This window comes from Ptychodera flava, chromosome 21 (assembly GCF_041260155.1).
Source record: "Ptychodera flava strain L36383 chromosome 21, AS_Pfla_20210202, whole genome shotgun sequence".
Classification (NCBI taxonomy): Eukaryota; Metazoa; Hemichordata; class Enteropneusta; family Ptychoderidae; genus Ptychodera; species Ptychodera flava.
The window spans coordinates 12,274,228-12,398,305 of record NC_091948.1 but is presented as its reverse complement, the minus strand read 5'-3'; the positions used below and the strand labels follow the sequence as shown (position 1 = coordinate 12,398,305).

Sequence of the window (124,078 nt, the reverse complement as noted above, 5' to 3'; positions counted from 1 at the left end):
ATGGTAGAGCACAAAAGATTTGTCAAAATTTGAGAGTCCGAAAATGTCTCCAAGGCACATTCTCCCTTCAGCAACAATACTATTCACCATATGCGATTATCCCTAAACAGAAGTTGACTGTACATAGAGCAGCAACATCGTCCTCTCTCTCTCTCTCTCTCTCTCTCTCTCTCTCTCTCTCTCTCTCTCTCTCTCTCTCTCTCTCTCTCTCTCTCTCTCTCTCTCTCTCTCTCCCCCCCCCGCTAGAAGAGAATCAGAATTGGTTAAAGTATCATACTCTTCTTCAGAAGAGATCCAGGCAAGGAAGATTTCGCCACCATATGTTTTGAATCCGGCGTAAATGTGTATACATTGACATCAAACGTTGTATGGTCATGGTCAGTTCGTGTATAAAAGCATCTAGCGTGCCATGTTTCTCTTTGAAACCTATCCTGGTTACTAGAAAGAAAACCAGTGGCCAACCAATCGATTACTCTGGTCCGTGTTTGACTTATCACGTTCCTCAGCTACGAGGAGGGTATCCGGTAAACACTTATTAACCGTTTTCGCGAGGCAAAATAAATGAAAAGTAGATATCCATTACATTTAATTTAAAATCCATATAAAATATGTGTATGGATCTACGTAATTCTGGCGTAATTACACTATGTCCGTAATTCGCCCGGAATCAATCTCAATTACTGTGGAGAAAAGAAATAACACACACACACGTAAAACCAGTTGATTGTTCAATCACAGGCGTGAAATAGTTAACAGGAGCACGGTCCCTCTGCAGCGGACTGTGGTAGAAGGACTTTCAACTTTTTCTAATGGCGGCATCACAGTCTTGGGTATTGTAGAACTGATACATCGCACAAGACGACACTCACCCCCCCCCCCCACTATAATCTCAATAATCTTTAGGGAAACCTTTTTTGCTTATATATTTAACAAAATAAATGAACCAAAATTTCGGGTCAGCTAAAAATTCAAAAAGAACGCTACAAAAATTGTCCGATTCCCTAATTTGAACGTAAATCAGTACATAATCATGTATTTCCGATATTCTTGCTGAAATTATGAGTTGGTCTGAAATACAAAAAAAGAAGAAAATATTAAAATGACTTTTTATGTCAGAGCGTATTTATGGTTAGTCGGACGAGTCAAAGCGCCCTCTCGTAGATAGATTTTCTTTGTACAACCATGCACTCGATGAGAGCTCTTTGTACTTCTTAGTTAATCGCGTCGACGTCTAAGACGTCCTTATTACCGTATTAGTAGATTAAAAGCGGAGACAACAGAAAAAAGAGTATGCCTTGACAAAAGTTAGACGGAGGCGTATAAATAAAGTGACCTTTGACCCGCCGAGTAAATGCTGACTCAGGAATACGAGGGCGGTATAGCGGTAGCCAGCTGACCTTTTGTTATAGCTATTATCTATTTTTTAAATGTTCGTTAGGTTTAACGCCCGCCATCATGAGGATTACAAAATATCTTACTTCCGATTAATTTCGACGTGATTCTGTCGCACGGCATTACGCTGGAATCACGGAATTTGCATGTTACCAAGGTATTGTCTACAAGGCTGTACGTCTGTAATGTTTGAATGTGTACAAAAATTGAAAATACTACACTGAGGAGAGAAACTCGGAAAGTCGATAAAGATAATAAACGTATGGTCGGTGTGAAAGATGATGTGATAAGTTGATTTAAAATCTTTTGAGGTGCATGCGTTATATATTCTGACAATGAAAATACAGAATTTTACGAATATAGAATATTTTTACGAAGTGATATCCCAGTACTTCTTCTCAATCCACCGTGATGTCTCGAGTTTTCAACAATAATATACTATTGCCAGTGTTTAAGAAAAATAAATAACGCCGTGACTTCTGACTATTGTACAGTCTGTTTACCTTTCAAATCGTTCTAGCATTCCTAAAATTGACAATTAATATCGACATCATCACTTACATGGTAAGATTCCAATTGAGTATGTGCCGGATGGAAACAACAGGTGTGAAATCACACAATTGTGTGTGCCGTAATTGAGTCTCCAGTCGTGATCATAAAACCGACCATCGGCTATTCAGTATGGCGTTTGACTTTGGACTTCTTGTTTGGTACACCCTATAAGGTTTACAGTTCAACATAAACACACAACCGACCGAAATGCAACGATTTGTCCAAAGACCCACGCCATGTTTTCATTTCCGCCTTGCTCAGAATGCTGCACAGTGCTTTTTTGTATACGGGTTTTTAGGCGCGCCAGAAGTAGATAACGGTCAGTGAACTAAACTGTCTGTCTGAAGAGAAAAAATAAATCAACGGTTTATCGTCATACCTTGTTATATTTATTGCTTTTGAGTAATCCATCGAAAGAATGCTCGATACACACGGAAGAACTTATGTCCTTAGAAACTAGGCAACCAGCAGGAATCTCTGGCGATTGACAGAAATACTAAGAGATTGGTGTTGATAAGACGAAAGGTTTTGTGGATTATATGTACAAACGGAGAAGATAAATTTCGATCGGCAGAGGTATTTTTTTCAAGACCAGTTCAGCAACTCCCCTAGAAACTATACTTCAGTGGGCGACAATGAGTATCACAGGATGTTGACGATAAGTTTATTGGAGGCCATCGAAACTGGCAACGGGCGAATTAGAAGCACGCATTGAGCTTCGCTTCTGAATTCTAAAAACATGTATTTTTTGTCATTTCTAGCCAGACTAACTACAATTTTTGCATTTTTTTCAATATTCCCAATAAAAAATTACCGATCCTTAGAAATAACGCTCCTTGGTGTTGAAATGGTAGAACCTTCCGGTGTATTTAACCATGGAGATAGCACACTAAGTGAGGTACCTCAATGGGTTGACCGAAACTGCGAAGTTTAGAGTTAATCATACGCCTGAATCGAACATTGGGCATGATAGAAGAATGTGAGGTAATCGTCACATCCTTTGATGTTGTGTGTCAGAGTGAAAAAAAAAACTTGTACATTACAGTCAAGTTCGCCAAACCACGAAACTCAAAACTCAAATAAAAAACTCTATTGAACCAAAAAAACCCAAACACTTGGATTCCCGGATCTTGACTGGACCTGTGTGGTAGAGTCTCCGGATGAATAAACGCGAATTATCGACCTTGCGGCTTGTTCTAGAGCAGGTGCCAAGAGTCCACCAGCAATTTTTTTACAAATAAATTATAGTCAACCCGTTACGCAGCTTGGAACACGGTATCCCTTGTTCAGACCAAGAATAATATCTATTCACATGTACATTAGAGAAAAGGGTAAGCAAGCGTGAAAGAATGACCTTTGGTTTCAGACAGCAGGCCAACGTGCATCTAAATAACGACAAAAAGTTAACCTGTAAAAGAGATGCCCCCACGAAAACCGGGATCCAAGTAAAGTTCGTCGCCATGTTCGGCAGTCAAAATGGGGTGGTACCGTCCTATTTCATAAACACTGCTGCTATCATTATCGGGCAATTTACATGGATCTTTCGTACATATATCTGGGTCCAACCGGCAATTTTGTGTTTCTCAAAGGTCACGCGACAGGAATCCACGACAGAGTGGTTTAAGTGACAGTGAAAACTAAGCCGATCTCGGGAAACAGCAGGTTGTCCCCATGGCTACTAGGTCGTCGAACTCAAGGCAACCCTCATCCCTGATCTCGCTCTCCTTGAGCAAATATTGGCACATGGTACCGGTGATAACTATCGGAAATCCCTGAAGATCATAAAATTTTCTTCCAACCAGTGGCTTCTGTATTCGTAACTGAGGTCCTTGCCCTTGCCCCCATATTCGAGTCCCTGATTTATAGCAGGCACGATAACACTTCAATGACGTCACCATCATCAGTGAGTAGTTCCGGAGATAACGAAGGGTGGGGTGCAATAACTTCGTACGCATGGAACTTCTGGTCGACCATTCATATGTTCTTCCTTCTGCCGCGCTAACACTAAAGTTCCGAGGGATGATTATGCGGGTTAATTTCTCGAAAATGTGAAAACCGTCATTTTGGATCCTAAACAGGTTGGCGTTTTATCTTTCTGATATGCAGACCAGACCGACTCGAAAGTGTCCTTGGGATATCTTTCAAAGCGTGGCCTTTAAATAATGCGGTGTTTGGCTGTGAGCAATTTTACATGTAAACGATTTTTATTCGTTTCTCCGAGTCAGTATTCAAATTCCCCAGAGTGCTTAATAAATACACCAATATTCACTTGAATTAAATGGAAATGTGATTTTAGGCTTATCCATTCCGTAAGACAAAGATGTCTGTCTGTCTGTCTAGCAATTCTTAGAGCTTTATGAGTATTTTTTAATGTCCGTCAATGACGTTTGCATTTTCTACCCTCTAATCATAAATGCTTGTATTGAACTTGTCAAGACATTGTGTAACGTCCACTGTTGTTGTGCACGACTCAGAGAGAGAGAGAGAGAGAGAGAGAGAGAGAGAGAGAGAGAGAGAGATACAACATAGGCGACAAGAGCATGAATTCACTGTCAGCACTCTAACTAAGAATGTAAACACTTTAGATATAACTTATCCTTAGCACAATGTCGAAAAATATTCTCCCTTTCATTCAGAATTGGACGCACCGAAGCTCCTAGACCAAGTAAAACGATATGGCCACGACTCCGTTCTATTCTGGAGTAAATATTCCCGCAATCACTTGCATTTCATTCATATAAGAGTACCTTAAATTAAACGGGGTTCGAAGTTGATATTTGGTTAAGTATTTGGTTTTTTCCTTCTTCCGGTTCTGTTCTTTTTGCGATTGACAGTCTTCGCTCTATCTTGAAACAAAAAACAAAGGAGGTAACAAAACAGCACATAGCTGCAAATGGCCTTGTGAAGGTTCTATCTGTGCTGTGGAGTCATTTGTACTGATATTAAAATTCCAGCCCCATAAAGTTATACAAAGTTTGTAGTTCACAAAACATACAAGGAGCATTGTGTGTTTGCATGTGTGTACATTTACTGCAAATAGCGTCCATGTAACACGTGACCCGTCTTCCCTATACTAGACATCGCGGAAAATCCAGTTACCACCTGTGAGCAGTTCATATACGACATGACAACACTGTGACGACTGAAAAATGAAATCGACAATACCTATCTATGCTACCAAAGTCGTGACATCAGCCTCGAGTGTTTACATATTCGAGTACAAGAAACGTACATACCATTGTAGCAAACGGCCACGACAACTGACATAAGACACGATCTAACATTTAAACGAAGTACGACTTCTGTATGCGAAATTTTAAATAATGAATTTATATCACCTTGGTGATCACTTTCTAGATTTTCACTGAAAACACAGTTTTCATGCCGAAAGGCCACATATTTTCAAAGTTGAAGTCCTGAAGCAAAGGTCACAGCTGTACAAATAGGGTGTCCGTGTGTTGTACCCCCACCCCCTCCTCCCAACCAGTGCTGCGGGGACGCCGGTCGGCAATGATGATTGCCGAGTTGTATACTCATTTCATCTGTTACACACAATAGAAATTAAGTGACATAATTAAAAATTGGCAATGTTTTATACCACCTCTGCGAATGTGAAAACTCCGTGCCCGTTAACCACGTGTTCAACGAATAATGGACTCGACTGCAACCACTTGAATACTTTTGTTCGGAGGGGATATTAGAACTTGTTCAAAGCACGATTTTGAAGACTCCATACTAAAAGTAACTATAGTAGGTCATATTGGCTCACTGTTATCTCTTTGATCTTGGGCTACACACATTCACTTGTCTTTATCATGGTTCTCATCACGAAGTCACGAGTAGGCACCCCACTTACTGCGAGATATGTTAAATTGGTCAACAACTGTACAAGTGCCAAACTGCTCTCCCGCTGTTGACTTTGCATTGCCAAGACACTTGAGTGAGTTGTGTGGAATGCAAACGTCGGGTCCATTGAAGGCAAACGTCGGGTGCATTTTGAAAGTTGGCCGAGGGAAATCTTGTGCGTTTTCGTTGATTTGGCTGTAGCTCTGCGTCGAAGTACTTGACTTCTTTCATCCCTCGGCATTTCTTAAGAGACGCCTCGCATTTAAATATTCTACTAATTCGGAAATAGCCATGGTCTACAGTAGCTGCCAAATGTAGTGCTCACTTTTTTAAAAAATTCGTGATCAGATAACAAATAGCAATAACACGACTTTGTGTGTACCATGATTGATTGCACCTACAGGTGTTGCTCAATGCATAATTGATCTTGTCCGGCAATAAAATAAGGTAGTTGTCCTAGTTTCTAAGTGTTCTAAATACGTTATAAATCCGAGACTCTCTTTAGTGTCCAGGCTTAATGCTTCATATGCAGGCTAGCAAAATTGTACAACGCAAACCAGTTTGAGAACTCTCGCAGCGACACAAGACTGAATCATTTAGAACCATTTATGTTAGTCCGGCAGCCTGGACCACTGTTTTCACTCAACTTTGTTTTAGCTTCTTAAGTTTTTTTTCCAAAATGGATGTTGCTTGTCAAGATCATCAATTTGAAAGAAAAAGTTGCTGACTTTGGCCAATTCGAGATAATTAGCATAAAAAAATGGCCGCGAAATTTCACAGATTTCCAAAGGAAGATATACAAAGACTCCATATGTCAAAACTCTTCTAGTAACTGCATATTTTCCTCAGTGCTTCACTAGAAACAAGTTAGTAATCGCAAATTAGCATATCTGAATACAAATTTGCATAAATTAAATATGACTTACTTTATATGTATAGTATTTTTTTACATAATAGCTTGAAAAGCGCAAATACAAATGGCGGAAGTCGAGCAGATTAGAGCAATTCTCGGCCAAATATTTTATTCGATGATAAGAGCATGTTACTTGGCAGTATTTATACCATATCACCTAGAGAGAGAAAACAAAGTTAGCCACCAAGATGGCCGCCATTTAGCTGTCATTTCCCAATATCGCCGCCGTTCGGGATTTTAAACGTAAATGAAAGAGGTCAAACAGCTGTGGTCCCGATTTCTATGAATAAAATGTCAATGTTCGCATGTTTTTCGTACTTACACTCAATTTTCATAACTTTAAAGATGTATCATATCATTTATTTATTGTAATACCTAAAACATAAATTTTATTGGACTTCATTGAACGTAACCAGCATCTGAACTTGAAAGGCATAATTTTTCCAGTGTGCAAAATGGTGGTACCTTAGAAAAACATAACCCACAGTTTCTCAAAATTCAAATTCAAACATGTATGGAAATTTCAAATATCTAAAATACATTTTCGATGTTGACAAAAATAAGACAGTTGAAACGTAATTTACTTAAATAGTTTTAAAAGTTACTCACAGAAACGGCAGATTAGAAACGTCTTGTATAACTTTTAGAGTGTCATTATCTGTCCTTGACACATTCTATCTTAAGGTAATGATTCTTTAAGGGGACATTTTCTAACATTTTCCATTTCCATTTTCCATTTTCCACTATTTAACAGAGGAACAAAAAAGTACTTTGCAACTCAGACCACTGGCACAGCAGCTGTGCCTTCTACATTATCCACTACAGCCATGCTTATCAACTCTTGGCAACTTGTAGTAATAGTGGAAAGAGTTCTAAACACATTTGCGAGGATTCACAATGTTTTTCCCGCCCAAAGTGTGAACACATTATTCATCTAGTTAACTGTTTATTGTCTATCTCCGTATTGACCCTACCTTCAAATATGTATCGATACTTACAGGTACCACAGCCTTGGGTTGTTCACATTTTCTTAGACATGTCTAAAATAGTGTGTGTGTTTTGTTTTGTTTTTTCAATCTAACTGGTCCGAGATTTATATTGTTCATCATATGTTATCTGAGCTGTCCCTCGCTGCGTGCATTGCACACAGAGCTGAAGTCATCGTTTACTTCGTTAGGTTTGCGTTCCACACAATTCACTCAAGTGTCTCAGCAATGCAAAGTCGATAGCCGGAAAGAACTTTGGCACTTGTACAGTTGTTGACCATTTTTTTAACATATCTCACAGTAAGTAGGGTGCCTGCTCGTGACAGCGTGATGAGAACCGTGATAAAGACAAGTGTGTACCCCCAAAAGGTGTTGTTTTACAGTTGCCCCTAGATAAGAGAGATGATAGTGATCCAATATGATCCACTGTGGTTATTTTTAGTTTGTAGTTTTCAAAGTCGTGCTGTGAACAAATTTATAATATTTCCTCCGAACAAAAGTATTCAAGTAGTTGCAGTCCTGCCTAGAATTCGTTGAATAATTGGTTAGCAGGCAAGGAGTCTTCACATTCGCAGAGGTGGTACAAAACATTGCAAATTTACCAAAATAACATGCCACTTAGGCTACTTTCTATCCTGTGTAACAGGTGAAATGAGCATACTACTCAGCAATCACCAGTGTTACCGATCGGTGTCCCCGCAGCATGGGTTTGGGAGGGGTGGGGTGGTACAACATACACGGCCACCCTATTTGTACAGCTGTGACCTTTGCTTCAGGACTTCAACTTTGAAAATATGTAGCATTTCAGTATGAAGACTGTGTGTTCAGTGAAAATCTAGAAAGTGATCATCAAGGTTAGATAAATTCATTATTTAATATTTCTTATACAGAAGTCGTACTTCGTTTAAATGTTAGATCGTGTCTTATGTCAGTTGTCGTGGCCGTTTGCTGCAATTGTATGTACGTTTCTTGTACTCGAATATGTAAACACTCGAGGCTGATGTCACGACTGTGTATGGTAGCATAGATAGGTATTGTCGATTTCATTTTAAGTCGTCACAGTGTTGTCAAGTCGTATATGAGCTGCTCACAGGTGGGAACTGAGAATTCCACGATGTCTAGTATAGGGAAGACAGGCAATACCGGAAGAATAAACCCAATTCCAAAACAGTGCAATAATTGATATATACATATATATACATATATACACTTTCATATATATATATATATATATATATATATATATATATATATATATATATATATATATATATATATATATATACATACACACATACACATTTCCTCAATCATTTTATTTTTGTGTAAATGTTATTATGAAACGATGGAAAATTCAAATATAATTTTTTAAATGTCCCTTAACTTTTCGTCAGTTTTAATCGTAATTAACTCTAGATGTCGTCAGGGCATATTTAATGTTAAACAAATGTGTTAATTTTTTTTACAAATTGTGCAAATCCAATCGTCCCAAATAAATCCGAAGGTGTTAAATATTATACTGACTTAATCAGGCAATAGTGAATCTGTGAACATTTTGGTGGAAGAATGGGGCCAAATCTCAGACAACTAGAAGTCATCTGAGCTAAATAAGGACACTTAATGGCAGGATTACTGTCCTGCAACTTGATGAACTGTGGTAGAAGATACTTGTGTGGTAGCCATGCCTTTTGCGTGCTTAAATGATTTACCATATTTATTTATATGTTTCGTAATTTATTTTCGTTAGTTAGCAGTGTTATAAGTAGCGCCTGCTGTTCAGTACGTTAACCATTTTTGACTGTCATACTACCTCTTATAGTCTATCATATGATATGTATATTGTGTAATATGAGAACATTTATCACGTTCCCTTTTCAAATTTTCTTGTCATTATTTGTTTGTTTGTTTGTTTGTTTGCTTCCGAATCATGGTTTGACTACACTTTGAGCGAGGGACATATTTTGCTTTCTGATGTTACAGGGCGGATTGGTGAGTTCTGATTTTGTAGCTCTGAGGCTCTACTTGCTTGCATTCATTATTCTATTAGTTGATGTCCGGGGGATTTTAGTTTGAAATGATTCTTTTTGGGCTGCTTTTTGCTCATTGTGTATCTAAGGGTGATTTTCTAATGAAGTTGTATGCCCCCTTTAGAAACTGTTTTCTCTTTGGATGTTGTAGTCCATACAGTAAAATCATGTCAAATTTTTCATCCTTTGAAAGTTTCAAAGGGAGTAAATCGTGCTGTTACAATAGATGGGCACTAGCTCCTTACTCATAGCTTAAGAATAGACAATTTCATATTTGTTGATTGTGACTGACTGTTGAAGGCAACATTTCGAAAGAAAAGCGGCAAGAAGCAAGTTGAGGAAATAAGAAATTTTTTACATGAAATTTCATTTTTCTAAAAGTGATTTAACATGCAAGCACTTAAAACATACAATGTGTCAGTCATACAATCCATGGTCGAATATGTATGACATTTATGGTATAATGGCTTCACAGTAGGTCAGTCAGGACCCTTCATGTATCAGTCAAAAAGAGCGATTAGATTTATATTTTCTGGGAAGTAAAAGAAAGAATCTATTAAAATTGACGTCAATAAACTTCGGCAGAGAAGAAACAAATTCTGCTAATCTTTCTTTCGTAAATTTGCATTGATACTGACAAGCTTAACTACTTTATCAATCCAGTTTTCACAAGAAAGTCTTGTCACTCAAAAAGCTATGCTACACCTATAGATGCTAAACACAAATATTTAGTAGTTTCATTCTGTATGCTCTTAGAATTTAATGGTGTTTTTAATTATTTTCCGCATACGCTTTCAGAATTGTTCACTTTACCTTTATCTGTGATAGTCCCAGGCAGCTAAAGAAGTCAACGAACATGGGATCAGTCCAAAATTGCTAAGAAAATGATTTTGGATCAATCCCATTGCAAAAATCGCAATCTGCGACCAGCAAAAATATGATTTAAGTAAATTAGGAGTCCGAGTTTATTGTCAGAGATTCAATATAAAAAAGGGTATAGAGTTGGCCGCCATCTTGAAATTATGCAAATTAGCATATCATACAAACTATAAAATGGTAACACATATTTTTGATAGTGTCCTTAGCAAAATCATAGTAACAAAAACAAAGCGAAATTACAATATATACAGACTATTTGAATCCTGCCTTTGAGGCAAAATGTGATATGCAGGCGGCCATTTTGATTATGCTAATTATTTAATTTCTCCAATGCTGACAGATTGCCAGTAACGGTTTTTTAATTTCAATGGGCTAGACAAACAGCATCCACCTAGAAACAGCTTAAGAAGATAAAGCCAGGTTTACCCCACCGGCTGTCGGACTACTGTATACAAAAAGTTGGGCGAAAGCTCTGATAAGAACTTCGGCGAAATTGATGTTGATCAACCCTTCTCCTCAAAATGCCTCCTATATTGAGACCTTCATGTGACAGTCCTACATTGAAAAGTTTGTTGACTTAAAGAAAAAAATGTCAAAATCTTCCGTCACTCTTTAGGAGAATGAAGAATGCGGACGGGGAAAGATATTTGGACTCTGAATTGTTTTCAATGCTTTCCTGGTCTTCAAATTGTTTGGGGTCGGTTTAAATTCTTAGAGTAAGAAAAATTTCGCTGTCTTAGTTTTCCGAAAATCGAAAAATTTTGTATTTCAAATATTGGTGAATGTTTGATAATTTGTTCCTTTAGTAACAAACTTTACACGGTGAATCTTTATTGTTATTCTTGATTTGGCAATGGTATATTGAAAGTTTCATTGAGAAAAGTTTAGCAAAAGTTTCAGTCTTTCACCGTTTCGAGGCGCACTCACGACCTCAGTATTTACAGTACGAATAGTTTCCAGCGATGGGATGTGGTTATAGCTCAATGATCAATGTCCTTGTCAGTGTGATGTATGCAATTTGAATGTGCAATGTGTTTGCATTATCATTGTAGGGTTTTTAATAGAGTTAAGCATAGACCCTGGAGGGTCTATGAGTTAAGTAATTACCCCCTTCGCAGACAGGTATACACGAGATTCAGGTATGCGGGACATAAAAGTGGCACGCATACGAGCCGCTGGGCGAATGCTATATATCCCGCATTGTACCTAAATGAGCGTATACCCGCCTGAGAATTGGACTATTGGTGTGATATTATGTCAACATTTGTGTTTGTGACGTTAAAGGCTGTTTCCTCGGTAGGTTTAACACTTACAAACCGGAGAAAGCAGAATCCTATTAAAGGCAGCGATCGTCGCCCCGGGACCAAACATTGCTGAGACGAAGGGTACAAGAACACGCTTACTCGGGTATGACAATGGAAGCTACGCGAGGACAAAAAGTGATATTATAGACCAGTTAAAGAAAAATCTTTGTTTGCCATCCTTGGATTTTTGAAAAACCTACCAGCAAGACAAAGAAAAAACAAACACAGGCAAAAACACAAGTGCATTAACAAAAGGTCATTTTTTTATTTGTTTTTCTTTGGAAAAATAATATTTCTGTTTGTAATAGTGTTTACATAGTGTTTGTTTCTTCATTTTATCTCGAAAACCTACCAGCACGCGGACGGCAAACAAAGAATTTTATTTAAAGCGCCTAACGCTGATTTGGCGAAGCGCAAGCACAAATGTTCTAATACGGCACCTACAAGAGCAACATTCTAAACGTTCGCGCTGCTCGTTAATCACACCAAGTACATCACGAGATTTTGACCTGTTAACGGCACACATGTGAGAAGCGTACATGGTGAGTCCATGATGCAATTGTCAAAACCGAGTGATATACCCGTTGCTGAGATGGTTTATTGCTATTAAATAAAACAGTGTAGTCAAATTCTGGTGTGAAACGTCAAAAAAAAGAAATTGTTTTCTACCCGAGAGCTTGCGCGTGTTTCAACAGTGCTATATCGTGAATATTGCACGGTTATTTTCACATCATTCTCGACCAATCAGATTGCTATATTTGAGCCATCAATATACTGGTATATGATGTGATAATATTAGAGTCCCCGAAAAATCGTTTAGGTGCGTATTCAAAAACGCCATCCAGTGATTCTCACATGCGCCTCTAAAACTCATTAAAACCGGTTTTTTGTCGTTTTAAAGAAAAATCTGACAACCTTCCGTCCCTTTGGAAGTAAGAATATACACGGGGATTAATAAAAATGTTAGAGTTTTCAGCTATGATGTTCGCTTATAGTTCAATGATCAATGCGTCGTCGGCATGATGTATGAAAAACGCACCGTAAGTTTCAACATGTTCATTAAAGAGACAAAAACTATAAGTGATTATAATATTTTATCATTTTATCAGTGCATAAGAAAATAACTTATGTTCCTGCTCGCATGCCTAAAGTATAAACGAGCTGCAAACTATGCATTTTGAGATGAGATTGAGAGTCGAACCAGTAGGTGTATTTGCGCGCGTGTACACAACTTTATGCAGAATATATCAAAACTGCACAGCCAATGAAGCTTCAATATGATAATACGTATTGAAAGGGCACAAAACATCCTAAATGCAAGCTATTGAATCAGAGCATGTAATGAGATTTAGGAGCATAACATCACGAATATTGAAACAAATGTCTCTATACAAAATGCTCATCGCGTGTGTATGACAAGTATAGGCGTTCCTCGTGACCCATGCAGGCAAAGGGTCCGGCGGGCACTACTTAGCTCTTTGATAGTGATAAATGATAATTACACATCAAACATTGAAGACAAGCTCGAATTGCGCCAATTTAGAGGCAGAAGCGCGTCCTGCTTCAATGGTGTGAGCCTATACTGATATACTGTAGCTAGCCCTCACTGTCTCTGTGTAGCATTTCAAAGAAAACAGTCCAGATTTTTTCAACGTATAACCCTCCATTAATTCATTAAATTAGTTATTACTACCGATCACGAACGTAAGAATTGTCCTCTCGATCACAGTCTCATCACGCACAGTGGAGAGACTGTCTTGACAAAACAACTCTCCCATCGTTTACCTTATTAGCTTATTCATAGACAGTGGGCGGCAACTGTCTGTTGCTTATTAGGATGTTAATAGGAAGTGACTTTTAACAGATATGGACTGTAGTTCTTTGGAATATTAGTAAGAGATTTGAGTATGCGCCCCTAAAGTGAAAGACTTCATATTTGCTGAAACTTTTCTTATGGAAACTGAGAACTATTCTCTTTTTAAAAGCAACATAAAAATCAGTGGTCACAGGGCAAAATTTGGTACTAGAGAAACGAATAAGCTAACATTGACCGATACTAGAAATTGAAAATGCCATGGCCGCTATCTCTGTGTTAACTCTGTGGAGAAAAATAACTACACAGCGCACAGTAAGTGAGGCCACCCACAATTCCCCTTGATTTGTTCACTCAGACTTTTTTTTGCTAGAGGCTTTTTCAATTTTATCAGTTTTTTAACAATTTTTAACTTACAATTTAAGTTCAGGATAATTTGTTAAAAGAATGTTCCAAAATTATTGATTATGTTTAAAATTCAAGAGTAAATTGAATGAGAAGTCGATGATTGGAGGTACTAAAAATTGCACACTTGTCAAGATAAAGTAATCAGCAACTAAGATGGTCTCATCATACCACCTGTCAGACATGCAAATTTCCTTTGTCATCATGAACATTAAAAAAAATCAATACCCTTTCTTTTGCCAACACAGATGCAACTTATTCCCTTAGTTTCCTTGAAAATATTGTGTATGGCTGTCAAAAATATATGTCGATAAAATTACAAAATTGCTGTCTCCTCCGCGGAAAAGGGGTTGATCTCCTCATTATTCGCAAATCAGAAAATTATAATTATCAGAACTATGTTGCCAGAATTTTGAAATATGGACTGAGTAGTTCTGTGTACAAAAGAAATTTGCTTCAGTTCAGTGAGTGATCTCCGTGTGTACAGATCATGGAGCATTGTGGGTAGCCTCACTTACTGTGCAGCGGGATATTAACGCTTTGGTTTGCCCCACAGGGAACCCAGAAATCTAGTTGTTGATGTTGTTGATGATGATGTTGTTGTTGTTGTTGTTGTTGTTGTTGTTGTTTATAAGTCGTGTTGTTGTTGTTGTTGACCAATAAAATTCAACGAACATAACTGTTGAGTTGTTGTTAATATTTCAAACGTAATGTAGATGTCATAAGAAATGCTACAAGAACACTATCATTACTTGGCCCCATACACCTCTCTGCTAAACGTTCACCCTGGTTTAAGTGTATGAAGAGAGTGTACGTTTAGCAGACAGTTGTATCAGGCCAAGCAATGATTAGTGTCCTTGTGGCATTTCTTATGACATCTACATTACGTTTGAAACATTAACAAAAACAACACAACAGTAATGTTCGTTGAATTTTATTGGTCAACAACAACAATACGACTAAAAACATAAACAACAATACAAACAACAACAACAACAACCAGATTCCTGGGTTCCCTGTGGTTTGCCCAACTGTTTGATTGACAGCGACATATAGTCGTTTTGCGCTCGCTTCTTGTCTAGGCCTAACTTGTCCAACAAAAATCGTGAAGTATTGTTAAGCGTGTCAGATCTCACAACTGCGAGCACTCAGCGGTCAGTTTTTAAGATGACAAAAATATCAGTTTTTGTTGAACGCAACAAACTCAAGAAGCTAAATTTTACGGAGCTCTGTCTCCGAGTTGGTAGTAGGCATCTTGCATAATGAGCTCTGCCACCAAATTGCTCTCTTCTCGTTTGTTCCTCCATGCACGGTGAGACTATGTTCGAGAAAATTTTTTTGATCTCTCGACCCTGTGATCTACGGTATGTTTTATAGGTCATCGACCTTCGCTGGCAACGCGCGTGCAGGCACACACAAGGGGCTTATATTGGTGCAGGTAACATCAGAGTCCCAGACAAAAGAGAAACACTTGGTGACTTTCAGACAAACAAAACAGATTGCAGCCTACAGACTTCGTGTGCGTGTGAAAAGAAACGGTTAAAAAAATGCCAATGACCGGATGGTCTTGCGGGCTCGTTATAAGCTGCTATTACAGTGACTTGCGTTTTCAAAGCTCTTTTGTAAAAAAAATCATGTTTGCCAGCATTCCTCGTTTTAAATGGGGAAGCCACCTGGGCACGCGTCTTTGTTACTCCTGATTTTGATTTTGAAAATGCACGGCAAAGTTTGATGTTCTCTTTTCAGCGTTTTACCACTTTGCTCTCTCTTGTTTATTTTGATCACATATTGAATGTGTATATTTTCCGCCATTTTCCCTGCCCGCTCTTCTCTGGAACAGAAACAGCTTTTCAAGTATTCATCTTTGGTTGAAATCTGAGCATGATGAAGTATGGGTACTTTGAGTCACTCAGACGATTGGGGCAAACTGCAGCATTTCACTGGAACGAGTGAACCGAACGTGAACAACGAACAGAAGCGTACGGGGTAGTGCAGTGCGGCATATGACAGCTTTACCGAGGGACAACCAGACTAGTCATTTCATCATACAAATCGATATCCATATACGAGGAAAAAAATCTGTTACAATATCGTAACATAAACAACGTATTTTTACATTATCTTCCATAAGATAGACGCGCTTCTGCAAACTTTTCAGAGCTCAAGTTTAATTGTTGCTTTGTTTCTAGCTTTGCGCGACGTCGTTTGCTTAGCCGGCCCGCACTTGGTTCAACTTTCAAGGCACGCTTTGTGCATTATCCACGGATTACGTAGGTCTGTAACTCTTGTCAAAGGTACCGCGACATCATTTGGATCCTAATTATGAAGATAGATAAAATCCCCGTAAATCATTGTTTCGACTTTTTTTTGAATTCAGCGACGTCATACCGAAAGATATTCTGACAAAGAATTGTGTATTGTTCTCGACCTGTATCTCTGCACCGGGCATTGTCGTTAGTGAATTTAGTCAAAGACAATGGACTGTCTATGATTTATGTCTGGGCTACAAATCGTTTTGTTTACATGTGAACCAATCCCGCAATAATGTTTTTTGGTATTGAAACACTGGAAAGTAAGAAGTTTTTAAGTATTTCAAACGTTCTGAACATCTCCTTCAAAACTTTGTTCCTTCTATACTTGCGATCTACTCCTGAAGAATGTATTTTTTGCAAAATTGAAGAAAACGATTTCTTATTAAAGTTGAAATACAGTGCCCTGAAACGAGAAGAGGCAAGCCCATCCTCTCCCCTCTGTGGAGGGACCGTGCCTCCACTTTTAAATTTCGTTACTGTAGCGAAGTTAAAACTGCTTTTTGAACGATGACGTCAGCGTTAACGTGATTCTTGCACTGGTGAATACCCAAGACTAAGTGTCATCCTTCATTTCGAAAGCATAGTTCTGTCAATCAAACTGTTGGATACGACTTTCTGACGAGAATACAAAGAACCCTTTGTCAGTGAACGCGTCTGTTTAAGCGGCTCCATTCGCCATTTGGACCCAGTAATACCACAGTTTGCGTCCGTAATCCTCCCCACTTCAATAGCGGCCAGATGCAATGGCCCGCTCAGACTACATTTCTATGCCTCGGCGCCCTAACTACAATTACGCTCACTCTCAAAGTTAACAGAGCGACTGATAATGCACTTATAATATTCGAGTCGCTGAAATCATGAGGGCTGAACATGCAATAAAACTAATTAATCAAATTTAATCGTACTTTTTTCCAAGTCAAATGTTTTTATCTCTGCAACTGTGTCGTCCATTTAGCGCGCACGTGACCGCCTTTGCTGCTTTTGAAAAAACACTACTTTTACAAACAGAAACAGAAACGCCCGCATTGTATGTCTGTAATCTTAGGTACAAAGGAGCCACGTGCCGGCTGTTTCTACGTAGATATTGGCGATTAAAACCATACATATTCGGCTTTGAGCCATGTACCGGGAAAGCATTTACAAGAAAATAGCTGGCCATCACCGTTAGACTTTAGTGAAAGTAAAACTCGTACAGAACTGAACAGCACGGATGGAGAAAGCAAAACATTATGAGAATGGACATTGTGAAAAAAAGCAAAGGCTGGGCAGTTGCATCCGTACCTTTTTGTCAAATTGACCTCACAGAAGATTTTTTAACCGCCTTGTAATTTTTGTTGACGAAGAGAAACTCAAATCCCAGTTTCGAGCAAAATTTCAGAGCTCTTAGCTTTTTCGAAAATGCAATTACTCCAGTTGTAAAGATATTAATGAAGCTTTGTCATAAGTTACAAATATGAAAGCGTGCGAGAGAAAGAGAGAGAGAGAGAGAGAGAGAGAGAGAGAGAGAGAGAGAGAGAGAGAGAGAGAGAGAGAGAGAGAGAGAGAGAGGGGGGGGAGGGGAGAGGGAGGAAGAGAGAGGAGAGGGAGACAGACAGAGACAGACAGACAGAGACAGACAGACAGACAGTGACACAGACAGACAGACAGACAGACAGACAGACAGAGAGTAGAGACAGAGAGAGGAGTGGAGGGGCAGGGGAAGAGGCAGATAGTGGGACAGACTGAAAAGCAGACAGACAAACAAACAAATACAGAAACAAAGACATACATACATACATACATACATACATACATACATACATACATACATACATACATACATACATACATACATACATACATACATACATACATACATACATACATACATACATACATACATACATACATACATACATACATACATACATACATACATACATACATACACATGCACAGACTGGGAAGGTAGGCAGACAGCGAGACAGACTAAGTAGCGACACAGGGTGATCCAGTCCCTGTGCGTATTTTCACGTGTCACACTGAAGTTAATACTTCTGAGTTAATCCTCCCTTCAGAAAACTGACCTGGTCGAGATTCGATGGAAAGTAATTGCGTCCTCGAATGTTGTTAGCGTTTTTTACCTTCGTTAATAGCTCCAAAGATGAAATATGCACAACAGCAGTTTCACTGATTTTTATTGACAAAAATCAACATACAATATCATCAATAGTAGCGATGGGTAATTTCTGAAAGAAAGACCATGTTTTTGTTTTTGTTCCCCATTAAGTTTCTTTCAGAGGAGTTAGTTCAATTCTAGGTGGAAACACAGTGTTTTGGACGTTCCAGTTGCTATCGTGGGACTGAGAAAGTGTGGCCATGCCCGATGCGGATGACCCCTGGTGACGCAATAGGGATTAACCGCCTAATCCATTTCAAGTATTGGAAATAGCACGAAAATATGTAGGTGACAGTTCAATTTCATTAATCTAACAAAAATAGAAGTTAATCGATCGCTACCATTAGTTTCCGGGGACCCCTAAGTGCGGTCATCATCGTATAAACACACATGGATGCTGAAGAACGTGCAGAAAAATATCGAACAAGATGTCGAATGTTTCGAACAGCACTTCGAAATTAAACCTCAGAACCATACTTATTTATCCACTTTTCCCAGCCCCGAACAAGGTCCGTGTATTAAACGATGCTTGTCTTTCGTGGTCCATTTTACTCCCAAACAGCGAGTGCTAGTATCAGTTCACGGTCACCGTTCTTCGTTCAAGTACAGCACACCCTGTCAAATTGTTGTTGTCCACCCTGATCGTTGATGTATGTATAGGCGCGTTTTGCGATCCTCGGCGAGGATTATATCGGACGCTTTCACCCCTAATTCGCTTCCGGGCGCCCCTTTCCGTTCAACCACCTTCCCTTTAAATGTAAAATGACCCATTACCCTCTCTCTTGAATTGCCATCGACTTGGTAATTCAAATTTTCTTGCCAAAAATACTCTTATATGAAAGAGAAGGGACTTAAATCGCCCCTGAATGGACAAAAGAGGAACAAGGCAGATAGGGACTGGGCCGTTATTAGAACAATATCACGCTATTGTTATTGTTTTGCTGGTATATAGATAGAAGTCAAACAAAAATCCATTCAGTTTATTTTATTAGTCACAAGTTTGAGATTAGACACTGCACTTTATTTTGATCGGATATGAGAAAATGGCTATTGGATATTCGTCGTGTATAGAGAGAAAACGCTCAGCAAATGAAACAGGAATTAATTTGCAGTACCTCTCTCTCTCAAAACTGTTATTATATCATTATTCTATTACAACGGCGCATTATTCAGCATTGCCGTATTTTTCTTTTACATATAAATAAAGCATTTTCCGTGACATCAGCGGTCTGCTAAATTTAAAAAAAGACCGACTGCCAAGAGGTACGGGTACTCCTGCAACTCGCTGGATTATATACCTCGGGTCAAAGGTTATATCTGAAAAAAGTTCTCCTCTAAGTGGTCTACTCAGTGGGACTTTACGCGGTCAAGCAAGGCATAGGGACGAACTGGCGAAGACGGAGACTTTAGCCATCAGTTTGCGGCCCTAGTTTATATTAAATATATATATATATATATATATATATATATATATATATATATATATATATATATATATATATATATATATATATATATATATATAATATATACGAAAATTGTTTGCTTGTCAATGCAGGCAAAGTATAGTGCTCAATGCATTTCTGCAGGGCGGTAATACTGAGAATCTAGGAACTTGTAGTTGTCACTCTACAGGCTGTTTCATGCGCTAAGCATGATGATTGCTTAGCGCATGAAACAGCCTGTAGAGTGACAACTACAAGTTCCTAGATTCTCAGTATATATATATAATATATTATATATATATATATATATATATATATATATATATATATATATATATATATATATATATATATATATATATATATATATATATATATATATAAACATGATTGAAACTAATTTGGGATAATTGGATTTTCAGATTTTTCAAATTTCTCAAAAGCGTTAGGTGCCGTATAGCTGAATGTCGCAATATTGCAAATTACTCATAAAACAAGTGTTTACCGTAAAAAGAAAAGCAGATGAGATTATATTTGAGTGTTAAATCGGCATTACTTCACCATCCTATTATCCCAAATTAGTTCCAATCGTGTTAATATACATGTATATATAATATACACATATACATATATGTATATACATGTATATATATATATATATATATATATATATATATATGTGTGTGTGTGTGTGTGTGTGTGTGTGTGTGTGTGTATGTATATATATATATATATATATATATATATATATATATATATATATATATATATATATATATATTTATGTACACTAGGATGACCGAATAGTAGGTTGAGCCACCATCGATTGGTTTATTTGATTTCTGATGTTCGACGAATCGCCTGTAAATAAGAAGTAACCTAATTTTTACTTCACTGACATCTTTATTCATATCTTCACTTCGTAATTTGAAGAGCGTTGAATTTTAGATGGGCTCATTTTGAAACTCGTGGAGCAAATATAGTTCTTACTGGTTTATTTTTGTGAAAATCGAAAATTTACTTTTCCACATAGAGGATGACGCAAGAATGACGGCCATCTTGGATGTCAAATACGGGTGGATTTATGGTAATTTGTTTCCATAGTACCAAAATTTGCACGGTGACGTCCCCTCTTGATCTTAAAAGATAATTTTTGAAAGTTTTTTTTCAGGAAAGTTTGGACGAACATTCAATATTTCAAGTTCGATGCGCGTTCTTAAGATCAAATTGAAAAAAGTCTCATCGAGTTTGGTACCAGTAGTTTGCTTCTCGGGAAGGCAAGTAACATTTTTATAGTCTTTTTTATTTAGATAGTCCGATACTTGTGCAGCCTCGTTTTGAAGCAAGTGGTGAAGTAGTTGAAATTTCCACCGTCTTGTTTAAATGTCTGGTATCATCAAAAAATTCATTTTTCATAATAAACACAGATTATCATAGCGGCCATTCTGATTTGTTCAAATATCGGTATGATTTTGTAATCTGTTTATCTGATCACAAAATTTTCAGGTTATCCCTTATTTTTCTCTCTAGTGTTAAAGAAAATGGTTAAAAGTTCTCGTGATGAAAGCTTGAGCTTAAGTTTAAAACGTTTAGTTTTGTCTCGCGTATAATTTTAAACCGGTAAATTAATTATGTACTTGTGCAATTGTCGTGTATGTGATTCAGACTTTGACAGACCATTCTCAGACCTTTGATATCACCCACCTGGAAAAAAATCGTTTTAGGATGTTTCATTGGCAATGTAAACGCACATATATATGAGAGAGAGAGAGAGAGAGAGAGAGAGAGAGAGAGAGAGAGAGAGAGAGAGAGAGAGAGAGAGGAGAGAGAGAGAGAGAGAGAGAGAGAGGGAGGAGGGAGGGAGAGGAGAGAGAGGGAGAGAAACACAAACAGACAGACAGACAGACAGACGGTAAATAGACTATTTTCTTCTCGTTACGGGCTATGGTAATATTTTGCATTAAATTTACATATCGACGCGTCTGTCACTTCACTTTTCAACATCGGGTACAGAGAAGATCTCGTACATTCTTGTGCCGAAAACGGTGTAATCATGATGAGCTCTCGACAATAAATATAATATACATATAAATAAATATAATCCTACAAATGCTTATCGCACATAGATTGTTTATAAACGAACATTTCACATCGATATTAAATGATATCATGTCTGAAAATATGGATTTACGTTTTTAGTTAGCACTTTACAAAATTTAACCATACCCAATGATCATCTCCGTACATTAGCCCCTGTAAAGCACTACACGTTACGTTTGCACTGTTCGGGGATTTTTGATGAGAAATTTTGCACTCTAGAAAGAGCCTTTAGCTTTCTTTAGTTTTATTTCAAGCCATGTTGCTGACTGTTATTAAATGTGCTATTGACCGATTTTCATAATCTAGTAGTTGGGAAAACTTCACACATCTCAAGCACTGTTTTTTTCAAGCCTTCCCCTTTTTCGGAAGGCCACCTACGGTTGAATTCACCAATGTCCCTTACGGCTGAAAAGGCAACGGCGATTTCATCATAGACCCTACTGCAGACCCTAGTCGTGTATAACGTACATTAAACCGATGGGTTTCATTTAGAAAGCGATATTTCTTTCAACTCTTCGTGAATTTTCTTTGTCGTCAAAAAGAAACTGGTTTCATGTGGTCGTATACGATGACAGATACATACAAGACTTTACGTGCAGCCATATCAATCCCTATTTATTCATTTGTGTATGACGGCATCGCAGCTTTCCCTTTTGAAGTGTATAATGTACTGCGCCATTCTAAATATAGATAAAATTTTAATGTAAAACACTGTAAATTCTATTCTTCTATTTTCATACTTTGATGGTCATGTTCGAAATTCATTTCCGAAAAGAAAAAAAATAACATGTGAACATAGACTGCTTAAGCTCCTAACGTGTCTTTATATTGTGTCGAACTCAATCAGGACCGAGGACTCTATCTCGAAGATACTTTCATAAATTGGTTCGTCCGAAGAAGCGACGGGTAATTTTAGTGCTGAAGGCACATCAGCTCATTGAAATTCCGATTCAGCGGCGGTTCAAATGTGGATAGAGCGCTAAAAATCAAATTAACACTCGGTGAACTTTGCTGGTTGATCTCAGTACGCCGCGGCGCACTTAGACCCCTGCCGGTCTGTTTACACGCCCGCCTTCCGATAGCCATATTGAAGAAGAAAATAGGCTTAGAACCACACATCCTAGAGGACAAATAGCAAACTTTTTTCCCATAACCCAAGTTCTGTTTCGTTAACCTTGAATGGTCTATACATTACGCTTTTATAAATTCAATTTTGAAATCAATTTTTTTTCGGCTTTTTATACGAAAGGAAGTACTGCTGTCGGTGCCGCGCAAGACGGCGTGGAGACAATGATCTCGCTAATCAACTCATAAACAAGACTCAGAGGTGAAAAATGTAATGTACATTATAATAACATTGCTCTTTGTACAATTAGTGTCGAGCCGGTCATTTCTAGATTATGCATACATGAGAATAATGCGGGCCCATCACCAGCCGACTCCAAACCATGCGTTAATTTCGCGGGATTTTTGTTCCAGAGACCGGGGCCGAACAAAGTATCCAAACCACAGGGCTAGTTGCGTGTACGAAGCAACCGGTATTTCCGAAGAGACATGTGTGTGCGTATGATGTAACTCAATAAGCAGAAACTCCGGGGCTGCCACGCCTCACGTACGGCTTTGGTGCTTTTTTGGGTCAAGGAATATATTACAAGTGTCAGTAAACCCAATGCACATCCATCAGCACCATACGATAATGTATTAATGTTTCAGTAAACTGTTTACTTATCATATTACATTTTGTCGTACCAATCATGATTTGGGGAAATTTCACATATATGATATTACAATATCAAGCAAAGCAAACCGCGTTATAACCATTTTAGCCAAGTTATGTCAAGCTATTAAGCATACTTTTCTATCATTTTCTATTATTGTCTTGCATTGTCGATATTCACCTAATAAATTAATATATGAACGTCGAAAATTGATTTCACAGTCAGTCACAGTCCCTCGGCGCGCGATGAGAGGTTGAATAAAGTGTTAGAAATCAAAAGCATCAAGGACATGCGTAGTTTTTTTGCGAAGGCCACAGGAGACCCACATCTTAGCAGTGAAATAAAATGTTTTCTCCGCAGGGCCATATGTATGAAATAATAGAACTAGGAAGGTTACCGACACGCACACGTCGCAGCATGTGCTGCGATACCTCCATCAACAAACAACAACGCGGTTGTCCTGAACGTAGGTTGTTTATAGTTTCTAATGCGTGATGGAAGTGAGATTTAAATGTTTGCTAGTAGCAGAGTCGTGCAATCGTTCTGCACTAATTACTGAGCAATAGCAGAAAAAAGGAGGTTGTACTTCGCCGATGGGCAGGTGAAACAATGGGTTAACTTGTAAACAAATGGTCGGCGTGTATCGCTGAAACAAGGAAATAATTGGCAAATAATCTACTTGCCACAAGCGTAAAAACATCGTTTGATACCCTCCTCCCGCATTCAAAATAAGATCGTGATAAGGTAGAATGCGCTTAAGGGACTTATCTGGTGTCTCGCTTGGGGGAGGGGGAGGGGGGCCTCATTTAAAACCTCTTAGAGAGAAGAAACATTTCCACTGCTTTGATTTTTCTGAAAATCAAAAATTTTATTTTTTTCGCAGAGAGTTCACACCGGAAGTGCTGCCATTTTGAATTTCAAATACCTGAAAATGTTAGGTAATTTGTTTCCCCTAGTACCAAACTTTTGCACGGTGTCCCCTGAGTTTTGGGGGGCTTTGGGTTTTTTTTGTACGCCTGTAAGAGAACGATTGAAATAATTCATTGAAGAAATTTTGGGAAAAAAAAATCCGCCAATGTCGCGGGGCGTATTACCTCAACCTGTGTTGTGACATTTTCAGTTCGACAAAGTTGAAAAGAGTGGAGGAGCTCAAGAGGCAATAAAAGTATCTATTAAACCGGGTGTCTAGCAGAATCTCACTCATTATACCTAAATGTATGGTGATTGAAAATGTACTGTATTTGAGGGTTTTGTGCTTGTGATCGATCTCAATTACTGATACTTTTTGAAATTATTATATTTACAAACAACAAACATATGTATAAACTAAGATGAGAAGCACACTGAAAGTACCGATGCATTTACACAGTAACACGGAATCAGTCGCCAAAATTGAAGACGTGCGGGGACCATTTCGGATATTTTCCCGGACCAGAAGGGGATCTAGTGAAAACTATCAGATCATGTTTGTTTGTTTGTTGTTTGTTTTCCATACTGGGTAAGCCAGAAGGTCAATCTGATTAAAATCGAATGGTAGCATGTTCAATTATTCTAGTTGCCTTAGAAAATACATTTTCTGGATCTTCTCCCTTGAGTGTGATGGAATAGAGAGTATTGACTTTACCAGAACAATGCACTGTGAACGGTACAGCATCAACTGACATTGTGAAAAATCTTTTTGCAACAATAACAAAAGGCCTAGCATTGACAAGCTGTGCTAACCAGTCGAACACTGAACATTTTGACAAGAATTTTTAGTCACAAAAGGCAAAAAATTGGATTTGCAAACAGAAGAACAATAACAGTTAATAAAGGAACGCTATGAGATTCCAAAAAGGAGTCGAATTTTTCAAGTGAGAATTGACATGTCAACCGAGAATGAATTGATTAAAAACGGGTGTTGTTTTGTTTATGTCCAACAACACGAGACGGTACATCATAAAAAATATCATTCGTCGAATTTTTCTGGCGATGCATCGGAAAGGGCGAGCGATTTTTTTCTACGAATCCCTACCCAATAAGAGTTTGTAAATGTACATCACTGGAAAGAAATCAAACAACAAATATTGTTTTTTATGTCACTAATGAATTTATTCACGTTGTAATGGAAAAAAGAACGCATGCAATGAGCTGCTGGTGAAACGTTTTACTCAAAGCACGGTCCCTCTTAATCTGAAACCTAAACATTTTCGGATCTTTGTTGTGTATCTGGTTTCGTGATCTGTTCCCTTAACTCATTCACAATCTTTGAGTTTTAATTCAACTCCGTCGTTTTTTAGGATAGAGTTAGGCCTGTACATGGCTCTGTTATGAAATAAAACTCAATATAAATGAAATGAGTTGGACCTGTACAGAGAAAAATGGGATCAAAGGTTTGGATATTGAACTTGTCGCCACATTGGTATTTTATCACTTGAATTCAATTCACATTACGTATACAGGTATTGTGAACAAAGTGAATACTGAGCAGCTAAATACGCTTTTCGGAGTATAAACAACAAAGTGGAAATAACAAATTGCTAAGGCTTTGCCTAATGTCTGATTTCTCTCCGTTTACTTTGGCCTCATTATCGAGAACCCAACACATTTTTCTCAGCAATCTGTCAACGTTAATTGGGATCTAAGAGGCGTTACATGGCAATTATCGATGAGATTTCCATTCGGTCTGAAATAGCAAATGATACAGCTATTGCATTCCTGTGTTAAAGTTTCTCTACGAAACTCATGCAAGTCACAGGTTGTCGTACAGAAAAAAATCCAATCATGGAATTCACGGTTGCTGGGAAAGGGGCTCAATTAAACTTCTCTGAAGTAATACTGATAACAACAAAACTATGATCACCAAGGAACAGCTTAACAGTAGAACAGCCTATTAGATATTGGTAACTGAAAATGTTTGATGATCTGTTATAGGTACATAAGTGGGGCTGTAGATTGGTATAGAGAGGTAGATATACACTACCTAAGTATTGGCCCGGTATATTTAAGTGGGCACACGTATATGCAAGTAGATAATATTATACATGTGTAGAGTAGTGGTAAAAAGTAGGCTGATGGGTTGCGACGTGGATAGGCAAAATGGGTAAAATGGGTACTGAGTATAGAACGGGTAAAATACTATAGGTGGATACATCGCCTTATGATAGAAGTTGGAATTATGACTAGGTTCGTAATTTGTAAGTTACGACTAACATTGCGATGGGTAGGAAGTTTATTAACTTTGACTCTCTCTCTCTCTCTCTCCCTCTCTCTCTCTCTCTCTCTCTCTCTCTCTCTCTCTCTCTCTCCTCTCTCTCTCTCTCTCTCTCTCTCAGCATCAACGATGACTACCGCGTTAAAGTATATGAGACAGACGGGCACACAGACAGAGACGGAACAAACAAGGGACAAAAAGAATGAGACAGGCAGACAGATAAAAAGGGTCGGAGACAGACAGGCATACTGAGACACAGACAGACTGATAGACAGACACAGACAATCGACGGACAAAGACAAAGACAGCAGACAGAAGGGACATAGACGGACGGGTAAAGGGAGAGAGAGGCAGAGGGCGCAAGCATGTTTCTCGGTTTGTGCTCGGAGAAAGCCTGTACTTTGCTTTTCTGTCTTAAGGACATGGGGTCACAGAATTGCAAATGCAGAGAGGAAGTTACTAATGTATCTTTCATTTGTTTGTTTGTTTGTGTGACGAGCAAACATTTCACTTTCTTACTGTAAGACTTGAAAGAAAGTGAGGTAACCCCGATGAACTGAACACTTACTGCGAGCAAAATCAACTCCTTCAGAGTGCGACGTGTTCCCACTTTAAAAAACTGAACTATTTCTGTGTTTTACAAAGGTTTTAGAACATATTATGTTTTAAAACACAATGGCGATTGGGTTGTATGAATTGTGAACTACAACTGGCTCAAAACTTCTATACAACGAGTCAGCTTTGTCAGTTGAATAAGTTAGATGAGTTGGGCAAGTAAGCCGAAACCAGATCTAAATCGTGAAGTATTCCTATATAGTGATAGCGAAAACGGTGAAGTGCCTAACGATATCAATCTTGGCAATTCAATTTAATCGTCAAAAATTGTAGTCTTCACTGGCCAACCGAAAGGTTCGACGCTACTGTTAAATGTCAACAGTAGCCCGTCTGAATTTGTACTATCAATTGTACCTCGGTCGCTGCGATCAGGCTGAAAAAACTTGCAATAAAAATGTGCGAATGATTTAGAAAAGGCGGAGGGGAGAAATAAAAAAATCACAAAGACAAACATGAAAAACACACACCCGCACGTGTCTGTTGAGTTTGGAACTATGCCAAGTTGAAACTATTGACGCACGCCTGGCAGGCTGTCACCCACGCTATAAGATTGTTGGGCTTTGCCAAAGTGGTAATTAATGACACTCTCATATCAAGGTCCTTCATTGTGGACTGGATCGACTAAGCAAGTTCTCCATCCAAAATTATCATTAGTTCCCTGTTGTCACTTGTGAGGGGAGGCAAAATGTTCTAGTCGCTCACTGGGGGAAATATGTTGGAATATGCTTGCGCTTTTCAAGCAAGCCCGAAAAAAGCGCGAACCGAGATATACCTATTGCGCTAAATGCCCTTCGCCTTCACGGCACAAAGTACTTGCAGTGACTCTAGCAAATAGCCGACCAAAGACATCGGGCGTTTTCCACTTTCACGTTTTGTTTCTGTTCTCTCCAAATGAGCTTAACCTATTTCCATCCAGCTAGTTATGTAATCAAGCACGGTGCACATTTTGCAAAGGATTAAACCATGGATATCCTCGAGAGACGTGTAGCTTTGCGGGTCCGATAAACACACCGGGCAGATATATTTAGACCCAAGAAAATAGGCCGTATATGCGAAGGCTGGCCTATTTTTCATTGTTATTCCTCAGTTTTACGAGTTTGAAAGGATTGTTTTGACATGTTCTAATGTCAATTTATGAGGGTACAGCGCCATGGCAAAAGAACCATGTGATTCACACCAACTTGCAAACAGTCGTCAGCGAATTCATTTCATTTGTGCCGGGCGTCGAGCAATCGTGACGTCGACCAAATGTTTCTAAGAAACTCAATGTGGTCTAATTCTAGACCAATACGCAAAAGCAGGCCAATGAATACTGAAACGGGAAGTCCTTAACCCTTCGAGCGCCGAAGTCAGATTTTTGCCAAAATTTTGATAAAAAACTGTAGCTGGTGAAATTTTATGTCCATTTGATTCAAAATTATCAAAAAATTACAGAATAATTTATAAAAATTGGTAAAATGTTGCACTAAAATTTTGGTGAGAAAAATACAGCACTCAAAGGGTTAAAGGGAGTTGACCGTCAGACGCCCTCGTCTAACTCACACGTGATTTGCATTTCCATGCTTTTATTTTGACACGAAGTGGATCGTACAGACAGACGTTTTCTGAGAAAACGGACAATTCTTGATAAAGTAATGGTATTACGCGCTTGAGGTAACCGCCTGCAAAAGTTGCCGGGGCTTTTTGAGTTTTTTGAGGGAACAGAACACCTACGATTTTTTATCAATTTGATCCCGTTTGGAGGAAAAATAAACCAATCAAAATTGATGGTTATTTTGTTGTTGGTAATAAAAGAGATTGGTAAAATAATTGTGAAGTATTCGAGGCCCTGTGACAGAGGTGTCCGTTTCCTCGTAGGGATTGTAGCAAAGTCTTAACTAAGTATTAAATTTATATGAAAAAGAATAATGTTCCATGTCTCGTCTTTTCATGCTATCTACTGACGGTCGTGGTGCGCGCCACCGTGCATGTCGACCGTTTTGCAGTCAGTAGCATGACATGCTCAGTCAGTGATGGAAAATACATAAATAACGTTCTGAATTTCATAACATTGATTAACTCGCACTTTTGAATGCGTGCACGCTGCTTCTGGAGATTTTCAGCAATACAATTGATCGGGACTTGATCGAGTTACTGGGTGACTGAGGACGAGGAAAGTGTGTCCATACGTAGAGATTTTCCCGAAAGAAGCTAGTGATGTGTTAAAAAAACAGAACAACGCCCTCCGATGCCTTCTAATGTCGTGTAATACACATCTTGAGAAATGTAAAAACAATAATAGGTTGAAAAGGGCCCCTAGTAGAGCGGACCATTCTAGTTCATTATTCAACCTCCGTAAGGGCTGGCAACACATTATCGAGGCTTAAGTACTTCATATCCTATGAAGTTCTATGAAAATTATGTTCAGGACACAGAAAAACAGTCGTGTAACATCGCTGCTTAACTTGTTACAGAGGAAATTATCGAGCTGCGACCAGTCACTTAGATTCCGGTCCGTAAAATCTCCCCTAAACCTCTTATGTAACAATAAGTACGTTTGGGATATCGTGGTTTGGAATGAAAAATTGAAAAATACACACATTTTATTTGGACAGATGATGTCTTTCATATGACTCATATGAAACATTCGAAAAACGTTTCATCGGCTAGTTTTGGTTTCATGACTAAATTAAACGACGGATGACCAGATTGTAATGTCAAAACATGGATCACATAGCGCTCGAGTCGAGAGGTGACTTGTCCAACACTATGTTCTGTGGGTATAACGTTTTACTGGGCAAGAATTGTCTTCGCATAGAACCACTCAGGGCCTTTGTTATTTTAAACTGTAAAAACTAGTACTTTCGACTTCGTTAAAGAATCACGGAGGTCAGTGACCTTGATTTCGCCGCCATTGAAATCAACAATAATTTTCTCTTCTGTGCCCACTGCATTTGTTTTAGTCACAGTACACTCAAACAGCTGTAGGGCTCGTAACGAGCTTCTTGTAGTGATCCAATGTAAAATATCCTAACAAGAGTAGGCTGGTGTTCTGTGAGAGGTCGCATGCCACAGAAAGGTTGAGGTTAATTTCGACTGCCGGAAAATACGGTGCCTACAAATAAAAATTAATATCTCGACGTTTTGCTTGGCTATAACTTTTAATCACCGCGCAGTGCAAGGGGAATTGAGCTCAAAGACGGCCATATCCCGACGTGCAGCCTTCATGATCCACGCGGAATGAGTCCTGGGATAGTCATTAGCAGGCCGTGTCCTGGTGACGGGCGATAAATAAACTCCGAAAAACACGATAAACGAGCTGTAATGCCAGGCACCTGCTAGGCTTCACACGAGAACTGTCACTCTAAACACACAAAGCGAGCCATGTCGGCCGTTGCCGCATTCTTGCGTAGTAAAAATGATTTCAGATTTGCGCATGGGCAACGTCAATTTCAGGATTTGTCGAACTTGGCAATACTCTTACATCTATACGTACCAATCGGGTTCCACGACTTACAGACTTTACTTTCACGGGCAGAGACATAGTGTACTCATCGGTCATCGTTCGTCTACGGTTCTTTGAAGAAGTTTGCGGACGGGAATTCAGAAAACAAACGAACGAATGGTAAATATATGTAAGCTCGATTTGTGATCAGTGCTCTATAACGATTTCAGCTCGTTCCGTGGAGGGGTTTCTAGAGATAAGCTACTCCATTTAACTTCATTTTTCTTTTGGTTGCTGTGAACGTCAGGGGTTAGAGGAGCAGTATTTAATTGATATGCAAAATTGACATCTCTATGATAGAAATGTGAGTTGAAAAGAAAATGGAAATATTTCGTTTGACAATGTTATTTTACTTCGAGGGGATATGCTGGAGAACATGTTACTCTATGTGTGTATGTATGTATGTATGTATGTATGTATGTATGTATGTATGTATGTATGTATGTATGTATGTATGCATGTATGTAATGTGTGTATGTGTGTATGTATGTATGTATGTATGTATGTATGTATGTATGTATGTATGTATGTATGTATGTATGTATGTATGTATGTATGTATGTATGTATGTATGTATGTATGTATCTATCTATCTATCTATCTATCTATCTATCTATCTATCTATCTATCTATCTATGCATACTTGAAGAGTTTATGATTTAAAGAATAGCGATTTATTGATGTACTTCCATTAATTTCAATGGTCGTTAACTTCTGGAGGTTATCCGAATAATGTAACTTAAACCAAAGTTAGTCGATTTCCCTTATTCAGTGTTAAACTGATTTGATGACAACTTAAAGATTATTGTCGCTTGAAGACATTGCGGGACGACTTTCTTATTGACTGATTTTTTTTCGTTAAAACTGTATTCACAATTGGAGATGTCACCTCTTGATCAGGAAATTCCGCTTTTTCGATTATTTGATATTCGCTTTGCCTTCGTTTACGATACAATCTCTTTTCAGCAACTGAAATTGGTGACCTTTCACCCATGATAAAGACAATCTGAATAAACAACTTGGAAACATCCCCTTTAGGATGACTTACACTTGACACATATTTGACCCATTCCTCGCCAGAATATAAAGGAAAAGACTAGTTCATTTCTCATCCCTTCTAATGCTGATGCCATCCGCAGGACCTTTTGTGTGCTATTGTATGCGCAAGAAATTGACACGGAGACGTAAAAGATCGAAGCCTGCATAGACTTGTGAACAAACATGCATCTCAGATATTTCGCATCGCTCACAGTGTTGTCTGTGCAACATTTGGAAAGAAGGATTGTATTGCTGATCGAACAGAATGATCCGCTGGTCGAAATGATGCATATGGCTCTCGTCAGATGGCGTACTGTGTGTACTCTAGACCATGAAACAAGGGGAGGCGACTGACAAGGGATGGGGGCTTTGAAATTTTTAACGGTAGAGAAATCAGGGGCATAACATTTGTGGTACAAAAGGCGCTATTGAAAACTCTTTACGAGAGTGTTTGAATTGCATCAACCGTGGCATTCTGCGAACGGGCAGTTAAACAGTTTCTGTAGCGTTACCCTGGCGTATTTTCAGTTTCTCGCTTTCTTTTGAACCTTTATATGAATAGCTAGTCACTTCTGGTGACGACGATTCTGCTTCGATTTCAGTCAGTTCTTTAGCTTGCGTCTATAGCAACTATTTTTGGGACCCACATCTTCATCTCCTAAACTTTGTGTATACAACCTGTGAAGAAAGGGAGCACATCGTTAAAATATTGTTTTCGGGTGATGCCATTTGAAAAGTTCGGTCACTCTGCACAATTGCTCTTTTTGAAAAATGATTATTACGTCATATCTGGAAAAAGTTGACCGTTTCGGTGTATTGAGAGCTGTTGTCGTCAAACTGGGGTCAAGTCATCAAATCTTCTATCGCAGAAACCGACAGTCTTCATCGATGAACTTTGGCGCGCTTTATACGTGTGGCGTCACGACCGTTTCTGTAACTTTAGGACTCAGTGACACTTTTGCGTCCCCGTTATTTTGTGTTCCAGATCTGCCTAACCTCTGCTCGCTGTGTATTCTGTGCTGATCCAATAGCTCTCCATGAAAGAGTTTTGAGTAAGATCACATGTACAGTCCCCCTATATGATCTACACGCATTATGTGTACAATTTGTAGGTCAAGATCACAACGGTATGTATCTAACGGTTTCGACCGATGCTTCCGACCCCTCCTGTGAAACCATGTAGAAATCTCCAGAATCAGATTAGGTTCATGCTCGTTCCTGTTCGTTGAACCTTTCCAAGTTTGCCACTTTATACGTTTTTTTTTAGAACATAAAGTTACAGTTGTCTTTTATAATTAATTTATTTGCAAATATTGTTGCAATTGATGTTGTAATATTTCGTTCGCATCATCGATAACCTGACGCTTTGCTTTATGACGAAATTAGTTACTATTATGGGGGAAGGCCTAGCTTGCAGGCAGTCAAAGGGGGAACCAGATAGTATTCACAACAAGGAAAAGTAGGCTTCATGGGTTCTTAAGGTCAATGGATAAAGTTCATACGACTATACACCATCGGCACGACTCGACGTATTTGTGTGACGACCCCTCTGACCTCACATCCGGACTTTTTCGTTGGCATATTCCCTTTGAATGTACAGCTATAACTGCAAACGTGTGCCACGAAGTGAGTTTAAACCAGTGAGTCCTTTCACAAGTTTGATGACGTGTTTGCGTCGATGGGACTACATACAAAGAGAAGAACAAAAGCCATAAACGCCGGGGTGATAGGTCTCACTCGAAAATTGCCATTGCGCACGACATCAACGTTTTAAGTGTCGCAAGGTTGCAAGAATCCCCTTTTCGAGCACTTCAACATCCGGCCGAGTTCTGCGATCTTGGAAGGATGGTTTAACCCATACGCTTCGTAGGACATACTTCTCCGTTAGAGAGAGAGAGAGAGAGAGAGAGAGAGAGAGAGAGAGAGAGAGAGAGAGAGAGGGGTAGGGAGGGAGGGGGAAGAGGGAGAGATAGACAGACAGATAGACAGGCGACAAACAGACAGGCACACAGAGTCTGTTGCTCAGCATCGGTAAAGTGAAAAAATATTGATTTTTTTTTATTTTTCTTAAAACAAAGGCCCCATTTTTCCATTTAATCTTTGAAAGAAGCATTTGTTTTTACGAGTTTGGGTATATTGACAACCAAAGAATGTGTTTAAAATACAGTTGTTCATTGTCTCTGGTGACAAGAGTGATTTATCACTACTTTGATAGGTATGACGGACTTTGTGCAATATTAAAGGTTATATGACAATTTATTTTTTTGGTTTTTGTAGTAGATCCACTCATACAATGCAAATACAGCTTAGCTATCACTGATGTGAAAAATTAGAAAAAAGAAACAATCGTTTTCTCATTTTTGAGGGGGGTTGCAACGAAATGTTCATGTTCGCCGAAAACCGTAATGCTGATTGAGTATGAGTGTGAGTGCTTTAAACGGTTCGGAAAACAGACTTATTGCTCTTACATCTGCGCTTATCTCTCAATCATCAGTAAGTGCGATAAAATGTCATAACTCGTATGAAGGCCCCGTTGACGAGATGAATACGGGACATTTCTGCTTGTTCAGGAGCGTCGAACCAGAACATGTGGTTCCATCGATAATCTGAAGTAAAAGAAAGCACAGGGGTACCGGAAATTACAGCCACCGCCATGTTCGGGTTTCCTCAGCGCTTGACCTCTCCCTCTGTCATTGTTGTCATGGGGTGAACTGAAAGGGGACCAGGCTTCCCGCCTTTCACGATGTATAGGGTTCTTACCATGCAGAGTGATATTACTTATACAGGCGCAGTGGCTATTAACCCATTTACTTGGGCACTTTACTTCACTGTTTTTACCCCTTGCCTGTGGTACATGTAACTGCCAATGTAGGACGTTCATTGAGGTAGTATGACTCAGTTATTTTCTACCTGGCGTGTAGGTTTAGTCTCGCATCCCAGAAAGCGTTTTATTTTCGACCAGTGTATTTTGGACATGTTACTGTCTTCCGGTCAAAACGATTCATAATTATTTCACACATATGACTCTCTCTCTCTCTCTCTCTCTCTCTCTCTCTCTCTCTCTCTCTCTCTCTCTCTCTCTCTCTCTCTCTCTCTCTCTCTCTCTCTCTCTCTCTCTCTCTCTCTCATGAAAATTACTAGCCTAGAATCCTATTCGTCCGCTTGCCTCCGTAGCTCCGACAAGCAAGGGTCGCGGACGAATAGGATTCTTGGCTAGAAAATTACGGACATTAAATAGCCTAAAAGGACCGAAAGGGTATATGCTAACGACAGCAGAAAAATAGCAAACAAAAGCGATTACAGAAACAATTGACACCCTTAATTCTGCATAATGTTCCCCTAAATAACTATCCTTTGGTTTTCGGTGTCGAAGTGTCACCGACAAAAGCGTCGACGTTGAGATCGGCCATGCCATTATCTTGATTTAGTGTTATAGGGGACTGACCAAATTGCCGCCATGTCATGCCGAGCGATTGGTGGCTCTTTCGGCAGCCTCGCTTTCAGTCGGAAATCAAGTTGCGGGTATGGGCATCCTGTTAATCACCGATCATGTAGCATTATAATAACAAGGGGACTACCATTATCTGTAAGCTTAAATACAACGCGGCCTTTCTCTTGTTAGGGGTATATTTTTAGCTTTTTTGTCAGGTGAGAGTTTAAAAATTCGAGCCGCAGCGACGATTTTGTTATTCGAGAAGTGCTTGTTGTACAGAACTAGTACACTAAGACAAGACAAGTGTGGCCCTGCATGCAGTGACGTCCTGGCGAGGTAGGTGTGACGCATTACCCTCTTTTTCGAAGGTTTTAGAAGCGTTCGCTCTCACACGGGAGACTTGTATGGTTGTCCTATTTTCAGACTTTTTATTTCTCACTCGCTTGTATTATCAATATCATAGCTGAGTGGAGTTCTTGTCTCGGGGGCAACGGTGCGTAGCTGGTGTATCGGGATAAGTATGCTCAACCGATGCTCTGAACACAGCGCATGGTATAGGTGGACAACGAATTTGATTAATTGAACGGTGTACATTTTTGGTACGTTAGGTAATTTTTTTTATGTGTGTCTTGATTAGAATTTCGAAAACGGAAAAAAATTGGTAAATCGATAGATGCATATAGTTCTGAATCATCACAACATTATGATCGATGGACATCGATGCTTTCGAAGTAATTGTTAACTCTGTGATTTCGATCATATTGCTTTTTCATGTACTGCAGAGAGATACCACAGATATTTAAAAATCGTTTCAAAATCTCTTTATAAATGATTTAAATGTAATTTTATAAATGTGATTTTATAATAACATTGTTAAAGGAATCGGAAAATCTAAGCTGGCTTGGAAGATTCGTAATGTTTTATGCCTGCGTGTCTTTTCATCAATTTGGCTTTAACTATTCGACAAATTAGTATTTGTTTTGCAACATTCGCGTAGCGCTTTGTGGGGGGGAGATTTCTGGCGACAAAGTGGCCGGTTGATTAAAACAGTCGATTTTCGCTTACAAAATGAAGTTACGTCAAAAGTTGCGATGGCTCTTCGCTGATATCTCCTGTAACTTGAAAAAACGGGACAACTCGGTCAGTGGTGAGTGTAGAGAGAACCGATGGTTCAGTTTGCCCGCTCTATTACTTTGAGGCCGCGCATGCCTACACAGCGGTCGCCGCTTAGAGGCTGCGCTATTTTTTTTAATGGTAATGATCATCGGCACACGTGCCGGCTGTTAGTGAACGACAGGTTTCTTAAGCTCGTTTCATCAATACGCTGATTGCATTTCAGAGTAACCATTACATTATAATAGTTCATTGTCACGGGAGCGTAGGCGCAGTCCTCTTTCGACACCTCCCTGTCTCCCTCTCTCTCTCTCTCTCTCTCTCTCTCTCTCTCTCTCTCTCTCTCTCTCTCTCTCTCTCTCTCTCTCTCTCTCTCTCTCTCTCGTTTCGAAGCAGATACGAGTCGCTATAAAACCAAAACTCCCTACGAACGAGCGACAGCTGCATGTATTGGACTTTTACTTCCCCTTCGGAGACCGTACGATAGCTAAATGTTGACGGTGAAAATGTTATAGTAATTACAAGACTTGTGTTGTACTGTACTCTAGCGTTGACGGTGTATCCATCTCAAAAAAGCGTAGGTAAACAGATGGAGAGACAAGCCCCAAGATTGTGGGGGATTTAAATTGCCCCTCCAAATATCTCCAAAATCATATAGTACAATACTTGCCCCCTTCTTTTTCTGATATTTGGTAGACAATGTAATATGTTGGCAAATGTTATAGTTATACGAACTGTCCTTTCAAACTTCCGAAGTAACTGTGGCGCGTTAATTTTTGAAGTGTCCGTAAAAAGCAAACAGACGCGAGCATTATTGTACCGATTGAAACAGACTGAGATGTTCGCATACAATTAGGTTTTCGTTGAATTTGAATTTAGTTAAACGATCGATAAAAACATTGTCGAAGATTCCCTATATGGTTAAATTGTTTTCTTTCGTGCCTCACAAATGACAGGAGTAATCCATGCGGGCGCTTCTTTGTTGGCGTGGGGCACTTTATGTCTTTAGGCTCGTCTTGTGCGTCGACATAGCAGACGTTATTGGACAATATGGTTGTCCGAAGGGCAAACATCTGAAGGAGGCGATTATCGGTGCTCTGTAGGGAAAGGGGAAAGGTCATATACGACTTCAAGCCCATGAATTTCAGCTGCCTTGAAATAGATTAATGCACGTTGCTACAGTCAAGCATTATGAGGTAATTTGCACCCTCCATCATGGGACTTCCCGCCAAAAAGTTTTCGGCATGTCTGCAAATTCTATATGCGTACGAATCTGTTGTGTGTAATCATAAATAAGTCTTCCAACGACTCAATCGGTGTAAAACGAACAGTTGTATCTGGAACTATACTCAGAAATAAAAGATAAAAGATAAAATCGTAAACGTATCGAAGACTGCGAATTTGATTTTCAAAGCTCAATCAGCAGGTTGAGACGATTAGTTTAAGGGTTAATGATATTCGGTGGCTCTCTCAATATTTAATGGATTTACTAATAGTAAAGTATGAATCTTTCTGGGTTAGTACAGTCTTTTTATAGAGTCTACAGTTGGTGCGTATGCATGTTTAGACCAGTGGATGAATGAATGTGTGTGTGTGAGAGAGAGAGAGAGAGAGAGAGAGAGAGAGAGAGAGAGAGAGAGAGAGAGAGAGAGAGAGAGAGAGAGAGAGAGAGAGAGAGAGTGCGCACGTAAATTTATCCCTTCAGCAAGTGGATGTATAAGTATGTATGTGTTTTCCCTGACTGCTCTATGCTATTTAACTGTTATCAGCAGACATCTCTCGGCTTCGTGCCTTTTCTCGCGCCTGCACGTGGCGTCCATATTGTGGCGGTTGGCGTACAATAGATGAAAAAAGACTCGATAAGCGAAAAACAACTTAGCTGGTATCAATACCCGATCAGGTTTTCGCGCATTTCCTGTCAGGAATAAGGGAGGGGAGAGCGAGAGTGAAATCAAAAGTTGTCGTGCGACGCTTGTTCGTCTGTTGTTTTCGCAATTAATCATGGCGGGACCGGACTAAGGTGTCACGCTAAAAGCACGTACCGCGACCCTAAACTTTCGATGTGTACATTTCTCTTTGTAAATTGGCGGCAAAATTCTACGCAAGCAGCCCAACCCAGTCAACCCCTTCGGATGAGTCCGATTGCGCTTTTGTCTCGCCTCGTGATACATACTCTTAACTTTTGACTGGGTGATAACCGAGCACCAGAAGTTGTGGAGAAACGAGCGGTTTTCACCGCTGAACAACAAAAAGCATCAGAGCTACGTACACGACCGGGTGATGGGGGTTGTTGCATCATTATCCGTAACGAAGGGCCGATAGAACAATACCTACATTATGTGTTCCTATAGCTTTAATTGGACAAGTTCATTGAAAACAACCATCTTTGTAAGTGTTTCTGTGTCGGCCCACTGTCTTAATTCCATGATTGATACTTTTGTCTTCAAAGAGACAACTGCGACTAAATTGCCCCCGTTAAACTGTTTAATCGATACAATTACCAGAGAGAGAGAGAGAGAGAGAGAGAGAGAGAGAGAGAGAGAGAGAGAGAGAGAGAGAGAGCGGAGAAGGGGGCAGGGGGCAGTTAACGCGATAGAAAATCGCTGTCTATACACCTGCTAGAATTTTCAGTCAAGTTAGCTGTACGTACTTAATTTAGACACGTGTCTCTTTTATTCTCATTCTTAGATATTGCGACTGATTTATAAAACATGGCATTCCAAAGAGTTGGCTCGACTGAAGTGGGTCCGGTCTCGGCTCATCCCTACCAAAACGTGGACGCCCGACGGCTTGCTCTCGGCGGCAAAATCAAGGGGCAGTACCCGATGAACAACAACGTGTACGTGATGTCGTTTTCGTATGAGGATTTGTATCACTGTCTGTACGGTTACAACAAAATGAGACCGATTCTGCTGCCGTCGAAGAGTGGACATGAAGAAACCCCCGATTCTGGAGAATCATGTGAGTGATATCTCAATGAACATATATAGATGTTCGTGATGTATTTATTTAGCGGGTTTTCGCAGTTTGTTTTTTTTTTTTTTCTGGTTTTGTTTTTTTTTTCTTATGTGGCGTGCCTCCTTTGTCTTACGTTAAACATGGTCGTACCGCAAATCCGATGCGTGTATGAATTCAGTGAACTTGACTTTATGAATAAGAAGACTAAAGTTTATAGCCGTCACGACTTGAAAGTAGGGGAATGTTAAAGTGACCCGGCGGCGTACGCACTCTTGCCGCAGCTGTCAGCTTTTTGCCCCAAAATTCGTCTCTGGCGTTGTAAAATAAGTGAGAGGAGTTTCATTCGAGCCAAGATGGTCACGCGACGCGTGCCACACCAGCTGCCGATAATACATGCAGTCCTCGGCGACATTCCTACCCGAGTAAATGGGTGCATACACAAACCTTGTATACCCGGCATGTGTTCACTACTCGGAGGCGCAGTCACGTTGCACAGTGAGATGCACTTTCCAGTATTTTTATCAACTACTGTTGCGAAGGAAAGCGAACACTCGCTTGTTTGTTTGTTTGTCTGTTTATTGAAAATCGAACGTAAGCCTCAATGCAGCACAGGACAAAGTTAAACTCGGATTGAAATTCCAACTTGCTGCAGTTTCATCCGCTGATCTTAGCTACTCTAGAACAAGAAACAAAACTGTGCTGTGGTGTTTCCATTCCCGTTGGGAGGCACGGAGTTCAAGATGAGATGTTACAAAATATGGAATTAGCTCTGTATATCAGACACAGATTACCAACATTACACGGTTTACTTCCGCTTTATTCTGTGTTTTTTCTGAATTCACAATCTTTTTTCTTCATTTCAAAGAAATATTGATGAAAAAAGAGACACGACAATCCCAGAAACTGAAGATTGTAGGGAAAACGAAATTATATTTTAGTGTCCGCGAGATTTAATGACTTTAACGATATGAGATACCATGTTTTGTTAAAACACTTAATATTTCTCGTGCTTTGTAGCCTGTTGTCCCTTAAATTGTTGGAACAGAAGTAGCTATCGAATAATCGAAAGAAATCCAGCACTTGTGCCAAATTTGAGACGGGACATTTTAGTAGGCTGGCTATAGCTACTGTTAAAGTTTACTCGGTATCCAAGGGTCGATCGATGCTCTTTCCAATTTTACCGTTTTGGTGTGCAATTCATTGGATTTCATTGACAAACACATCTGAAAAAGAATCGGCGATTGTTGTACAAAAGTAGGTGAAATTCAATGCAGACTGTGTCTATTTGGCTGAGTAGTCGGCAAGAATAGATCATTGTCACGCACTCTGTACAACGTACTGGCGGCAAACCATAGGTTATATTTTACGAAAACCATGGGATGTAATATGCCGCGCATCGAACTAACTTCCAGCAGAAGCTATTATAATTGCTCGTATTTGGGAATATAAATGAAATTAGAGTCTAATCTTATGTGTGTCGTTAATATATTTCGTCGGAGTTTTTAGAGCTTGGATTTCAAGCAATTAACGATTGCACAATAACTTGAAGAGAATCTGTCGTAATAATTATCACGAGAAACTTTAACAGCACATGTAAAAGGTAGTCAGCTACTGCAGTACGACTGTTATTATAGCGGCGGAAATTTTATTGAAATAGAGTTGGCAGCGCTCTGCGGACTATTCGCGAAAACCAAGTAGTTATTACGCTATTTGTCCGAGATTCAAAGTTTACGGTATTCGTAATTGTCACGAAGATACCACCGCAAAAGGTCCATTGCAGTTTCAAATTTCATAACCCTCGACTTTTGCGGAACAGCAAATACCTACTCTCATCACGAAAAGCGCAATGCAAATACCAAGTAAAATTCGAACCTTGACGGTGACGTGACTTTCACATGACGAAAAGGCAGTCCTACCAGCTCACGGTGAGAGTATGTAAGGGCGAGAAATATAGATTGCAGACTCATTGGAGTTAACAGAATGTCACTACAGGGCCGGTGCTAACACGAAATCGACTTCCTCAGGCTATGTCCATATGTATATAGTCTTCCCACACACTGGAGAATAATTCCCGAAAGGAGACCATTATCCTTTGATATATGGCCTTTGCGACAGATCAAAACAATTGCCTGGGTAGAGTTTAACGGCTTTGCGCATTTGAAAATGCCAAGGTGACCGACCCTCACGAGTGCAAACGAGAGCAAGTTACTAGTAACTCCTGAACTTTTAATCAAGACGGGCCGAAAACTATGTTTTCCCCCCACAGAAGGATTCGGGGTGTGGGGGAAGGTCACCGGCATACTGGCAAAATTCGTGAAAAGTTACTGAGCTTAAAATACCACAGGCTACCTTCCATACTGCGATACCTGCGCAAAACAACATTCGCATCTAATTATGTTATGATGGGTTTGCTCAAATATCAAATTCGCTCTCGCATACCCTCATCTCACTATTGTCTGTCGCTTTACCCGAGCGTCTGAAAGCGTTCGTCTTCTCTTTGTTTGTCTCCTAAGCAAGCCGTCCTTGTTTGATATAATTTTCATTTATCCACACGTCACCACATGTCCCCAGGATCATGCATTTGTTGTGGGTTTTTTTCTGGTGTGTTGGTGGTTGTTTTGTTTTGTTTTTTTTTTGGGGGGGAGGGGTATGTCTTTAAAGTAATCACCAGAATATTTTCTGGAAACTTTATATTTTTGTCCGATGTTTTTTTAAATGTATTTTGTAGAATTCCGCAAAGAGGCAAGTAGAGTGAAATACTCCAAATCACAGTTTTTACTTTCAACTTGAAAGCAAAAATCATGGTCGTGTATTCGAAGGAACTAGGCTAAAAAATGCTCAATTTTGCATGAAATTTATTATCTGACGGGAATGAACGCAGTTACCATCAGCGGATTACAGTTTGCCGGTCGAATTTTGCCCTAAGTACGCCATGAAAGTTTTCATATAATAAATGGAACACACACATTAGTATTCGTAAGGCCTAACCAACCAGCAAAACCGTCCAACGGGTGACTAAAATTGAGGTGATTATTAGTGTTTTCAATACAGGTTTTGTTCATATGCTAATAACCCTCAAATTTTATAAAACGGGATTTATTTTTAAATCGCCACATTTTGCTTTTTTTACGATTTACAGGGTGCGATCTGTGCAGGGAGAGCCACATGGGGGAGTGCCCAATGCACGGCCCTCTTCATTCGCTCCGGAAGCTGGTTAACGGTAACCCAGCCGGCAGCCTGGCGCATGCGCACCTCCAACAATCTCTCACACACCTGCCCGAGGAAGTGTCGCTGTGTACGAGCAGCCTGCCTGGCGCAATGCACGGAGTATGCGCAAAACAAAGGATACCAATCGGCACGTGGCTAGGTCCATTTGTTGGAGAGAAAGTATCCATCGAAGAAACTAAAAATATGGCAAATACCGATCACTTATGGGAGGTAATAGAAAAAATATGACTCAGTATCACGTGTGTGAGATTGTGCCATTCCTTATATAAACGTTTTCATGTGCACGCGTGCACACGTGTGTGCGTATGTATGTATGTGTGTGTGTGTATATATATATATATATATATATATATATATATATATATATGTAAAGAGAAAGAAAAGAAAGTATCCATCCATAAATATGTGTATATAAGCATACATACATATATTTTAAAATGAAAATAATTTTAACATATAAATTATACATACATACCCATACATACATACATACATACATACATACATACATACATACATACATACATACATACATACATACATACATACATACATACATACATACATACATACATACATACATACATACATACATACATACATACATACATACATACATATGTACATACATGCATATACACTTAGTTATACTTGCGAACTAAGGAGTAAGACTTTCGGGCGAGGGCTTTACCTTGTCTATACTACTGTGTGTTCTTATGAAACAGATTTACAATGAAGATGGCGAAGTGGAGCGGTTTGTCAATGGCGCCGTCGAGAAAAAGGAGAGCTGGATGCATTACATTCGATGTGCCAGAAGTCGAAGAGAACAAAATCTCTGCGTTGTACAGTTCAAAGGAGAAATTTACTACAGGTAATAATATCCGTGTTCAGGACCTCATCACGAACATAGGAGGAGAACTTTAGTTTATATTTGATAAATTATCGCCCTTCCTCAGAAGCAGTGGTTCAGTAGACGAGGTAACATGCCATGAATTTTCTCTGATGTGATATTTAGTTCTGATTCGCCAGCTCTCCTTTACACATAATCCGTGTTGATCCCGATGAAAAAAAGGCATAACAGGAGTGTCACTTAATCAAAAGAGAAAATCATAAATCTCTTAGCGCCTTATATCGCAGGTACTCTCCAACATTAATCTAAGCTCAAAATAATCCGATAATGGTTTGTAATTTCTTTCCTTGGGGTCTTGTGATTAAGTTCAATGGTGAGGAATCCAAACCACGCTTCAACCTATCTCCTCCAGACAGGTTGCGGTAGAGCAACCATAGTCGTGCCTGTGTATAACCCGTCTTGTTATCTTAAGAGTAAACAGTTAAGTGGGTTCAGTAAATTGGCTTCAACTTGGTTTGGGAAAAAATGACATATGCCCGCTCTAACATGATGATGATTATAGAAAATAGCGATGTTTATGTGACGATTGAAGGGAAGACAGTGTTTGTACTTTCATGTAATCTTTGAAACCACGGAACTGGATATCTGAAAAAATATATTATTGAATTAGATCGATTCAGTGATCTTCTTCGGCGATAACTGAAATTGTTGTACGATAAAAAATAGAAGTAGAAGAAAGAGACACCATTTGGTAGCGATTTCTCTCATATTCCCATCCCATCTTTATGAAAACCATGTTATACGAGAACTCAAGTCGACATTTATTCGAAGCGTTAAACCATACGGCGCATCTCGCGCACGACAATGACGTCATCCTTGTATTGGTTGCGAGTGGTCGGCCATTGTGGCGCGTGACAAACTCCAAAAACGATAACATCATTATTGGAGCGTAACCGTAGTCGTGTAACTTTCCTAGAAACGGAAGGAAACAGAACAGAACAAGACAAAACAAAACAAAACAAAACAAAACAAACAAAGCGTTTATGCTCAATGTAGAGCATCAAGAATATTATGACAAAGATTTTTACCGTGGTTGTCTGGTTTCAAATTGTTTGCTCTTTACGTCGAAGCTTAATCCCATACTCTCGAACATAGTACAAGACTGGCTTAGATGAAGTTGGCAAGATGGTGCATGTTAATTAGTTATTTGTGCCACAATAAAATTTCAAGATGGTCAAGATGTAAACTGTAAATATTCCTTGCATGATGCTGGCCTCGGACAATTGCTGGAATAACACAGGAACTGCTTTTTATTCACGTCACTACCGGCGTCCGATGTCAGTTCATCAGCCAGATTTAATGCCTCTTGCGACTACTGTTAGATTTTAAATTTATATGATATATTTTCACGAGAACGCCCGACTATTAAAAGGGAATCGGCTGCTGATGCACCCGGCGCTGTTGAAGAGCGGGGAAAAACTCATTCCTTCGCATCGCATGCATATTTTTGATCCGGTATATGACAGGACACTCGAAGCAAGTGGAGTTTTATGTGAAAACTAAAGACGTTGGCTTGAACAGGTGGCACTTCCTGTACGCGTTTCATAAAACAACCTCGCGGTGACTGTTCTGTCGTCCACGCACACGTTCGGCCTATAAAGCAAAACCGATCCTCCTGAACATTCCGATCATTTAAAAAAGAAATTGATGCTTATAAACTTTACCGCTTTCGCGATTCGCTAACATTAGAGGGGTCACACGGTCATCAAAGTTTATCCTTGATCGCTTTAGTGGTCGATTTCAACTCATGGAAAAATAATAATATTAATAGTTCCCGTTTTGCAGTATGAGTGGTCGTCCAACAGGCTACCAACAGTGCTCATTTGAGCCTTTGAGTCGACTGCACATACCCGCAACCGTCAGCAGTTGTATGGATCCTACGAAGTTGTCCTTCCATTTATTTCCGGTCTTATAATTGTCATAATGCGGTTAATCATTAATGTGTGTGTGTAGTTTTTTTCTTTTACCGGATACAGTTACATTACATATAGTGAACAAGTAGGGAATATGTGATCGTTGTTAGGGAAACATGGCTTGTTTTAAGCGTAAGAAGCAGCGCATGGCCCCCTAGCGCCAGTTTCTAGCTTTTATTGGTTGAGTCAATTGTGTATGAAGACTCATAGAAATTTGAGGCCGTGGTTATACAGTTAAATAAGATTCATTACAGGGGCAGGTTTGTTTGTTATGGCAACAAAAATGTGGGAAAACACACAAAAACAGCGGTCTAGTCATGCCTCTCAGACGCGTGTCCACCCCTTCAGCTGAGGAAAGAACATAGGGTTTTTAATGTGAGTTATTATCCCAGAGCGTCAACAATTGCACCGAGATCTGGATTCGATCAAGTGAGGCGCACTTTTTCAGGTCGATGAACAGTTCACCATGTCCGGGTTTTTTGTTTATCCAAGTTTGCAACTTCAATACGTTCAAGCATAAAAGAGACATTGAGGAAAGTTAGCCATAAACCCTGTTTTCACCTTGTACTACAAAAGTTTTCTCAGTCCTTTGTGCTGTCACAATAACTCCTGCAGCATTTAGATCGGACAGCTGTCCGTTTATTACAACTTGATTTATTACTGTGACGTTCTCGTCAGAACAACTGTAAAAAGAAGGTGGCGCTTTTTTTGAGTTTCAGTCGTTTCCAGAACTTATTTGCCTAACATGGTTCAATTTGGTCGAAGAAGACCATTGTACCACAATGTCGTGGAAGATCCATTTTATAGAGGGGGAGTGTGGTGCGTGTTCCGAACAAAACCACCACACAACGGGGTTTTCAGGCGCACGTTTGTAGACGAAGTGGATAGGGCCAGGAGCCTCCTTCCCCGGAGCTGCAATGGAGGGATGTCTGAAAATATCGGCCTAGCAGTACCGCTCATCAAGATTCTTCACCGCATGATCGTTCCGGTTCGCCAGTCAACCTTCCCCAATAGGGCCGCCACACAATCTGCCTGAAAATAATCAGGTCGTGTAACTTTCACTGCCTGGCTACAAATTGATTTATTCGGTGTATTATCGCGGTAGAGAGTTCTGGTCTGAGGTCTGTGGTGAGGCGCACAGAAATATATACAGGCACCTTCTCGTAGCAGAGACCCACTTAACAGGTCTCTCTGGATCAGGGTTACGTTGAATTTAACCTGATAATGAGCGCGCTTGGCCAACTGTTCGTCGATGAAAGGAAAAACCTTCCCCTTTCTGTTTAGTCAATGCGAAAGTGCAACGTCCTACCCCTGACGAAGTTCTATCTCTATAGCGGGAAGGCCGGGGCTGGTGAAATAATGTATGTATACTTGGCATTTTCTCATCGGAAGAGTCGATGGTCTTACACCAGCTCCGAGTAAGAATTTGAAGATCACTGTATAGCTATGATCATTTTTCCGAATATAACGGTTGTTCACCCCACCCCCTCCCCACCCCGGTGCATGTAAGAAACCGTAGTGGCCGTTGCCTCGCATTACGTACAGTTACCCATGGAAAAGTTCGGAAACCTTTTTCTTGCTTTGAATGCTTTTTTGGCCAACTTATCCCCGGTGAGGTGTCCTGATCAAAATGGATATGTGGTTTTACAAGTTTACATATTTATGATATTGATGGTATTTATTCCTTTGTTATTACCTAACTTTAGTGGTATTGTCTTCCAGGGTTTGTCGTGAGATAAGCAAAGGAGCGGAACTTTTCGTTTGGTACGATGACCGCTACGCGCAATTTATGGGTATTCCAATTTCGCTGAAGATGAAAGACAAAGATGGTAAGTTTCCCTGCGGCTCTTCGCCGAATCAAAGTATGTTTGCCATTATTTTCATTCATCGTCCCATTCAGGGTTTTCCCATTACATAAAGAATAATCATTTAAGGGCTTATAATCAGCGATAAGCAAAATTTAACCAAAATTGAACGAATTCACATCAATTTGGAAGGCGTTTATGAAGTGTTTTGAAAATAAAAACTATAGCTGAATGGCACTGTGCACATAACTGTTTCTGACAGACTCTGCCATGCCCATCAGAATCCAATTTATTTAATGATTTTTTTTTTCTAAACATGGATATGTGTATGAAATTTTCAGACACGTGTCCTTTTTTTCTCCGAATCTGATTGACGTAACAGATTTAAAGTTACACAACAAAGGGACACGTGAGGGCCGTTCCAGACGCCTTGTGTTCCTAATCAAATCTGCAGTACATAAGCAATAAGATACCTTTTAACCTGAATTCACCGTACCTACAAATTAAGTCGTGTTTCAAGATTTCCAATGCCATTCTTTCTCTATCGTAGGAATTCCGTATGATGAGAAAAGTCCCAAGAAGATACACCTTGGATCTACGCCGTCCATTCTTGGCCAATACATTGGCGGCACTCCAGACAAGGGCTTCTTGCGGAGAGAGCGTTCGGAAACCCACGACGGCACCCTGGACATCAAGATGGAGTGCAGCAACCTTGACGGCGCCTGCTCCCCGATGTCGGAAAGCAGCCTGTCGCCCGACAGCAACGTGTTAAACGTCAAGTCGACCATGGTGCCGTCGACAACCACCAGCAACCACGCGCCGGGCAATCAGCTCGACTGGAATATGTGGCGGTGCGGCCAATGTTTCAAGACTTTCACACAGCGCATTATGCTGCAAATGCACATTTGCCCGAAGAATCCCGATAAACCATATCAGTGCGGGCACTGCTCACAGTCCTTCTCGCAGGTAAGGTTTCCTTGTTGTTGTTGTTGTTGTTGTTGTTGTTGTTGTTGTTGTTGTTGTTGTTGTTGTTGTTGTTGTGTCCAAATAATAACATTTAGAATTTGTAGCGCAAAAGCGTGAATATATTGTTTGTTGGAGACAGTGAACTGCCGGCGCTGACGATTCCCGGAATGGCTGTATTGATGCCCGTTCTGCAAATTTCAGAGATATTCCTTTTCTGGGACCGTCAACAAAAATACATGATCCTTTTTGAAGAAATCGTATCGGATAAAATTGGACAAAAACACCCCTCTAAAATACGAAATTCAGAAGGATGAGAGATAAAATATCATATTATATAATGCTGAGTACAACCATGATGAGACATTGTTCATTATCATCACACCAATGTTTTTGAACTGCTTCTTAAAATGAGCGACTCCAGCTTTACTTTTTTGTGGTTTTGACAACCTAAAAAGTATTCTTATTATATCACTGCCAGGTTTTCCCTCTTGCTTTCGCGGAACGTGATGATGAAAGAAAACACATTTTCAATGATTTGGGAAACACAAATAGATAGCTAGATAGCTATTTTCCCCGGGGGGGGTACCTGTTCAGAGAAGTGGTAGGGGTGTGCGGCCGCATGTATAAAACCCAGGGCCCATTTTAGACCTAACATCCCGTTATTTTAGGACCCCATTTAGACCTTTATGACCTTTGACCCAGGTCAAAAGTCAAAGCGTCAAAATTTTTAAAACAGAAAAAGCAAGTATTTGCCCCGGCAAAGCCTACCACTGTACCGCGTTTAGGACTATGTTGTTGCAGGCAAAACCATGATTTCCAAAAGGAAATACCAAAAAAATTTGATGAAAGAAAATTTTGTCTTTCACCCTCACCGAATTTTGGTCAAGCTTCTACAAGTTATCAATTATCTGCAGTTAAAGTCTGACTGGTGGGTTTTTTGAAATTGCAATTCACAACAAACCTCGCTGTTCATCTGTAAAGCAACACTACTTCATGTGGCCATGGTGACCTGTCTGTCATGATCAATACTAGGAGCCACTTTGTTTGGGTATTTTCTATTGGGCAAAAATCTTCCATATATGGAGTTCTGACCAATCAGTGACAGTGTTTGACAACCAAGTCGATATTTACTTTGGCGTAAGCCAGAGGGTCTCTTAATGGTTCCCCTGCCACAGAAAAAGATATCGATGCTTATAAAAGTGCAGCTCAGAACCCTGCGAGCGAGACGGGAACAGACGGTTGAAATTTGTTCTTGTGTGGCACTCAAAAATCAACCCCTTTTAGACCTTGGTTTACAGTGGAATTGATACCCCCATTTTAGACCAAGTTGCTGAAATACCCACCCCATTGGGCGGCACGTATACATATAGGCAAGTAATGGAAGTGACCCCCCCGGGTGTTTTCCCCGACAATGCCGCCATCGGCCGGGGCGGGAGTGAACTCCGAGTCCGACATTTGTCTGCTGTCAAGAGTGGAACTTTCCTGAACCCCGTGCTCGTGCATATGTACAGACACTGAGGGCATGGGTTTCTGTGGCTCTGGACAGCCCGTATAGACTGAGTCTTTTCACAAAAAAGCGTATTCACTAATCCCTAGTTCAGTGTCTCTCTGTCTCCATCTGCCGCACTGTACACTCCTCATGCCTTCATCAAACTCTCTCTCGCTGCGGATCAACCCTTTCATGCTCTAAGCACGCCAAGTGCTTTCACAACAGCAATGGTATTTTTAGAAACATCAGAAACGTATACCCTCTCCCCCCCCTCCCATTTTGTCGCACAATTGGTGCATTTTAATCTAACCCATGTTCAATCCCATTACACAGGCCTCCGAGTTGCGTAATCACGTGGTCACCCATTCCAATGAACGGCCGTTCAAGTGCGGGTTCTGTGGCAGGGCCTTCGCAGGAGCAACAACCTTGAACAACCACATACGTACGCACACGGGAGAAAAACCTTTCAGGTAAGACAGACATTGGTTTATCATATTGTACGAGTATGCTCGTTGCAGTATGCTGTGATTTAGTTTGGTTTGAAGGCTTCTACTATAATTGTTCGTCCTCAAGGTAGAACGACGCGCCTCGAAATTGAAAAACTTCTTTGCCTTTTGTTCAAACTTTCCACAAGCAAACGTTAAACCATTGGAAAACCAAAAAAAATCAGAGATCACTGCGCAAAATTTGGTACTCACTGGAAAAACAAATTGTTTAATATTTCCTGGTACCTAGGCTTCAAAATGGCCGCCATCCCTCGGCCTGTGTTATCTCTATAAGGTAAAAATAAATGTTCGAATTTCGCAAATTGAAGCCGATGAAATTATTATTTACTCAATGAGCTTCAAAATGAGCCCCCACAAGTGATAGAACAAAACGGTATTTAAAAAGTTTGAGAGTCCATAAATATGTCCCAAAAGCGCATTGTACCACCTTTTGTACCTAAAGGTTTATGCTGCACAGTCACCCAGAACGTTTTCGACAAATTTGCTACCAGATTCATCATCTTCAAAAGAAATTGCTGAGTTCATTATGTAAACATCCATGCACAGAACACGGAATTGGCTTTCAGTGTTTATATCAAAGCTTCAGCTAGTAGGAAAATGGTTTGAATTTCATGGAACGTGGTGTAAATTACCGAACGAGAAAAGAGTAAAAAACACAGGATAATTAAAATAATGTGTGTGTCTATTTTGTACAAGTATCAATAAATTTCTTGTATTTGCTAAAGTAACACGCTAGATTTATCTAATTTATCTGCAGGGCACTGCAATCAACGATATATAAATAAATAATATAAATAAATAAATATGTCCTAGATGCATTTAAAAGAAGCGGGTATCTAGTTCGCTTTTCAACGAACAACCGCGCACACCTAAGAAGTTTCTAAATACATGTGCTGATGCCAGGGAATTACAATCAAACGTCTGTCGATGGTCATGTTAATCATGAAATATTTCATAGTATATATTTTTTTCGTCAATAGGTGTGACAAGTGCGATCGTAGCTTTACTCAGGCATCCCAGTTGAGCAGACATCAACGCACACCAGGCGAGTGTGCTCCCCGCAGCCAGTCCACTAACCTAGACAATCGCCGAAAGAGCAGCGGCAGCAGCAATAATAACAACAGCATCAACAACAATGCGGACAGCAACCCGAATATCAATAATAACAATGAAAATCAGCAGTTTGTGACTCAAAGTGAGTACAAGCAAGCACAACATAGACAGAAGGTCGAGGAGGATCAACTTGAAAGAGAAGCAGACGACGAGGACGAACAACTGGAAATTGAAAAAAAAATGACTGAGAGCGCGATCGTAACACTATGCAGTTTGTTAGGCGTACAAGTGTACATTTCAAGACGAAAATGGACTGGAGTAATATGATATATGCTTTGAAATCTTTAATAATTTAAACTTTGTACATAGTATACGCGATTATTTTCAATATTTCCTGTCCTTTTAAGACAATTATTTTTCTATCTTTGAAGATGAATCCACCGTTCCATTGTAGCAACTTGTAGTTTGTCAAGATTATCTTTGACAAAGCAGCACATCGACATAATTGAGAATATTGTTGATCTCGCCTATACTTCCTCTGTTCTGCCAAAGCTTGCACTTTCCTATGAAACCGTTACAATACAAGACTGCTTTCAAAGTAGATTAAATACCAAGAGTGGTATTTAATTACCCATGGACAATTTCTTTCTTACAATTTCAATATCAAACAAACAGTATGTATCGTCACACTTTTTTGAAAGGCGACGAAGTTAACGACTCGCAATAATTGTAATATGATTATTTCTTTGCTTTACGGCCATTTTTGAAATTAAAATATTATACTTTTAAATTAACAGACCGAGTTCTTTCATTCGTCCCTTAAATTCTTTACATTTTCCGGTCTGTCCTTCCGACTGGTATGTTCCAGTATTTGGATAGCCCTATTAGATCTAGGGAATTCTTCCTAGAATAAAACCAGTGAAATCACTGTGCATGTTCTACCTTATCCTCAGTCAGATAAAGAATTCTGCAAATATCAGAAACGTAACTTAGCTCCGAGTCACTGATCCTCTCTTTGTGCGCATGCGTTGAACCCTGCCAGGATCAAATGATAGACCCATAAGCACAGTAGTCATACCAGCATATTTTTGCTCAATTGCTATAATTTTTTATATTAATGCATTTTTGTCACTGATCATATTAGTCCCTGGAGTCCAATTTCTTTCCGTGTCTAACGTCTAAAATCATAAAATGTGAGCCTTTATTTAGCCTGTTCCATCATTTCCTATCACTTAAAGGCGCCCTTCTCAATCCCTGGTTCTCGCATTAGCAAATGTGTCAACAGCCCATTAACAGTTTGTCATTCTTTTGTTTTCCATTGAATATTTTATCAAGGAAATAATATTTATATTAGATAAATCTGATAATTGAGTGGGGGCTTTTCCTATCACTTAAGTAGCTTTTTGGCGTAAATTACTATCAGGTTCCATACAAGGTGCGGAAGATACATTGTTTCTAACTTTTTAGGAAATCTTCATCGGTATGACAATTATAATTGAAACTGACACAATAATTTTATGGCCTGCCAAGTATTAGTGCAAGATGGGAGGTATAATGATATTCAAATATGCAGATTACACTAATGAGCATTGTTTCGGTATTAAAATTCTATGCTAATGACCCTTAATCAATGTGGAATATTCATGTACCTCGGATCTTGCATTGTATACTGCCAAGTAAGGTGAAGGAGGTATGGGTGAAGTGTGAACTATGATACCAGTCGTGTACATATGCCTAAGACGAAATGGCGCCCTCTATGAAAAGGATAAGTGCACCGACTTTCCTTTTTCTAATTAATGCGCTGATTAATATATATATATATATATATATATATATATATATATATATATATTATATATATATATATATTTATTTGGGATAGGTAAAAAATGATAGGGATACCGATATGGATTGGCAGGTAATTTGGAGAAGAGACTCAACAAACTATTATACGACCATGGTGAGTTCTTTGGTGTCTGCCAACTTCCTCCCGCTCTCAAAATTCACAATTTTCAGCACAGATCTTGGCAACCTACCGAAAAATGTCCGGGAAATATATAGCAAAGACGGAAGTTATGACGGGTAGACAGATTAAAACGATGACATCCTCGCTATTAAGGTTATATGGGGCTAACCGAAAGAAAGTTGCAGTTGCCGCCGAAGAGGCGATTGTCCGTCGGAAGACACCACTGTTTGCCAGGCTGGGGGCAGTGAGCATTCCCGAGTGCTATAAGATTATGGTAAGCGTTAAACAATCCCCCTACCCCTCGAAACCGTTTATGGTAGTCATCGCTTGTATACCTTTCTGTTTCAAAGCACACTAAGCTCACAAAATCCAGCGCTGGAATAAAGTTTTGCTCTCCAACTTTCAAGTCCAACACAACTTGACATGTGCCTTCCCGCCCTTTTTGCGTAAAATAGGCATTGCCAATAAGGTGTTCGCCGCGGCACTGTCTATCAAACAGCACCACAGATAGCCACATTCTCTGCAACATTGCTGTGCCAAATTGTGGAATTTGGCAAATAATTTTTTTTGCACGTACCGTGTTGTAAGATACAAAGCAAGGCACATCGACTGAACTGAGATAGTGGGCGCAGCTGTGACTATACGTGATACCAAACCCTGATCACGCCCGGTAAAACTGTACTAGGGACCGTGCCTAGATCCAGTAGATTTAGCGCCCTTGGTCCGTGCGTTGGCTTCTTTCCTGTTGGCTGCTGTTTGCTGTTGCGCCGTCTGTCTGTCTGGGATCTGTCTTTGTTCCTTGACATATTAAAAGGAAGTTCATCAAGGCTAATTTTTACATGTGTGCTACCTTTTGGGTCACCTATTCTGGAAAAGCCGTTTTTACCATTTATAACGGATAAAAATAAGTGGCGGAAGTTGCATTATAGGGCTTCATCAACTCAATGTATTTTGAATCATGGGAAAAATGCCAAGCTTGGCACTTTCATCATGTGATATGGCAGGAACTGTCTTCTGATGGGTATGGCATTGTCATTCACCTTCACACCAGGACAAGCATATTTGCATAACCATTGTTTATGTTAATGCAAATATGAACAGCTTGGCGTGAATGTGAGTCAGTGGACCATACCATACCCATCAGCAGATGGTCCCTGCTATATCACCTGATGAGAGCTTGGTGCTTTTTTCCCCATGATTCAAAATACATTGAGTTTATGAAGCCCTAGAATGCAACTTCTGCCACCATTTGTATTCCTTTTTGTAAAAAATCGTGCTGGTTATAAATGGCAAAAGCGGCCTTTCCGAAATAAGTGACCAAAAATCTAGCATATGTTAAAATCATCCTTGGCGAACTTCTCCTTTAAAGTAATTCCATTTCCGCCAATCAACTGGTCCAAAGTAACTGTAGACTGAAACGACAATTAAAGACTTTGACTTAACGCTTTGGTTCAAATGCACCGCCATCTTGCTCAAGATGATATCTCGCTGAAAGTGACCTGTCATGTGTTAAAACAATATTTTTCCTTAAAAGATGCACATGCAAAACAGTGACTTGATTTAGTTTGGCACAGGGCCTTTTGTAATAATGTCACATTTCCATCATCACAGATTTGCAACAATTAATATTTTTGTGAACTTTTAGTCCAGATTTTTTAGAAATTTCTATTATGTGAAAGTGGAAATTATTTCTTTTTCACCATTAGATGAAGGAGTGAGAGAGTACAAATCACATGCCGCAAGTTTGCAGTTAAAAACACAGGTACACACACACAATTTGCTCACATTTTGTCGGCCGATGTCAATCACTACCAGGGCTTTAGCTTTTAGTCATGATTTGTCAAATCATGAGAAACATTTGAAAAATACATGTATTCTCTTAACATGTTTTGAATATTTTTTCAGAACAGTGTGAAGTTCAATGTTGAATATGTTCAGACACAATAACAAACATTGTTTGACAACATCTTTGTATATTTGTCAAGTTTAATGTTCATGAGCATCAGCATCTGTAATTTGAAAGAAGAAGTTCCCTAGCATTCATGCACCCATAATTATTAAGCATATGCATGCAGGGTACCATTAACTCTTTCTTGGTCAATCTATTTTTAATACAGAATAGCTGATGTAAGTGTGATCGCAAATTAAAAATCATGATTTTTTATAATAGTTGAAATCAGAAACAAGTGTCTGAAAAGTGAAACATTTTGATTGGAATATTGGATGAGGAATGCAATGAAACACCATGCAACCATTGGACATATAACTCTAGGTGTACAGTGTTTATACCTGTGAGAAGAGTTTTGGGCCAGTGTTCAAGTCATACATAAAATTTACATTCATACAGTTGTAAAAGGCTATATTTTGGTGTACAAAAACAACTTCAGTAACAGTAGGACAGCTGTCCAAAACAAACTAAATGTAAAGATGAGGCGCACAGAATAAGGTCTGTGTCTGTTTCATTGAATTGAGTGACACCTGATGGCCAGAACCAAAATTAAGGAACTTGTTTCTGGCAACCCAATTTAACCTATTTAAAATCCTAAGACTCTAAATTAGTTTTCATAGAAAAATCAAGTATGATTTTGGTTTATTTTTGTTTTTTTATGATGAGTCACATCCCATCAAAAATAAGAAATATAAAAGCTTCCTGACCAATTTACTATATTTTCCTGTACGCAGACAAATTAACCCTTTTCCTGCCAAGTCCATATCTCACCACCAGGTCAAGATGGTTAACATTAATGAAACACAACATATTCCATGTGGGAACATAATACTGTATATTTGAAAGCTACTGAAAAAATAAATACTGTAAACTTGATTTTTTGTGACAATAGATGCTATAACAGACCAAGCCAAGTGGGTGAAAATACGTCATGTTTTGGCTCAGTACCGCTTTTTACTGACTTGGCTGATGAGGAAGTGATACTGACTGGCAGGAAAAGGGTTAATATTTATTGGCCTTGTACCTTGTAGTACTTTATTCCTAGAGTATTCTTTCTTTTATAGAATTAAAACATTGTGATGTATATACTTTTATTATTTTCATAGACCAAAATAATCTCAGTGAACAACTCTCAGTGTTTTTAGCTAAACTGCTCGGGAACCTCATGTCATTTTTGCTGTCAGATTGCATTGTTATACCAAGGGAAACCCAATATAACTGGAGAACCTGTAATATTTACCTGCTTATCACTCTTAGGGAAAATACTGGTTGTAAAAGGTCTTACAGATTTGCTCTTCAAGAAACCAATCATACGATCACCGTCAAGTGTATGCAAATTAATGCTTCAACCAAAACTGTTGGTATCTATAAAATGATTGGCCAGAGATTAGTTATGTTGATGTTTTGGCGAATTTGATCGCTGAGTTATCTTGTTTTCCACTTCGAAGAAGAAAACCTATTTTTTTAACTTGATATTTTGCCAAAATGAGTCGTATGTACCATGAATATATTGACAGCCAATCAATTATCAGGGACTGATGAACTTTGACATGAAATCAGTATATCACTTATGTTTCTTTTTTATATTATTTTGTACTCGTTGAATCGTCACACCTGAGTGCATTTGCAGAGGCCACTCACTGGTCTGTAATATATGTGTTAGGATAGTCTTTTTGTATACACAATATTGAATACCATGTTCTCTGATATCAGGTTGCTTCAGCTACAGATTAAAATGACATGATAATATCAATTATAATATTAATTTGTCATGTGATATGAATCAGCCTCCCTCCTGCAATTAATTTGCCGCCTGGTTATTGTTGAGTAGATGTAGATGCACAATGTCTTCATACACCGGAGAGTGTTTAAATATCATTTAATATACAACATGCATAATGTATTCAGGATGCAGACAATAAGGTGGTTTATTTTAGTCCCGAGTAGATCCAGCATTTATTCTGTATCTCAGCATCTACGGGTACTTCTGACCAGAATAAAAATAATAGAGAATTGCAAATGATGATAGATAATAATGATGAAAGACAGGAATAGAAAATGTACCCAGGTTACTGAATATGCAGGTACAGACTTTAACAACGCTACCATTTGATGATATTTACAGCATTATCCAAAAACAAGGTTTTGTTTTTCAGTGCTGCAAAAAGGGTTCCTTGCCTCAGTTCTTTATATTTTCAACAAGTACTACAGTAGATTTTGATTGTTTTCTGTATCTTCTTGTACACAGCAAAAGATTGCCAATCTCATGTTTAACACGCAGAGCACACCCACTTGTATCTTATGAGCACTGCTTCTGTCTACCAGTAAAAAGCATGATACTAATTCTACATTAATGTTTTTAGCTTTATTTGTGTATGCAAAAATAGCCATCGTGACCGTGCAGTGATCATGCATGACTACTTAATTAGTGTCACAAAACGATTTCACGGACAGTTGTTTTTGTCAAAAAGCTCAGTGCCAGCAGGTTATACTGAAAAGCGAATCTTCAAAGCGACAAAAAAGACAAAATTTGAAGCTGGCTACGTTTGGTTGATCAATCATTAAGTGTAAAATTTGCTTATTTATCATGACTGTCAATTGAGCCACTGAATAGGATGATCAGCAGGTAATTTGCTTTTCAAATGTAGGTGCCACTTTATTTTTACATTAATTTTCCCCCTCAAGATTAATGATTATTTTCATTGTGTGGACCTTTTGTCAATGACTTTGGGATATTAAATTTAATTTGCCAATTATTTAAAGTCAATCCCTGACCAGCAATCGATGTGTGAGTTGGATGAATAATTATGAAGTGCAATTTGGTAGTCTTAAGTGGGCGTGTCTTCAGGATAACCACAGGCAATTTCACATCTCATCATTTGTCATGTTGTGTGGTGTTGTTCATGTGTTGATGAGGTCAGAGGTTAAAGCCCATTAAAAAATGAAGATCTTGAACTCCATGTTTTGTTTAAAGCAAAACAAATGGTTTCTGAAAATTGGATACTATGATGTACGATGCAGGTCTTACAAATTTTATAAAAGGGATATGAGGTACAACAATTTCAAAGGGATGGTCTCTTTGTGCATGAAGAGCAAACAAAAAGCAAAAACCTAGCTGTTGCTAGTTTCTGTTATTTGCTGTTTGTGTATACATGATGATTTCTGTTACCATTACCTGCCAGGCACAAGCTACAGCAATTGTTTGTTGCCATTGAGATGGCTAAGATGTCACAAATTCACCTGAAATTGCTGAAATTTTACATGAAATTGTAACAAGTGGTGGTGACTTTCAACTTGGCAGACACTAGTAGGCACCAGGAACACGCCCATGACAGCAAGGCCACATACTATGTTTATCAACAGCTACTTTTTAAATATTCAAATATGGGCTTGATCTTATACATTTATTCTGCAGCTGATCCTTTGTACAATATATGTCCAGCCTTGTTTTGAAGGCTGTCAGTCTCAAACAAGTAATTTATGCAATTTCAGCCTCACAAAGCCATCTAGTAAATGGCAAATGGAGATAATTTCTGTAGCGAGACACAATATTATTCTACAGAGCGAGCATATTCTAATAACTTTTACTTGAATATTGATCAGATATATGCTAGTAACTTGTACATGCATCTATTCATGATTCTGTTTCGCTGAAAAAAAAAATACATGTACGTCATTTATGTGGCAATCCAACAACATATACCAGTATGTCACAACTGTGGTGTATTTATAAATAAGTAGCGTAGTTGTTATTCAGAAACCATAAAACAGCTAATTTGGCCTGCTGCTTCTACGTGTACCCCTGAAATTATGAATTCAGCAGAGCAGAATCAACAATTTAGAGTTGGTTGAAAATCGTGCACCATTTGATGGTTGTGAGAAGCAAACTGGTCTTTTTTCAATGTTGAGGAACTTGTCTGGTATGAAAATTACCCAGGACTAGTGGGATTGGTCAGTGAATGTTTGCACTGTAGTCAATGGGCCTAAATCATCAGTTTTTGAAAGGTGTTTTAAATATAAATTGAATGAGTAAAGAGAAAAAAAACCCACAAATATCAAGTCATTTCTTTTGGCTAGTGTTGTGTGACCGATGTCTAAAAGGAAAAGAGAAATAGGCAGATCACAAATCGAGAAAGAAGCATGCCCACTGAGATACTGTATCATTGTCAGACGCAAGTGTCCATTGCATGCCACCATTCCACTTATTGTTCAAAAAAAATTGTTTATCATGATATTCAGTGACATTATTGATGAATATGGAGTCACAGAACAGGTCATGTCCTCTCTCACAGTGACCCAGGGATGAATTTCAAATTCATTGGATGATGATACAGGGTCTGACATATCATGATATTTGAACATTTTAGACAAGTTTGCCAATCTTACTGCCGATTAGAATTTGTAATTTGTACTCAGCGTAAGTCCTTGTTTGAATATCAATTCACTTCTCCAATTGTAGTTACTTACACTGTTATCTGAGCTACTCGTTGAGCCTAATGATTAGTGAATCTGGTTCATATTCTTTAGCCAGCCTATTGGTTTAAAATTTATGGAAAAGGAATTGCTTGACAATTTTCAAAATTATGGCAGTTTGCCAGAAGCGAAAAGCAACTGGATTAATTAAAGGTGTGATGGATTTGTTGGTGTATATTGAGCACAGGATTCTATTGACACCTAATTACTGTCTGATATGTGTTATGTACATATTTCACAGTTTGAAAATATGAACTAATAAATGTATGTTAATGTCAGCGATACTAATTACAAACTGAAAACATGCAGTCATATTTAACATCAATTAGATTCATGCACTTCGTTATCAGGATTTGGTAGGAGGTTTAAAGAGTCCAGAAGAAAATTTCACCTTACTGTTTGGGCTGACAGATTACGTGGCATGTGAATGCGCTTTGCTTGGTCTGTGTACACCATCAGATGGTTTATTATTCAGTGAGCAAGACCCATACATTTTTCTCAGTGAATTGGCATCAGTGTGGAAGAGATTCTTATCCCCAGCACAGTCAGGTAAGTTTGTTCTTGTTGAACAAATTTGAAAGACACAACACAGTCATGTTTCATGACAATAGTACTGCATTATTATTCTTGAAAAATAACGACTTGAATCCTCCACTCTCCTTGATGGTCATTTTGCCATCCAATTCTTCATTGTAGCCATGTTTGTGTTTTGATAACCAAAATGGGAATTTAAATGGTAACAAGAAAACTAACAAAATTAAGATTTGCAAAAGGAAAAATCTACATGAAAAGAAACATTTCTTTCATCTTGCTTCCAAATCATACCCTGAATTCTCAGGTAAGGATTTGTTCAACCCTTGTGTATGTATTTCTGTACACTGTTACAGCTGTACAAAAAAATAATATCAATGACTGGAATCTTTAAATGTGGTGTCATCATTTATTTTGAATGTTGTTTTATCAGAAGCATGAACTTCCATTTTCACAGTATATTATTATATTCATCCAGATTTCTTTAAGTATTATGTTCTTCAGCAACATGACTATCACTTTTGTAAGTATATTCACACGGTAGTATGCCCTTGAAGGAAATCACCAAAATATTCTCTTTGACCCAAGAAAATTTTATGTTGTCCACTAGGTTGACCTCAAATTTTCTGATATAGGTATTTCTAAATTGACTAGAACAAATTAAGGTACTATGTGGGGGCACTCTCTCCTTGCATACATAATTAATCCAAGGATGAGTCACTGGTATCGTCCTCGGGAGAAAATCTGAGTGCCAAAAGATCTCAAGTTACTAATGTTCTGAACCCTGAATTTGTCTTACCATAAAACAAGGGTATATTCCTCACTTTCTCTGCAGACTTGGTGGCAGAGTCGTTCTACTCTCTAGTCTCCTGCCTGGCAGACAGCTTGTGTTTGATGGAAGAGCGCAGTGTAAACATACAGGCATTCAAAGATGTCGTTGACATGCTCAGGGTATTGCTGCCAAGTTCAAAGCGCCATCTGATATCCAGGATCTGTACATCAAACCTGGATGGTACCCTTGAGGTCGCAAAGAGAAAACGGAGACCCTCCACCAAAAACTATCAAGGTAAAATCTCAGTGAGATTTTTTGAATGAATCCTATCAGAATTTACACGGTTCATTTTGTAATTAAATTTTTACCAGTCTCCTTCAACACAACTTTATGCAATGCTTACGAAAGAGTGCATACAAAGAATTAATCCAGTACTTTGTGTCTCAAACGTTGAGCATGAGTCTTTTCTGTTAAGTGGCAACTTGATAGTTACAGTTGGTCACAAAATTATGGGTCGACTAATGGTGATGTTACATTTTTCTGAATATTCGTATAGAATTTTCACAATGTCAATTTCCTGTTCATATGTAAATCCTGTGTGCGTTGCAATCCAACTCATTTAATTTTCTTGTCGTCTAAATTTCTCTCTTTACTTTTTCCCTAAACCTCTATGGTGTGTTTCACATAGCTCCAGTGTTACTACATCAGAAGTACAAGGACTTGAGATCAAGTGAGCAAGGTAGATTGAGAAGACCAGGCTGTTACAACCATCTCCGTCGAATGAATCAGCAAACTGTGGATAGAGAAGCACTGAAGATCAACCTTGAGTCCAAGGATGACAGTGGATCAGAATGGGATCTAGATAGCTCTGACCTTTCATCCATGTCAAGCTCTAGGTCAAGTTCTCCTGGATTCTCCTCTTGTGACGATTCATGGTTTCCGTGGGGAGATGATGGTTCTGAAGACAACCATGCTACAAGTCACAAAGATGTATTTCAGTCTGATGTGAAAACGGCAAGGTTTGGCATAGGCGGTGAAGAAGAGAAGCTGCCTCTGCACTCAAGTGGCTGCCACACTGGCTCTGCAAGTCCCAGAGCTGCTGTTGGAGCCAGTACAGGTCAAGTTCACACAGGTGTGCCATCATCAACTTCTAGATTGGAGTCACATCAACACAGCCCAGCACTTCCATACAAGACTACTGAGAACACCGTACAGCAATTCAGTCCACCATCATGTGCTAATACAACATCTGGGTTAGCAGGTACTGAAAGAAAAAGGGGAAAAGAGACCCCTCTGGTTGATTCAGGTGAAAGGTTCATAATTGTCAAACCATCAAGTGAATGGATCAGCTCCACATATTCTAATGTTAAGCCTCTGCCAACTGTAGATCTGAAGCAGACGTATGGAAACAGAAGCTATCATGTGATGTTTGCCCACCAGGAACAAAATAGCAAGTTATCTCTCAAAGAGACTCATGATCAGTCCAATTTTGCACCGATGAAAGTTCTCTCATTTGAGAACTGCACAGGGAAAAGAGTATCTTCACTTCCTGTGCAAGTCCGTCCCGTTGCATCACTGCAAGATATCACAAATGTCCACACGCTGCCTGGTGCGGCAACCAATCAAGTCACTGGCAGCCAACCAGTGACTGCATCTTCCCCAGCAAGACCCTCAATGACTTCAAGACTTGGCACTGGAGATCAGGCAGCCACCAGCGACTTTACAACCAGGTCACTTCTGATGGCTCCCCGCACACCAGATGGAAACAGAAACGCTTTTAAAATGATGATGGACAGCAGCAAGGAAACAACCAAAGGAGGCCGAAAGCGTTCACGAAGATACTAAGTCAACATTGAGAAAAAATTGGAGAATATTCCATGTTATTTGAACAGAACTTCTTTTGACGTGTTACAGGGCAGGAGTTTGTTGGTAGTAAATCTATATCATATTTTGTTTTTCGGATTCATTGTTAGGATACCCAATTAGATTAATCACTGTGTGCTCTAGCCTTGGTATGGGCAGGATGCCAGAAGGAAATGTCAGGGAGTCAATCCTACAACTGTATTGTATTTCTGCGATCAACTCATGTTTACGCAAACTCACCTTAATGTACAGCTGTTAAATTTTATAAAAGTAGAGGGCATCATTTTATTTTATTGTGAGCCAATGACAGATCCCACTACTAAATGTGAGCACATTTGTAAAACAAAAAGTGTTGATAGCTTTAGTACAATATACTGAAGAGTTTGATAGTCGTATTAAGGAGTTACAAAGTATACAGTTACATGGTGTTACGTTGACACCCTCTAAATCTGAACAGTAACTCCTCTGAGTGTCAGTCCGTTGGTGATTGTACCAAATTATTAATTTTCACATCATCAAGGTTATGATGATACGTATGCTGCATCCTTTAATGAGGGGTGTTTTTATGCTGCTAGAGAAGTAAAACTGCGATCAGGGTCACTTTATGTTTGTTTTTCATTTTGTTACAAAGGATTATTCTAGAAATGTGACTTAATGAACAGAAAAGAGCTTGGCTTGTAATAAGAAAGTTGTTATAAGGCAATTGCATGTTAAAGACATCATAATTTGCGTGTTTGCAAGGTTGTTAATGAGTATCCTGTGGTCAAAGTACTGACCAGCATGTGTGTGTGTATGTCTGTAAGTACGTGTACACACCCATGTATCATTTTCTTCAGCACGGTGACAAGTATATAGGGGTCTTTAACCTCGATCACAGTGTTTGTAGTGTTACAAAATATATGAAGGCTGGTACAGCGTGTTCATAATGCAAACACTATCACCAACCAGCTAGTACATGGTCAACTGTGTGACCCAGTGACCCTCGTCTAGGACTTCGACTTTTTCATGTTGGCCTTTGTCCATAAATGGACGAAGACCAAAAGACGGAGTCGAGGTCCTGGACTACAGTGACCCAACTTTGAAGAGATCGTGATTGCTGTATATGGCATCATAGTTGACTCTCAAGGATGGCTGACTGCTGCCCATACTTAGTGCCCATTGGCTTTTTTCATAGCTCATCCTCTTTGATGATTTTGAAGAAAATGACAAAAATGATAACTTTGACAAAATTTGAAAGGTCAAGTAACTCTTGACAACCTTTTATGTTGGCAAAAAAGGGCCCCTCAACAGCATGAATTGTGGTCTTTCTCTCAAGATCATGGGTGCTAACAAAGTACAATTTATACACATTTCATGTTTTCATAATCATAAAAGGAAGCTGAGTGGTACTTGACCGTCTAACAATGCTACCAGCAAGCCCTTATCACCATCAATATCTGCCACAGCCCGGATGTGGAAGTTTGTAAACAACCATCTGGCAGCTTCATTCAAAAGATTTGAACTTCTGATGTACTTTGTCTATATCACATGATATACATGGATCAAAAGGAAAAGCATCTAATTTTGATATCACTGCATTTTAGCTGTCCATAGTAACCGTAGCTTAAATTATTAGAGATTATCAGATGTTCTAAATAAGTATAACATAATTTATCATAGCTATCATGAAACAAATCTGTTTCTTGACTTTTTTGGAATTATAGTTTATTTTTAATGTTCGAGTGTTCCTTTACCAAGGGTTAATTTACTTACACAGCTGTTTTAGAGTTTGTCAATATCTTCCTGTTGTCACATGCATGCAGTGGTATAGTCTCTTGTGTTTCTCTGTAGCAGTTAGAAATTTTCATGTTCTTTATTTTCATAACGTTGAGTATGCTTCAGTCTACGTGACAAATGTGGATGTTTAGGTGTAAGCCATTTTTTGGGCAGTTTTTTTATTGTTGGAAATTTGAAACCCAAAATCTTAATTTTTCCTTTGCAGATGTTGTGAGCAATTTTACTTTCTTTTTCAATACAAAAACGATGAAAGTTTCAGCAAAGACTATACCAGCAACTAATTGTGGTATAAAAAGCAGATGTTTTGGAGCATATAATTGTAACAGCATGAACCTGTTCCCTAACCAGAGCTCAGTGTCTGACCTTTAAAAACCAGGCTATTTGCATAATGATATGCAAGGCTATCTTTCCTCTTTTTTTATATTTCTAATCTCGTTGAAATGCCCATTTAGAACACTGAGGTCACACAATACTGGTAGGTGTTGAAACACTGTTTGGATGTGGAATGTTTTAAATTTGTTTTTTCCAAAGTTGTGGTAAAAATTATTATAACTACTCACTACAAAACAAAAACGGGCGAGTTACACCTATGCCATCTTCTTTGCCTGTGTACAGGTCCTGCAACATTCAAAATGATGGGAGTTTGAATTTTGATAGGGGTACAGTGATTGAGGTTGCAGATTTTGAAACCTTTTCCCCCCTCACCTCAGCAGTTGGTTTCATCCCACCATTTTCAATGGTTGCGTCAGGGCCTCTTGCATTTAGAACCAGGCAGAAAATATGATTTCTGTTTTTCTAGATGATAGATGAAGATGTGTTATCGACAATTATGTTTTTTTAAAACACTAACTTAAGGGGTTTGTTTTGCAATATTTATGGCTTGTATTTACTTAACTATTTATAGAGAATAAACCACGCATTTTAAAATAACACTGAGTTGTGATGACACTGCCAATGTTTGTTTATGACTGATGTGTGCATATAAACAGTGGGAGGAGATCGTGCAGAATTTGAATGTCTCAGGGTGGCCGATGATTCAAGTATAGAACAACCCCAACACAGTGAATTGCAGTTTAGTAACAAGTAGGGGCACCCATCAGACAGCGTACCAACTGAAAAAGCAGACAATGTTATTTTTTCAATGCCCAATGTTTGTTCACTGCCACTGTCAACAAAAGAACGTGCTAGTATAAGTCTTTTCAACAACAATGACACTGTCGTAATTGAATGTAACATTTGCGAGAATATGGATGAGTGGTGATTACGAAACCAGGCATCCGACTATGCAGGTATCAAATAACAAATTCACCCATGATATGGCGTGTTATTTTCATTTCACCCACGGACTCCTGAACTGCAGTGTAACCACAGTTCACCTGTGGGCACGATTTGCAGTTGTTCAAACATCGTGAATTGTGTATTGTTTCCGGCTAATTATGCCTTGTATTTGAAAAGAAAATATATATTGTTGTGGGTGGACGCGATTTCCGGGTTTCCTTTTGCAGAATGTGGTAAGGATTCCATTGTGAACAAAGTTCTATGCGTAAAGTATCCTGGTACATGCCTCCGAAAGACAAATAGAAAGACTCAAAATTTACTTTCATCTAATCATGAAATGTTTTAACATTTTGAACATATTACATAATGGCTGTTTTTGAAAATTAGATAATAGTACTAATGAGATAATTTAACCTCTGATTAAATTTGTAATTGACAGCTATTTGGTCATTCTCACAAGTGGGATAGCTGTGGGTCATAGCTGTGGTGTTTTAAGATGGGGCCTTTTATGTGATTCTGACTTTTACGACTTGGTGAAAGGGTGAAAGTCGTAAAACACCGCAGCTATGGACCCATAGCCAACAGGTGGGAGTGCTTCGTAACCGTAGAAAAAGTTTCCCTGAGTGCAGTATGTGTGGGTTTAAAACTGTACACGCAGTGAGATCTGGAAGGCAATTTTCTAGTGACTTGAATGAGTGTAACCTGGAAAGCAAATAGGCCACGGTACAAAGAAAACCACATCCGTAAACATAGCACTGTGTTTAACCCTTTGCCATGTTTGCTTCCAGAAGGTCAGACTTTTTTTTTCCTCCAAAGAACACAAGTGTTCAGAATGTGACATTTTTTCTGGAGCAGGCCATGCTTGGTTGTAGAAGGTCATGTCTTTTTTTTCCATTGAACACTTGAGTGTTCAGAGTGACATTTTGATTCTGGAGTAGGCCCGTCGGCAAAGCACTTTTAAAGATTAAAAGTAGGAAGTAATTGAAAAGTCAGGGTGGGGGCATCTACTATTACTAATGAGATCTGTGCCAGCCATGTCATTGCTACATTGGGCTATTGAGGGCGCTATACTCACCAGACAAGGCCGGTCGCCTGTCCGGAACTGAATATGAATCAGTTTTCAAATTTCTATTTCTTTGTGAGATCTTGTGTGTATTTGAGTAAATATATATCAAAAAATAACAAACACTATTTTTTTTTTGTCACAGAACACAGCCACTGATGAAATTTTGAATAAAAACGGATAAAATTTTTGAACTGTTGACATTTTTTTCAATAATTTTGTGTACCTGGTTTCATGGTCTGCTGCCAAAACCTGTTCATCACCATAGTTTACATCCAATTTCATTGCTTTCTACATCAGAGACCTGTACAGCGGAAACTGGGGTCAAAGGTTAAGTGTTTGGAAATAACCAGTATTTGGCTTGTTAATGCTCCTTCTGTAGTACTGCCAAATTGATATTGATGACTTGAATTCAATTTTTCATTATAATTACTCACCCGTACATGTACAGGTAGTGATAATTAAATGAATGACGAGTGGTGGAACATGCCTTTTGGAGAAAAGACAATGTAAAACATGCAGAAAAAATGCCCAAAAAAAAATGCTAAGTATACTGCTCCAGGGGTGGGGTGGTGTCACTGTGTTGCCCTTTGATGTGGGTTTCTTAACCCTTTCACCCCAGTTCCCTGTGTACAGGTCCAACTTTACCATAGAAAACAATGGATTTGGGAAAAACCATAGTGGTGAAAGGGTTAATGACGTGGTCTAAATGATATAAATATCATTACAGCCAGGGTCTAAAATAGGGTGCGGTTTTATCCAACCAAATTTAGTTCAAGTCAAACATATATGTACGTTCTTTCACCATTATAAGTTTTTAGTTTTTCCCCATAAAGGTTTTAAGTAAAATTTTGTGTTTCTGCTTCAGCAAATTATGACCTTGCCAGGGACGACAGATTTGCAGAAAGGCTTTGATTATGCCCCTGCTGTACAAGAGCTTACTTGCCCCATAATGCTTTGTAAACTGCAAAAAAAAGCTGTCCATATAGGCAACACTAGAAGTGGCAATTTCAACGAGCGATTTAGTTCTTCTCACTAAAATGTCACCCTAACTCCGTATTTTGGCCTCACTTACAGTGTTTTGGTTTTATTGCACACATTTTGCACTATTTTGCACTATATAGTCTGAAAATACTGTAGCGTGATCAGAATTGGCAGTCTTACACTTGTCTTGACAAAACCAACTGCCACACATCACTCCTAAAAGGTCTTGTTAACATACACAGACCACACGAAATGAAAGTCTATACATTGGACTTTGAAAAACATCTCCAAGAAAACACACGTCAGATCTCGTCCTTTGAATCATAATTTTATTTACACATTATTGAAATAGTACAAACACAGGCAAAGTAACAGGTTTTTTGTGTGTTGAAATGTCGCAATCACTGCTTCAAAATAAATACAACATGTACTCAATTGACATATATGTGAGGTGTTGCTGAAATAGATGATTAGTAAATACTGGCACTTCGCAAAGCTGATACGTCGGGAGAAATATTTCAATTCTTATGAAGGACAAACAGGATAAGAAGCTTTACTAATATAATTTTTTTCTTAGTTGAATAGGATAGACTTGGAAATATCACAATGAAAATTTGAGTATAAAAAATTAGTTATGAAAGTTTAGCAGCTATATAGATGTTGACGGCACTGTACAACAGGGATAAGCAAACTGATAGGATTTCACTCTGCAAATCTGTGTGGTTCTGACTCCGTCCACTTCAGGTGTTGCTTAGACACTCAGATAATTTATCATGGGAACATACTGAAAATATATGCATCTGCTTCCTTGAATTAACCCCGTGCGTCGATGCATCAATGAATTTGAATATGCAAACCACGATAAAGACACGTTGACCAGCGACATTTGCTACACATGTGCAATGGATCGCAATTAATTTCCAAAAGTACACGCTGATTCTGTTTAAATGCAGTTGTATTGCATTATGAATTAACATTGGAATATAGTTTTGGTTTTTTTTCCTAAATCATTATCATCTTTCACTGGTGTCTTGTTGGGCACAAGCCTATGTTGTAAAATCATTTCCTCAAAATTACTTCCATTGTCTTTTGGCCCTGTGCAGTAGTATTTTTTGCTCAATCAAGTTTCAAGACACTCAGTTTGAAGATATATGAGCAAGTACTGCATGATGAATGGGACAAACCCCTCCAAAGTTACCTTAACCCTTTGATCACAATGATTTGGCCCACACCCACTGTTATCAGTGGTGAGTGTGGACCTGTTTACAGGTAACCAGGGGTGGAAAGGTGTAAACTTCATTTGAAAAGAACAAGCTTATCAAGCTGACTTGCGCAATCACCAGCAGCACATACATAAATATTACATTGTGTATTAAAAACAAACAACATGAAAAAATTGCGGAACCCTGACAATCCAAATTCGAATTACCAAAACGCTTTTATTGCCTGTAAACAATGCAGAGACAAACAAAACATGAAAACAATATAAATCCAGCGTGACTGAATAATGTTTGTACGTCATAATACCCAACAAAAATAATATCATGCGTGTAGTCATGCTTGTATATTGTACAAAGATTTGCCACTGAAGTAAGTCACTGTTAAAAGGGTCAGTAATGCTAACTTTTGATGAGTTTTTTCACTATCTTTGTTTTAATATCAACCATAATTTCTTGTTCTAACCCCAAGAGCATGTTTATATACACAGTATTCATCTTGTCAAACTCAGCCTGTTCATGTATAGACTCGATTATTGTTGAAAATTGAATTCTAGTCCTGACTAAAATTCAAATGTAAACAATAAAAAATGTATTTCACAATTGTTGATACTATGTTGACAAATTAAATAGTAGATGATTCAACATTCTTTTGGGAGTAGAATAAGAACTTGTAATTGACATACAACATAAAAGTAATGAAAAAAAATCAAAAACTTAGCATTACATGCTCTTGAATGAAATTAAAAATATGTGAGACTGAACAGTTCATCTTGGACAATTGCTGTTTGGCTATCATCAATAATTGATGGTCTTATTTTTACATATAAAACAATCTCTGCATACCGGTGAATGTTTTTTTTACAATGTAATGTTTTCCGAATACTCACAGTGCAAACACACAGATTTAATTTGTAGAAGCAAAGATCTACTTACGATGAGCCTTATTGGATGGACATGGTACACAAATAAACTTTTTCATAGTTGACCTATCAGTTGAAAACACGTCTCTTGCAAAAAATTTGTCTTTTTTCATTAAAAATCTTGCAAATTTTCGATCTTTACACCCACATTTAGTCTGCTCTTTGTGCGCATAGCTTGAGATCTCGGCTATTCAATTACGTTATGCAAATCACTTTTTCCAGAATTGGATTGGCTGATTGATGGTTGATGGTTCTTCCTCTCTTACTGTTGGTCAAAAATTGATTCAGACACCATGAAGCTGGGACTTTTCAACGATGAAGAGATCTGCATCAATATAAAAGACCCTAATTCAGAAAAGCTTTGAAATACCAGCGCAAAGATTTAGATGAAAAAAGCTTGATCATGTCCCCCGATTCCTCCCTTAAACAAAACTTGCTCAAAGACACAAAGTTCCTTTGTAAATGTGGTAGTCCTTAAGGATAACAGTACTAAGTGTTTTGCATTACAGAACCCATTCAACCCAGCCCCAGAAACAAAACACTACACACATGTAAAAATACAAACTTAAAAAAGTGTACAGCATCAATGTATACGAATGATGAGCTATGTCAATGGCCATACAGTTGCACTTACTTTGGTGAGTGATTACAGCGGTTTGCGTTGAACCGCTGGCAATACGGGAACTAGACATACTGTCTTAATTGAAGAGTTGCCAACACTGTTAGGTGTAACTATTGTCAAGGTGGTAATACCAGAATAACAGAGAAATCAGAATTCAATTCTGTGAAAGCTGTCTGGAAGGAGGTCACGTGTAGTCAGAACAACCCTACACATCCACACACATCCTGCTAACATTTTAGAACGCATCACTTATAAGTGTGGTTTGCACGGATCTGTTGGTGTTGTTTTGACCATGTCTGACCTCCTAGACGTTTCAACCTTCTCAGTGTTGATTTCTTTTTGTTTGACTGGTATTTCCACTAGACCATAGCTACACGTGTCGGCAACTCCTCAATTTAGACAGTATGGTTAGTTCTCATAGTGCCAACGATTCAACACAAACCAATGTAATAATCCCATCCCCTGCATGGCCAATCCAGGAAAACTTCTGTCACAGACCAAAACTGCGGCAGCTTTTATTACAACAAGAATTTTGACAATAAATTTCGATGAGTAAATGACAATCATGCAGTGAGACGCAGATTTTCTGTTGACACACCATGGCTGTCTACGCTGTATACACTGGCAAAGTTTCAAACGATCCATCAAAGGGAATTCAGTTTCTCTTTTCACAATCGACTTTCTGCATCGATACAACCAATGATCTCTTTATCGTTGGGTCTAATTTACGTATTATTTAAAAATCACATGAGTCTGCATAAGGTAGAATGCACCTCGGGGACAGATATTCCGACTTTTACGATATTTTTTTGGCCTACCATTAGGGGAGGAGGGGGGTTCATTTAAAAGCTTGTGGAACTCAAAGTTTTCAATGGCTTTTTGCGAAAAACGTAAATTTATTTTTTCCCCATAAGGTAAACACATATATGGCAGCCACTTTGAATTAAAAGTGTCTGAAAATACAGAATCATTTATTTCTCTGGTACAAATTTCGTGTGGTGACCCTCTGATTTTTATTCTTGCTTTTGATGGAGAACGGTTTAAAGTTTCCTTATAAAAATTTGAGCAAGGGTATTTTTTTCAATTTCGAGGCACATACGACCATAAACTGAAACTCAGGAACAGGACAGTTTTTTGTCATTTCTTTTCCCTTTGTAAGACACACCGAAGTGATTGTACAAAACTCTTAATTCAAGCTTACAATCTTTTCTTAATCAGCAGCTACCTTCTCTTATGTAAACATACTGTATGTGCGTGAAAATAAAACGTTTGCATTGCATTCCTCTCATGAGGCGAAATTTACATGCGAAGCAGTTCATCACAGTTACCTCTTGAAATCAACAATCGGATGTTCTTTCACTCTTCAATAATTTCCCCACCCCCCAAAAAAATTTTCAAGTGAAATACAGTACATGTATTAGTGAAAAAAACTGTAATACTGCTCACTATGGAGTACATCTACTTGGCAGAGCTACTTCATTCTGCAAATACATCCACAATTTTTTTAATTGCTACCATAGTAACTATGTGATTACTCAGATAGGGACATAATCAACACTTATAAAATGTAACACTAAGAGTTTAGAACAATACCTTTTTTTTTGGTTTCATCCGCCAATGATACAAGGCAAGCTTAATTTTAAAAATGCCCCAGTGTTAATAATATTATTGTACAATAATAATTCTTAAATATTTTCAAAATTTTACAATCTTAGAAAAAGTGCAAAAAATGTGAGGAAAACAAAGTTGTAAGGTTGTGACGTTCTTCAGCTGAAATTTACATCAAGCTCTACAGCGTTCAGTTACAATGTGCAGATAGTTGTACCTACTTCTATTTGTTTCCATGCTCACTTTACGCTCTACCAGGTATTTTGCCGGATCAATTTTCATCATTATGTTTGCACAGCTTTTGTTTCAAAAGTATCTTTTTTTTTACACTTTTTGCATTCATACGTATATTTATTATGAACTCTGACACACAAGCACGTCATTTACACACTTTTGAAGTTTGCTTGCTTGGAATTTGTTCACTCAGCGACATGAAAGACGGCGGAGAACTGCCCATTCACACTTTTGATGGTGCGCCCTCTGTGGCACATGTAAGAACTACTAGCAGCAGACATTCTCTCATCATCATTACAACAATTACAAACCTCTTGTTAATCCTAGCATTGCTTTGTTTTCTTTGCTGAACGCAAGGCTTTCAATTCATTTTAGCATTGCAAACAGTGTCTGTGCAATCACAAAACAAGGTTGTTACAAGCATTAAATCAAGCTTGTTTAAGTTACACATAGCTTATAAATATTAAAGGCAAATATTTTTTTCTGCAGAAGCTGTTCTGTCTAAATATGATCTTTTTTCTGGTGTTGCTATGTAATACCATGGAATTATGACATGTTTCTTTACACTCGTAGTTGACATATCATGTCAAAAACATTGTTCTCATTTTTGTTGTAATATTTCCAAGAGATGAATTTCTCTCTAGTCAACCCCTTCAAAGCCCTCTGTGTTTTCCGTGGCAATGGTAAGTTTGTCCAGTAGCTCTTGGTAGGTTGTGTAGGCCGGAAGATCGAGTCGATTGAAACTGGAAAATAAATGGAATGTACAGTAGGCTGTTGTTAAATATTGATCATGACATCAAGTTTTGGGGCTTTGTTCACTGGGGGAGTTGTTTCTAGTGCTCCGAATCAGTAACAAAAAATCTTTTTCGCAACACTTTTTTCTGGTCTACTTCTATTGTGGGTTTTCTTTTGAAGCTTGTGGAGTACAAACAGTTTTCAGTGTCCTATTTTTATGAAAATTGAAATTTAATTTTTCCTTGTAGACTGAGCACCGGGATGGCGGTCATTTTGAATTTCAAATATCAGGAAATGTAGGTGATTTGTTTCTCTGGTACCAAACTGTGCACGGTGAGTCCCTGACTTTCTTTCTTGATTTTGAAATGGGTTAAAGTTTCCGTAAGGAAAGTTTGAGCAAAGTTTAAATTATTCAGCTTCAAGGCACGTAGTACCTGCCCCAAGGGAAAATATCATCATCAAAACGTTCATTTGTCAGTCATACTATTCAGTGCATCACTATGTTAACAGTAAGACAATAGGCAAACAATATCATATATGTCAACTTGGGTAATGAATGACAGTGAATAATTTCTTTTCAATAATCTTTTCACCCCCATGTCCTTATAAACAGGTCCACACTCACCATTGAAAACAATGGGGGTTGGGCCAAACCATGGTGGTGAAAGGCTTAATCGCAGTCATTACCAGGACCCAAAACTACAGATTTTCAGAGCAACTTACCAGGTATGTGCCCTTGGCAAAGAAGTCGGAGTTCCCCATTTCTCAATACAGAATTTTTGAGGTCCGTTGCTGCCGTACAACTCAGCAAAACCATTCATGGGCACTCTGGATGTGCCTGTCACAAACTGCAGTAGCCTGGCCCTCTTCTCGTTGTCAAATGACAGCACAGCCTGACAGGGGGGAAATAAAACGTGAGGGGTGAGAAAATCTTGGCATGACCATCAATACAAAGATATCTGCTTCAACGTACTTGAAATGTGACATCTCCTGAAGCCTGCCACCCCTCTGCTGTATACAGTGGTCTTACCTTATTCATGAACACAACAGGCTTGAAACACAGCCACATGAGGAAAAGGTAAAAGGTTAATCAAAGGGATAGTAGCTGCAACTTTTGATGATTTTCTTCACAATCTTTATTTCTAATGCCAACTACAGTTTCTTGTTTGACTCTCCAAAGCATATTGAGATACACGCATCCAGTTTGTCAACTCGGCCTATAATCTGCACTATTATTGTATTGTAAGTGAACTCTGGTCTGGACTAGAATTCAAACATAAGAAAAAATAGTGCATTTTACATGTACAGACACTGTACACAAGCTGTTAAAATAGTGGTTGTTTCAAGCAAGAGGAAAAGCTTGCAGTTGACATACAAAACAAAACACTGTGCAAAACTCATCAAAAAGTTACAACTACTGACCCTTTACATGGAAGTCGAGATTGATACACTCAGATATTACATGGAAGTCGAGATTGATACACTCAGATATTACATGGAAGTCCAGATTGATACACACAGATATTACATGGAAGTCGAGATTGATACACTCAGATATTACATGGAAGTCCAGATTGATACACACAGATATTACATGGAAGTCGAGATTCATACACTCAGATATTACATGGAAGTCCAGATTGATACACTCAGATATTACATGGAAGTCCAGATTGATACACTCAGATATTACATGTAAGTCGAGATTGATACACTCAGATATTACATGGAAGTCAAGATTGATACACTCAGATATTACATGGAAGTCAAGATTGATACACTCAGATATTACATGGAAGTCCAGATTGATACACTCAGATATTACATGTGAATCGAGATTGATACACTCAGATATTACATGTAAGTCGAGATTGATACACTCAGATATTACATGGAAGTCAAGATTGATACACTCAGATATTACATGGAAGTCAAGATTGATACACTCAGATATTACATGGAAGTCCAGATTGATACACTCAGATATTACATGGAAGTCCAGATTGATACACTCAGATATTACATATGAATCGAGATTGATACACTCAGATATTACATGTGAGTCGAGATTGATACACTCAGATATTACATGTAAGTCGAGATCGATACACTCAGATATTACATGTAAGTCAAGCTTCATACACTCAGGTAAAAGAAATTGAGAACTGACCCGCCAGAACCACTGTATGATGAGATGATTCGCATGGTACTCTCCTCGGTAGACTGTGTTCTTCCTCCAATCATTGACATCAATGTCACCCAAACCAGACAACAGCAGCTGCAAATATACATGTACAATAATCAACATTAGGTATAATACGGCCAGCAGTAGTAGAAATCCTAGCGTCAGAAACACCAGTTACACATGCTGACCACTTAAGTCATCATACGAATCAGAAATATGCTGGCCCCTGGACCATGTTTAAATACATCTCCAGTCCAGGTGGCCCTAGACCATGTGTAAATACAACTCCAGTCCAGGTGGCCCTAGACCATGTGTAAATACAACTCTAGTCCAGGTGGCCCTAGACCATGTGTAAATACAACTCTAGTCCAGGTGGCCAATGATATGCATTACTGAGGATATCTTTCTGCAGAAAAATACAGATTTCATCTTAGATACTTGATTTGATTGAGAGAGTAACTTCACGTCAGCCTAGCTTCTCATGAATTTTTTTCAGTTTCACCAAACGGTCAGTGTCAAATACCTGTCGCTGTAATTTCATTCAAAAACTTAACATCAATGAGAAGGCTATCCACTTAAAAGACACATGATATTTTTGCCTTTGTTGGTTTGGAAGAATGAATTACAAATTGTATGTAGTTTGACTTACCTCAACTTCATTCTCGTCAAAAATCCTGAGCAGATCCAGTTGAATTAGGTCAGTGAAACCCTGGAAATTATAGTACAGTGTTATAAATGGTGAGATCCTTCGAACCGAGATATTTCACAGTAAAACATTTTTTCTTCAGTTATACCCCTAAACTAAGTTGGCAAACATCTCAAAGCAAGAAGGTTTGGATCTGCGCCCGAACTTTCCAAAACAAATTGTTATACATCTACTCTCGTGATCAGGAATAAAATTCAGGGGTAACATGCAAAGTTTAGGATTAGCGAAACAAACTGCATAAAATTCACCAACATGTGGATTCAAAATGGCCGCTAAACCCCGTATCAACTCTATAGAAAAATCTAATTTTTAACAAACAGAAGATGGTGAAAACTTTATTTACTCAATAGACTTACAAATGAGTCTATTACATAATACTTACATGTATTATACATATTTAAGGCTCCATAAATGTGTTTTTCTTACACTCCTTCACTACCAAAATACTAGCCCCAGAATGCTAGTATATGATCTACAGTACCATAATAAACCCAGTGCCATCAATACAACATATATTTTACAGGAAGAAATTCCCATTCATTTGCTGTGTGACATATTACAAGAAAAAAGTTAATTTACTTTTCTTGATTAAAATAAATGTGCAACAGTCACTCTAAGGTCTTTTGAAATTTGCAACTTACGTCCATGAACGCTGCCATCTGACTTTGTACCCTTGATGCAAAACGCCATTCAATGACTCGTCTGAAATGTTCAAAACATTCACAATTTATGACTGCACAACTTGATAATTAAAATCACTCACAATGATTTTTAACACACAATATGCATCAGTGTAATTCACAGAAAAGAATCGGGTCACTCCAGTCAAGGGTCACGTTGCTTTCTGTGCTAATGTCATTCACTTCTGGGGTAATTTGAGTTCACGAAATCTGTTACTTGTACCGTTGCTAATTTGCTGCATCGCATGAGAGTTAGCACAGTGCCTCTACATGTATGGACAAAGTCATCTTTCCTCATTATTCTTGTGGGTATGTTACAACCTCATTCACATTATGACATGTGACATTTTTTTTTGGCGTGAATTGTATCATGTAAAATTATCAAAATGATGAAACATTTAAATTTTACAGGGGGAAAATAAACCCTCCACAAAAACTTGGACACTGCACTGGTTCGATTCATCGAAGTGGCATGGCACATGAATGATATCTAAGATGGTACTGGAACACTTACTCTATGTATTTCCTTTTGTTCTGATTGGTAACTCTCATATCTGATCCACCTGGTACTAGCTCTTTCGTCACTGTCTGTTGACGTAAAAAAGGAAAACAGAGGAGATATACAGAGTAAGTATCAGATGTATCAACAAAAAATCTACAAATTCAGAAATTTGTGGAAATGAAGAAATCACAAAATTGTTGTCTGCACCTTAGAATAGGCCAGTATTTATGTATTCTGTTTTGGTAGTAGAGATCACCAAATACAAAGGAACTTTTTCTTTATTTTTTTAAATTATATATCCCCCCATTTCCAAATTTCCTGAATACTGATCTGACTATGACAAACAACTGACATCAAATTGTGAATATGAATTTAAAACTGTCGCGATTTGAGTTTTCAAACACACACACTCTGCATCATTTACTTTTGAACTGTTCTCCAAAGGAGACATCAAAAACACCAGAGAGCTACTGATCTTTTAACCAAGTCACCAGTGAATCTCACCTGTCCAAAAAGTTCCTCGTCCACACAGAAGGTCAAGTCCAAATCCTCTGGGTCATTTTCTGTGATCCATTTCAAAGAGTTATAATACTCAGAGTCCTGTGAATAGGCCATGACAAAAATATGAACACAATATGAAATTAACTTTTACTGCATGAAAAAACTCATTCACTGAGTGAAGCAAGTGTGGCGTGTGAATAAAGGGTTTAGAATTTCATTATTTAACATAGAGTGAGCCTCCTGGATAGATATTAGGACTCTAAAATTTTGGTAATTTTTACCATGTGGTCTGCTCTGCTTGTGAACTACTTTTGAAATTTTTTTAGCATATTAAAGGGCCATTATTTGTAACTTTTGACCATTTTTTACCTCGGAAAATTCCATGTTGGAGGCTCATATTTGTTGCAAAATGTTGTTTTACGAAGAAACAAACATGATTAGTGATGTTATAGCCACATAAAACTGCTAATTTTTGTTCAAACGTGTTGCCCTTCCGAGCTCATTTGTTGACGTCTGGCATGCTCAGCGTGCTGGGGAGAACGCAGATATGGTGACGCCGCGATCACGCCAGATGTACAAGTTCACGTTTATTGCGGGATCAAAACAACATTGCGTCGAGGATTGCCAGACATCTGGCTACGCAACGTGCTCGGACAATGGACTACGACGTAAGTGCCGGGCATAAGTAATGAATATTTATTTTGAAATTGCTGTAAATGGCTTGCACAGGTGCAGAAGAATGCCTACGTTGCAATCCGCGTGTCAACAGAGTTTGTATTTCTGTCCGGACAAAAATATGAAATTTTCGTTGTAAAATCACATGTTATTTAGTTGTAGGGCACGTAATGTTTCCGAATACTATGCGATTCTCTGTTATTTGACAGGCTTTTCAACATCAGCCAGTGATCATTTCAATCAAAACTAACGGAAAAATCTCAAGAAGATACAGCTAATGGAACTTTAATAAAGTGTGCACCATTTCATAGGAATAAAGGCCATACATACATTAAACATTAAAGACATGGAAAAGAGCAACATGCATGACTCTTTTTATTGGAAATCTAATCTAATAACAGAAATCTGCCGATCTTTTATAAAAGCTGAATTTGCATAACTAAAATTTGCATACTTGACTACTCTCACCGATTAAAAATCAGAGCCAAATCCCCCCGTAAATTTGAAAGCAGAGGGCGACATTCCCCTTGTGCAAGAACCTGAAGAAAACACTGCTTTAGTATTGATAGCTACAAAGTGACACCTGAGTGCTATTCTTGATTATGAAAGAAAATCATTTACAGTTTCCTTGAGGAAAGTTTGAGCAAAGGTTTACAACTTTCACTTTTAAGGTGCATACTGGGTTTTTAGGATGGTCAGTAGCTGTAATATTTTTTTGTCAGTTTCACTATTCTTGTTTCGAAATTTCAGTTTTTTCATTTATTCAGAGTGCTGCTAAAGCATGGATATATAAAGGTCCTATTGTCAATGTCCTTGCTGATGTATGATGCCATACTGGATTTAATTTTGCTGCCAAGATATTGTCTTCTAATCAATCAATCAAATATATATATAAGGCGCCAAATTCGATCAAGCAATGTTATTCTCAGAGGCATGTTCTGAGTAACCATTTCATAACGTGTTTAGTTTCTATACTTCACAAACTTCTGAAAATGTAACAAACATTAGACCTGCTATCCCTTCAACCCTTCTGCCATTATGGTTTGATCCACACCCATTGTTAGCAGTTGGCAATTGTTGACCTGTCTACAGGGGATTGGGTGGGGTTGGGGCTGGGGTTGGGGTGTGTGAAGAGGTGAAATATCTGAAAGGTAAAACTCACCACTGACTCCATGTCGTGAAGGGTTATCTTCTTGGCAATCATCATTTTGTAAAACGGACGAATGAAGAAACCTGGAAAGATGATGAGAAGGGATGAAGAGATGCAAAACATCTTGGAAGACAAATGTCAAAATAAATATCACATGCTTTCAACGTACTCAGTTGTAAATGGAGCATTCATAGACGACAATCAACAGCTGCCATAATTCAATGGTGTAAATTGTTGTCTTAGTTAACAAACGTGTCTCATTTCATATTTGCCCAGGTCTATTAAAATAGACTCAATACAATGTATATACAGTGCTCTATGTTTTTACTATTTCACAAGTAACTACATCTAGGTACATGCAGCTAATATAGTTTCTTTGTACATCCATAACTGTGCTATTCATTTTTGTATTCAAAGACTATCAGCCACTTCAGAGTCAATATCAATCGTATGCAAGATTATCATTCAGACCCCTTAATTCAATGTCAATATGGCTTCATCAGATTGATACCCCCTAACCTGCCCTACATGTGTAAACCAAACAAATGCTGGGGTCTTTACCACTACCCTGACTCACCATCTAGGAGTTTGCCATGATACACAGCCATACCAGCTACTCTCCCGACAAATTTAAAGTAAGATAAGTGATCTTCGTTGCAAAGTCCAGAGTTAGGGTTGATCTGTAGGGTGTAGTTGTCCCTGTAGACAGTGGTACAGAACAAAATTACTTGATGTTTTTGATTGACAATGAATACAGACATGTGATGAAGCAAATACCCAGGCAACGTTTGTACATTTTTCTTGAAGTTTTTCACACTTCATCTTGTCATCAGTTGCTAGCTTTGAAAAATACCATGATAAAAAACACAACAACACCAATGCTTATGTTGTACTTTCCATGGTTTGGGGGCTTTTTACTGTCATGTCACTTGCTTTACTGGTTTAAGTTACAGTCATTACTGGGTATAACACTTACGTGGCCGAGTATTCAAAGAGTCCATAGTACGGGTTGAACATCTCATGTGACAGGAGGTAGAAAAATTCCCTGGACAAAAAGAACAGACAAGAACAGTGGGTGCGATGGTTGCAACACCAAAAGACAATATCCTGGCCGCTGAATTTGCTGGAAACTTTGTAATAAAGCTTTATAACTAAGAAAGGCAACTGATCGTACCTGTCATATTTTTCCTTCTTCATTTCAGTGAATGAGGTACAGCATGTTCAGTTCACAGTAACATGCATTTTCACTAATCGGAGCACGGTTCCTTTTCACCACTAAGTCTCATTTTTGGTGTTTGCTACCTGTTCACTGGTGAATAATTTTCATTTACAAAAATGAAAATGTTTCGTAATAAACCAAAGGACAACCCTTTCACTTCAAAAATGAAGTATTTGATTGACTTTGCCTTACCTGGCGACACCACCGTAATCAAGGCCGGTTTCACCTTGAAATTCTATCCATAGTCTGGCCTTCAATAATTCTGGATTTTTAACGGATATAATGCCTCTGTATGCCCCTTCCAGCAGATTGTTTCTGGAAACTCTCAGCTCAAAACGGTTTGCGACACCAGTCTGTAAAGAAATGGTAACAATGTCATTACATGGAAAGTGCTTGTGAAATTTAGACTGACATTATAAAAACTTACAGGAGTGTTTGTTAGGAGACTTTGTGAATACCGTAAAGAATGAGTTAATGTGGTTCACTCATTCAAAAGTTAACACTTGCATGTACACAGTTGTTACAATGGAATTTTGTTGAGTTTGCATATCACTATCTTTGAATTTCCTAAGAAAATAATGATCATGAGTTTTTGTCTTTTCATTTCTGCATGGGTTTACTCAGAAATATAACTGCAAGCATTATTTCACATCACGCATCATATCTATCTGAGAAGTTGCTGACTATTAGAAGTGAAAACATAAAGTTACGAAAGTAACATCAAATAGCATAGTTCAAGAAAACATCTTTGCACTGAGTCAATTTTTCAGAGGTAAAATTCATGTCAAAAACTTGTTTTCTGAAGTTAAATATTGTGATATCTGTGTGTGTGATTCTCTGTTGTCACTTAGCTGGGAAATAAGAACACATGGAAACAACTTACTGGAGGACGAAGCCTTGATCTGAAATATTCATATTTCCTTTTGTAATCCCTAGAGTATGGTACAGCCTGAAATATTACAAAAGAAAAGTTAGATATGTCAGGAAAATAACACCATTATTTAATACACTGTCAGTTAGAATGTGCCTAGTGGGGACAGAAATTCGGACTCTCAAATTTTTACAATACTTCTTTGGTCTACCACTTGTGGGGGCTCATTTTGAAGATCATGAAGTAACTAAACTTTTCAACAGCTTCATTTTTGTTGAAATTGAACATTTCATTTTCCCCATAGAGTTAACACAGGAGTGGCGGCCATTTTGAATTTCAAGAGTCAAAAAATATTGGGTAATTTGTCTTTCTAGTGCAAAATTTTGTGAGGTGACTTCAGATTTTATTCTTGATTTTGTAAAGGAATGATTTAAAGTATCTTTTATGGTAAGTTTGAGCAAAAGTTAAAGACTTTCTATTTCAAGGCATATACTGTACTACCTTCACTATGCGCAATTATCTATGTGTGATTATAATCAAATGATTGATTTTGCAGTTTTGAAGCTTTTAATCACCTACTTCAAATTGTTTGTGGAGAGTAGAGATATCAATTCTTTGACTCTTTCCTTTCTACAGAGCACAGATTTTGTTGTGATCAAAGAATGTGAAAAGTTTAACTAGCCATGCTGAAGAAAGAAGTTTAGAAAATACAGTAAAAGTAGAACTTATGGTGAAAAAATTCTGGCTTGGGCTGTACTGTGAAACTGGACTGTTTACTAGGAATGGTGTGAAAATTGTGCTGGAATACTTACCGGTCCTGCTATCTTAGGATTTTGCATTCTGGGATCTTCCCATTGAGTGGTTCGGTTATCTGCAGGAATAAAAGTGGTATTTCTTACAGTCACAACGTCGAACAGCCTTTACAAACAATTACATTGCTGAACCTTATACTTTAACTGGTTTTCACAATTGTCGCAATGAAGACAAATACATGCCATTTTGCTAACATAAAAGAACAGTTTAAAATTTTAACTGCGCAAGGAATACTCACTGTGGTCGATGTAAAATATTCTTCCATCACTGTGAACTCTTTCTTCCCAGCCAGGCTAAAGAAGAGGATGGGGGAAAGTCAAGCATGAGTGACACCCTCTGGCGCAAAACTAAGAATTATTAAGGGGGATTGTAAATGAATAAATGGAAACTGAAATGCAGCACATAGGTCAAGTTCATGACTTTAACCACTTGATTGTGTAGTATATCACGTTTTTTCATAAGGATGTGGTGTGACATTGAGAATGTATCAGAATGGCTTCTTTCATCCTTGATGCACTCACTTGTCAATATAAGACAGAAATGAGAGACTCAAAGAACATTGCTAGCCTGATACATTGAAAAACAATATGAGGCTTTAACGGGATTCACAAAGTTTGCCAAAATCAGCAAATTACACCATCTATACGGGTATTACAGATATATGAACACTGCCTTATCCCATTATACATTGCAATACTTTTGACGAATGTTTTATCAGTTGCGCCTGAATGAAACACATACACAGACAAAGGCATACAAAGACACACACAGATACACAGACACACAAAGACACACACACATACATATACAGACACAGATATACTACACACACACACACACACACACACACACACACACACACACACACACACACACACACACACACACACGTGAGTGCGTACTTACAGGTAGAGGCCCAAGTTCTGGATTAGCTCTGGGTCTATTAATGGTCTGACTTCGTAGATTTGGATGTGTTCTGTTCATAAGTCTCGGATCAGTCTGATATTAAGAAAGACAATTTATTTTTAATTTGAGACTTGACTTAAAATAAACATCATAACAAGACTTCTGGATCACAGGAAATTATCATTGCTCATTGTTAATTAGACAACATTCACATAGTATTGACTCAATTCTTCATGTACATAGGTGTGTACATATCTGCTTGTATATTGACTTTTCAAAAAATCTTGCTTAACTTAACACACTCTTGACAGTCACTTTCTGCAAATAAAACATTCAATACATCTATATCCCTCTACAATCTGTTTGTCCATCTGTCTGTCTGTCCATCCGTTTGTCTGTCTGTCTGTCTGTCTGCCTGTCTGTCTCCTCTTTCAGTAAATGGACCACTCCGTGACAGAGCAAATGAGGGTTTTTTTCAACAATTTGCCCAGCAAATACAAGTAATTGAATGTTGTTACCCAGCTTGTTTTCCTAGTGTTATGGTCAATGAAGAACCACCTTCCATTGGGTGCCTTCTGGGCTTCCCAACCCGGTGGCAGGCTACCCAGTTCTGCGTGGGGTAACTCTGGCTGTTCTGCTGGCTGTTCAGGTATCCTGGGTATTGTCGGACTTGGCTGGGTTGTGTCTACTCGTTGGGTTGTCTGTGGTTGACAAAGATGGGGTCAAAAAGTGAACAGGATTCAAGATTTGATGAAGTCTCTTTCCTTTTCCTCAAAGAAATTAAGGCTCATTTGCAGCTACAGTATTCCATATGGTGAGACTAACAAAGACTGGAACAAAACTGAACAATTTTACAACACGTCATCATCCTAGTGGGTCCAAGTTCCTCCAAAAAAACTATAGAAGGCACCCCAGAAGGCCCTGTAAGGAACTCAGTTGCCTTTGTAAGGAAAGCTTGGTGTTCTTTAGGTGCACTAAACCTGTCCTCTAAGCATCTCTGATTCCAAAATCAACATCCATACAACGGACTCCAGGATCCAAGTCATCACTGACATATCGGTATTTGTTATGGTATCAACCCGTGCATGAAAACCAAAAAATAACGGTTCAAGAAACACTCTGTGCCAAAGACCACTGCCAAGATGAGTTGGTCTCTGTTATGTCTTTGCTTGTGCTTGTGAAAAAAGTCCACACACATGTCAAGCCAAGTTCAGGATCAAGGAAATCTGAGTGTTTGCACAGATTAGTCTGTGTCATAAGTCTTGTCAATCCATTTTGTCCATGTTGACAACAATCCAAACAAAAAAGATGCAAAAAAAGTGGAAGACAGAAACTGAACGCTCTATTCTTCAAGCCCGTTTTTGATATAAATTATAAAATTGAGTGTAGCAAACTGACTTCATCAAAGTGAGACAGAAAGAAGCTTAATGATATTCAGCTCATAATATTGTAACGACAGACTTTAACCCTTTCTAAACTATGGTTTAGCCCAAATCCATTGTTATCAATGGTGGCTGTGGACCTGTTTATGAGGAAGTGGAGGTGAAAAGGTTAAACGCTGTTGTGAGTTTCACATTAATTTGGCAGGCATGACATCTCACAGAAGATTAAGTCATGTAACTGATATAAATACAGTACAGAGATACGTTACTGGACAAACACACACACAGAGAAACAAGTTTAGGAAGGACTAAGACAAGAAATGCCACCACCAGAACACACGCAAAACATCTACAAATATGGACTTACATCAGTTGGATGGACATCAACATGACGAATCTGGGAATGAAGGCACATGGAAGGCAACACATAAATGAAGAAAAAGAGCATCAACAGGAAGCAAAAACAAAATCAGATTTCCAAAGAATAGGAAGTCTGCTATGTCATTTGCAATTGATCACCCAAAAAAGCGCCTTTGAACTGGGAGAGAACGAATCAAGACAACTATAGCATGTTTGCATGAGAATGAATTGCAAAAACATATACAGATCATTTGTGACATTTTGATGTGACAACACGGTACCACAGCTCTCTGAATTTCACAAACATTCTGTCACACTCTGAGCCCACAATGACAAAACACACCGAACATCTAGATAGAGGTACAATGTAAGTATCAGTTTGCAGTACAGAGATTGTTCTATTCTACCATTTCCCAAATACTTCGTGAACAGTTTTGTAGATGGCTCTTGAAATTTCAACTTACAGATGCTGCTGATTCCTCTGGTGGTCCTGACAGTGATTCGTCTTCACTTATCAACCTTCTCATTCGGTAGTTATTGACAGCTTGCTGTTGTAAATGACCATCACTGGGTGTGCCAGTAGCTCTGGAAACAACAGTTACATTGCAATTTGGTCACTGAGGGCGCTCTCACTTGATGCCAAATATGGAAGTTGTCCAGATCAAAGTGGTGCATCTGTTCAAAGCAACTGACAGATACAGTCGGAGCACAGCAGCCTACTGATGGCCTGTGCTGACGGAGCTCGCATTCCACAATTTAGTGAAATTGGATACTTGTGTTTTATACGGAAAAGCTGCATGTTACTTCAGAATAACATGGGGAGATAATTATGGCCCAATGATTATCAAGCAAAAGAATAAATTGACCCTGAGGTCAAATAACAATCATTGAATTGTTTCTCAACCTATTAAAGTCTCTTACAAATATGATGCCATGAAATGATTTTGTTTCACTTTTGTTTCATTTTTTTTTTTTGGTTTTTATTACTTGTTTATCTTTTTATATATATAGCACACAAGATCCAACTACTGACATGATATAACACAAACAGGAATGTGCAGATGTCGCGGTGATTCTCACATGCTGCAAGACAATATGGGTAAAAGTTCACTGTTCAGAACAGTACCTTGCATAGATCTGATCTCACAGATATGAACATTTTCTGCCATCACAGTAGTAAATCATTTTTTATAGTTTAATTTTTTTTTTAAGCAAACGATCAGACAGGTCTGATACAGTTTGTCTCATTCGATACATGCACGGATGACAAACAAAACATTTTCTCCTTTTGGCCTGATGTTCAGTATTTTTCTCCTTAACCATTCATTGCCCTTTGGTCTTCTCAGATTCACCGTAAATAAAATGATAATTTGACAGTAACTATTCACAACCCTCTGCTTAACATTGCTATCATCTTATCTTACATCTCTGAATGACAGAAATTGTTAGCTAATGAAATTTGCCGAATCTGTGTCTATTCCATTGTACTTTCTGCTTCAGATGATCTTTTCTGTGTAGTCATTCCTAAATGAAATTTGTGTCATGCCGACTCTACCAACTTTTTTCTGTCATTTTGAAAGTATTAACCTATTTTCCAAGCTTTGAAAGTCTTCCATAAAAAAATTGTGACCATTCAAGTTTCAGTATCCTGTGTACGAACACAATAGGATGAGAGATCTTCCCTTTTCTGTCATCAAAAATTGAAGTTGTTAACTTTACCATATCCTCAAAGTTGTACAGTTCTGACATATTATGATGCTGATACAACCTAATGCAGTATTTACAATTCAACACTACCCTTTGAGGTATGTTGCAATTTATTTTCTGGAAGGTAGGTGACTTTAATACATGAAGGAGGGTCATGAGATAACAATGGGCTGCGATCAGTTCTCTTTTACTGTACCACAACTTACTACTTACCCTCCCCTAAATATATGAATGGACCAACCTAATCCACTGAAAAATGCACAGTTGAATTACAATGTGATGGCTCCACAGTTAAAACATTGCACAAATTCCATACTTTTACCACAGATGTGAATCTCTGTGCATCAAAAGACCATGACGAACAGTACTCTCAATGTCATGGAAAACAGGGGTGGCCAATTTAAATAACAATACATATTTGCATACTCTTGTGTTGTGCAAATGTGTTCTTTTGTTTAGTTATTAAAATAATAAATAGATTTCTCCAAACACACAGGAGGTGGGCCAGCCCCTACTAAACCCCCACTTGGAGAACCTTGACTTACCCTGTTGGCCTCTCCCATTGTGTTGTCCTGGAAACATGATTCACATAGAAAACCCTACCATTGTTGTCCACTCTCTCTTCCCATTGTGGCGGCAAAGGCGGCAGTGACGAGCTCTGTCGCAGCGTTGTTTGCTGTTCATTCTCGTTGCTCATGTCTACCACCTCCCAGCCAGGCTGAAACACAAAAAGAACATAAGAACTGGTCAGCGTGAGGATCAACGATGTCAAACGAGTATTGACACTGTGTTTGCGGTCACAGAGGCTATCACAGACACTTTTATTTCATGGCAAATTTGCAAGGGCATCTTTACGTATGAAATTCACAACATCACAACTGACCCAATCTTGCTACACTGATCATTTAGACTTTGTTGCTCACGTTTTTCCCCCTAAGTATCACAAATTCACCACTTGACGAGAGGAGGGCACTTAGCATGTACAGCATGAATTGTCAAACTCAAGCAGAGGATTAATTCAGAAACATTACGCTCTACCTCATTAACTTCTTCTTGTTCGGACTGGTCATCTGACTCTTCCACTGTCTCACCTCTTGTGTACCCAATTTGCAACCTCAAGTGACCCTTGACTCTTGACCTTGCACTGTAAAAAATTGACGGTGTAGAAATTTTGAAATCTCTGTGCCAATGAAATCACTACACTGAGGCAAATGAAATGTGTACAAATGTATGCACGTACAAATATCCTCCCCTTTCTCACATAGAGTACAAACATGAAAGATGTCAATGACTCACCTTCTTGGTCTTAGGATAAAGTCTCTGAAAGGTAGTTCCCTATCTGCATTTTCTGTCTGAAATATTCGGGAAAACATTAAGTTTATTTCAAATGCAAAACATTTGCCATATATAAGCCTACAACGTTTCTTGTATCTTTTTATTTTTTATCTTTACAAAGGGTGTACTGCCTGTTGACAAGCAATGATTTCATAAACTGCCCTTGACATAAACAGTGTGTCATGTTTTTAAAAATAGAAATAGTACTACTGATGAGTTTATGATTTTCTAAATTTTGTAAGATGTGCTATAGTTGGCATCTCGGAGAAGAGCTCTTCCAGATTACTGTTTTTCTTTCATTAATGGCCGACGTGTTATCAGGATGAAGTGGAGCATATTTTTGCAGTAGAAACACTTTTGAAATTCAATGAAACAGTTTGAAACATAACATCATATGTCAACAGCTGTTTGTATTCCGTACTGGGAAACCTAAGTCATCATGCATGACAAAGTCCGTGCCCATAATCAGTCAGTAGTATTGTTGACTGACTATATTTCTACATTTAATATGCATTAGAAAGGGTGTGTGGAATTAAAAGACTCCATGTAGATTCCCATCAAGCCAAACTTCAAAATAAATTTTAAGAGTTGACTGTCAGATATGTACATTTCAGTTAACAGTTGTGGTGTGTGATCAATGATGAGAGTGGGTATGTGTTCTATGTTAACATAGGTCTTTCTTTTATACCTTTATTTCATATCTTTACACGGAGTCATTCACACTCTTCATCAATGCACATTTTGAAATTAATCGCTCCAGCTGTGTCTGAGAAATCACCCCAGATGGATGCACACACAGACACATGGACGGACTAACAAAGCCTAATCTTGAAATCTCACCATGTATGTCCTGCAGGAGCTAAATATCAATCAAAAGGAAATTTACATTTCTTTTCATTCTATATTGCTGTTGAATATGGTTTCATATCGCTACTTCAAATCTTATAATTATGGTAATAAACTGTATATCAACATGGCAATCACTTCATACATGTTCACAAAGAATTCAACTTACTGTTAATGACTGCAACGGCATTTCAACTTGCCCAAGAAAATCATCCCTGGTCTGTAAAAAAAATGAGCAAACGCCAATAAAGGGACATCTTAAGATTTGTGGACACATTTGGTTTTGAACTCAAAGGGATTTTCTTGGGCGGCTTTAAATATAAGTGACAGTACATGTGGACTCCCTAGTTAACAAAAAATTCACACAAAATTTTTTTTGTGTCCACTCATCTTAAATCTTGCCCCAATAAGAATCGGCAGTAATTGTGATAAACTACATATTTGACAAATGCTTGCAAAACATTTCCATAAAGAGCGTCAAACAATAAGTTAATTTACAAGTGTAATCACAAGAATTTATTCACACACTCCCAGACTGTGACACACACAGTCTACGCACTGTAAAGTAATAATATCTTACCACTCTATTTTCATCAAAAACTTCAAAGAGTAATCTGTTGTCTCTAGGATTCACCTGCAAAGCATGAAATATGTTGTTGAAATGCATTACCATAATTCAAGCTTGGAAGGGGTATTTCTATCGGCACCTCCAAAAGACTATCCTCATAATCTAGGTAAACATTTCATTTATCATACATACTTATTTCTGACATATCTGTGCATAATGATAAGATCAGCTTGTAATCTGGGCCAAATGTTGCATATAATATTCATTGTGTATACGTTGTTGTTGTCCAGGGTTGCTAAAATCACATGAAAACACTGAAATCACACACTGTACAGTTTACACATTACTACTATATGACCAGAAACTGATACACATAACATGGTTTAATGTTTTTGTACTGTTACATACTCACCCTGAACAAGAATTCCTCTTCCCATTTTGGATTCAGAGTCTGCAGGAGAAGAGCAAGTAAAAATATGGAATTTAAAATCGATGTGCTTTCTCAATATTGATGGACTTGAATGTTTCATTTAAGGTATAATACTTTTCTGGTACTTCAACTTCTTGTGGGGATCATTTTAAAGCTATTGGAGAAAGAAAAACTTTCAGTGTCTTAGTTTTACAAAAATTGATGATTCTATTTTCCCCATAGACAACACAGGAATGGGTGGCCATTCAATGGCCATATCATTATGATAAATGTTTGGTAATTTTTTGGGCCGACTTGCAGCGATTTCGAAGCTGTTATCCAATTGGGTGGCTGAATCTTACCAATATAATGAAAACAATACAAATAGACTCCCTAAGTGACTGTGAATAGTGACAATCGACCAATCAGATATAACCTTGCAAACACGCTGCGAGTCAGCCGAATTTTTTCTCCAGTACATAACTTTGCACGGTGACCCCTGACCTTTCTTTTTGATTTGGTAAGAGAATGAGTTGAAAGTTTCATTGAGGAAAGTTTGAGCAAAAGTTTAAGTCTTTCACTTTCTAGGCACACGCTACCGTAAAAGGGAAAAAGTATGCTTGCTGAGAGCCAATGCAACTTGTTAACACTTTATTTTTTTAGCAGCTATGGAAAAGGGTGAACAAAAGGAGTAAGTATGCACTTACAATTGTATTCCACCAGGAAGATTAATGTTAGGCAGATACACGTTTGACCAGTGTTTTCACTTTAGCTAAATTGACCAGCTGTTCGCTGATTTTGGCAGACTTTTTAATACATATGTTCTAATTCGAGATGGGTGATGCATTCTCTGTGATTTCCTCCCTTTTCCTGGCTGATTTCTACGTCAATCATAAATCTGCACCATCCGTACTACTATCAATATTAATAAATTTTCATCATCTTGTTCACTTCAACCTCAGCAAAGTACTTTTCATCAACAAGGTAAATATACAGCAGTGTTTTTTGCTTTGCAATAATTGCTTATCATGTGTTTATATATTTATATACAGAGTGGTTGTTTTTCAATACGTAAAATGTTATATTTTTGCATTCATAGAGAATTTGCTTACTCCTGGAACTCAGGGCTAACTTTGATTGGATTGATTCCTTGTCAATGACACATATTCTCAATCATGTCAACTGTGATGGACTGGTCTCTGGAGGTAGGAGTTTATGTTCTCTCTTATACTTTTAATTCTTGCACTAGTAACCCATATTATAAATGTATGTACAGTGTCTACCACTGTACCAGGATTTTTATCTGGTGAACATGCTGCAAAGTATTATAGAAAGCTGGAACACTGCCAGCAGTTCAACACTTTCCCTGATAAATCAAATACTGTGTCATCTCCTGGCATAATGTCAAAGGTCACAGTTGTACGACACGCAATGTGGACAGAGGAGTTCAAAGGTCAATCCTGGTTGTAGTAAATCTGGAGTTGATTGATATCTGTTGTAAAAGACTTCACTTGATCTCCGGAAATTTTCACTGTATGGGCTATTAAGAAGTGTACACTGATGAATCGACATGAACAGTACAGAATGTTTCACATTGTGGTATTGCATACTGAGTGCACATACTTTGTGAACTAATTACGTGATGAGGCTCTCAAATCTCATGTGCAACTAGATTTGACAGAGAGAGAAAGCCTGACAGTGAGATACTAAACTCAAAACAAAGCGAGGACCCGTCATCTCATTCAACTTCAAGATCAATGTATCATGACATTGCAAAACAAGTCGACTAAATGTTCTCCTACACACAATGAAGCACCTTGAAGCCTGAACGCATAAAACACTCAAATAAACAAAACACAAAGACACAAATGCAGCTGGCATGTCCATGAACCACTGTGGCTATTACGCATTTGTAAACACATTAACGATGATGACATCTCACCGTGACATGACAATTTCTAATCTGTCAATTAATTAATTATATTATGAAAACATTAAAGGGATGACTTAATTACTAGGGTTCCTGGCAAGCTCTATACCCGCACAACAGATGTGAATCTAAAGCAGCTGATTATGGTATATTACAACTGCTTTCATACCGATATTAATAAGCTATTAACAACACACCACAATTGTATAGGGGTGATACCAGTGTCAATATGCTAATTATGATACACTTCAACGGCTCTAAATATTCTCATAAAATTTATCAGTTTTCATGAGATACAGTTTCTCAATGAGGCTACAGCTCGGCTGTTTTTTTCTCGGAAAGAATCTAAGGAGGCATCTTGGTACAGTATTTAGGGTACCAAACTCACTATCAGAGATTGGCGAGTTCAAAGCACAGTGTTGTGTCCTTGAGCACATGGCACTTTACTCCTCATGGAGGAGGTGAAGGGTAATAGTGGGACCCTAAAACAAAGGGGGAAGGTCTTTATTCCCCTTTCCCCTTTATTTTGGATTTGCCCCTCCTCATTGTTTAATAGGGTAGTGGACAGAATGTATCTCATCCTGTGAATGGGTGTTCATCTGTAGGATGATAGAATGAACTATAACATGAAGCTGTGTGTTACGGCAACAATTTTACCTTTTTGATAGTTTTTGTGGTCACTGTACAGATAAGCCCCTCATCTCGGTCACCTCGGAAAACATGGATTTTCACGTAAGGATCACTGAAAAAGAAAGAAAAAATATTGAATGGAGCAACGACAGACAATACTGAATCTGATATACAAATATGCATTATACAATGTAAGCAAACAGTGTACCACCAGATAGATACACAGACACTTTGGTTGGCGTGATAGAGATAGATTTTGTTTCAATATCCTCTTCCTGAAATATACTTGACTCTATTGCATGAATGAACTTGAGAGTTGAACAACATGGTAGTTGTGGAAATGATAATTTTGACAGGAAAATGTTTGGCTGTTCACTCATCCAGTATTGATTGTATGGTATGTTTCAGTGAACACCATGTCACACACATATAAATTTACTGTTACTGTCACTAAAAAAATGTTACATTAGAAAACTCGGAAACAGCATACAGTGGCACTTGGCCTTTAAGCCCTAATAATACCCTTGTAAAATGCACAACAATGCTACTGTGAATAGGGTGACGAGTTAGAGGCCTGACTGTGAAAATTGGACAGTGAAAACATATAAACTTCCAAATATCACGACATATGGTGTGCTGTTGTAGCCTCCAACAGGCTGAAGGAAAATTTTCAGCATTGGTAGAAATTATGTACCCGCAAAGAATGCACGCACATGATTCATTTGTGTACAACCCTGATATATGCCAGCAACAAATCTAACACTCAAGACTGAAGTGCTTTGGTATATGCACATGAAATGACTGGACATACTTGAAATGGCAAATGAGTTACTAACATCTCTTTGCATTAAGGCAGAATGCGCCTCAAGGGCAGATATTCAGGCCTTCAAATTTTTATAATTCTTTTCTGATCTACCACTTGTGGGAGCTCATTTTAAAGCTCTTGAAGTAAGAAAAATTTTCACAGTCTTAGATTTTTGAAAATCAAAAATTTATTCCCAATAGAGTTATCACAGGATAACTGCCATTTTCTAAATTCAAATTTTGGTAAAGTTAATTAATTTGTTTCTCTAGTACCAAACTTTGTATTGTGATCCCCAGTTTTTATTCTTCATTTGGTAAGAGAATGGATGAAGGTTTCATTTGGGAAAGTTTGAGCAAAAGGTTAAGATCTTTCACTCTCAAGGCACGTACTACCTTAATTAGGAATTTATGAAATGAGATCAATGTGTAAGCCTGTATCAGGAGTTTTCTAAAATAATCTGACATTGGTGTGGAGTCTCAACAGTACTCTCTGTTATCTCAGTAATGTCTGGAGCAATGGAATTTATAACTGCCAACTTCAAAAGATTTTAGATTTAATCATAGACTGTCTTGCTTCTTCTGTATATGATTTAATCAACACTGGCGCAGTCTAGAGGTTTATGGTACCTTAGGGAAACCAACCTAGAATGAAGTTCATGTCTCGTTTGATGTTTCAGATCCCTTTACAATCAAGCTGAAAGTATTCTCAAATTATCATTTATAATTCAACACTTTTTCTCAAATTGTTGTCTCTATGGTTATTAATCTCCTCTCCCTACTCTATAATTTTTGAAAAATTACGAAAATGATATTATCTCATTAGGAAACTCTCACTCTACAGGTGGCTATGGAAGACATTAGGGTGACATAACAATGCGGTCACACTGATCTGCATTTCAGTTATCTTTGATATACTGTAATCATGCATATTTTCTGACCAAATCACTACTGCCACTATACAGTTTGATAGATATGTTGAAACTAGGAAAGGATCCATATCCCATTTTACACCTGCAATCTTATCATTTTAGGATTCCGTTTTTAGACCTCCATGACCTTTGACCAGGGTCGAAAGTCATATCGATGAAATATGCAAAGTATAAGGGGGAAAATTATGCCCCTACACAACCAGGACATAAGCAAAATAATGCCAAAGCAAAGCCCAACGCAAATCCATTGTCTCTGGACGAGCAATAATTTGCCAAATAATTTATTGAAAAACAAAAAATTTTGGTAAAAGAACATGTTTGACTTCAACTCAGTTTGGCTGGATATAAATCATACTCGATTTTAGAAGCTGGTTACGCATTTATTTATACCTTCATTTCAGTTCATGTCATCCCCCCTTCAATAAGCAAAAATTTGATAGCGTGAAAATCCAAACATGATATAAAATTGTTGAAATGCACTGTCAGAAATCTAAACTGTCGTCAGGGTTTTGATCAACAAACATTTCAAAACCAAATCGGAACAATGATTGATTATCATGCACAAACACGCTTTTGAATGGTGTTACTGTTTGCATAAACATGTTCAGTTGATGTAAAGTATAGTCATCATAATCAAGAGCCAAACCCCATCCCCTTTAACACAATGACTGAGTATTGATTTCCATGGGCATGGATGTTCCTTTGTAAAGGCTAGCTATGAACCTGGTAAATTTGAAACTACCTCAAGTTGTACAACCCTAGTCGTTAATGACTTACTATACCACAGTCAAACTTTGCAAAACTCCAGCTAATAACAGAATTACGCTGCCTGAAAATATGCAACAATGAGATTTACATGTATCAGTAACATCTCCGATGGGAATTAAAAATCCTAGGTGTATTGTATTTGTCTGCTCCAGTTGTCAAATCAAATTTCGTCAGTATTTATTTTTCTGATTTCTACTGTATTTGATAAAATTGAGCTTTGGACTTCACTAAAAGGTTCAAAATTGGTGTTTCAATAAACATGAATAAATTAGCATAACATTACGCATGTATAGCATAAATCATAGGTTGCTCAATCAATTATTATGACATACTATACTGAAGCCTTGATTTTCACGTCAATATTTAAAAAGTTTAAGCAAGTTTCCAAGGCTAATAATATCCCATGAGAAAATTTTGATTTTTTTTATTTTTTGCGATATTTGATAAAACTATTATATTGTATTATATTTCACAGTCAGTAATTTGAGTAAATCACTCGTGTCTTGAAATTCTCATGTACAGGGAAGTTTAAGACATTTCCATGCAGGAAATGACACTATTTCAATTTTACAACATTCAAATTGAGAAATATTAAAATCTTTTTTTTTCAGTTAGTCAAGGTCATGTATCTACAGACTACATAAACATCAATATTTTCTTTACTTGTAAGATACATGTACACCTATAGCTCCAGTAAATCAATACAATGTACCTAGGAAGACTAGTAGATGTTGTCTTTATAGGGCTTCATTCATGAGTACACATAGCTTTTACAACACACTTGAATTAAGCCATAAACACATCTTAATACGTGATTATCACACTATGATAACCTATGTGTCACCAGTCCCTCAAATCATTGTCCATATACATGTATGTGAGGACACAAAATGTTAAACAACTTGAACCTACGGTAGTCAAGCTTCACCATTTTGCTGCACACTTACAGTTGAACTTGGACGTGGCGAGAGTGTATCAAACACATTTAATTTGCAAAAATGGTATGAATAAATGTATGCTTGAGTAGCAATATTCAGCCGCGAGTCATGAAAGTCACTTTCCTAATGATACCATTTTGACATACCACTCATGTTGTTTCCGTGCGATACAGTAGGTGCAACTGAGTTTAACCTTACGCTGTTCAGCGTGTGGTAACAAACTGATTACTCTATTCTGTCAATGTTAAAACAAAAGACGATTGCTCGGTCACTACCAATACTGAATGACTTATATGTATAAACAGTTTTCAATTTTTACTTGCTTGTTGAAGTCAACAAATGCGACCTACAATACACTTCATTAAAAGGGTTGAGTGTTTGACCTTTAAAAGGTCACGGTGGGTGAGTGCACTGTAAATGTTACTCAGACCATCTGAAAGTTTGAAATGGTTGTTGCCACAGCGATGTACAGAAGCATTGTACAAAGTTGGCAGGCAGAGCAACATTCTGGCCATGTCTTTGTGATGTGTGCCCAACGGCAAGACATTAAAACTGAATATAACATCTGACATGAGAGCTGTGTCCTTGTCCTCAGTGAAAATGGTCCTGGCCGTTTGGTTGCATTTCACTTCAGTCTCCTTATGTAGGGTTGGACAATGAGGCTTTGTGATTTCCAACAATGTCTGACAAATCAACAGAATATGTGAAGTACTGTTGTCTTGGCACCAATGAAGAGAAGTTGATATTTGTTTTACAAGGAAAATCAATCAATACAGCATCTTATGCAAAGCCATACCACACTCCCAATTTAGTATATACGGTGTCACCACTACTGGGTTGGTCTGACCCAATTTGTTCAATGAGCATGGCTAGACTTGTGTAAGACTCAGAGGTGAAATACATGTAGGGATGGAAAATACATACAATGTATGCATAGCCTTGACCATGAGGTGTGGCAGGGCCACAATACTGTAGTCTGTTCTATCTTTTGTAGCACCTTGACAGTTTCCTCCGCCCCATGCTACCTTCATCATAATATTTTCATTACACCAATATATTGTCTGTGGATACAGTATGGTAAAAATAATAATGCTGATAATAACAATATCAATAATCAATTAATTGATTGTTATCAATATAACACTAATAAAATATAGAACAGGGTAGGAGAAAAATGATAATTTATCTAAAAACGATAATTTATACATGTACTGTCTCAAGCTTGTCAAGTACATCACTTGACAAAACAGGATCCCAGAAGTCAACTGCTGCATGCATGCAAGTTACAGGGTCACTACCATAGGATAGCTACTGAACACCAAATGACCCAGCCTGACTGTGGACTCACTTTAACTTACAAAGTCTGTTATTAATATTATCTACAGAGATGTTGGCTTTCGGGAAAATCATTATACATGATAAAAGAAATGTGAACTTCAATTCGGTGTACATTGTAGTTGTGTGTATTGATTATCTGCAGTGCGTAAGTTGATTACGGAAAGATATTTCAAACAGTTCCTTATGCAGCCATTTCATATGATAGATACTGTGCAAATATTCATGTTTCAGGACACAAATACATAAATCTTCACTGTTCAATAATCAACCATCACAAATACAGCACACAGACAGCAACACTAGATTTGAAAATACGTTGTAAACTGAGACTTCAACAAACTGTAGGAGCCACTTTTCTTATGCTTGTGCAGTTGGTGACAAGGCTTGTCCAAACATGTAACATGAATTCTCCCTGTAGTGACTATACAGTGAAGCTATGATACACGTACGTCTTTCTTAGCCATCGTGACCTCTTTTGACCTTGCACAATCACGGCTCACCCTAGCCCATTTAGCAGAGAGAGAGATGAATTGCGTATATATATAATAGGCATGTCTATGCATAAAAATGGCGAGATGAAACTGTTTTGAATGATAATGTACTTTTAAAAGACTTAACCCTTTCACCACCATGGTTTGGTCCAAACCCATTGTAATCAATGGTAAATGTGGACCTGTATACAGGGAATTGGGGGTGAAAAGGTTAAGATAGACGTCCATGTCTTTCTACACTGATTCCTGTTTGGCCTTCGTGAGGCTTGGAAAGTTTGATATTTTGAGAGCTTGTAATCTTGATGATCTGTCCCGTAATGAAGGAGTCGTTATATAAACTCTGTCAGCCTATCGGTGTGTCAGTTGTTGATGACTGGTGTCAGGATGACATGTTCTCGATTGCCTTCACAGCCTCACCATGATGCCACCAGCTCTGATAATTCCTGCTCCGGGGTTCATTAGCCGGCAGCCACTCACTGCTGAGGCAGTCATACTCCGGCACTGAGATGAAAGGGAAGTATGCACAGATAAAGATGCTCTCTGCATATCGAGCCCTTTCTGCAGTTCAGTATCACAGAACTGCAAGTTCTGGAGTTGGTAATACAGTATCGTGTGTCATAATCTGATATATTAGTATTATTACATTTTTTATGTGAAATATTGGTTTTCCATGAAATGCTGGGACTGGATCTCAATAAGGTGATTTGTATAGGTAAACATGTGCCATCCATTCGTTAAGATTGTACTTCAAGCTACATGTAAATATCTTATACCACTAAATATGCAAATTTTAATTGTTATGCTAACCAGCTTGCCCCTCCTTACTCTAAAGTTGGGTTGGACCACCATCACTCCACAAGAGTGACTGTGGTTGAACACATAATTTTGATGGCTATACATGTATGTGTGGTTTGGAAAATTCACACAAATTCGGAATGTCACAGAATCTTGGCTATGATGTGTTATTATGTAACAGATATCTCCACATGTTCTGGGGTCTACTTCAGAGAAACTGACTGCTCAGAGCATCTCAGATTTGACCTTGACAGTGACATGTACATATGATAATTGGTCTTCTCTGCTCAGTAGCGATTATAAAACAGTCTATGATGTGTGATGAGTGACAGGTATATTTCATAGAAACTTGTGCACAAAAAACCCAGCTGTAAACACAAAGTCCCTGACAAAGATATTGTGCATCAAATGTTCTCTCACAGATTTGACTGACGCAAGTGAATCAGCCCACGTATTAAACACACCACTCACAAGATTGGATCACAAATTAAAATACACGTTCAGAAGGGCTTGTATCTGGAACCTTAATACATTCTGAACATATCCGTGAAATTAATAAATATCTACATATCTGTGACACAGCAAGACACATCGGCATTCATTCTAACTCCAAATTGAGGAATCTGGCCTACTTGACCAGCAGACTCTAACCATCACGGCAACAACAAATAATTCATTCCTACACAGCTTTTAAGGTACCAGTACATGCCTTGAAAATGAAAAACAAAACTTTTGCTCAAACTTTCCATATGGGCTCTTAAAACCAGCCCCTTTTAAAATCAAGAACAAACTTCAGGGGTCACCATGCAAAAATAATATACTGCGGAAAGAGATTACCCAATATTTCCCAACTCTTGAAATTCAAGATGGCCGCCACCCATCTTACCTCTGTGGGGAAAAAATTTAAATTTTCAATTTTCACAAAATAATGTTGGTGAAAACTTTAAAAATACACAAGCTTTAAAATGAGCCCCATAAATGGTAGATCAAAAGAATACTGTAAAAATTTGAGAGCTCAAATACCTGTCATGTAGGTGCATTCTACCTTAAAATATTCAGAATATACTGGTCTCTTACAATACACTCACTGTACTTAGAATCCTGCATTTTCTTTCATAGTGGTAGTAGTTGTAGTAGATTTTTCAAAGCGACAGGTGAAAAACACCAATAGAAAGTGTAGTAATTCTGCATATAGTAAATACATGCATGTCATGTTCAATCACTTTGCTGGTTTTTCTGACTATATCTGCAAAACCAGGTATAAATACAGTACCATCCATCAGTGTAAAATTTCACTGAAGTTGGAACATGTTGGCGGCAGAAAAGGGATGACACAGAGTAAGCACATGAAATGAGTAACTTGTTGCATGTACCTTTCTGCTTAGAACTGACCCACTACATTGGAAATATCATATCTACTTGATATGTTCACCATGCTAACTGTGCAATATCACCACATTTCTGCTTTTCAAATCCCTCCTCAGTAAACACGAGGCAAAGGTTAACATACATGTATAGAATGGTACATGTACAGTATGTGACTGGCTACGAAAGAAACTGAATCTTATGAAATTCAAATAATCATAGCACCTTGACAAACATTGCTTTCAGCTGTGCAACTGTTTATGGGAAAATAAATTGGCACACACCTTTACTCAAACCATTTCAATTGACCTTTCACCTTCATCTGATACCATGTTGAAATATACATATGATAAGTTCGAGGATAACACCATGGCTTTCGAAGGAAACAGAGTGTATGAAAGCTATCGTTCTCAGAAAAATATTAACAACAGATTACATGTATGCTAAACAACCTATCATTTTCATCATTTTACAATTAATTTGAACTTATTAAACTAATAGCTTCCGTAATGCTGATAACATCTACGTAACAAGGGCTTGGTAGCTTATACATAATAATCACACATCCGTGTCAGGTCGTAATAAACACTGCAAATCCTGTTTGATCAATAGTCAATGGCATAAAGCTTAATCACCTTCACAATTACATTTAGTTGGCAAAAAAGTGTGATAACATGACAGAGTTTCTAAGATGCCATGTACTTCGGACAAATTATGACGTTAACTTATGACATCAGTAATATTATTGGCAGTCTCACCTGTCATTCTCATATTGCCTTATTTTATACAGAACTACAGCAACAAAAACAAGAATTTGAACTAAAACTACAAATAAATATTCAGTTATTTCCCTGTCAAAAAAGAGGAAGGGATTTGGGAAATTTAACAACTTTGAAACATACTTTTTTTATGCCGAACATCAAATCTCAAATACAGGAAGTACGCTTATTTAATTCACATAAGGTGATTCTGAATGGAAAACCAACATTGCTATGAAAGGTAAACCTGCAATGACAAGCCATCAAATCAAAACTCAATATACTTGTACAAGCCTAACTTTGTCCAGGATTACGAAGCACAAATATGCTGTGGTATGGGAAGCGACTTTATAATGACTCTCCAGAAGCAGTTTAATCACCCAAATCTAAAAAATACATGTGCACATATCACTTGAGCACAGCTTACTACAGAGTTCTTCACGAATAAACTTTAATAAGAATACAATAAAATCATTTATGTTGTTTCATTTAGTCTATCAATGCATAAATATAAGTCTCTGTATGTCATATAACACACACACACACACACACACACATACACACAGTACACACACACACACCCACATGAACATTCAGCATTGATGTTTAAAACAAGCATCCAAGATTCAGGAATCCGACTGTCACAATCAATGCTGCCTGCAATATAAAACTTGCAATTTTGAAATTTGCACTCATTATTGAGTCAGGTTACACTGTGCATACTGTTTCACAAATTGTTGCAGGGAACATCACAGGAGTGCTCGGTGACAGCTATCATTTGATGTCATTCACGGCAGTTCAAATTATTTGCGAGGTATATACAAAGGTCGTTCAACCAATGGCTGCCAATGTTATCCTTGAACCTGACGTGACCTTGCCTGAGTAGACAGACATCCCAGGAAACCAACATTTTAGGTCATGACCTTTGGTCTACTGAACACAGTGCAGGCCCAGTTCTATGCACCAGTTTTATCGATAATTTAAGCAATCCAAGGGACTTCCGTCTGGCTTTATATCATTTGATAAATGAAACCTAATTTGGCCACCTTTCAAACACTTCTGCCATTCACTTACACATCCGTAGTAGTTATTCATTTCACTACTAAGGCAAAAAGAGGAAATAACAAAGTGTTCACATGATTGCAAAACTGTAAAAACATGATTCACTACTGTGCAAACACCACAGGGGCAATGCCGTGAGGTACCGATGTCAGAGACAGTAGGAGCGCCAAGTTATTACTACATTATTATTTACTACATGATTGGTATCAAAGGTAGCTGAGTTGAATGTCATCTCACAGCCTACCAGAATATCATCTCTTGTTTTACTGTTTGATATTCTTGAAAATATGCAAATTAGCATCAAAAAAGGCGTTTTTGGTAAAAAATCTTCTTCATAACCGCTGGTCAGACAGCTTTGTTATTTGGTATACAGGTCCCTAGGGATAACCCAACTGAGATTTGTTCAAATTGTGATGGAATATGCAAATCTGTATTTGTAAGGAATTTTTTATCTTTTTTGGTCAAAACTTAATTTCATCAAAACTCCTCGTCTGACAGCTTTGATATTTGGTATACAGGTTCCTACAGATGATCTAAATATGATATATTGAATATATGACGAAATCTGCAATTTTGTATTTTTGGTGCAATTTTGCCATTTTTGGTCAAAAAATGTGTTTCTCAAAAACTGCTTGTCTGATGCTTTTGATATTTGGTATACAGGTTCCTAGGGGTTGTCTTAGTATGATATATTGAAATTTGATGAAATCTTCAATTTTGTATTTTTGGGTCAATTTTTGCCATTTTTGGTCAAAATATTTGTTTTTCGAAAGTTGCTCATCTGATAGCTTTGATATTTGGTATACAGGTTCTTAGGCTTTATCTAAATGTAATATATTGAAATTATAATGAAATCATTAATTTTGTATTTTTGCAGCTAATTTTGCCATTTTTGGTCAGGCCATCCTGAAATGACCTATCAAAGATATCCACCTTCTTCATCAATACATGTGTCACAAAAAGTTATTCTCTACATAACACAGCAGAGCTCTGTCAACTGTTGGGTCGCTTGTTTTTTCAAAACCGCTGGTCAGACAGCTTTAATATTTGGTTTACAGGTCCCTAGGATGACCTTAGTGAGATAATTTCATACAGTCAGGAAATACTTAAAGCCCCTACTCAATTATCAGATTTATCTAATATAAATATTAGTTACTTGATGAAATATTCAATGGAAAACAAAAGAATGACAAACTGTTAATGGGCTATTGACACATTCGCTAATGTGAGAACCTGGGATTGAGAAGGGCGCCTTTAATTTTATATCCATCAGTGTTTGATCTAGAGTGCGCCATTGCGCATTTTGCGCAAAAAAATCAGCTATGGCGCTATTTTCACAGGCCATGGCGCCATTTCGGGCGCAATATTTCAAGATCGGCGCCTGGTAGTTTGTTTCTGACAGGCCACTATGTTTTACGCCCATGCTCTACGACAACACGTTGATTTACCGTAACGTGGTATATATTCAATCACGACTTTTTGCGACAATGACGTAAGTTGGCATGACGTCTTTGACGGGACGTGTGCAGAAGGCCATGCGTAGCTATGCCAGCGGTATGATGCCAGCGCTGCAGCGGTAGGATGGTTACTATGCTGTGGCTATATCTGTAAAGCTGTCGGGTTGTCTCCTCACCCACGCCCGACGATGAAGGAGGTACAACGATGGAAGTGTCAGAAACTGACACGCAGACCGATGCTGCCGGTTTGCAACACAACCGCACCCCGCAGGTGAATACAATTTTGGGAATTTTACCGTTGACTTCGATATGTAAGGCTACCATATGTAAGCTTAGACTGTAGTACGTTATGATCAAATAGCAAGCAATGCTTAGGCCTATACGGTATAACTATTTTACATGATGGAGTGGCCGGGACTGGTATTCAGTGTATGGTGTCATGGACGCTAATTTCTGACATTTCTTGGGGTGATCAAAATATCCGAGTGGTAGGGAATGGTTATGTTTGTAAACTGGCTGCAAGTTTCTGAGGACAAGTCACTTGTTTATTTATTCGTTTGGTAGTGATTCGCATACCAGCGTGGTGGCCACGCGGGGTTTCCAGTCGTACAAAAACGGTTTAGATATTTCATATTTCTGTCATCAAACAAATAGAGAAGAGAGTGAGTGTTGTTGTCTCAGTTTAATTTTTCTCTAGTATACGTAAATCTAGTATTTTACAGGTTTGATAATTTATTTTTTTCAACTTATTTACGTGAACCCCCAAATTTTATTTTAGTCCTTTACTCTAAACTTGAAATTTTGAAGAAATATAAGATAAAAGACACACTCTCAAATCTAAGTTTATTATTTCATTGGATACCAAAATCTAGTATTTAACATTTTTAATAGTTTATTTTTTTAATTTGTTTACCCCCTCTTCTTATTTTTTTCCTTTACTCTTTACTTGAAATTGATTCAGAAATGGTACATGTTAGGGTGAAATTTTTATTAAAATCAGATTTGGCATTTCAGTGTTTCCAGCTCAATAAAAAAATCATATTTTCTTCTCTCAGGTGAAGTGACTGTCACAATGGTACTGGCTGTACTATGGACATGATGAATGGTAGCTGATGGTACATGTCTGCAATAAAACATATGCATAATCATCAGTATTGAGTTGAGAAAATGGTCAAAATTTGAAAAAAAAACCGAATAAAAGTGTGTTATTAAATGTTGACTCACCTGTACGTCTGTCTTTTTGAATAGATCCTTCTTGTGGGTGAACTGCCAGTCACTGCAGTAACTTCATATTATTTGATTATAAAGGGACAGTAGCTGTCACTTTTAATAGGCTGCTTTCAGTGTTTTTATTCTGATTATCAAAATGTTTTTCTTAAAAAATCAAGTTTGTCAACAAAGTCTGTATATCGACTCTATTTCTAGCAGTGGTATTGTTGACAATTGAATCTAAATTAAATTGTGAACAATAAGGGTTTACTTTACAACTAAAACGTAAATAACTAAAGCGTAGTTGACAAACTGAATGCTAGTGAAATAACTTCAAGCTCAATAGAAAACTGCTGTTGTTTGATGACACAGAGAAAGAAAAATATCAATAGTTACAGCTATACCTTTTTGTCAATTCCTTCAGCACACAGTGGAATCTGCCTTTGCAAATGTTGCCTGGCAACCCAATCTGTCCATTATAAGCCTTTTAAAAACAATTAATTGCAATTTGAATTTGATTAATAATTCTGGGGGACCACTTTTTATCCGCTGTTTGGGATCAAGAAGGGCCCTCTTTAAAAATTGCAAGGGGCCCAGCATGGCCCCCTTTTTTTGCCAATGGCCCCCTTTTTTCAAGGGAGTGGGCCCACGATGGCCCCTATTTTTGAAGTCCTAGATCAAACACTGATCCATGTCTATATAGTAGCTTCAGGGATTTTGGCCCTATTTTTTGTTTGTTAATGTGTCAGGGGGCAAATTCATCTGAATTTATAAAGATCTGTCTTATTTTATTCATGTCAGCTTTGGACCTCACAATCAAGTAAAACATTCAACAATTACATTGTTAATGCTTTGCAATGGAGTTTTTTCATGCCTTTCCAAAATATTGGAAAGTTGTCAAAATACAAGATTACCTTGAGTGATGTAGTATGCAATAAATTTACGAAGTATAAAAGCTGCTGAGTCAGCGTATCCTTGTCAATTTTTTTTTCTTTGACAGAATGTGGTAGAAAAATATTTTTATAGTATCTGATCTACAGTGAAGTTAGATGCATTGGTTTTCCTTAATTTATGCATTGGCTTTCCTTAATTTCTTAAGAGGATTAAGTTTTGTTCATTTTTACAACAAGAAAACCCGGCTTAATAATGTCCTCAAAATTTTTCATGCAATGCTGTGGGTAGGGCAAAAATGCTGCAATGTTTCCAAAAATATAGTACATGTATCACTGGTTCTGCACAGTCACTATCCATGGGGCAATATCAATCATGTGACTGGTACTCTATATTCAAATGACATACCGCTCATTGGTCCATCCTGTCACTTCAATTTGGAAGTAAAGAATTGATGAGTTTTAATTTATTACATATATGACCCATCACAATAAGAAAGCAAGACCTTTCACGAGCATTACACACTGCACATAGAACTACACTATTTGACACCTGAAAAACTACATTTTAAAAGACCTAAATGCACAGTTCTGGTTCTTTGTTGACCTCTTCTGACAATTACAAAAGTATAATGCGCCCGAGGGACAGATAATAAGACTCTCAAATCTTAACAATGCTTTTCTGATTAACCTCTTGTGGGGGCATATTTTAAAATTCTTGGATTAAGAAACATGTTCATCCTCTTAATTTTTTTATGAATCATAATTCAATTTTTTTCTGTAGTGGTAACACAGGGGTTGCAGCCATTTTGAATTTCAAATATCGGTAAATGTTATGGGTAATTTCTTCTTCCAGTGCCAAAATTTGCACGGTGACCCCTGATTTTCATTCTTGATTTAGTAAGAGAAAGTTTGGAATTTTCACTTAGGAAAGTTTGAGCGAAGGTTCAAGTCTTTGACTTTCCAGGCGCATACTACCTTAACCCTCAACCTGTTTAACAGGCAATACTTCAGCGCCGTGCTTTCCGGCAACCCTTGTCTTTTACGCTATCTTTCCACACTTTGATGTCCATATTCTCGCTGAAACTTCTACACAAAAGTGAATTGCCCTTATATAAAATACCATGATTGATTTGTACTCAAGCTGAAAAATGCCTGGAAACACAAATATTCAAACTTCAAAATTCCTTAATATTTTAAAAGAAAAAAGATAACGTAACCCTGACTGAGCAATATGTTAGTAGCTATTGGTTGGTACACTTGTTACACATTTCAGGTATCATGGAGACTGCATTGCATGCCTTGCACAAAAAAGTACAGCCTATTATTTCACATTTTTCAGGTACAATGTCCTTACACAACTGAACAATATAACAACAGTACATTCAGGCCATTGGCATGACTCAAGACAGAAGTCTACACACTTTACTTCTGCCCCTACGTGGCCACTGCTAACCCTTTTGCCACAATAGTTTGGCCCAGACCAATTGTTATCAATGGTGATTGTGGACGTGTTCACAGGGAATGGGGGTGAACAGGCTAACCCTTTCCCTGCCAAAATGTGCTACATGTACCTCTCTATTGTTCTCAATAGGATGGTTTTGACTAATGTACAGGATGGGATGCAAAGATCAGAATTAAGATTGATGGTTGTCCCACACAAATTTATTTCTCCAGTTCTATGAGGAAGACTCACTGACTTATCAAATGGTGTAACTGGGTTATATTATCATGTTTCCTCTTTTAACTCATCATTCACAAAGTCATAACAGACCATTGATCACTGTTGACTTGACACAGGCAGTACATGTACACCTGTTTTCACATGTCATCATGTTAAAATCAGATCTCACTTGGTGTCTACAAGATCACTGTGACTCACACACCACTGTGATATACTCACTGACTATCAAATTGTCTGTAAAAATCACCATGTATACGTTTAACACTGATCAAGGTGAAAATCACACTCATGTCATAATATTTTTAGTGATCAAGTCCATAACAATATGTTCTATTGGACATGTTACACATGTCTGGTTTAAAAAGGAGGGAGGGGACTTGGGGCTTTTGAGGGTGTGGGGGCTTGGGGCTTGGAGGAGATATTCTGGTGTATCAGTGCAATCAAGTTCAAGGACAACAGAAGTGTTACCATATTTGCAAACTGCACACATATGTTCCATAGTCTTATTGAAAAACAGCCCTTTGATACAGCCAATGATGATTTGGAAACCGCACTTGTCAGTTACAATCTCTGCAATGGTTGTAAAGTTCCCTGCCTTATCTGGTATAATGCACAAATGAAAAGTGGAAATTTTATCTAATTGGCAAGCTTGATTCATTTGCACAAATCAACGTATCGTTATCCTATACAGCATTTGCAGGATTACATGTACTTATACAAAATTATACCAACTGACCAGTGAACAAGTTAACAAATTTCATACACTCATGTAATAAACACATAATAATAGGGAGTAAACAGACATCTGATAACTACAATCTCCATTCTGATAGAAATTGACAATAATGTCTCAGTCTGTCGAGTTTGCAAAGGGATTTGCGTTCCTAGCAACCTGTTAACCTTATTCTGACGTCTCTAACTGTCTTACTTGGATAATCCATTGGGATAGGAAGGCTCAGATCAGGTTGCAACGATGTTATGGTTAACTTTGGAGATTTTTTGTAGCTAGATGTGTCAGATTTGTAACCGTGAGTATGATGGGTTGGGGGTATAGCAAGCCAGACTATAGAGCACACTATACGATGCCTCAGCGTCCAAGTTTACCGATGCTTTTGAAAACGTATCCCGGCTGTAATTAGAATGCACGCCCACAAATGTTGTTCTAATGATGGGATTATTTTGTATGTACCAGACGAAATCATGGACGGACAAAATTTGTTTCTGTCTGTGTCTGCAAATATGAAGCAGATGGGGGCACTCCAAAGCAGTCACTATTTTAAGACTATAGGGACATTTTTCTCGGCTATATTTCGAAAATTGGCACACAAATGGGTTAAGGTAGCCTTTCCGCGTCTTCGTGGCCTCGGGAGCCGACCACCGGGAGCGTCCTGTCATCTGCACGATCCACGCCCATCTTCATGCTGTGTAGATTTCTTGAACATACTTATCGTGTAGACGATGACACTGGGTAGGGTATCATACGGAACTTGTTATCCATTCACACAAACCTGTGTGCAAATGACTCGTACTCCTTTCGAGCGTGTTAGCTCTGAAATCGGTCAAAATCCATGACCGACTGATTCTGAAAACTCACCTTGCTCCGAAAATGTCCTTTTTGGCTAGGTTCAAACCTGCAACCACTTTGACACGGAGAATCCTCGTCGTTCCGGGGGCATCCCCCTAAAATCGGACACAAAATTACCATTAATTGGCATAAATTTGGCGCTGAAATGACACTGAACTTACAAGAAGATACCAAAGAACCTGGATCCTCACCGAGATTTGCCCTAATCCATGAATAGTGGCCATAAACCGTGAATTTCGCGCACAAAAACAGTGATGCTTCGCAAAGTTATCTTCTGTTGAAAGTTGAAGCAAGTGCGCATGTGTGAAGTCACGAGGTTAAAATTTGCATGAAATTTGCATAGTTCAAAGTGACCCGAAGACCGAGTTGACGCTGATTTGCAAGTATAATTCCATCGGTTTGTATACGTTTGACGTAGATGGTAATTGCTCTTACGAAATACCAACAGGTATGACGCTGTGGCCTACACTAAATCATCTATTTTTGGAAGTCTTATTTTTAGAAGGCGTTTGGCTTTTTTATAGATTTTTGAGAACATTGACTGCAGCATTAAAGGGCTTTCGTCACTCGCACTCGTGAGAGTTAGTCATCATGCGATTGCAAAATACTGCTGAGCTTTTTGAGTTATGACCTGGAAATTTCCGTCTTACAGGTCGATATTACTGTGGACCACGTGTCAATACAGCAATGATTTATTACACCAATAAAACTCCTGTGTGTCCCCCTTGTATTTCCAGCGAAATGCATGTCTACCTGGTACTCGGGGAACAAGTTTTTGTCATCCACCACCAATACGTACTACACCGAAGTCGTCGTCTTTTACCTCAAGCGCATGTAGGGTATAATACTAGTGTTTTTTCATTCCGCTGAATAGATAAAATCGCTCCAAATTGTGCCGTTTTCTTCATTTGCTCTCTCTTGTCGGATTCGATATCACAAAAGAAGAGCGCAAGCCTTCATTCCTCAGTGGGAAACTTTCTTTTGTCAAAGACTGTAACGTTTTCTTGAAAGTTTCGTGTAAAATGACGAGCGTGATCTTAATTGGAGTTTTCCTCGGACAGTTGGCGAGAATGACGCGGTTATATGACACAGGTTGATGTGCTCAGAAATTATTTTGGTGGTGGCTATGGTGTTGGTGGTAGCAAGCAAAACTGAAGAGATGTTCTTGACTTGTCGTTGTTGTGTATAGTTGTTGTTTCCATACCGTTTTTGTTGCGAGTACATGTAAGAGAACATTAGGCTACAGTTTACCATCCCTGAAATCACATCGAAAATACTCAGTGTTTACTTCCCCACACTTCTCACAGTCCGTATACACACCATGTACTCGAGTAATTCTCAATGGTGTGTGAAAGAGGAAACAGTCCCTCTTGTGGAGTGCATGTAATAAATCATGATATTTCCCGGACGTGATGTTACGCGAAAAGTTTCATGTTCTCTGGCAAATACTTGCGAACGACAAAGACAGGGAACAACAACGTTCAATTTAAAAATTAAATATTGACAACAAATTGTCTTGAATTTAATTGCTCAATGGCAACACTAACGTCTTCACTCCTTGATATTATGTAAATTCACGTATGTCGATATCCTATTCTGAAATATATCTCTGAGCTGAAAATTGTCCTATCACCATTTAAGTTCTACCTCAATGCGTAAGTCTCAAACAGACAGCCAAGGGTCTGTTCAGTGCACGGTCGCTTGTGGTTCGATACAAGGCATGCCCCTGTAAGCATATTTTTCTATATGCTACAACAAGGGCCTTTGCCGTGTATTGAACCACAAGCGACTGTTGTTCAGTATCAGTATTAAATTAGAACTGTCGAACTCGCCTCGAAACAGACACTTTTATCGCACTGTGCTCGACGGAACGTTAAAGATCCATTAGCTGTATCTTTGGTCATTTTTTTATTTTGTTTGTTTCTGTGCATCATCTGCAGTTTCTGGTGGGAATCCCTGAACCATGGAGAAATTCCTGATATTTAGCTCATAAATATACCCTATATGAGTATAATCTGCATTGTTATTGTTTAGATTTTGTATTCAGGTCCGGACTAGAATACATTTGTCAACAATAACAATGGTCATTTCAAATATACAGGCTGTGTTGGCAAGCAGGACACCGAGCATTGGTCATGATGATCGGATTAACTTGAAGTAAAATTCTGTAGTTGATACATTGAAACAGAGTAGTGAAAAATTAGTCAACAGTTACAGCTAATGTCCCTTTAATATTTGTCGTAGCAAAGAACAAAGATCTGTGGTCACCGTGCAAAGTCTAGGATAACCCCATTGGAATTAAAATTACCTAAAATGTACTGGTATTGATATGGTCCGTATGACCTGTGTTAAAGTCTTTGGGGAAACTTAAATTTTCAATTTATCAAAAACAAGAAGGTAACTCAACAGGCTTCAAAATGAGGCCCTCACAAGTAGAAGATACGAAAAGTGCCGTAAAAATTTGAGTGTCAGGAAAATTGCCCCTAGGCAGATTTTGCTATTGTACTATTTGACAATGTATAGAAAACGTCGGATTCAAATACCGAAACACATTTTCCAGAGCCGATGTCATATCAAGGCTATATCGATCTACAGAATTTTCCTGTCAAAACGAAGATAGCTTGAAGATAGCGAATGGTCTAAAACTTTTATTTGAGTTGATGAAATTTTACCCGTACCACAACCGAAAATGAGAGAATATGATCGATAATGCTTGATCGTCCGTACACTAGAGTCAATGTTTTCCGTTGTTGACATGTTTAGTAATATAATTGATTTCAGACGATTGGACGACCCGTTTTGACGAATCGAGAACTATTTTCGAGCAAATTTGGCTGTCGCAGTTTATGAACGTAAACTTTAAGGTGATTATCGTGCATTAATAATTTCTTGCTAACGTCTCGCGAACGAACACAGCAAGGCTCTGCTGCAAGCGAGATGTAAGATTGTACGGAAAAACTAAAATTTTCTAATTTTTCCATTTTTAATTCATTATGCAAAGAATATTACTTTATTTGTTTCAAGAATAGCTTTATTGTGTGAAATCATTAGGCCAAAAAAAATTGTGCTGTTCCGATAATCCGACCTACCCTCACTTTTTACCTGCCGACCCTGAACTTTTTAGAGCTACGTAAACACAGAAGTAATAAAAAGAAAAAAAAACATAAAATCACATGTTCGTTACCTCGCATTGGTTTTTGCTTGAAGGAGGATGTCTTTTATGTTTTTATACTTTTATATGTACGAAACGTTATTCTGGAAATGTTGTGGTCAGTGATCGCCCTGAACCCGGAAAAATGCATATTTAAAACTAAAAATATTTTGAATAAAAATCCCAGTCTACCGACCTACCCTACTTTTGAAAACCGTGTTATAGGAACAGCACAATTTTTTATTATTATTATTTTTTTTATTTTTTATTTTTTTTTTATTTTTTTTTTTTTATATTATCTCGCTTCAAGTTGATTTGGACTGAAACTTTCCAGTCGTAATCTTCACAATAGCGCCATCCCAAGGTCTTGTTTGCATAAGGCTGTCGTTTTTATCATCATGGTTTCTTCACAAGGTTCAGGTACTACACTCACAGACCATTCTGAATAGACGTTTCAGCTCGTGTAAGGTTGAGAGTGGACCATCGCACTTTAAAAGGTGGACAAGTCATAAGATTTAACTTTGATAAAATACGAAAACCGACAAAGAATAAAATTAGAATCTGAGAGAATCGGAAGACTTTCGTAACGATAAAAGTAACCTTCACAATTCAAAGTATGGAACTTTTGTAAACATCTACGCTTTCTTGAACTGGACTCAATGTTAATGATTATAATGAAAACCATCAAATATAAATCACGTGCAAACATAAAAATAACCTTTCAACCAAACTTTGGCTCACACAGCATACAAACGAGTTCCTGATTGCATTACGGGTTTGTCACGAAACATGATATTTGCAGTACAAAATATGGTCACCTAAAAGTAACCCAATCGGGAACCCAATAGGAAGATGGGACCATCTAAACTATGAGGTTAATTTTTTGTGAATTGTTCAGTATGGACGATATTTCACCTAAAATTCAAACTACCGTGTCATGATCTACAGTGTATTCGGTTTCAGCGTGAACGCAGGTGTGAGACTCAAACATTATATCCGGTCATTCTTGGTCAGGCTACCGCTGGCTGCGCTGCTCACCTATTTTCGTGAGCAGCGTTGCCAGCGGTAGAAATGGGACAGGAGACCAGACTAAAACCCTTTGGAGCACGCCATCATGCAGCGTTTGGTTTGCTCTGTCATCGAGGGCCTTGTGTGCAGTCGGTCTAGAGACATGTGTTACCTGCATTGTTACAGTCCGACTCAACTTTTCCTGTGTTCAGTTATCACATTAAATTTTCCTTTCAATTTGTTGAGATGTTGTCAATGATCGCATTTTAAAGAAGAATATAACTAGAAAGCTTTTGACAATGAAAACCATTTTGTTCTCGAAAATTGACATACCTGTGGTTGACCGCAATTGAAGTTCAAGGCTACTGTCGGATCTGCGCAATAGTGAGCAGATGGAATAGGATGCTTGTGGTGTCGCGTTGATGACAGTCCCAAAAACTGTAACGCTAGATTTTTTTCTGCATTTTTCATTCCCTGTACAAGAAACAGTAAGCTTTCCTTATTTACTTTATTCATGAGGTAAGTTGGAAACTCATTCAGTCAAATATTGACTGAAAATTTCCCATGCGTAGAGATGTTAACAGTGGGTCAAGCAAAGTATCCCCAAGAAGTATTCAAAATCTACATCAAATCGGTTATTACAAGAAATCTCTTACTTACATAACCTTATTCTAGATATAGGAATTAATAGGTGTTGTTTCTAAAACTAGACAAACAAAGCTAAAACAAGGCGTGTTTAACCTATATATTGATGGCTTGTTTAAATAGTCTTTATAAAACAAATGCAACATACTGGTATTTTGATAAACCATCGACAGCTTACCCACCTATCTGTGGTGACATATATGTATGTGTGTATGCAATCTGATTAAAATCAGATGTAGAGTACGGGCGACGTCTACTTACGCGTACGCGGTATTCTCTTGCTGTCTGCTCTCACTAGTAGTAAGAGTAGTAGTATTGCTCCAGGACTTTTGCAGTAAGAACTTTAAAAACCAATTAAAAAGCATCGACCCAATTAGCGACAATGACGCTAGTTAGCGACAATGTATAAGATAAACGAGTTTTTTTTCGCGTAGTCTGCACCGTCGGTAGCCTCACGGCTTTACGTAGGAGTACGCTGCCTGGTATCTGAGGCACTCTGTCAGATGCTAATGCGATTGACATTGCATTTATTTAGTCTTTTATATTCTTCTTGTGTAGACATATTTTGCACACTTTGAAAAACGTCGATATTACGAAAAATAGTGCCTCCGACATCGTAAACACTTTACATCTGAAGGACAAGGGTGACAAATAGTCACAAGAGGGCGTACAGTATCTAGATTCGCCGAGACTGAATGTTTGACGTTTTTACGCCACTTTCATCCAATAACACCTTGTAAACTGAAGGACATGTTTAGGGTGCTGTTTATGTCGATATCGGGGAGATGGAACATATCTTTTAAAATAGACCGCGTTTCCTCAAATATAACATTTCGTTTCAAGATGTGACGACAGCCAAGTATCAATTCACCACATGTACGCCAAAGGTGTGGCGCTTTTTCAGACGAAGGCATTAAGGGACTGGTCACTTTCTTCAGCCTGGGGGGAGGCGGTGGATTCATGGCGGGGGGGGTCACCCTGTTTTTGACTTTGGTGATAGGGGGGTCACCATGTTTTTGAAATGCCCAAAAGGGTGTTCCGTGTGTTTTTGAATTTCAACACAGGCTCATCTGCCTAAAATGCATCGTGTCAGCCTCAAATTTCATCATTCAGTTGCATTTTTCGGCGCGACCTTCGGGCGCGTAACTTTAATAATCAGACATATTTTTCAACACGCCCAACTTTAACATATCAGGCATACATATATCAGAGATATCTGTATGTTCAATATTTTTCAGCGTGCTCTTCGAGCTCGTTACTTTAATATATCAGACATTTTTCCGCACGCCCTTCCTGTGCATTACTTTAATATACAAGACATATATATCAGAGATATCAGGATGTTTCATATTTTTCTCCTCGCCCTTCAGGCACTATACTTTAATAAATCAGAGATATATGCCAGAGATATCTTGATGTTTGCTAAGTGAAAGTGTACCGTTATGAAATCTGCATTTCATATGATATGCAAGACAAATTCCTGATACTTTTATGTTCTCTCTATGAGAATTCAGTATGAGAAAGTAACATGCACAAATATTTCACAATATATATTTGATACAGTGACTTATTTTAGAGATAGAAAAATGACAAGATATCTTTCGTTGTCATTGATGCAACTGTTTTCCTTTGTGTCTCAGGTTTTCTGTTGAATGATGCTTTTTATGACCAAAATAACAGTTAGAAAGGCAGTTTTTGTCATTATCAGCTGTGCTTTTATGGTTTCAGTGTTACAAGAAAAGGTCATCTCAGACACTGCACACATCAGATTTGGCTAAAACGCCTCTCTATGGCTCCTCAGGAGATTTAATTGGATGGCTCGCAAGTCTTAACACCCATCAAAATTTTAGGGTCAGCCTTTGTTCTGTATACAAATTCTAAGAAAGAATATTAAGATATGAGTCACAGATTTAAAGTGTTTAAACACACTAATCAAGTATTTGCACACACAAAAAATCCACAACACATGAAATACCCATCAAACAAGTGATATTCGATGAAAGAATCGAATACCTCAATGTAAGTCAGCTCAAAAGTCCATCAACGACCGCCTTATTCGTATTTAATTTGTTATCGAAAGTGGTAAAATATTGTCTTATAAAGTGATGTGTAGCTCGACCTTAAAGTAACTCGACCGAAGAAAGAATTCCGCTTTAAAGAAATCAAATTTTCAACAACCGTATGATATTACAATCGGAAGTTTTTCTCTATCATACAAAAAGTCTTCGTCCAAGCGGGCATATCACGTAGACATCCTTTTTAAGTAAGAAGAAAGAAGCAATGAGAGGAAAGAAAATATTTTTGAATTTTGGATTCGTCAAGCTATTTTATTTGTACGACCGACGAAGGACTCTGGTTCTGAAAACCCCTAAATAAAAAGTCAAAATGTGTTAATTCTCTTCGGTAACATAAATGTTACATGCAAAGTTTCAAGCGAACGAGGATATGGAAGATGTCTCTCGGCTCCGTTTCCAGATAAGATGGCCTTGTCGATTTGCTCTAAATAAGGACCGAAAGGTATAATAACCACTATGCCCTACACAATACCATGTCAAAAAACAAGGGTGACGAAGGGTATACTCTCTCTCTCTCTCTCTCTCTCTCTCTCTCTCTCTCTCTCCTCTCTCTCCTCTCTCTCTCTCTCTCTCTCTCTCTCTCTCTCTCTCTCTCTCTCTCTTCATGCTAACTAATATGTTTGTTAAAGGATGGAGAAGGCCTGGTCAAAATCGTGGAATTGAGATACGGGATGAATACTCCATTTTTAACCATTACGTTGAAAAGAATTGCTCATCCGGAACGTGGGAAAGTGCGCAGTACCAGAAAACGTGTGCACGCTTTGCTCATGCTGAAAGATCACATCATATCTTTTGAAGATGAGCCACAAAACAAAATCGTCATCTTTACCAAACCCTCTTCATAGATCGATTACCTACAGTTCGCAGAGTCTTTTGGGACCAACAGACTTTCAATAATATTACATCACAGTATCTTTGATGTATACAGCAAGTTTCAACCACTACAATCAAGTTAATTCAGATATATATCCCTAATTAGGAAAGTTCGTTAAATATGCAAATTGGGAATTGGCTGAAGTAAAACTGCTAAATGATTTTCAATAATGTTGTATCATAGTATCTTTAATGTATATGGCAAATTTCATTAATTTTGGTCCAGTCACTTCAGATATATATCCCTAATTAGCAAAGTTCATTAAATATGTAAATTAGGAATTGGCTGAAGTAAAATTGCTTAATGATTTTCAATAATGTTTTATCATAATATCTCCAATACATGTTGCAAGTTTTGTCAATTTTGATCGTGTTAAATCAGATATATATCCCTAATTAGGAAAGTTCATTAATATGCAAATTAGCAACTATCTTTCATGTCACCCCTTAATGGTTCCCACTGCTGATATATCTTGGTGTGATCAACATTTGTAGCAAATCTCATCAAATTGTGTGCAGTTGTTTTTAATGTATATCCGTTTTTTCTAAAATCATTAATTATGCAAATGAGCAAAAAGTATGCAAGCCACACCCACCAAAAACTAATCAGTTCTTGCCATTGCTAACTGAATCTATGTACCAGATTTGATTCTGATCTGATCAGCCGTTTCTGAGATATCGGACCAACAGACAGACAGACAGACAGACAGACAGACACACACACACACACACACACACACACACGGACACACAGACAGACAGACAGACATCGCTGCGACTTATCACGTGTTCACACACGTGAGCAAAAAATTATTTCCGCCGCCATTTTCCAAAAGCGGATTCTTGCCGCCTGATATATTGCAATTGTTGTTCTGTAGCTGGCACATTGCTGTTAATGTACAATAGTTGTAGACACTGCCGTTAAAACTACGCGTGTACCCTTTCCCGCTGGCGAGATGTAGTAGACGCATTCCGTTGACATAAATATTTTACAATCAGCCTGATGATTTAGATATAACCGAACCTATTATGGATAGCGTTCTATTTGATAACAATTGTGATATATGGAATTTATTTCTGCCGAAATATATCAGAAAATTTTCAAGTCGTTTTCAGGCCTACGTGTAAATTAATATCACCAACATTCTTTCTTAAGTTCGTTTTTTATCCCATGCTTAAAGAGGAAAGGGAGGCGGTGCAGCTTTTTTACTTTTCCATTTTCGTTCAGTTTTTTAAGCTTGCCATGCTAGCACATTTTTCCGTTTCTTTCTGTGTAAAATCTTTGAGGTTAACGTGGAGCGGGAGACTAACGTTGGTAGTAGACTCGGAAACCAGACGCCAAAGGATAAGAAATAGAATTCTTTATTTCAGTCTATCCCATGTTTCGGAGACTCCCCTCTGGCGTCAAAGAAACAAATAATTTACAATTAAGTAATTTAAAGTCTTCCCAATGCCCTCTCGGATGATTTCGGATGTTTTAAGTTGACCTATGGTAATCAACTTGACCGGTAGTAACGATTGCCAACATGCAGCGGTAGCTTCCTGTGATTCACTAAGCCTGTTTTCACTCCAAATCTCGAAGCAAACCATCTGTCTTGCATTGAGTGATGTATTGTTTTGATAGATGCAAAAAGTTTAAGAAATGACCGTTGATGTAAGCTTCAAGTTGGAGGATCATCCCATCCTGTTTTGACAGTATATCCTTTCCTAGAATACTTTCCGACTTATCTGTATAATTAAAGTTCTATCTAAGTCATTCATTATAATGTGTAGATATGGAAACTATTTAAGTTGTACTCTTGCTAGACAAAAGTAGAGTTAGGTGGAGATTTGGAATTTTAAGTTGAGCCTTCACTGTTGACGTTTAGTTATAAAGACCTTAAATGGTACTTACAACCGACAACTTCGTGTTTCAGCCTCAGTTACTTAAAGCATTACGGTCCTACACCGGTACCCCACACAGTACTGAAGATTTCCCATAATTCATTATGATTTGTACACACGGAAACTCCTCAGTGAAATCTACTGTTTCCCCCATGTGTAGACAAATTCACAGACTAGTTTTTTAAATTCTGAAATCGTACTTTTGAGGACACCATTCTTCTCAATTTCCATTTTAAATGATTTAGAAAAGTATGCTTGATTGAGAGAGGAGATAGCATTTTTGTCAAATTTTCCACGGATTGTGTCCACAGCCATACAGAAAAAGTAACGGAAAGTAGGGAGACTAGTTTCACCTGTTTTATGAAACAAAAGGATATCGATTTTTTCCAAACAGAAAGACAAAAGAAATTTGCATGCTAAGTTTCCTCAGAGAATGACCCCTTCAGTTTATTATCAAATTGTAAAGGAATGTTCTTGCTGTTCTGACAGGATTAAGAGGAACTTCTGACCACAGTACGCGTAGATGGAGTAAATATTTTGATCAGGCGACACAGGAATTAACGCTGCGCTCGAAACTTTATTTTCCCAGGTCAGCCTGATGGCTGCCTGGGGCAACCCTTTGCTCCGAGAGCCTGGAGATATGCTCACTCCAAGCCCCCAAGGTCCGACTCCCAAATTTACAATACTTTGTCGACAAGAAAACTTGCCAACGCTTGTTTCACAATGATTCATACATAGTATGCATGAGACATGTCACAACACCATTGTTTTAAATCCAAGCTGTGAAAATATGAAAAGCGATACTTAACAGCTACAGTTCTGATAAAAGTTCGACTACATTGTCTTTCTATTGTCCAACCTTGCGTGAGACATTTCATGCATAATCATAGGAATTCACGAGACATGCGGGTGCCTGGAATGGCGTTGCCATTGAATTTAAACAGAAGAGACTCGAAAATGTAAATTTGCCGCCAATTTTGAAGAATTACACCTCCGGTAAATCGTGGGAATTCAAGCCCAAGTGGCGAAATGTTGAAATTTGGCGAATTCTCTACTACCTCCATGCTAGAATGAAGATTTACAGTAACCGGTGCAAATTATAGAAACATGACATTATCATAACTAGCTGCCTAAAAGTATGGCATTATAGTACCGGCAGAATGTGACTTTTACCGTTATTTAATGGTTTCTTTGAAATTTATACTGAAATATCTGATCGTACTTTCAATAGATATAATCAATCAAGTATCAAGAGGTTCTATATTATTGCTTTCAGGCCGTACTGAAAAAGTTATAAAAATGTTAATGTCGTGTGTACATATCAAACTGTATTGTGGGTAATTTATAGTACTGTACCCCAAGTCAAAGACCGTAAATTAAGAGACGCAAGTAGTAAGAAATATTTGGCCTTTGGGGATGAATCTTGTTTTTCATACAAAACATCTTGTTTTTCCTACAAAACATCTTGTTTTTTAACACAGGGAACTCCCTCTTACGCACATGCGCGTAAAGAGGGAGTTCCTGAGTCAGCGCGAGCTATGACTGTACCTAACATCAATATATACTAAAAATAATTCCCCAGAACTGCTCCAATATGCGGTAACCGTGGAGACGGAACGGGCTACCTATCGGTGCGAACTTGTTCACCCGATAGATAAAATTTTAGTAATTTCCTCTGAACTTAAAATGTGACGGAAGACCATTACTTCAAATAATATGAGACGTTTCAGATGAATGGTACTGATATCTAAAGTGTTCACTCTTTTATCTCTACGTACAAATGTAGTTCCTAAGTCATTCTCTACTCTATTCCCTCCAACAAAACATTCAATACTCATTTCATTGCGATCTTTATCAATACTTATGATAATATCACAAGTTGTTCTGTTATCTGTTTTCATAGCATAATATCCAACCAAATCGTCAAATTCATCTCCAGTAGCTAACTTTACACATCTAATGAGAACTGTACCATGTTGAACTATTTTCATATTATCTGTCATCTGTTGATTTACTGTCTGTAAAGTGAGAACAGCTGCCTCATCACCGACACTTTTAAGACCCAGTTTCTTTAAAGTTGTGTCCCAAAATAATCTAACTGGAACTCCGCTAGCTGTATACGAGCAATAATTCTCCCCCTCGTTTATCCACCTTCTTAGTGTATTATCTGCCTTCATTATTGTATTAAGAGGACTAATTTTAAGGTGAATCGGTATACCAAGAAGTGCAATGTATGGATTCGTAGGAGTAAGCCAACTACGAAAATCTAACAACTTGTACTTGTTAACATTGCTATCGAAATAAATAACATTTGGAGTTCCTGGCAGTTCAGTAACTCCACCCGCAATTTCACTATCCAATATATCTAAGATGTTACGTGGTACATTATAAGGTCTGAATTTGGGACTCGCTACCGCATCACTATCATTCCCCTTCATTTCTTGACGTTTCTTCTCCCTGTTTTGCCTGTTCCATTCCGCTACTCGCTTCCCTGCAGCAACTCTCCCTGGATGCTTCGTCGGTAACGAAATTTTCTCTATGTTGCGCTGTGTCGGAGGTGTCGGTGTTGGTGGTAGGATCGTCCCTGACGGAGTCGTTTCCGTTTGCGGTGTGGGGGTCGTTTCCGTTTGCTGAGTCGGAACCGTTTGCGAAGTTGAATCCATTTATTTCAGGTACTATATTAAACCCGATTTTTTTAAAATTTAAATGTTTACCCGTAATTAAACCGGTGGAAATTAGAGCAATCAGGGGCCCCCATGTGTAGGCTATCCGTCCTGATAATCGTTTTATTTCACTGTTTAGAATAAAATCCTTTTTAAGATCAGTGGCATAGTTATCTCGATCATCGATTGGAACTACCTGACTGATTGCACGGGCTCCTAGATCTATGAAACTTTGAGTGATGGTATCACTTATAAGAGAACTGTATTTCGCTTCATAGACTTTAAAGACTCGTGTTATGGATTCATCGTTCCACCTTTCCACTTCTCTAACTGTAAACTCCTTACCAAAAATAACTTACTTTGACCACTTGCGATGACACAGAGTATTTTTTTCACGTTTCGTCTCTATTATGGATTGAGCGTCGAGGCCGAATGATAGGTCCGAGGCGCCGAGGTCGGCTCGCCGTTCGTAATGCGCTGCCATATTTGCCGCTGCCGATGACTTTATTAAATTCTCCATTGTTTTCAGTATGTTATCTATTCTTAGTAAAAATAAAAAATTCGTTTAAACCTGAATCCGAAATAAAGTATTAACATAGTCTGGAATGTTAGTACGATTCCGACAGGGATTCCGGGAAAATTCTCCTCCATTTAAATCTATATGTATATAGAAACACAAATAATGAGTACAGACCTATTCCCAGTTGCTTTTCAATTGAATAAGACGAGCGTACCGACAGTACAGCATGCTGATATTCCTACCAAACCGAATGGAGGAATAAAACCTATTCTCATGGACTTAGAAATATATGTAACGCCGACAGATAAATTTACTTTTCATCCACGGGATATATTTAAAGATAACGTAATCACTCATCGATCAGCGAAAGAAAGTAATGTCTGGCTGGGCAGCCCGCATATGAAATATTGGGACCAGCAACTGAATTTCGCTGTATGGTGTAGCACTACTGGTTGTGGTATATCATTCGCCCATCTCTTTGATAAGAAATTTCCTCCGCAAATACGATCATTCTGCCGTTTCCATGTATACTTTACAATACGTCGTATTCTTCATGAAATGGGCGTTGCACTTCCAGACGATACCCCCACCTTCAAAGCGGGCGACAATCCGTACAATCTCGTCCAATATGAACTTCTATGTACAGAATTTGGAAATATAAGTCCAACGAAGTCCGACTTTCGATATCGAAAAGGCCAAAATAAGGTCTTGGTTATGGTTATGAATATTATACTAATCGTGGGCCCGTTCGACAGCCTGCCGCTGTATACAACGGTCATGACTTTTTCCTCTCCGCCGACGGAGGCGTTTTCTATACACATACAATTTTTGGAAAGAAAAAACATGTACTGTCCGACAAAGACCGACCACACTACTATTTCTTCCGAAATGATGGATCGGAGGGACAATACAATAGTTTCATTCCTCTGAAGGGAGACTCCGGACTAACAAAGGCCGGTCTCGCCCGCCTCAATGAAAGCCTTGAAGCCTACGTATATTGCATACTCGGCGCACAAGCAAATATTCGCAGTACCATTGTGGGTGATACGGGCAGCGCAGAGCAAGTCCGAAAAGAATTCGGCGTTCTCCTCGAAGATGAAATTCGTAATACCGACAAAGTAATTAGTTATAGGCGATATCAAGACACAATAATGAATACTGGTGTCAAACTTGATATGGCAGTCTCACCAAATTTACTTCTCTTACCGTCTGAGATGGTCATTCTTTCGGGCCCGGCAATCTCAGGTTATAATAATGAATTGCAATACGCAACAGAATCTATGGTCTTCGGGGTGAATGGTGATATAAACACGGAAGTTCGAGAAAGTGCTATACATGAGATGGAAGGAGGGGGTCCGGATCCTGTGAAGTGGCAGGACGAGCCCGGAGGAGCGACTGATACGAGTCGGGGGGCCTCCCCTCCCCTCCCCCCGGAACGGGCAGCATCTGCAGACCCTATTCACGAATTCAGCAAAATTGGTTTGTTATCTTTAGCAATATTCATTACTATTGTAGGTACTGGAATAAAGTCACTAAATATATAGTTCATTCAGATGTTGTCGATGTGACTGGAAATTATGTTTCATCTAACTCGAGCCAGTACCTTAAAAGAACTAGAAGAGAGAATCAGTTCATTTATGTACAGTATATAGATCCGATCCGATGGCAATGTTCGCAACCCCACCATTCAACATGATTATAACTGGACCGACATATTCTGGCAAAACAGAATTTATGTTGGACCTCCTCACCGGTCCGTACTTAAGGAAATTCGAATATGTGATATTCATTTGCCCAACATTCATGAATAATAAAGCATATAATAGAAGATTCATTTTCACCGATGATAATGTGTTTATATTTCCAGTCGGACTCGATGCTGTGGATGATACACTAGCCTTCGTGCATAAAGAATGGGCCGGTACAAACACTTTAATAGTACTCGACGACTGCGCCTCGTCCAAAGATATGAAGAAGCGCAGTAACGTTTTAGTCCAACTTGGTTTCAGCGCAAGACATGACGGATTATCTGTCTGGGTTCTGACTCAACAATATACTGGTATTAGTAAACCATTCAGGGAAAACATACAGATGTTAGTACTATTTTACACACCGAACAAGATAGACAACAAAACTATTATAAAAGAATATGGAATGGAGGTGTCAGAACGGGAAGCCGTGGGCCTAATCAAGCAATTGAAAAGTAGGCCATTCAGTAAACTAGTATTTCGTTTACGGCATCCGTACGACATAAAATTTTTCGT

At 38.3% G+C, this 124,078-nt stretch overlaps 3 protein-coding genes and 1 long non-coding RNA gene across 6 annotated transcripts; 3 read left to right on the top strand and 1 right to left on the bottom strand.

Annotated features, from left to right (window-relative positions):
- The first annotated feature begins 31,154 nt into the window (after positions 1-31,154).
- On the top strand, positions 31,155-52,348 carry LOC139121426 (putative histone-lysine N-methyltransferase PRDM6). Of its 2 annotated transcripts, XM_070686283.1 has the most exons (9): positions 34,871-35,065; positions 35,322-35,949; positions 39,415-39,687; positions 42,824-43,122; positions 43,638-43,783; positions 47,458-47,564; positions 48,091-48,506; positions 50,329-50,465; positions 51,482-52,348. In XM_070686283.1, exons 3-9 carry the CDS (start codon positions 39,438-39,440, stop codon positions 51,879-51,881), a joined length of 1,755 nt encoding a protein of 584 aa, XP_070542384.1. In that variant the 5' UTR covers positions 34,871-35,065; positions 35,322-35,949; positions 39,415-39,437; the 3' UTR covers positions 51,882-52,348. The 2 variants fall into 2 exon arrangements, with proteins under 2 accessions (XP_070542385.1, XP_070542384.1); XM_070686284.1 differs by lacking the exons at positions 34,871-35,065; positions 35,322-35,949 and adding an exon at positions 31,155-31,262.
- A 1,154-nt stretch (positions 52,349-53,502) lies between these two features.
- On the top strand, positions 53,503-65,806 carry LOC139121425 (uncharacterized). Its single transcript, XM_070686282.1, has 4 exons — positions 53,503-53,794; positions 60,292-60,490; positions 61,308-61,538; positions 61,933-65,806. The coding sequence occupies exons 1-4, from the start codon at positions 53,597-53,599 to the stop codon at positions 63,087-63,089; spliced, it is 1,785 nt and encodes a 594-aa protein (XP_070542383.1). The 5' UTR covers positions 53,503-53,596; the 3' UTR covers positions 63,090-65,806.
- A 2,714-nt stretch (positions 65,807-68,520) lies between these two features.
- On the bottom strand, positions 68,521-109,305 carry LOC139121423 (E3 ubiquitin-protein ligase NEDD4-like). Of its 2 annotated transcripts, XM_070686280.1 has the most exons (27): positions 109,187-109,305; positions 109,005-109,090; positions 92,950-93,034; positions 90,366-90,404; positions 89,966-90,019; positions 89,555-89,605; positions 88,501-88,556; positions 88,243-88,348; positions 87,750-87,922; positions 85,962-86,082; positions 85,505-85,534; positions 84,274-84,456; positions 83,756-83,848; positions 83,088-83,142; positions 82,849-82,907; positions 82,049-82,114; positions 81,358-81,518; positions 80,923-80,991; positions 80,524-80,645; positions 79,959-80,029; positions 78,125-78,220; positions 77,633-77,706; positions 77,080-77,140; positions 76,382-76,441; positions 75,718-75,825; positions 74,271-74,440; positions 68,521-73,555 (listed from the first exon to the last, which is right to left on the bottom strand). In XM_070686280.1, the coding sequence occupies exons 1-27, from the start codon at positions 109,217-109,219 to the stop codon at positions 73,453-73,455; spliced, it is 2,385 nt and encodes a 794-aa protein (XP_070542381.1). In that variant the 5' UTR covers positions 109,220-109,305; the 3' UTR covers positions 68,521-73,452. The 2 variants fall into 2 exon arrangements, with proteins under 2 accessions (XP_070542381.1, XP_070542382.1); XM_070686281.1 differs by lacking the exon at positions 85,505-85,534.
- On the top strand, positions 103,736-104,844 carry LOC139121424 (uncharacterized). The gene is made up of 2 exons (XR_011549271.1): positions 103,736-103,898; positions 104,683-104,844. It is a non-coding gene; the product is annotated as an uncharacterized lncRNA (long non-coding RNA).
- Positions 109,306-124,078: the final 14,773 nt, after the last annotated feature.

What these genes read in the sequence shown, in the direction of transcription:
- LOC139121425 (XM_070686282.1), top strand. Translation starts at nt 53,597, where the DNA reads ATGTCCGGGAAATATATAGCAAAGACGGAAGTTATGACGGGTAGACAG. An exon ending in CCGAGTGCTATAAGATTATG is followed by an intron (nt 53,795 to 60,291) that starts GTAAGCGTTAAA and finishes CTTCGTTATCAG; the next exon opens with GATTTGGTAGGAGGTTTAAA. An exon ending in CTTATCCCCAGCACAGTCAG is followed by an intron (nt 60,491 to 61,307) that starts GTAAGTTTGTTC and finishes CTTTCTCTGCAG; the next exon opens with ACTTGGTGGCAGAGTCGTTC.
- LOC139121423 (XM_070686280.1), bottom strand. Translation starts at nt 109,219, where the DNA reads ATGGCCACTATTCATGGATTAGGGCAAATCTCG. An exon ending in GATCAAGGCTTCGTCCTCCA is followed by an intron (nt 81,519 to 82,048) that starts GTAAGTTGTTTC and finishes ATTTCTTTACAG; the next exon opens with ACTGGTGTCGCAAACCGTTT. An exon ending in TCATACAGTGGTTCTGGCGG is followed by an intron (nt 74,441 to 75,717) that starts GTCAGTTCTCAA and finishes CCCCCCTGTCAG; the next exon opens with GCTGTGCTGTCATTTGACAA.
- LOC139121426 (XM_070686284.1), top strand. Translation starts at nt 39,438, where the DNA reads ATGGCATTCCAAAGAGTTGGCTCGACTGAAGTGGGTCCGGTCTCGGCT. An exon ending in ATACCGATCACTTATGGGAG is followed by an intron (nt 43,123 to 43,637) that starts GTAATAGAAAAA and finishes CTTATGAAACAG; the next exon opens with ATTTACAATGAAGATGGCGA. An exon ending in GCTCACAGTCCTTCTCGCAG is followed by an intron (nt 48,507 to 50,328) that starts GTAAGGTTTCCT and finishes CCCATTACACAG; the next exon opens with GCCTCCGAGTTGCGTAATCA.